The 144,179-nt window shown below is 40.7% G+C and overlaps 5 protein-coding genes across 9 annotated transcripts in view; 3 read left to right on the top strand and 2 right to left on the bottom strand.

The window, feature by feature from the left end:
- The first annotated feature begins 3,251 nt into the window (after window positions 1-3,251).
- Window positions 3,252-23,613, top strand: LOC119661555 (alpha-aminoadipic semialdehyde synthase, mitochondrial). Its single transcript, XM_038070946.1, has 10 exons — window positions 3,252-3,419; window positions 3,537-3,683; window positions 14,776-14,952; window positions 15,013-15,391; window positions 15,508-15,787; window positions 21,538-21,832; window positions 21,902-21,972; window positions 22,081-23,165; window positions 23,245-23,421; window positions 23,475-23,613. Exons 1-10 carry the CDS (start codon window positions 3,333-3,335, stop codon window positions 23,588-23,590), a joined length of 2,814 nt encoding a protein of 937 aa, XP_037926874.1. The 5' UTR covers window positions 3,252-3,332; the 3' UTR covers window positions 23,591-23,613.
- Window positions 23,614-29,974: 6,361 nt separating this feature from the next.
- LOC119646997 (protein psiR-like) lies at window positions 29,975-89,812 on the bottom strand. 5 transcript variants are annotated; one of them, XM_038047721.1, is made up of 6 exons: window positions 89,710-89,811; window positions 89,322-89,416; window positions 89,126-89,248; window positions 31,333-32,046; window positions 30,333-31,259; window positions 29,975-30,276 (listed from the first exon to the last, which is right to left on the bottom strand). In XM_038047721.1, the coding sequence occupies exons 2-6, from the start codon at window positions 89,389-89,391 to the stop codon at window positions 30,062-30,064; spliced, it is 2,049 nt and encodes a 682-aa protein (XP_037903649.1). In that variant the 5' UTR covers window positions 89,392-89,416; window positions 89,710-89,811; the 3' UTR covers window positions 29,975-30,061. The 5 variants fall into 5 exon arrangements, with proteins under 5 accessions (XP_037903649.1, XP_037903651.1, XP_037903650.1 ...); XM_038047722.1 differs by lacking the exons at window positions 29,975-30,276; window positions 30,333-31,259; window positions 31,333-32,046 and adding exons at window positions 38,085-38,349; window positions 38,443-39,372; window positions 74,839-75,561 and having other exon boundaries at window positions 89,710-89,807; XM_038047719.1 differs by lacking the exons at window positions 29,975-30,276; window positions 30,333-31,259; window positions 31,333-32,046 and adding exons at window positions 47,259-47,658; window positions 48,002-48,934; window positions 56,767-57,486 and having other exon boundaries at window positions 89,710-89,812.
- A 28,400-nt stretch (window positions 89,813-118,212) lies between these two features.
- Window positions 118,213-125,368, top strand: LOC119646763 (transcription factor Adf-1-like). Its single transcript, XM_038047343.1, has 3 exons — window positions 118,213-118,698; window positions 124,449-124,602; window positions 124,662-125,368. Exons 1-3 carry the CDS (start codon window positions 118,485-118,487, stop codon window positions 125,101-125,103), a joined length of 810 nt encoding a protein of 269 aa, XP_037903271.1. The 5' UTR covers window positions 118,213-118,484; the 3' UTR covers window positions 125,104-125,368.
- Window positions 125,369-135,503: 10,135 nt separating this feature from the next.
- LOC119646858 (mediator of RNA polymerase II transcription subunit 17) lies at window positions 135,504-137,743 on the top strand. Its single transcript, XM_038047481.1, has 4 exons — window positions 135,504-135,664; window positions 135,723-137,042; window positions 137,105-137,525; window positions 137,583-137,743. Exons 1-4 carry the CDS (start codon window positions 135,579-135,581, stop codon window positions 137,661-137,663), a joined length of 1,908 nt encoding a protein of 635 aa, XP_037903409.1. The 5' UTR covers window positions 135,504-135,578; the 3' UTR covers window positions 137,664-137,743.
- Window positions 137,744-142,912: 5,169 nt separating this feature from the next.
- The window catches only part of LOC119647322 (RNA-binding protein Rsf1-like), an 8,455-nt gene continuing 7,188 nt past the window's right edge, over window positions 142,913-144,179 (bottom strand). Inside the window, exon 2 of the mRNA XM_038048249.1 lies at window positions 142,913-144,179. This exon is cut by the window's right edge and continues 434 nt beyond it. Coding sequence (XP_037904177.1) covers window positions 143,774-144,179 — 406 coding nt within the window. The 3' untranslated portion in view covers window positions 142,913-143,773.

Raw genomic sequence — 144,179 nt, forward strand, 5'->3', positions numbered from 1 at the left:
AATTTAACAAATATAGTGTTGAGGTGGATCGCGAAAGGGACATCTGACAATCACTTATTTTCGCTTGTATGTCGCTACTGGGGTGCTACTAGAGAAACAGAATATTTATGATCATTGGACCGCCATCAAAAACGCCTTTATCTGCTGGTTAAGTTACCGACCATGCCGCGAAAGGATATTACAAGATTAGTGAATCGATGAAAGTAAGAAGCTCAGCGTTCCCTTGATTATTGTGAACGGGGGTGGCCACAACGCGAGCTCCGTAATCGTGGAAAAATACAAGAAGTGCAGTGTAGTCTGCGCCATGAAAAAAGGAATTCCACAATTTCTCAACAGAGGAAGAGTCGTGCATGAAAGTGAACAACAATATTACTAGAAATCCCAAGCGTTGCATCCAGTATGAAAGTGTGGTTTTTGAGGAATAATAAAGGCAAGTCTTCGTTTTCGTGGTTTTTTTCCGACATCTGGGTAGCATAGTTTGAATCGTGCACACCGAATAGTGAGTTGGCGACTGTTCCCACTGGTTAAAGGCGCCCCGTTAAATTCTCCCAGGCCTTTGTTTCGCAGCAAGTAGCACTTTTTCTTCTGCAAGATGTAAGTAGCGGTATCGAATCTGGTGGACAACCTATTTACATGCACCCTTGTAGAGGAGCTGCTGGCAAAGTTGTTGCAGAATTATTGTGCTACCTTTACCTTGATAGGGTTGTAGGTCGAAATAAACTATTAGCTCCCAATAGGAAAAGATCAGTTTTTAAGGTTTTGTGTGTGATATCTGTACAAATAAAGTTAATAATAGTATATTACCATAATTTTTAGTAATTGGCTGCAAAACCCCCCTTAAGTTCACGTTAGCACCATGAAATTTCGCAATAATATAGGCTATACCATAGAGCATGATCTCACCAAGTTTGGTTGAAATAGCACTATTACTAACAAAGTTATAATACGTCAAAGTTGTCGCTTCCTTGCAAATTCAAGACTATGAATGTCAATATCATCCGAAAGTGAATATTCTCACATAATATATGCATTTATTACGTGCTACGTACTAAGAAATACACAAAACCTTTCGTACCTGAAGCGCCCAGCTTCCGGTTTCCCGACTTGTTTAGTTTTCGAAGTGAATCCCTGGTTGCTGGTTAAATTTCTCTACTTCGACTTCCTTGCTATTGATTTTCGGGACTAGTAAGCAAGTAGGCAATACTGTCGAATTGCATCTTGGTATGCTGATTGTTACGTTTTACGCACTGCGTGGTTTCCTCAAGATGAGTCGTTGTTTCCTCAGTGGTTAGTGAGGCTGACTCAATTTTTTGCCGATTTAACCGTTGCTTCCCACAGACCACCGAAATGTGGTGCTCCTGGAGGGATGAAATGAAAGGTAATCTGTCCTGCGCTGCATTCATTCAAAATTCTCTCCTGTACGTCTTGAGAATATATTGTTGACATTATTTCGGTCAATTGCCGGCCGATTCGCTCTTACAAAATAGGTGGCATTATCACAGTAAAAATGTCCACGTCGTCCAACAAACCGTTTAAGTGCCACAAGGAAAGCATCAGTAGACAAGTCGCTATCTACTTCAAGATGAACCGCCTTCGTGCTGAAGCAGCAGAATACTGCCAGATAGCTTTGTGGACGACTTCCTAGTAAGCGATAGTAGATCCAGATAGGCCCGCAGAAATCCACTCCGCAGTTGGTGAATGGCCGTGCTGGTTGTGCTCGGTGTGGTGGTAAATTACCCATCATCTGCGCAGACATCTTTGACTTTGTTTTTGTACAATGGATGTACTGTTGTAAGATCGACCGTGCTATATTCTTCTATTTCATAGGCCAAAATCGTTGCATTCTAATTGCTAGTAACCCCTGAGGTCCTACGTTCATATTTTTAATGTGCAAGTCCGTTACCAATAATTTCATGATTGGATGGGCATAAAGTAGAAGCACGGGATGTTTTGCCTCGAACGAAAGATTGGATGTATCTATCTTCCACTCATAATAATAATTTTTCGCCAAGGAATACCGCGAGTCCCAGCAGTGCACTTTTCTTGTCGACTACCTATAGTCTTAAATGGGCTATATCACCTTCAGAATCTTGTTGCAGGATTGTCTTCACTATGGAGTCAATGGTTTATTGTTTGCCACCACCCTTGAAAATGTCCGGGGGCTTCTTGGAGGTTCAATTTTGCCATCCTTGTTTCTTAAAACGAACTCTTGGCCGCGTTCGAGAGAAGAATCCTCCGAAGAATTTTTGGCCCCTACATGAGGATTAACGATTCCGTAGCCTACATAACGACGAAATCTATGAGCGATACCATGACCGTCCAGTTGTGGATAAAATCCAGCTCAATATGTTATGGTGGGCGGGTCAATTAATTCGTATGGATGAGGATGATTCAACCCGGAAAGTGTATAAGGGAAATATCTATGGTAGAAAAAAAAGACGAGGCAGACCCTGCCTAAGATGGAGCGATGGCGTAGGTCAGGACGCCAGATGGCTTTTAGGGATATCGAATTGGTGGACCTCAGCGCAAAACCGGGATGTCTGGAGTTCCTTATTAAAGAAGGCCTAGACCGGATACCGGTTGTGGCGCCGGTGATGATGATCATGATGTTTCTTAAAAGTTTTGTGAAACGGAGGCAAATAGCATATTGCCCTTGGAAGTTTTCCAAACGAATTCGAATGTTGAATTTCGTTGACGAAACTGCCTTCGTCTTGCTGCGAAATCACCGGATCAGCCTTTTGATTCTCCTCATGCATTTCACCTCAAGCTCAGCACTTTGTACAAGTTACCATATATGTCAGAATCTTATCCCGTATGACCACTTAGCCCTCAGGATAGCAGCCATATCTAGGTTTAGGATTTATCTACTGGTTGGTTGCAGGTTTTACCAATAGTTTTCCAGGAGACATCCCGTTTTAAACCCGCGACACCGACAAGGTAGGTAGGTAGGCTATAGTTTTGGTGTATTGTATGTAAATTATCTACTCACTTCTATCCTTTCTTCGTGAAACCATTCATTTCTGGTTTAAAAAGGATATTTTAGTGTATTGCTACCGCTACCTGTTTTAATGTTATGTAACTCCCTTCTTCGAAAATAGAACATTTCCAATTCCTCGTTTACATCACTGTATGGAAAAATATCATCACAGTCTTCATACAACAGATAACATGAATATAATGGCTGGTGGTGATTGTCTTATCAATGGTGATGTATGCCTTCTTTGACACTCTTTATTAGTTCAATCTCAGCAAATTTCCCCCGCGTGGCTAGGGTATCTGTTACTCTTCAAAATCTTCTTTTTTAGTCGAAGTCCAACCATTGATTACTCAAGATGATCATACGCCACTTAAAACGTGATCGGTTCTTATCTATCCGTGATACAGTCTGGAGATCAGTTACATGCGCCAGATGGAGGCATGTAAGTTACAACCTGAAGAAATATAGTTTAAATTTAGCTCTCGACTGCACCAAACACACCATATTTTTCTGAAATTGGTAAATTATTAAGATACAAATAATATAATGTTAATTATAGAGTGGCAAAGTGATTGCAATCAGAAGAGAGGATCAATCGGTATGGGAGCGGCGAGCCCCATTCAACCCTGCTCTGGTCCAGAGGCTGGTGAAGCAAGGAATTAAAGTGATCGTTCAACCATCTAATCGTCGTGCGTATCCGATGCAGGTCAGTAGCGAATAAAAATTGTAAAAGTGCATAAGATGCGGAAACGTAAATTTAGAATTGATACACGATTGTATGTGTATAGGAACAAGGACCATTAAAGAAAGGTTCCAAAATTGATTGAAGGTTTAGTGTGTATTTATTGTGGTTACCATTCATTCCTTAATGGGGTGTAGCGCGTCAACCACACCTACGCGCTATCTTTCACGGTTACCTGAAATGCCTTTCCCTAGTGTGTATTAGCAACAATTATTTATCGTCACTAACATGCTCAGAACCCTTAATTAGTCGCTTTATAGTTGCCTGCTCGCATCAAATAAGAGCGAGATTGTCTCTTAACGATAATAGAAATCTTTTTTTATTGTTTAACACCCCTCATAACGATGATGTTCTTATCAAGAAATCTGGTTCGTTCGCTAACATTTTCCTTTTGATAACGTTCACAATAAAATTTGCCATTTATCACCAGCTTAGACTACTTAATAATATTTCGATCAAATTAATGTCATCTGTATCTGTTAGTTGATAGCGGATATTCCAAACTATTGATTCGTTTGTAAAGTCGCAAAAAAAATCAGATTTGCTCCCAACTTTCCATGGTTCTTATCACGGAACAATGGTTATCAGTTGATTCCGCCTGGAAATTGAGCCACCTTCGTATAAATAACCGAAATGTGAGTTGATAAAGTAGACGCAGATTCTTCTGAAGCAAACTACAAGCCCCTTTTTGTTTCGTGCTTTTTTTTGCAATGGTTGAATGTTTTTAATTGGCGCCAAATTGTTTTCTTGATATCAAGGGAAGATGGGGGGAAATCAAATTGTAAACTTCAGCTGATTATGGGGATTCAATGGAAGTGATAAGACGTAAGTTGTTTTTCATAAGTTTTGTTTGCTGGAAGTAAATATTATTGCTTATTGGAACATTTGTGTAGAAAAGAGAAAGAAAATCTATAGTTATAAATAGCAATCAATAGATGACACGGCAAAGAAGTTGGTGTATTCAAGTACCATGTGACTGCTGCCTATATATTACTCGCATTTATGCGATCACATAGGTATGCCCACGATAAAATCTCAAACAAATTCATTGAGTACTGGGGTAACTCTCAAAATGTTTCCTTTAACATACGAACGTGCTTATAAAGTATTATTAGCATCCTTTTGGGCAACTTAACTATAAATGTTCCGATTACCTCGTGCACAGTGTATGGTTGCGAATACCCCCTAAATGAGTCATAGCGGGTCAACACGCCTACGCACCATGCTGTCGGAGGGTAACAATGGCGTTGACTTTCCATGTGCTGTTCCGGACTAACAGCACAGCCTCAACTTGATGTTGATGTTGAGGTATCTGGATATCCAGATTTTAGACAAAGCAGCGAAGGTGACATTAAGGGGGTCATCCCGTGTGAAGGCCGTTTTTTTTGCCTATTTTTGAAAAATTATTTTGAAGGACTGGATAAAGATAGAAACGTGATTTTTTCACCATATGTTTACTGATATCTCTAGTATATGTGACAAATGTTTCAGCTTGATTTCGTTGCTAATTTTCGGAATAGGTGTTAATTTATGCACCCATCTCCAAAAAAAGGTGTTTTTCTGCTGCCACGCTGGAGGGCGCTGTGTTCATCTGAGGGAAAAAAACTAAACGGCATTTTAATGTGGACAATATTCCACGGTCCGCAAACTAGGATAATTAGAAAATATTAAAAGGTAAATTTTTGGTGGGCTTTTAAACTTAATTTTTTGGATTCTGGTGTTTTTTTACGGCTTTTTTTATGATTAAAAAAAAAACTACAAGTCCGATTGGAATTATCCTAGTTTGCGGACCGTAGAAATATGTACTAAAGAAGTCGTGAAAATTTCAAATAATTTGGTTGGATAGATTTTGAGCTATGGTGGCAGCCGATTTTCAAGATGCAGTTTCGAGAAAAACGCATTTGAAAATTTAAATGTGATTATCAACAGTAAAATTTTAACTCACCATTAATCTGCTATTCCTGTTCCATAGAGAGCACCCTCCGTTTCTTCAAAAAAGTCTTGTAAGGCCGATTGTTGCTCTCTGGTGTCAATTGTGACTCTTTTAGCGGGGTCAGTCGATCGTCGTTCGGACCGCCAAATTCGCGCTTCATTACGGCGGTCGGCATAAACCTGACATATGTGACCAACTTGACATCCCATTGTCACTAGGATTTTGAGAATGCCATTGAATCCTTCATTGAAAATAATTACAGCCAGAAAAGTGGCTATTTTTACGACCTTGGCCCCAGAATGAAGGTGTTTAGGACCGAAAGTGCAGATCAATGCATTTAACGACCCATTGTTATTCTGGGTCTCTGCTCCTAAGCATCTGTTCAAGAGATCATCTCGTGACAAATCTTCGTAGATTGGTTTGATGACTGCTTGAACTTCTTCAGTCAAAGGTGCCTTCTCGTGGTGAAAACTATCCAGTTCTCCTTTAGCTTCCGCTTTGCGCCATTTGCACCAACTGTCCTCGCCTGCTGGACAATTTTGATGCTGAGGATTTTCGTCTGTAGAACATTTATGGAAGAAAGTTTTCCAAATTTCTTGCTTCATTCCTTCTATCGAATTTGCGTGTCGACGAATAGCCAGCCCAGGAAATGTAATGAGGTCCTTATCAGTAAGTTTTCCAGCCCCTTTTCCACAAATGCCTTTGTGATTCTTCTTTGCATTTCTAAGCCGCGTTCCCATTCTTTTCTTGACATGTCCTACGTATTCCTTTTTTACTACTGCGTGTATTTTATTATTTGCAGAAATTTGCAGAAATACCGGAGACAACTCCAGCAAAATCCAATATACAATATACAAAACTTGTCGCAATTGGAACATCCATGTTCATGCTTCCTAAAAGTTTCTTTGCTGATGTTGATGCGAAGTCCTTTTTCTTCTCTGATAACTATCGATTCCCATGAAATATTCGTTTGTTAGTGCGAGCATGACGTTGAGTGTTAAAGCGATCTCCTTTCGTACGATCCATTTAAAAAAATCACTGAACACACAAACAGCACAATACTTAAAACAAAATATAACTGATTATAACTTGAACGTCTTTCAGTGCTCACTCTAGACTGGATTATCCTTTTTATTCCAAACAGCAAATAAGTTTAGACAATTGATTGGTTTTCCTTCTTTTTATATTTATACCTGTGTTCGAATTTGTAAGGCTCAGGTAAAAAACTAACCGGTAAAAAAAGATTCGATGCTCTTTCTCATCGAGTACTCTAGCCACGGCTGCAAACTCCTTACCTGTTTAACCCTGTAATTTCTGAAGGACTCGGAATATCGGAAAATCCCTTTGCCCACATATTCTCCACTATATATAGATACAATTCATGCAAAAAAAAAAAATCGATTTCTCCAACCCGACACACGGGATGACCCCCTTAAGCTCCGTGCCACCGTTAGCAGAACCATACATCGATGTTTTTCCCGTTAATGCAAATAGGAAGATTGCGATGGTTGGAGTTTATCTTCAGTCTGACCCTGTTTGCTTCTGTTTTCAAATTCAGAGCGTTTATGTATTTTCTCCGGAATATCCATCCTAAATCTGGCATTCTAAATACACATTCTGTCCACGCTGTTGAAAATCCTCTCAGAGTCAATGAAAATGAAGCGGAGATCTGAACTCTGCACACTACTTCAAAATTATCAGGAGGGTATAATTGTGGTCAATGCAGACCGAAAACCAGCTTACTCTCTGTCGATTAAACTGCTCTTCGACGCTACCAGTTATCGTATTCCTGATAGAAGGAACCGCACAAATACCTCTTCAATAGTCATACTCAAAATGAGTGCACTTTTTCGGAATCTTGGCGATCATCCCCCTCTTCCACTCACGGGAAAGGGCCTCAGATTCCCAGGGCCTCCTATTACATCTTTTTTCGCTGAAATATCTATTTCGGGCGTCTGAGAAAGCTCCGAGCATGGGAAGTCCTCATTTTTCATCCCGTTCTCTCGTCAGGCCAGCATGTGTTGCTGTCATAGAGTAGTTCCAAGTTCGTATTTATCAATTAGAAGTTCACGCTTGCTCTTCGTAGAACCTCTGACATTTGCTATCAGCTTGCTTAGAATGCCGGCAATTCTTCACCGGCCCAAAAATGTAGCCCAGTTTATGCATTATGCCACAATATATTCAAGCCTCTTTAGAAGTATCATTCCTTAGCATTACCTGGATTATTTCCCACGTAGCGTATTGATAGTTATTATCCGGCACTTAGAATCTCGTTGTACGTCACATTCAAGAAGTCGCAACTAAGGATAGACCTATGGACTGGACCAGAATTTATTTGTTTTTTCACAATTTTGTCTCAAAGAGGAATTCACAATCTTTCAGATAACTCTGCGAAGTATGCGCCTCCTTGATATTAACTCACCTAAAGATATTGAATGTATTGAGGATATAACTGTGCCGTTTCTCAGAGAGTCCACCAAAATTTTGAATAGATTTCGCTAGTGACTTTATCATTTTCAAAACCTGCTTGCCAACAACTGAAGGTCTATATGCAGATATTGTATAGAATCGCTTTTGCCTTTACTAAGCAGGATCAATTGGTACTTTTTTATATTTTATAGAAAACTGCTTTGAATAAGCATATGTTTTTCATATCTAGCAGCATCTGCAGTCTTGCGGCTGCTAATATCTTTATGACCCCCATAACTGCTCCATCAGGCCAAATGCTCTATTATTCTTCAGTGTTTTTACTGCTGCAGTCAATTCATCTATTGCTGATATAGAAGACAGGTTCTTTCTTTAGTGATTCGTATGTAGGTAAAAGGGAAACAATGGCGTATATCGGGGGTTCCCTATTCATCGGTGATGCCGCAGATTTCCTTTGCAACTTCCGCTTTTCGATTTGGTATCCTTATTCCCAGTGTTCGGTTGGCTGAAGTAGTTAGAGAGCTGGTCTTAGTGGCGGCAGAAGAGTTTGTGTCGTGACTGGATGTCGAATACCAGTCGACTCAGTCGACCCTAATCAGGGTAATAATCTCGGGCGAGAGCAATGCTGACCATATTGCTTCTTATAGCGTACTGTAGTGTATCATTACGGTTTTGAATGAATCCTCTAACACATTTCAAGATCCTGATCCAATATGGATTGTTGCACCAACGATTATTATTATTATATCCTTATTCCTAAGGAATGATTCTTCGATTCGATTCTTAGTGGCTCTTCAAATTTCGGTCTCTTTTTGACATCAATTTCAGTTGAAACGCAACACCACATTTGAGGACCGAGTTCTCTGTCCGTTCGGACGTAACCATAACCACCATGAAACTCCCACTAAGGAACAACCGCTATAACCGAATTGAAGGCTCCTGAAAATTCAAGGACTATCCTGGTTCCCATGGTACCTGTATACCCCTGGTAAGGTTTCGCAACTTAAAACCACTTCATATGAATCCACGTGTAGAATCAAATCTGGTGGCCCTTGTTAAACCTTGGAGCATTCGCCTACTGCCTGACGACCAGCAAATCATAGTGAGTATAGCGTTTCCCGATTCCACCACATGGAGGTTCTCCTCGGCCAATCGGTTTGGTATGGCCACTAGAGTTGCTGCCCCGTTTTGCTCGTCACCACCTCAAAGCACCCGTATCCTAGTACAGGTGGGCAAACGGATGTCTACCTATCGACCGGATCTACTGCTCACGCATTAAAAGCTTCCTTGGAGGAGGTTATTTTTACTTGCCGCTGGAATTTAGCAAGACTCGTGCTAACTGGCAAAAGAAAGAAGACCCTGAGATGTCGCCTGCATACCATTGCACACAGCCAGGAAAGTGATCAAAAAGCGCATCAGATGTAGACTGACCGAAGCGATACGTGGTGCTGCGAACTTATTCCCAAGGCAGTCCGGTTTTGGAGCAGAGATCAATAGTGGACACAGCTGAAGGCTACGGCCACCGATCTAGATGGACAGAGCTCCTTGTAATGCTCGATATTAGAAGTACACGTCATTCCGTAGAATTGATAGATATGCTAAACACGCTAGAAAATTCCCCCCATGTGCCCAACTACCTTTTGCAAATATTGAGGGACTATCTGTGCGACCATCTCATGTCATACGAGAAGCTGAAGGGCCAGAGGAGGATAGAAATCACGTCAGAGTAGCAAAGAGATCAATCCTAAGACCGGCTCTCAGGAGCCCTTCCTACGATGGTCTGTTAGACTTGGCATGCCAGAAGAGCCGTATCTAGTTGGTCATTCATATACTGGGAGGTATGGGCAGACGATCTTAGCATGAAAGTGTATTGTTGATGTCTTCATGAACAGCAGACACGGAGAGTTTCGTGGGTGGCGTCTACGGTATTGTCTTCGTGCCAACTGCAGTATTTTTCGCGTGAATGATCTCCGTCGCTTACTCTATTAAGAAAGGCAAGACCATTTATAAACGTAAGGGCAGGAGCCCCTGAGTAGCAAATATTTTTGGTAAGTGGCTCAAGATGTCCTTGGACCCCGCAGCTCATTGTGTATTTAGGTCTGTGGCTGGACCGAAATCAGGTTCCAATCTTAGCTGCACAAGATCGTTAAGGCGCGATACTTTTACTGAGCGGTCCGCAATCTCGAACACCCTTTTTTAGGAAAATGGGACTTCATGCAGATAAAGACGAGTTCGCACCTGGCAACATTATCATAAAGATGCCGAAGAGCACTAACGTGAAGATGATTGAACTCGACTGGCTAATGAACCAAGTGACAGGGGCTTCTTTGAACTAACAACTTCTCTCCTACTATCCCATTCCGCTTGTGAAAGGAATCGGCTGACTTGAAGACTATCTTAGGCGGAGGACACGAAGTAGTGTGTCAGATGATGAAGTCTAGAACTTTTAGCAACACTTTCATCCATCCTGCCCAAAAGAATAGATAGAACTAATCTCCATCTATACATAGATTGTCTTTTCTTTAGATCTGTATTCTCAGCAGGATAGTTGACAATTTGTGCTAGATTATTGGTCGTCATGGATTTTGGAATTTACAGGTTGCTAGCCAACATTTCTGCACCTTTTAACCGTCTTGGTGACATAGCTACTAGGATTTTAATGGGAATATTAATGGTGATTACTATTAGCACCAAGTAGGATTTATTCCAGTTATTACCTGGGACGCTTGCACATATGTAACATAGCCATTTGGACGGTAGGGATCCTGCTCTCCTTTCTTCAAACTGGCTTGTTACCGTCTTTCGCGAAACTAAATTTTCTTAGGGAAACTAATATTCTAAGCGCTACAAGTGCTACCTTATTGGTATCATCATCATCATCATCAACGGCGCAACAACCGGTATCCGGTCTAGACCTGCCTTAATAAAGAGCTTCAGACATCCCGGTTTTGCGCCGAGGTCCACCAATTCGATATCCCTAAAACCTATCTGGCGTCTGACCTACGCCATCGCTCCATCTTAGGCAGGGTCTGCCTCGTCTTCTTTTTCTACCATAGATATTGCCCTTATAGACTTTCCGGGTGGGATCATCCTCATCCATACGGATTAAGTGACCCGCCCACCGTAACCTATTGAGCCGGATTTTATCCACAACCGGACGGTCATGGTATCGCTCATAGATTTCGTCATTGTGTAGGCTACGGAATCGTCCATCCTCATGTAGGGGGCCAAAAATTCTTCGGAGAATTCTTCTCTCGAACGCGGCCAAGATTTCGTAATTCCTCTTGCTAGATCCCAAGTTTCCGAGGAATACATGAGGACTGGCAAGATCATAGTCTTGTACAGTAAGAGCTTTGACCCTACGGTGAGACGTTTCGAGCGGAAGAGTCTTTGTAAGCTGAAATAGGCTCTGCTGGCTGACAACAACCGTGCGCGGATTTCATTATCGTAGCTGTTATCGGTTGTGATTTTCGACCCTAGATAGGAGAAATTGTCAACGGTCTCAAAGTTGTATTCTCCTATCCTTATTCTTCTTCGTGTTTGTGTTTGACCAGTGCGGTTTGATGTTGTTGGTTGATTCGTCTTCGGTGCTGACATTGCCACCATATATTTTGTCTTGCCTTCATTAATGTGCAGCCCAAGATCTAGTGCCGCCTGCTCGATCTGGATGAAGGCAGTTTGTACGTCTCGGGTGGTTCTTCCCATGATGTCGATATCGTCAGCATGGGTCAGTAGTTGGGTGGACTTGAAGAGGATCGTATCTCTTTCACTTACCTCAGCATCACGAATCACTTTCTCGAGGGCCAGGTTAAAGAGGACGCATGATAGCGCATCCCCTTGTCGTAGACCGTTATTGATGTCGAATGGTCTTGAGAGTGATCCTGTTGCTTTTATCTGGCCTCACACATTGGTCAGGGTCAGCCTAGTCAGTCTTATTAATCTCGTCGGGATACTGAATTCTCTCATGACCGTGTACAGTTTTACCCTGGCAATGCTATCATAGGCCGCCTTAAAGTCGATGAACAGATGGTGCAACTGTTGCCCATATTCCAACAGTTTTTCCATCGCTTGCCGCACAGAGAAAATCTGATCTGTTGCTGATTTGCCTGGAGTGAAGCCTCTTTGGTATGGGCCAATGATGTTCTGGGCGTATGGGGCTATCCGGTCTAGCAAGATAGTGGAGAATATCTTATAGATGGTACTCAGCAACGTGATACCTCTATAATTGCTGCACTGTGTGATATCTCCCTTTTTATGTATGAGACAGATAATGCTTCGTTGCCAATCGTCAGGCATTGATTCGCTGTCCCATACCTTGAGCACAAGTTGATGAACCACTTGGTGTAACTGGTCGGCTCCATATTTAACCATTTCGGTTGTAATTCCATCGGCCCAGGCGACTTATGATTTTTTAGCCGATGAATTGCACGAACTGTTTCTCCTATACTTGGTGGTGGCAATATTTGCCCGTCGTCTTTAGTTGGCGGGACCTCCAACTCGCCGATGTTCTGGTTGTTCAGTAGCTCATCAAAGTACTCAACCCATCGCTCTAATATGCCCATTCTGTCGGAAATCAGATTTCCCTCTTTGTCTCGGCAGGATGAGCATCGAGGTGTATAAGGCTTCATCCTGCTGACTTGTTGGTAAAACTTGCGCCTGGTGCCGTTGCTCCCTGTACTTTTCTAGTTCACAGCCCTTTTGCTTCTCCCAGGTTTCCTTTTTCTGTCTGTGAAGTCGCTTCTCCGCTCGACGGAGTGAAGTCTCTGCGCGTGCCCGCGTTCTTTGAGAATGCAACATTACTCGGTATGCGGCATCCTTCCGTTCCGTTGCTAGCTTACATTCATCGTCAAACCAGCCGTTCCGACTCCTTTTGCGGCTGGGGCCAAGTATGTTTGTGGCCGTATCCATGATAACGTCCGTCAGGTGATTGTGAAGATCATTTGTTGATGCTTCATCTGCAGGTCCTCTGTTGGTGCGGTTATTGCGGCATAAATTTCCCTCTTATAGGTATCGCGGAGGGTTGTGTTGTGGATGGCTTCAGTGTTCACTCTCACCTGATTGCCAGAGGGGATTCTAGGTGGTATTGTTATTCGAGCTTGGAGCACCATGCCAACGAGATAGTGATCCGAGTCTATATTGGCCCCCTATATGTTCTGACATTCATCAAGGCTGAGAGGTGGCGGCGTTTGATCAACACGTGGTCAATTTGGTTGAAAGTGGTCCCGTCTGGAGAGGCCCACGTATGTTTGTGGACCACTTTCCCGCAAACCAGGTATTTCCAACAACCATTTCGTGTGACCCTGCTAATTGAATAGTCCGCAGTCCGTTATCATTTGTTCTTTCGTGTAAGATATGGAGCCAACGTATCGCCTGAATACGGGCTCCTTCCCTACTTGGCTGTTAAAATCCCCAAGTATGATTTTGATATCATATCTGGGACAGGCTTCGAGGGTTCGTTCTACTGCCTCGTAGAAGGTATCCTTCTCCGACTCTGCAGTCTCCTTTGTAGGGGCGTGAACGTTTATGAGGCTTATTTCTAAACTTGCCTCGCAAGTGCAGAGTGCATAGCCGTTCGCTTATGTTGTCAAAGCCGATAACAGCAGGTTCAATTTTTTGGCTGACTAAGAAACCTACTCCGAGCACATGGTTTACTGGATGACCGCTAGAATATATGGTGTAGTGGCTCTTCTCCAGGAAACCGGTCCCTGTCCATCGCATCTCTTGTAACGCTGTTACATCAGCCCTATATTGGGACAGGGTATCGGCTAGTTGCTCATCAGCTTCATCTCTGTACAGGAAGCGCACGTTCCATGAGAAAATGCGCAAATCGTTATTCCGTTGTCGTTGCCGGGTTCGTCGTTTTAAAATCCGTCCTGTCCGAGGCTCCTGCTGTGGCTTCGTAACAAGTTGTTTTCCGTGTAGGGTTGTCAGCAGGAGACTCGCCTCCATCCTTCTCCGTCTGCAGCTCACCACGTGGAGGTGGAGATAGGGTTTGGTAGTCGAGCTGCTGGTGTTGGTTCAGCAAGCATTTTCCAGGTTTTATGCTCCATCGTGGGTACCAATCCACGTTTCGCCCTGGGACCTATACTACCCTTTGACTTTGGTATGGACTTTAGAACGAAATATGTCAATTAGAGATTTCAGGGAGAAACTTGATTAAATTTAACCAAGAACTTGGGTTCTTAGCAAGAAAAATTGCGAACTCTTGGCCGCGTTCGAGAGAAGAATCCTCCGAAGAATTTTTGGCCCCCTACATGAGGATGGACGATTCCGAAGCCTACACAATGACGAAATCTATGAGCAATACCATGACCGTCCGGTTGTGGATAAAATCCGGCTCAATAGGTTACGGTGGGCGGGTCACTTAATCCGTATGGATGGGGATGATCCCACCCGGAAAGTCTATAAGGGCAATATCTATGGTAGAAAAAGAAGACGAGGCAGACCCTGCCTAAGATGGAGCGATGGCGTAGGTCAGGATGCCAGACAGCTTTTAGGGATATCGAATTGGTGGACCTCGGCGCAAAACCGGGATGTCTGGAGTTCCTTATTAAGGCAGGCCTAGACCGGATACCGGTTGTTGCGCCGTTGATGATGATGAAGATTTTGGGTCATTATTTTTAAATATTTTTTCTATTTTTATTTTCTTTAAACTATTTTGAGTTCATACCAAGTTTTGTAAATCTCTATTTTAAGGCTTATCTCAATGCTGGCGCTATTATCCGCGAAGATATAAGCGAAGCATCCGTAATTTTTGGAGTGAAGCAGGTGCCAGTTGATTCCCTGATACCTGGGAAAACATATTGCATGTTTTCTCACACAATTAAAGCTCAAGAATCGAATATGCCATTGCTTGATGCTATATTGGAAAAGGTTGGTATTCACATTCTCTGTAAGTGGCTCATTATAATACTGTTCTCCTCATTCCTTCAGAATATTCGATTAATTGATTATGAGAGAATCATAGATGAGTCTGGAGCACGTCTAGTAGCTTTTGGCAAATATGCGGGTGTGGCTGGAATGATAAATATTCTGCATGGATTAGGTCTTCGCCTATTGGCACTAGGTCACCACACGCCTTTCATGCATATTGGTCCTGCTCACAACTACCGGAATTCGTCCATGGCACGACAAGCTATACGTGACTGCGGTTACGAAATTGCTTTGGGGATGATGCCCCGATCTATCGGACCGTTAACGTTTATTTTCACAGGATCCGGAAATGTATCCCAAGGTGCGCAAGAGGTATTTCAAGAACTGCCAATCGAATATGTACCACCAGAAATGTTGCGAAAGGTTGCCGAGCATGGAAGTAAGTGTGAACAATAATTGTTCGTCATTTAAACTCAAGGTTTCATATGCATATTTTCATCCCATTATTCATTAATTTAAAAAAAGGAACTATTAACAGCATTTCACAAATGTCAGGTTCAAACAAATTATATGGTTGCGAAGTAAGCCGCTCGGACCATTTGGAACGACGAGACGGCGGTGGATTTGATGCCCAAGAATATGACCAGCACCCAGAGCGCTATATTTCGACGTTCAGCAACACTATTGCGCCATTTGCTTCAGTAATCATCAACGGTATCTACTGGGCTGTGAACAGTCCGAAGTTACTCACGATTCCGGATGCTAAGAGTTTACTGAGACCTGCAAATACTCCTTGGTTACCAACGAGTAAGGGTTCGCCCGCCCTGCCGCATAGGTAAGTTGTTAACATTATCACAGTAAAAGTGCAATACAAAAGGTATCTCAACAACATTCGATTTTATAATTTTTTTGGGTCTAGTTCGAAAAACCTCAGAGCATTTCCGTGTAGATTTCAGTTGGGTGTTCTAATGGAGTTTTAGAAGATTGTAGTGAAAGTCAATACAAAAGTGAAAAGGATATTAATTATGCAAATCTTAAGGTAGCTGTATTGGAAAAGGTATGCCTGTGGGCCGAAAGTTGCTGACTGGGTATAAATGCCACCAAACCGCAACTGATACTATTCACCACCAAGACAAGGGGTCCCGGATTTCACCTACCGCGGATAAATGACCAAAAGTTGGTTATTTCCTTCAATGGAAAGCATCTGAGTGTAATCCTAGATCCGAAACTAAATTGAAGATTGAACATAAAACTGAGGGTTAAAAAGGCTTGTATAGCCTTCTGTGCCTGCACGGGGACCTTTGCAAAGAAATTGGATCCTGGGATGGCTCTCTGGATGTAGAGTTCTACTGTATAAGGACAAGTACAGAGCCAAAGGTTTAATAGGATTCAAAGAACCGCGTGTGCAGGTGTTATCGGAGCTCTACAGTTCTGCCTGCAGGCACTCTCAATATATTCCTGCACCCCCTCCTCCTAGACCCCCACATTAAATACGTTCTAGCGTGCAGTGATGTTAGATCACAGGAGTTCGAATGTTGGAAGGCGAAGCTCTACGACAACAGTAACATCCTAGATGAAGTACCTCGTGAATTCAGGGTATTTCCCACGGACTATGCCATACACAAGCCGAACTTCACGACAAACTTTGCTGTGGGTTTTCTAATCAAGGTAAAGTGGAAGACCTGTGACGAGTTGCAAGATTATGGCACAGTACTATTCATCGACGGATCAAAGATGGTCTACGGTGTCAGCGTGGGAGTTTTCTCGGATAGACATAGTGTATCCGAGTCGTACGGCTTCCCAGGACTTCCCAGTGTATTGCGACCAGAAATACTGCGATATTCGAAGCCTATCAATGCTGCGGTATGATCTGAGCCTCAAGCGCAACCTAACCATTCTGACCGACAAACAAGCGACTGTTAAGGGCCTTGTACTTGACGGCGACATGCTCCACGCAGTACAGAAACGAGCTAAACAGTCTGAGGGGTACGCTTAAGGTCACTCTCCTCTCGGTTCCTGGTCATAGAAACATAGAGAGGAATGAGCGGGCTGAGTGACTGGACAGGCGGGGCTCTGCTCTCGGCAGTCCTTCGGTGGGGACAGTCTGTGTTCCGCTGGCGGCGATCAAGGGTGGAATCTACTCGCACTATTTAGAAGCTGCCAACCTCAGATGGCGGTCTGCACGGGACAATGACCATGCCGCCAGAGTCAGCATATCCTACATTTAGCATTGCTGTGGAAAAGATGGAAAAACCCTCAGGCACTTCCTTTGCGATTGCCCAGCTCTAGCCAGAATCAGGCTGCGGACACTAGGTAAAACGATTCAGGCTGGCTCTGAAGATCTGACCCGGCTAGACTCTGCTCTTTCTCTTACCACAGCAGTCATGTACTTAGGAGTTTGTTTCATCAAAACGGCGCACCACAGCGCTAATTGGGCTCCTCGGAGCGGCCATTGATACCTACCTACCTACCTAAGGTAGTTGTAATTTTATTGCATAAAACTTAACCCAACCCAACCGTTTCAAAGTAGAAGAAGAAAGTAGAATGAGAATTCTATGAAACTTAAGACTATACATTCTAGAAAATCCAGTTCAAGCAAATTTATTTATGAAAAGGATCAAAAGCTTTGATAAAATTCATTGTTCCAATTGTGCAATCACTCGTTTTCAACGTGAGATTCTCTTCGCTTCTTCTTCTTCCTCTCACTGTTTCACTAGTTCGAGAAATTAAGTTACGAGATGTTGGTATTATCAGTACTCTCAAGGTTTTGATATATTTTTGGATGTCAATTGCTATGGATTTATCATTCATTATATTGTTGCCTCGGCCCTCCTACAGGCATTCATTGTTCAAACGATCTTATTCACTCTGTAACTGACTATTGACGCCCAGCCCAGCAGAACTGCTGATGTTTCATCTTTTCCATAGTATTAGTGATATTCATAGGTTAACTGCTTGCTCCTTGGTAATGCTCCAAAATGATGTCCTTTATATCCGCTTTTGGTAATACAATCGAATTTCACTTTTGGTAATATAATTTCCTTCGACATCTCTGGTAACGTACACCTTTAACGAGGTTTATTACAATGTCAAACTTTGCTACAATTATAATATTTACCTTTGAAAATGGGGGCTCGTGTTAAGTGATTCATATAGGGTGTCATCATATTTGCCCCTACAGATTAAAACACAATCATCATTATAATCCTGGACCTGTATTCCCATGTTTTTTAGCTCCCCTAGGAGTTCATCAACTACCAGACTCCACATTAATGGTGATAATACTCCACCTTGTGGACAACCTTGACTAGTGTGCATGACAACATAATTTGTACCTGTCGACACTTCCTGCGTACCGACTAACATTCTGCCTATCTAGGGGGTTTTTCCCACTCCCTTGTGGATTAAAGCATTTCTTATCTCTGTGTGCGATTTGCTATCGAGCGTTCCTTTGACGTTTTTCTTTCTATGGCATTCCGCACTACATTCGTCAACTGATACAGGGCAGTTTCAGTTGACCGTCCTGCCCGGTAAGCGTACTAACATGGATGTAGAGGATTTCGCATTAGAACGTTAGTTCTAATATAGTTGTCTATGACCTTGTCCACCGTTTTGAGTACGAACGATGTCGTGCAGATTGGTTTGAAAGATTTACAGTAAAAATCGCTTTCGGAATAAAGACTACTTTGGCCTATCTCCATGCCCTTGATATATATCCAAAGGATGTGCTGCCCCTTACCACTCTTAGCAGAGATCCTAAGATTATTTCAAAGCCTTTAGTAGTTCTGGGAAAATTTCATCTATTCCTGGTGATTTCAGTCATTTGAAGGGGCCTACTGCCCATCTTACTCTAGCTTCCGACCATACCTCTTTTGCTAGTTTCCAATTCACCTTTTTCCCCCTTCTGTCCGTTGTTGGGGTGTCAAATAGAATACTATTGCCTTCTGCCGTGGAGTAGGACCCCGGGAAATGAGTTCTAAGAAGTAGATGTATTCTCGGTAAGTTTCTCATTTTTTTCAGACAAACAGAAGATGCCTTGTATTTGGCTATAGCTTTGTATAGTCAGGTTGCTTCTGTGGTTTGTTCGATCTCGTTACTGAATTCCCTGAAGCTGTTCCGTTTTGCTTCTCTGATCGCTTTGCTATATGCATTCAGTGTCCTTTTGTACTTCTGTTCCCAATCCCCGGTTTGTTCCGCCCGGTTGAATAGTTTTTGCTCCTCTCACGACTCTGTTGACGCCTTTCACTACTATGTCTAGCTCTATTTCGGTCCTGATGTCACCGCTCATCTGCAGATGAGCCATCTGGTCACTTAAGTGTCTTGTGTAGGAGTCCCAATCTGCTCTCCTGAGATTCATTATTATTCTATCTACTTCCGAGTTGCCCTCAATGTCGAATATAATTAATCTGTGATCCGACATAGAAAGCTCATCTAACACCCTCCAATTCTTGACCAAGCCGCTCATCAGAGTGTTCCCTAAAGTTATGTCTATACTAGACTCTTGCCCGGTGCTGGTCACGAATGTTGGCGTGTTCCCTACATTATGTATTTCTAATTTATTACTGAGGATGAATTCCAGAAGGTACTCACGTCTTAAAAATCACTGCTTCCCCAGACCTCATGGTAGGCGTTAGCATCGTAGCCGAGAAGAGGTGGTAGCGCCTGCTTCTCACAGAACTTCGCTAGTCTAACGACTAATTGCGGTGGAATTCGAGTATCGTCTCCTGGGGAAGTATCCTGATGCCACGACTGCCTCTCAAGTTCTTCCTCCGGCGTTGGGTGAGACTTGGACAGTCATGAGGTCTCCAGTTAGAAACTCTGAAAGAGATATATATCTTAAGTTTCTTTTGAGAATGACATACAACAGGAATTTAATTGCTCCAGGGATCGGTCGTGTTACTCCGATCGTGAGGAGTTTGCCTTTGCCCTTCTCCTTGCTTCGAAAAAATCTCCATAACCGGGTGTGGAAATCCATGTTTTGAGTGATGAGGAGGCGTAAAAGCTTCCCCGTCTCAACCTCTTTGGAAAGGTAAGCCGTCACCATGCGTACCCTCCGTTCCCTTCCATCCTAGCAGTTTAGAGATTATAGTCCTACTAGTATAAGACTTGGTCGAAAGCGTGTGCGGTAAACACTATCTCCTCATTCCATCCCTCACACCTCCCCATGACGATGAGGCTTTCAACTATTTCCTGCTCCTCACCAATGAGTATTTGCTCCAGAAATGTTTCCGGCAGTATGGCCAGTCGAATTCCCTTTACCGCATTAGCATAGCCAATGGCGGATCCCCTAGCTAATTCCGTCATCCCTGATCGCCCCGAGATTTCCCTTTTCTTGGACTCGGGTTTAGGCTTCTTGGGTGTATTTCCCTCTTGCAGGTTGATTTCCGCTGCTTTTAGGCCTTCCTTTTGATAGTACCATTTAGTACCTGCGCCACTGGGGCCTTCGCAGTAGGCCAATGCTTGACCTTCCAAATTCTCTCTTCTTAGGTATCGTCACCTGGCTCTCAGTGTTGCGGAGATGTACCTCTGCCTGATGGGCCAGTTTTGTGTGCGGTAAGGGGTCCCGCATGTTTGTTGTTAGTTTTTTTGTGTTTTTATTAATTACTGTACTCATTTGAATTCCACGAGTATGGGGGTTAGGAGGTCTGCCGTGCCATAGGCCCTCTATGCCTTTTCGGCTAAATCCGACTTACCACCCGCGCCAAGCTCGCTGTGTGAAGCTAACGTTATTACCGCTATATTCGCGTCCTTGTATTCTTAGAAAGTCAGCCTAAGCGTTCAATTTTGGAATACTGTTTGGCATCACTCTCGCATTAAAAGAAAGAACGCTTGAATTCGGTCAGAAATAACAAAAATGCTTTTTTTCAACATAATATTTGTAAAATAGAGAGCATAGGTATGTCGAAGACAATACGAAAATGATCCGGTCAATCCAGATTCACAGCACTGAAAATCAAGACGTTATTATAACAAACCCCAGCTTTCCAATGTATAAGCTTGTTAGTTTGATTAAATTGTTTTGCAGAAAAATATTAACTGACGACCTGCTTACCTACCCAGTCCTTTAATTTGCTTTTTTACTACATAATGAGGGCATAGGCACTACAGGAACTACAGCGTAATTTGCGTCTATTTTGTATGGTCCCATGGATACTTCAAAAGTTTTTTGTTTTGGTGACTGAAAAGACTTGGGAACTCTGACCAAAGGTATTGAAATACCACCAGTAACATCTATCAACTGAATGATTTGTTCAGTGGGAGTGTGTTTACTCCAATCAGTTTTATTTTGCTATTACCGATGCTCTCTAAATACTAAGGAAAACTCAGAGGCGGTTTTTAATTTGCCCGAGCCAATCGCCAATTTGATTGTGGAAAATCAACTCTCAAGTGTGTGGGCTGAAAGTTTGATTATGCATTGAAAAGACTCCGGTACTATAATAATGTACTCCTTCTCAAATGGACTCCTAAAACTTCACTTATCAACATTTTTCCGATAAAGTTTTCCATTCAATGATTTAAATACATTTAGACTATCATTGGTGCAAACATATTCAAACAAGTACCCATAATGACGTTAATTTTCAGGATGCTTGCAATCTGTGATATATCTGCTGATCCAGGCGGTTCCATTGAGTTCATGAATGAGTGTACCACTATTGACACACCTTTCTGTTTGTATGACGCTGACCGAAACAAGGATACTAAAAGCTTCAAAGGACCCGGTGTCCTTGTTTGCTCGATAGACAATATGCCAACTCAACTTCCAAGAGAGGCTACAGATCTCTTTGGGGAGTTGTTGATGCCATTTGCAACCGACATTATTGGAAGTGATGCTAAAAAACCTTTAGAAGAACATAATTTCACTTACCCCATCCACTCGGTGAGTTATAACACAATATAGTATGTATGTTGTTTCAAACTTTACTTAAATATTTTCTTTCTAATTAAGGCTATCATTGCAAGTAATGGAGAACTGACTGATAACTTTAAGTATATTGCTGAGCTTCGTGAACTGAATTCGTAAGTAAACTTTGAGAAATTCAAAAAATAGCTTGTTTTCAAGTAGAAATAATTCCTTAAACGCTGTATATATCCAAAATTTATTTATATATTTTTACATTCTAACAGATTGAAGTCTCGTCACAAGATTGAAGGATCAGACGAAGGCAAAAAACGTCTATTAGTTTTAGGAGCCGGTATGGTTTCAGCCCCTCTTGTAGAATGGCTGCATCGTGACAAAAAAATTGCCATAACGATTTGTTCCCACTTAAAGGAGGAGTCAGATCGGTTGGCATACCGTTACCCTGGCGTAGACAGCATGTATCTGAACGTCACTGAAAATCCAAGTCAGCTTCAAGAACTTTGTGACAAAGCAGACGTAGTTGTCTCCTTGTTACCTTATGCTCTACATGGCTTGGTAGCACGGCACTGTGTAGACCAAAAAACTCATTTGGTTACTGCTAGTTACGTCACAGCTGAGGTGCAAGCCTTGCATGAAGAAGCTGAACGGGCTGGTGTGACATTGATGAATGAAGTCGGATTGGATCCAGGCATCGATCATCTCTTAGCTTTAGAATGCATCAACGAGATACATGAGAAAGGGGGCGTAATTGAATCATTCATCAGTTATTGTGGTGGACTACCAGCTCCAGAGCATTCCGATAACTCACTTCGTTACAAGTTCTCATGGTCACCTCGTGGAGTTCTTGTGAATACTCTCTCCGCGGCTAAATACTTAAGCAAAGGACAAATCGTTGAGATATCTGGAGGTGGAGATTTGATGTCATCTTCCATTGATCTAGACTTTTTGCCAGGATTCGCTCTGGAAGGTTTCCCCAATAGAGACTCCACAAACTATTTAAATTTATATGGACTCGGAAAAGATATTCACACTCTTGTTCGGGGAACAATCCGCTATAAGGGATTTTCGGAATGTATTAAAGGAATGCAACTTTTGGGCCTTATCGACACCGAGCCACATTCAATGCTTCATCCAAATGGACCAGATGTAACATGGCGTCAGTTGATCGTTAATATGCTAGGACTAAGCGACAGTGATATTTTCTATGAAAACTTGCGCAATAAATTAGCTGAGCGTATCGGAAATTCAGATGGAATCGAAAGTTTAGGATTGTTGGAAGATGTACCTGTTGTGAAGTTAGGGACACCATTGGACACGTTATGTCATTACCTGTCGAAGCGATTGGCTTTTGGTAAGCTTAACCATAAATCTATAAAAAAACATTGTATTTTACGAGTATATTATACTTTTCAAACTATCTCCCACCTTAGAACCCCATGAACGTGATTTGGTTGTCATTCGACATGAACTCATCATTCGTTGGCAAGATGGCCGCCGCGAAGAGCGTGGTATTAATTTTGTAGCGTATGGAGAACCGCATGGACACTCAGCAATGGCAGTCACAGTGGGAACTCCCGCCGCTATCGCAGCAAAGATGATTTTGGATGGTAATATATTTTTGAAGGTTTGAAGTCCTTATTTGAAATATCATTTTCCTCAGGTGAAATTCAACAAAGAGGAGTAGTGCTCCCATTCTCACCAGATATCTACAGGACTATGCTTTCACGGCTACGAGCTGAAGGACTATCCGCGACTGAAAAGTCAAGATGGTTATAAGTTATTATATTTATTTTCTCTTATGTTAATGTGTTTTCATCGTGTACTAGAAACGAATTCCCTGTTTATAACCCTCCACTTATCAATTTTAAGTTGAATTACCTGATTAATATACCTGTTTCAAAAATGACATAAAATGGAGTTTTTAAAAAGTTCCCTTCATTTTTATGACAACAGAAAAAAATGCCGGCAGTGCTGGTCCTCCTTCTAAATTATGGAAAAGGAATAAGGAGAAATCAAGTGTAAGATACATTTTACATGCTAGAAGATAAACTGCCGCTTATCATAAACATAGAATCATGACTTTTACTTCAATCGCTAAGTACGTATGATAAGGTTCATTCTCCGAGCGGCTTCGGTAATCTTAGTAAGCATGAGTGACCAAGTGTCGACAAAACATTGCTTTTGTTTGGTGCTTTGACTTATTACTACACGGATCCCAATACGATCTCGAATCCTCTCTGATAATCAAGTTGGAGTGTATACTGAAGCCATCCACAACAGAGTACTTCGTGAAACCTATAAGGGAATGGCTGCCGCAATCTTCTTTTTCTTCAGTTTTTGTTCCGTTCACAAGCGGGGTCGGCAATAACCGCTGTTAACAGAGATCCTGGATATGAGGCATCGGCAAATGATCTTCACAACCGCGCAAAGAATGTAATCATTGGTACGGTCACAAACATATTTGCCACCAAGCTCAAAAACCGATTGGTTCAACAACGAATGTAAGTCAGCAACGGTATGGAAGAATGCCGCATAGCGGACAATGCTACACTTTCAAAGAACGCGGGTACGTACAGAGACCTATCATCAACTCTGTTGCGTTGAGAATCGACTTTATATACAGAAAAACGAAGTCTGGGACAGGCCTGTGAACTCGAAAAGCACAGGGAGTAACCGCATCAGGCACGTTAGTTTTATGAGCAAGTCAGCAGGATCAAGCCTTACACACCTCGATGCTCATCCTGTCGAAATAGAGAGGGAAATCTGATTTCCGACAGAATGGGTATATTGGAGCGATGGGTTGAGTATTTGGTGAACTGCTTGACAACAAAAATATCGGCGAGTTGGAGACCCCGGAAACTGAAACGTCAGACAAATGCTGCCATCACCGAACATAGAGAAATAGTCCTTGCAATCCATCGGCTTAAAAATCATAAGTCACCGGGAGCCGAATTTTTTATCCTGACCAAATTGATAAGACTAACTCGCCAGACTGATCAATGTAAGAGGCCATTCAATAACAAGAACGATCTAAGATAAAGGGGTGCTCTTGTGCATCCTTTCTAGCCTAGCCCTGGAAAAGGTGATCTGTGATGATGATGTATATGCAAGAGTCACCATCCTCTTTAAGACCACCCAACTACTACATATTAACATTATGGGAAGAACAGCTCGAAATGTGCCATCGACCTTTATCCTTATCAAGCAGGCGCCGGCGAATTGGGTCTGCACATTAGTGAAGGCAAAACCAAATATATGGTGGCAACGTCAGCACCGAAAAAAAGAAGCAACAACATCAGATGGCACTGGTCAAATGAGAATAATAAAGATAAACTGTTCCGCTTGAAACGTCTCTCCTGTAGTGTCAAAGCTCTTACTGTACAAGAGAATGATCTTGCCAGTCCTCATGTATTTCTTGGATACTTGAGTTCTTGGCAAAAAAATTACGAACTCTTAGTCGCGTTTTAGAGGAGAATCTTCTGGAGAATTTTCGACCCCCTACATGAAGATGAACGATTCCGTAGCCTGTATAACGACTAAATTTATAAGTGATACCACACACGACCCACGACCGCGGTGGGCGGGTCACCTAATCTTTATGAATGAGGATGTTCCAGCCCCCAGTCTATAAAGGCAACGTTAATGGTAGAAAAAAAAGACATGGCAGATCCTGCCTGAGATGGAAGCGATGGTGTAGGCCAGGACATCAGGCAGTTTTTACGGATATCGATATTGATGATGATGATCCTACTTCCTCAAAAGAAATTGAGCGCTTGCTGTTGCTAGCCGGTGGAAGATCAATTGAGCACCCCGCAACATTGAATACGTTTACAGAATGGTGTACATCTCCTAATTTGAACCAAAATGTAAGTGAGTCACAGGACACCTAGCGATTTAGGTACAATACTTGTAGCTGACAATATTATGATAACTTCACACACCCGATTGGTTCGTAGTGCGAACCTCTGAGTTAGAATGGGCTCGCGTGGGGTTCGCGCCACTAAAAACCCACCTTCGTTCTCTCCAACCTCCAAGAGGATCTGGGTAATGTGCTGGTTGGTCTCCCCATGTTTCCGCCCAATTCATACCTTAATCTTGCGATACTTTTTAGACTGCGTTGTCAGAGATGATTCGACGTGTCCTTACCGCATTCCCGTGCTCTGCGTGCCTCTTCATACGTCCTGCATGATCCACCACACTCATTTCTTTCGCCATCGAGGGGGAGGGGAAATCCACCTCTAAGAGTTTACAAATGCCTCTGCACACAAATTCGACGAGAAAAGCTGAATGGATCGTACCACTCCGACTAGAAGCAACATCAGACAGCGTTTCTGTTCGCCGATATTCTGCAATATTTTTTAAAGTGTCTCAGGGACAGGGTATTTTTTAGTCGGCTTTGAGACAACCATATGTCCACCGACTTTCAGTTTCACTGTGTTATTTTGTCTACCTTTCGTTACTAAGACTGCTTGCGTTTTCTCATCGGACAAAGTTCGCCCTGCTCTATCTAGCCAGAACTTTCCTGCTCTCACTTTTTCCATCACATAGCGCTTACCGCAGTGCTTTGCTGTAACAATTATAGCCAGGTCATCTACAAAACCGACAAGTGTAACCCCTTCTGGGACGAAAAGAGTAAATACTTTCCCGCTCTCCCCTGAGTCCTTTGCTGGAAGCCTCTACTGGGACGGAAAGAGCAAATACCCCATTATACATGACATTCCACAGCAGGGAATTTAGTACCAAACCCTGCTCTGTGCTGTGCTCTTTGGAGCCCTGATCCATCCCTAACCAAAAAATCGTCTCCACGTTCATCGGTTGCTTGTGTGTCTCTTCTCAACCGTCGCTACCCAGCTTTCACCTAAGCCTCCTTGCTCGAAAACATGCGGTTTGCAAACTTGCGATTGCGGGATATGTCCATATGGCTAACTGATTATAACTACAACAATATGTTTCTCGCGGATGTTTTGCGAGAGAAGGTCCGGCGACGCCTAGTAATTGTTAAGTTTGGTTTGTATTGACCTCATCTGCGATTTGCGTTGAGGGGTCTCCAGAATTCGGAGCACCTGGTGTTGCATGCAGTGGCCCGCACCCTCCTTTCCTTTGCACAATAAGCAACTTGGGTCAGCTCCACAGTCCTTGCTGCGGGTTGGTAGCTCTTATGTCGGCTAACGGCTTTGAATTTAGCTCAAATATTTGTAAGTGAATACATTCTTGGATTTCTTGAGCTCCAACAACAGCTCTTCTTTCTAAGACAGTCTAATGCGGCTCTCAAATTGGTAAGTTCGGGATCTGCATTCACTCTTTTGAATGCCAGGGAATAACCCTTCACCTCGTTTGGAGGCAGTCATAACCTCCTGTGTTATCTTTCTCCGCTCCTTCCTTTTTCGAGGTGCTACCTTTCTTCAGGCTTTCACATTCTTCTTCAGAGGTCCGCTTCTCCTTCCCAGAAAGCTATATGTGTTTCGCCGGCAATTTCGGCAGTCATCCTCACCTGCTCCACTTTTTTTGGAAGTTGATACCCTTTTTAAGGTTTTGTGTAAAACAAAACCTTATTAAAATCGGTTTACTGTCTGTCTGTCTTTTTTTTTCTCCGATGGAAGATGGAAAGCTTCAAAAGCTACCGCAGGCTCCTGCCACACGGTTATGTGGGACTCTTACCCACTAAAACCACCTCTTTCTCCTTCCACTCTCCCCGCGGGACTCCCATTTGGTATTTACGTCGCGGGGCTGGATCACAATTTATTCTGCGGTCATGTTAATATTCGTGTTCCTATCGCGTTCATTCTTTCGGATGACTCCTTCCTCCCTAAGCTTCTTTCCGATGGCTGCAATCACTTTTTCGACTTCGGTCCGTATCCCCTTGGCTTTCACCATAAGTTCCATGATATTTTCGGGTGTAAAGTGCTCCCCGGTTGTAGCTTCTAATGTAGACCTTTGGGCTTCGAATCTGGGGCAGTCTCTGGACTGTTTGGACACTTTGGGTAATATGGCGAATCATTACGCCCAAAACGATACAGATATGCTCGATAGTCTCCGTGTCCGCTCAAGAATTGAGTTAGGTCGAAACCTACTTTGCCTTGAGGTCGCTCGATCCATTTCCGGATATCCCATATGATTTTGTGAGTCCAATGGCCTTTTTCTGACTCTTCCCACTTCTCTCGTTTCAGCTCGTGCGAACTATCGTCGACGGGCAGGAGATTCTCCGATGAGGTACGTTCGATCGTAAAGTCGTTGTATTTCTTTCGCCAGGATTTCAACCGGGACCATTGCTGCTATCGCGCAAGCTGATTCATTGGAAATTGTTGTGTAAGCGCAACATGTTCGGAGTACACATATGGTGATACGCAGCTCCAATCTTTCTCTTATTCCCTATATTTCAAACTGACCACCTTTGAAATAAGGAGTCGACAGCTCGGCCAGCGCTGCGATGTTATATGCCTTGGTTGCTGCACCCACTACATGCAATCGAAAATTTAACCTCTAATCATTACACCTAAGTACTTAAGTGCAGGCTTGGAATGAATTGTTTGCGTTCCAACTTTAATTTTCATGGAAGTGCACTTTCTCCGCTTGGTAATAAGTACTACTTCCGCCTTATGCTCTGCGAGCTGCAGGCTAGCATTCTCTAACCAGGATTTAATCTCATAGACTGCTTCATTTGCATAAAGCTCCACTTCTTCGAGAAGGCGTGCAACAACCGTCACACGAATATCGTCTGCGAAACCAATGGAGGCCACACCAGTAGGAAGGTCTAACGTCAGTACCCCACAAGAGTGGCCCTAGGACAGACCCTTGTAGAACTCCGCATGTCGTTTGGTATGATTTCATTCCTTCATCTGATTCGTAGCACAGAACCCTATCGATTAGGAAGTCGGCAATGATACGCACCAGGTACTTCGCCACGCCTAAGTTGATTATGGACTCAAGTATCTTGCTCCATCAAGCGGAATTGAAGGCATTCTTCACATCAAGTGTAATCACTGCTTAACATTTGCCCTCATCAAGTGCGGTCTTAGCTACTAGGCCAAGTGGATTCGTTGTAGACCCCCCCCCCTTCTGTCTGTCTGTCCGTCACACGAATTTTTCTCGGAGACTCTTATAGTGATTGACACCAAATTTGATTGGAAAGTGGGAACCACGAACGCTCACGTATACATTCAATTACATCCTTTTACATTAAAATTAAGTCTCTACATTTTTTTTTTCATCAAATACAATCATGTGGCGTATCAAATGAAAGGTCTCGATTAATACTTTCCGTTTTGACATTTGTTGGAAAGGTGGAGAATGCGGGGGGTCGAAAGTGATCATTTCTTTAACGGACCCATTCTCAGAAACTACCCAACCGAAAAATTTGAAAAAAAGCAAGAGGCTGCCACTATATGGTGCTTGGAATCCGAAATATACCTTCCACACCGATATCTGTTCAAATAAAGTTAATAATAATATATTACTATAATTTTTAGTAATTGGCTACAAAACCCCCTTTAGATTCATCTTAGCATCACTGCAATAGTGATGTAGGCTATAACATAGAGCATGATTCTACCAAGTTTGGTGGAAATCTCACCATTACTAACAAAGTTATAATACGTCAAAGTTGTCGCTTCTTTGCAAATTCAATACTATGAATGTCAATATCACCCGAAAGTGGATACTCTCATATAATATATGCATATACTAGGTGCTACATACTAATGGCACAACTGCACACTAAAGTGTCTTTACAAAAGAAATACACAAAACCTTTCAGCAGCCCGCTTGCCCACTCCCAAAAACCGTCGGCACTAGATTTGCGAGACCATGCACCGTAACTTCATTACTTTTCTGCTTTTCCACGTTTGGTTTAATTTCTGGATATCCTCCCCATAGCCAATTAGTTTTGCTCCTACCTACCCGGTCTATGCATTAGCGTGCCTATACACGCATATCTCTGGATGCATGTGTATGCCCATAACACATCCGCCGATCATTACCTTATCAGCACGCCTGATAGGTGATTTGGCAACTCCAAACTGAAGGGTACTCTGCATTTGACAAAGCCTATCTATGATTTCCTCGGCAAATAAAATCATACTATCAAAAACTACGTGATACGAAATTAAACATTTTACAAACACTGACCTTAAAGGTACTTGAATCGGACATTTGAAATTTCAATTTGAAGGTTAACCAAAAAACTTTTAATACAAAATTTCAATAAAAACCATAAATAGACATTAAATCTAAACTTAATTATGAACTCAGTTATTTGTCACTAATCAAAAATAAAAATATCATGGAGAATGCTGCCAGACACACGATCGAGGTTGATGCTTTTAAGTAGGTGGACGAATTTGATAATTTTTGGGTATTGCAAGCCTGATCATAGCAAAGTTCGCATTCATCATTTTCGGTAGATTTGCACGATTGTCGTTCGGCCTCGCTCAATTGGGTTACACACCCTCTAGTGACCATGTTATCTAAAATATTGAAATATTTACAGCTTCAGGTTTGCACTTATGCTCAATTTTCTCACCTTTTTGCATTGCGTAACATCCTCTATCCTTATATAAGTGAATGTTTCCAGGACACTTTGTGGCAGATGATCTGACTTGTTCCCCGACACATTCGACAGAAGTTTCACTATCACACTGAATGCAACTTTGGTAAATGGCGTTCTCGTTGTTACAATTATTTGAATCGCATATTTTACAATTTGGATTAGTTACGTCACAACCAGCCTCCAGACTGCAACCTCTACTGATGGATCCGTCACTATATTGAAAAGTGTAACAAGTTTCGTTGAGATAAAAAGGTACGTCTCCTTTACAAGGACGTCCGTCATTCTTATTAAAACCCCAAGAACATTCAGACAAGTAGTAACACGCGATGCAAGACAATTGGGGTGGTCGAAGTAAGGGTATCCCATTGCAGTTATTAGTATCACAAGTTAGGCACTTTTGTGCGGCTTCAATACATTCGTCTCGGCTGTTATCAGACAAACATCCTCGAATTATCTTATTCTTCGATAGATACGCCATGCACCTGTCTTCGGCATCATAATTAGCGCAGGGCAAGGAGACTTCATTTTTCGACGTTATATTAAAGCAGGGAGTGGATCCATCGCAATGATAACAGCGTAATCTATCAGAGGGTATGATTTCGGAGTTGCACAGTTCACCAGTGCACGTTGCACAGTTTGGTTCATTTGGTTCGCATGTTAAATTGCCACTGGCACATCCTCGTACTGTATGCTGTCCAACGATTTTTGATATACATCCTGAACTACAGACTTTTTGATCGATTCTATCTAGTGCGGTTAATTGCGCACAATTAGGATCGTCTTCAGAGGAACAGCTGTAACAATAGCGCATTTCAAAGTTATTACATCCCTTTTTACCCTCACAAGAAGCACATCCTTCCGTTAGATTAGTACTGCCGCAGCCACGTGTAACGATGCCATCTGTGGAGCATAAAAAATGTAAAGTTGAATGAAATAGAATTAAATCATATTCTTGAATTTAGCTGATACTCACCATCTAGACAACTAAAACAGGTTGATAGACCGTAGTCATCACAGGTTTTTGGCTGCAGTTCCGCTAAATTTCCAGCACAGTTGGGATCCGTTCGAGAATCACACGTGTAACACATAGCTTCTGGTATGCATTCGTCATTACACCTGTCTATCATGCATTGTTCTACACTCTCATCCAGATTTTCCAATTCTTCCGGGTCAAAATCTGTGCTGGAGCAGCCTCGCTCCACGAGATCTCCAGTCCTTCTCATGTAGCAAGAGTCATTCCTTCCCAACAACGGGAATACCGTGCAAGTATCAACTACAGGAATCTTGCAATCTTCTTCTGGTGCAGGATCCCGAACGCAATCTTTGTTTGTATTCGAGGAGCATTTAAAACAGTTCAGTGAGCTTATAGCTACCTGATTGTTGCAGTTGTTATAGTCGCATGTTACCAAGAATGATGTCATGGTTACATTTCCGTCTGACATACAACCCCTTGTTGTGTTTTTGTCATCGAACACGTTAGTGTAACATTGATCGTTTTCATCGTAGTTCAGGCATGATCTTGTGGAGCCATAGGGCGAAAAGCAATCAGTACCTGAACATTTGTAACATCGAAGACGATCGCTCGGATATATCAGATTGTTGCAATGTTCGCTTATTGAGCATACTTCCATCTGAGAGTAGTTTGGAGGGAGGTCTGATTCACATCCACGGAAAGTTACCCCGTCCACTATTGAAGAAGAAAATAAAAGATATTAGCTCTAAGAATTTACTAGTTTATAATATTTTTCGTTGGTTTGGCAAAGCTGCTTCTACCTTTCCATTTGACAAGCTGATAAAACATCAGAAGTGCCCATGATAATGGTATACTCCAGTGTGGTAAGTAAATCCGGCTCAGTAACTTCTTAATGATATTTGCATATCCTGCTGGCCGCAAGACTAAGTGAAGGAAGTGAATATGAAATAATTTACTGAGTACTATCCACAGTGAATTCTTAAAGAAATTGGTGGCATCGGAGAAGAGGATAAGTAAAGTAGAGAAAGGACTTTTCAACTGCGGTAAATCCTACCTACTCTCTCTTGAAAGTCTTTATCATTATAAAAAAATATCACCGAGGAACTATTGAGTGCCCTTCGGAAGAGGCATTCTTATCTGTGCTCTGCCAACAACTCGATGCGTTGGTGCCAAAAGCCGCGACTTTTAACATTAATGCGGCAACAAAAAGGGTATAAACTCCTCTAGACAAATGCAAGGAGGGGGGTCTGCCTTAACCGTAGACCTAGCTTTTGTCAGGCCTACACTCGCGCGTGGAATACCCTGGTGCGTCAGCGAGGACAACCCCCACAGCGGTCACCAGGAAATTATCTTTGAGTTATGGGTGAAGCTACTGGGAGGAAAACCATCATGCCCGAAGCTGAGAAAGATGGCAGGCTAGTCTACAAAAGCTTTGGGTGAGCAGACCTTCATAGAGGCGTAGCTAGACCAACCTAATAAAGCAGGCGTTTCGACAGGCAGAATCGACCAAGGGCAAAAAGAGCGCGCTTATAAGGAAGCCCGCAAAACCCTCATGGGGCACTGACAGCTTCCAGCAACCTTTGAATATGACGACAATTACACCAGTTCGCGGTGGTGAGCTGCTGAAGATCTGCGGTAGAATAGGAAATAGCAAAGCTCCGAGCCAGTATGGCGTACCGAATAGGGCCCTTAAGCTTGCGTGAAATCCAGACCGGACATGTTTGTTGAGTTGTCCAAAGCGTGCATGTCCGAGGGGTTATTTCCTGCGGCATGGAAGCGGTAGAAGCCACTACTGCTTAAGGCTGGTAAACCTCCAGGTAAACGAACCTCCTACAGGCCTATATGTGTTTTTGGACACTGTGGAGAAAATGTTCCCGATTGTTGATAGCCAGAAAGGCCTCTCAGTTCCGTAAAGCTACATCAACCGTTGCTGCCATCAAAATGGTCACTGGCTTTTCCGAAGATGTAATTCGCGGAAAGGGTGGTACTAGCAAATATTGCGTGGTGGTGATCCTGGACGTGTGAAAGGCACTGATTTCGGCGAATTTGGAACCTAGCATAGGCATCTCTGGCGAGGATTGGTATTCTTGCCTATCCCGCAACCATTGTCAACCGCTATTTACAAGAATGGAGTATGTTGATTCTGCAGGCATCCCTAAGGGGTCCGTACTGGGCTCACTGTTGTGTACCATCATGTACAACGATGTTCTTAATTTTCCCATTCGGGGAAACATTTCATTACTTTTAAGTTAAAGATTTCGCCAGTACTTGTACAAGTTTAAACTGGATACCTTGCCACATTGTCCAAACTGCAATGGAGTTCCAGAGGACCCAGAGCACATATTCTTCCACTGTCCAAGATTTGTGGAAGAAAGGAAGAACCTGGAGGAGACCCTAGGAGAGGCGTTAGTATCAGAAAATCTGGTGCGAAGACCGCATCTATCCAGAGCAAACTATTCTATTCAAAACCCTAAAAAACGCTTCTAAATTCCATATAACTCATTGAGCTGTGACTGATTGTCGGCTTAGTTTCTGAGTACTTAAACCGTAGTGGTTTATTGCCCTCGACGACCCCGTCTAACGGTGAATATGAACGAAAAATTGAATGTTCAATATTTCCATAGGCGGGATCAGGAAGGAATTGCTCTGTCCATTTCGCGTCCTCTTTATAAGATCTACACTAATCATCTCCAGCTAGTGAGTTATGGTCAGTCAGAATGCTCATTGCCAAGGCTACTGATACTCCAGTTACTGGTTACTGTTACGGTATGGGAGACATTGAAATTCCTTTTATCAAAGCATTTTTCATCATCATGTTTCCTCACAACACCTTGAATCTGGTTCGGAGATCAAAGGGTAGTTTTGTTACATACAATGGAACATAAAACCTTCGAACGGCCTGCTGAGCCCACACCAACAGGTTGAAGGTTGGGTAGGGCTGACAACTTTACACGAAAAACCGAAGTTACGGAGCAACGAAAGGAGCCTCGAATTGCACGAATTCTACAACAACGAACCCGGCATTGTATTACGTATTTTTTAATGGAAGCTAGCCGATATCTTGCCCAATATAAGGCTGGTGTAACAACCAGCAGCTGGTTTACTGGAGAAGAGCCACCACACCATATACCATACTCTAGTCGCCACAGTCTGCTCGGAGTAGGTTTCCTTGTCAGCCAAAAAATGAAACCTGTTATTATCGGTTGTGAATATATAAGTGAAAATTTATTCATTTTGCGTTTGCAAGGTAAATTTCGAAATATAAGCCTTATTAACGGTCACACAGAAGTGGCGGGGAAGGATACTTTCTACGAGACCTAGAAAAATGTCCCAAGTATGATAATAAAATCATACCTGGAGATTTTAACAGTCAAGTAGGGATGGAGCCCATATTCATGTGATACATAGACTCTCATAGCTTACATAAAAATTCCAATGATAACGGACTGCAGATTATTCAGTTGGCAGTATCGCAAGAAATGTTTGATGAAAGTAGGTTTGCGTGGAAAACGACCTACAAAAAAACGTGGGCCTTTCCAGACGAGACCATTTTCAACTAGATTGAACACCCCCACTTCTTAGCTTTGATGAATGTCAAAATAAGTATTTTGTTGACATAGTGCTCCTGGCCTGAATTGTAACACTGCCTACAATTCCTCTGATAATAAGGCGAAAGTGAATACTGAATCTATCCACAGCCTAACACCTATGAACGGGAAATGGATGTCGCAATAACCACAGTCAAAAGAGGTCCTGGAGATGAAGCATCGACAAATAAAGGGGACAAGGGTATGCACTATCATGCATCCGATAATTCCTCCTATGTGGGGTCGGAAATCACAACCGATAGCAGCTATGACGATGAAATTCGTACACGATTTTTGGTAGCCAACAGAGCCTATTTTAGATTACAAAACTGTTTCGTTCGAAACGTTTCACCAAAGCTCTTACTGTAGAAGACCATAATCTTGCTAGTTCCCATGCATTCTTCGGAGACTTTGGTTCTTAGCAAGAAAAATTGCGAATTCTTAGCCGCGTTCGAGAAAAGAATACTCCGAAGAATTTTGGGCCCCCTACTTGAGGATGGACGATTCCGTAGCCTTTATAACGACGAAATCTATGAGCGATTCCATGACGGTCAGGTTGTAGATAAAATCCGGCTCATCAGGATACGTTGGGCATTGGGTTCATATGAATGAGGATGATCCAGCCCGGAAAGTCTCTAAGGGCAATAGCTATGGTAGAAAAAGAAGACATGACAGATGGACTGATGTTGTAGGCCATGATGTCACAAAATTTTAGGGATATCGAATTGGTGGACCACGGCGCATACTCAGAATGTCTGGAGTTCCTTACTAGGGAAATCCTAGATCGCTTACTGGTTGTTGCACCGTTGATGTTGATAGCTTTCAAACGAATTCTACATTCCTATTCGATTTTTGAGAAGACCCCCAAACTTTATTTGAAAATCGCGATAGGCCTGTCCTTCAGTCACTTGTTTTTGATTTTTTCATGGATACTCTTACGGGGACATCTAAACGTTCAGTGACTTACACACTGCTCTATGAAGACGATGTTTTCCTAACATCTCATAATAAAGCTGACCTTGAAAAAATAGTCCGAAAGTGGAATGATCGTTTCATTCAACACGGTCTCACACTGAATCTGAATAAAATAGCAGTTTTGTCGATCGACCCCAATGAAACAGTCACTGTCACTACCATAGACGACGACAGAGTGAATAACATTCACTCTGTCGTCGTCTATGTTTCTGAGGGTTGGCCGAAACGTCACGTTCAGTAACGAGAACTTCCTAGCTAAGATTGGCCTGTGCATTGAAGTTGATCGGAAACGACCAAAAAGTTTATTTCCCTATGTGAGGAGCGATGAATGTATGACACATAGTTCCGTGTGCACATAGTTAAAAATTCCATTGCCCTCTATTTGTTAGAAAGCGATTTAAGTAAATCATTTGATGAAAAGCACTGTATTGATAATAGTCAACCTCATACGCTTCACACTCGGAGTTTAATATTATTAGAAAATGTGAAGAACTTAACCTACAACAGATATAAAAAACCTCAAAAAGGGCTGGGGAGAAGTACATCGATTCTTCATTGATGGACTTTTAATATTCCACTCGAATGTCAATTATTCTCATTAATTATGATGTCAGCATCTTAGTGGTATGGCTTAGGATACGGTAAATTCGCACGAAATTGGTAGTCGGATTTTCATGAAACTTGGCATGCTTATGCATGATACTGTCCTCTATGCCGGTGCTAGTACTCCTAGGATGAACTTAAGGGGAGTTTTTCAGTCAATTTCTATTATACAAGTTGGTAATATACTATTAGTAAGTTTATTTGAGCAGATATGGAAATGGAACATATTTTGAGGCCTAGATTTTATCTGAGCGCACTTTTCTGATTTTTTTCGGGATTTTGGGTTGGGTAGTTTCCGAAAATGAGTTCCTTGCTCGCGCACTTTAGAATTCACGACCTTTCATTTGATACATTGATGACTATATTTGATGGAAAAAAATTCTACATCCCCCCTTTCCATGTATGGGGAGTCCCCTTTAAACTGCACGTAAATTTATGTCACTCACTGTATGTGTGGGATTTCATAGTTCCCATATTTCCACCAAATTTCTTTCGGATCGGTTTTGCCGTTTTGGAGAAAAGTGCGTATGACAGACTGACAGACACACACACAGACAGTAAATCGATTTTAATAAGGTTTTTTTTACAGAAAACTTTAAAAATAAGAGGAACAAATGGATGCAATCGCGAGTTCTTCGGAATATAGTAGTATAGTGGATTTGTTAGGGGCTCAGGAAATACTTTTGAATAGAATGAGCTTCTTTCGATTCCAGAACATACCAAGGTGAGCTTTTATAATTTGAGGTATTCTGACAGATTTCACATTTTCTAAAATTATATTATATGTATTTTACATAAGATATGATGGTTTTGTCTGGCTAGTTGTGAGAGGTAGAATAGCAGCTTTGTCTGAAATTCAATGTTGTTTATATTTATATGAACCTGAATGCAAAATGAAAATTTATTTAAAAAAAAGAATAAATTAAAAACGTTTAAAAATCTAAAAAACAAAAAAAAATTATGAAAATTAGATTGAGATATGTAAGTTCTTTATAGTTGTCCAATTGGAAAAATTTCATGCCATGTTAGTTTTAATTTTTATGTCTTTGACCAAATTAAATGTTAATGTAACATAATTTATTTATGATTCTGTATGTTAGTTTGTTTTCGATTAGCTTTTGAAAGTGTTGTGGTTGTTACATATAATGAAGTTCCGTGTTTGCTTATTACATTAAAAATACATTGTTTGAAAAATAAAATAAAATAAATAATTCTTAAAGTATTACCTGGTTACACAAAGAACCCTCCAACTCGTTTTATGAAATAGGTCCTATATTGCTAGGCACTAAATGCTAAATTTGCTATATAAGTGCTAAATCAAGGGTTTTTGTATGTAATTTCATATTTTCATTTATGTATATATGAATAGAAAAGAGTCTGTTTTAAAGTCTGAAAAATTTCATGTATCTCTATGTTCATACTGACTTTGGAAATCGTTTGTCAGGAAACGAGTGTGTGTATGTGTATGTAATATGTAGGAAGAAAATATATTTTGAATGGAATATTGAGTATTAAAAATAGTGTTAAATTTGTGTATTTCTTTAATGTTGTGTATAAAAACATAAATAAAATAAAAACAACAATAAATCAGTCCTGGAAAATATCAAAACATTTTAATTGAAGTGGCAGCGAATAAAAAATTCAATTCTACATTAAAAAATCTTTAAAAAACTCAATAATAGTAAACAAATTGTCAGGGATATTTTTAGGGCATTTGCGCCGTTTTCCAGTTGTTGAATATTACATTCCTGATTCAAACAAAAAATGCAGTCGGTGTTGTTTGGATCTTGTGAACATTTCTTGCGATCATCTAGATCCAAATTAGAAAGGCATCCACGAATTATGCTGTCATCTAAAAGAAATAGCCATGCTCAATTAAAATAATTAGGATTATGCAAAGAAATCAAATATAATTTCAAAATATTAAACCTGGAATTGTGCTTACCTTTTCTCATAACAAAACATCCTCGTTCTTCATATGTTTGGATTGCTGCTTCGCAAATTGTTGCATTTAGAGATTCCCCTCCTACACAATGGATATTATTCTGGCTTGAGCATTGTAAGCAACTTTGCCGAACAACATTCCTTGTATTGCAATTTTCTGAATCGCAAAATTCGCAGAATGAATCAGAGGACATGCAAGAACTATCTAAAGTGCATCCACGCGTAACTGTCGTCTCGTTATATGTATTTATGTAGCAAGTCTCGTTTTGGTAATACAAGACATTATTTTTACACGTAGTTCCCGAACTGGCTAGGAATCCCCACTGGCACTCTTCCTCTCCCGAACATTGTATACACGAAAATGTTGAAGATTGCATCAAAGGTAAATTATTACACCCGTTGGTGTCGCACGTTACACATTTGTTGCCGTGCGTCAAGCAATCATCCCCAACAGGATTCGACAAACACCCACGAATCATATGGTCCCCGGAGAAGTACTGCACACATTTGTCATCAGGATCGTAATATAAACATGGTATCGGGACCACTGTGCCGTTGATTTCATCACAAGAACTGTCTCCGCTGCATTGATAGCACTCGAGGGTTCCGAGAGTTGTTTGCGCATTATTGCACAATGTTCCGTTACAGGTCTTACAGAATACATCAGGATCATCCGCATCACAATTCAATTCTACGCTTTCGCAGCCTCTAACCATATATTTTCCATCCAAAATTTTTTTTACACAACTTCCGTCACATAGTGCAACGCCGGTTCCAGCTTCTGACCCAGGCACTACACAGTTTTTATCTTTAGCCGAAGTACAATTGTAACATTGATTCAGCGTACGGTTATTACATCCGTCCTCTTCGTAGCAGGTGAAACATTGGCTCTCCTGGTGCCCCGCACCACATCCGCGAGATACTACGTTATCTAAAATTCACTTTTATCTTATAAACCTTTTCATTTTAAAATTAAAGTAGCCAAATGGATGCAGAAACAATAAATTCAGTTGAAATTCTAAAGGTTAGATTGGAAGAGATTAGAACGAAATATGAACCTTAAAATAGAAGTATAAATTTTCCTTTTTGTTTATAAAAGGTGATTATTTGCGGCGCAATTCGATGCAGGTGCATTTTTTTATAGAGTAAGCAACATATCAAAAATAGTAATTGTTCAGAAAAAAATCCAAAAATGTCAGCCTTTGTATACTGTAGATATGTATATGACTAAGGAAGTTCCAGAGAAAACGATTCTTAAATGTAATCAATAATAAAATGAATAATATCGGAGTTTTCACGAAATAATAACATAGTGACATAAGTGATGTGTCCGCTTTACAATAAAATATTTATTGTTAAAATTCATAAGGTTGCGTCTTACAGAAAACCACTCCAACATTTGCTACAGGTACAATTATTGGCAGCTATACATGGCCTGCCTGAGGAGATACAATTCGGCCACAAGGACCACCAAGAAGCGGTCCTGGTTGAACTATTATTAAAACATTGAAAGCATCAGCGGATCTACGAAACTTAGTAAAATTCTGTCTATGATACATAGGATCCACCCTTTCTTAAAAAGTCGGAAGGAATTTTCTATTGAGACCCTGCTTAAGTAGTCCCAGTCATGCAAGGTGATCGAATAGATAATTACCGATGGTAAACAGTTTGTCCGCATTTAAATCTTCGGGCCCAGACGACATGATGTCAGTCATGCTACAGAAACAGCAAGAAAAGGTGGTACTGTGACTAGTAGAGATTTACCGTAGTTGCCATGAGTCCGCAAAGGACTTTCGGCCAATCAGCCTCTTCCGTGTTGAAGATCCTCATTAATGCGATTTCTCAAAATTTAAACACATAAAATTCACAGAAACTGCCCTTGACGAAGTAATTAGTGCCGTTGAGCGGTCGGTACACTGCAGACAACATATCTTAACTGATTTCCTGAATGTAGAGGGAGAGTTCAACAGCTTTAGTACCAAAGCCAACTAGGAAGCTCTAACCTGAACAGGATTGAAGGGGTGTCTTACGCATTTGAGTAGTACTCATGCTAAGAACTACGATAGAGAGCTGTGAGGAGAGGGACGCCATCTCATCAGCTCTCTGGTATTCTAGTTGATACGTGTGTGAGATGGGGGATAGACAAAGCATCTAAGCACTCAGACTCTAGTGGTCCATTGTACTTGATTTCCCCGCCTAACGGAATATCCCAGATTCACCTATATATCGCAGGATTTCCGATAGTGGATGCACTCCTAGCCACTGTAGGTGGAGCAGATTAGCACCAAAAATCATATGTGTGCTGCGTCCACAGGCGAAATACTCACATAAAAAATGTTCCGTGGATCCCACTTCCTCATTACAAGATGGATCTCAAAGAATCCCTATTTTGAACATATGCCCAGCTACTGAATTATAACCAATCTGAATGTCCACAATACTTCTGCAAGTCTTCTTGCTGGAATTGCTGTTTGTGGTCTCGACATGAGGGACTTTGAATCCTCTTTTACTAAAACAACCAAGATTTCATTTCCCTCTGCACCAAGATAACCGAGTACCTACAGTATTGTATCTAGAAATAGAGTTCAATCGGTTTCTACATTCCCAAAGGATTTTTGAAGTGATCAAGGGATTGCTCAATGCCCTTAATGCACCTTGACTATCACTGTAAATTGTGATATGCCTGCCTTTCAACCGCTCGAAAATCAGCCAGGTTGCCGCCCTTAGAATTACATACACTTCAGCGTGAAAGGCCGTTTCTTCGAAAGGCTTTTAAGGCGTCAGTATTTCCTAACATGCATGCTTCTGGTTCTTCCCAGTTTTCTCTACATTTTAAAATAACTTCGATAAAAACCCATTGCAGCAACTGGATACAGTTCTCCCAACAACCCGTACATTGTTCTGTGTCTCCCTCGTCCATTGTTTCCCCATAAATCTAATCGAATTAGTCTAGGGGTTGCCCTCATTGTAGTGCTTTGAATAAATAAACCCATGAGCTGCAGGAAGATTCACGGTGGACGCCATTATGGAGTTCGTGGATGCGGTTCATCGAGCCGAGGCACACAGCCGCCGATCTCGACGGAGAGTGCTCCTCATAGCGTTTGATGTCAGAAATGCTTATAATTCCATAAGACTGACAGATATGCCCGTCACATTAGAAAACTCATTCCACGTGCTAAGTTATCTCTTGTGGATATTGAGGGATTATCTGAAAGACCGCTCTCTACTCTATGAAACGCCAGAAGGCCAGAAGGGATGGAGATCATGTCGCGAGCGGGACAAGGATCCATCCTAGGGTCGGACCCCTGGAACGCTTCCTACGATAGTCTGCTAAGACTCGAGACTCGAGTGTCGCGCCTGATCGGTTATAGAGACGGCATTGCGGCACTTGTTGCTGGACGCGCTATTGAACAGACGCAAAGAAGACTTGGCATATTGATGAGATGGATAAACGGATGAATGATTACTCATGGTTTCAGCCATGCGCTGCAAAAAAAATCGAGAATGCCGACCCTGCGTCACATATCGATCGGCGGGTTAACTATAGAGTCAAAACCAACTGTTAAATACCTTGTCTTAATGCTTGAATCGAAGATGAGGTTCTTTGAGAAAATCAAATCAACAGGGGACAGGGCTGCAGCTGGAGTCTCGGCCATGAGTCAGCAAATTGCGAATGTTGAGGCCGTATATCTACTAGGAGACGTCCTCTCATGAGAGCAACGCAGTCCACTCTGCTGTAGGGCGCGGAGGTATGCCTTTGACAAGGAGGTGAATCATAAGCGCTTTTCTCAAATGCAGATACGGAGAGCTTTGCGAGTGGTGGAAACGGCCGTGATGATCGTCGCAGGGGTTGCCCTCCTTGCCAAGAAGCGTAAAGCTATCTACAGCTGCAAGTGCGAAGATATAAGAGAGGTAGTTGCCCATGAAGAACGTCAACGCACACTTACCGAATGGAAACTCTTTGGGTAAAATGAGCCAAGCGGCAGATGGACTGCGGAGCTCATCGACAGTTTAGATCTGTGGCTGAACCGAAGGCATAGTGAGACTGATTACTTGCTTATCCAACTGCTAAGTGGGTGTAGAAATTTTCAGTCTTACCTGCACAAAATTGGGAAGGAGCAATTTCCTAATTGCGTGTTCGGAAATGAAGTAATGGATGACGCCGAACATACTTTTTCGCTTATGAAAGGTGGGTCGACTTTCGCCAGCAGCTTTATGCAGACACAGACGAGGTCTCTCCAGACGACATTGTAAGAGAGAGAGATGAGGAGCGCTGCAGATGGAGTCGTGTTGCGCAGGACCAGCCCGAAGTAATATGTCAAACGGTTTCAGGCTAGCTCTCTAATGACAAGGAGGTGTTTAATTGGTAGTTTGTGTCACCTTAACCCACCACCTACCACCACAACACAAACATACATCGGCCTAATGACCGCAATATATATCTACATTACTACCAGATGCCTAAGTCGCCATGTCGAGGGAAAGGTCCGCCAACATAACTAATAAGTTGTCATTTTTACCTCTACATGTTTGTTCCAAAGGAGCTTGTTGTCTAGTATAACTCCCAGATATTTAACTTCGCCTTTCAGAGTTGCATCGTCTATCTTTGAAATCAAAGGACTTTTCCATGCTGGTAAGCATGTTGGTTTTCATTTAGTGGGTACGGCATTAACGTCTTCTTGCAAATATGATGCCCAACGAGTCTCCGCAGACATTTCAGCAGAAATGATGTTAACCTGATTTGTCTGAGGTTCTTTGGATTCGAGTAGCCATCTTTCCCAGCTATGAAGACTACCCTTACCTTCTGCTAAGAGATAGGCGCTGAGAACAAGATTTTCACCAAAAATATAAAATTAAAAGTTGCTCTAAGTACCTAACGCCCTCCTTTAGCATCGCTGGATAGATGCCATCCCGCTTTTGATTGGTAACAGCTGTACTCCCTCTGCGTGCCAATTTCCTTTGTAACAATTTCGTGGTCAAAAGTTTATAGAAACCGCCTATTCTCTCCCTCCCACTTCTGCCATCTGTTCTACCAGGTGGTATACTTCCAAGCGAATCAATATAGACTCAATTCTGGAGTTCGTGAAAGTTCAAACGGATTTTCTATAAGAGTCCAAGTTGGCAAATTCATCCTTTTCAAAAACTTTGCATAGCTCAGGCTCATTTTCTGCTTCCAGTTCCATACAGGGTGTTCTAATGGAATCTCGCTTTGTACGTTTTAAAAGACCCTTTTATTCACCTTTTGAGTTCCAGAACTTTAACCAATCTTAATTTTTATTGCTTTTGCAAACACGATTCAGAAGTCATCTCGTTGATTTCCAACATTTTTAGTTCTTGCATCGGTGGAGGACACAAAGTATCATAGAGTAAGTAAGCAGATGCAACTATGACCTTCTGCTCTTGCCACCAACCTGGTATTTTAAGTTGACCGCAACTAGGTCCTGGGAACAGAATTGGATTACTGTTGGGCTTCTTTTGAATTTATTTACTCATCCTTATATTAAATGTTGTTAATCGGTTTGAGCTACCGAAATAAGGGAGTACTTGAATTGGAAAATGATGAAGATGACCCTAGTTTCTTTCTCAGAAAACTCAGTTTGATGAGATACGCTCAGCCTTCTTCATTTGGTAAGTCCTTTACATGTAATGTTAGAAACGATTTAGCTCCTAATTCGATTTGTTTTTCTTGCACTCTGTGTCGCTTCTGCTTACCATTGCTGATAATACTCAGATAGGTACTCTAGCTCCTGATACTAGCGTTCCCCAAGTTACTGTTATTCCGAAATAGCGTTTTATCTTTAAACGTTTATCGTTAAACTTAAACAGAAAGCTAATCGAGTCCATTCCTATCGTCAACAGCGTTTCACTGAGAAAGTTACATCTATTCCGAGATGCGAGTATCTTTAATGTCAGCTGGATTCGTGTCATTAATTAGGTTGTTGTGCCGTTGATGATGATGATATCTAGATACAATTGATGCCAAAAAAAATTGATTTCGCGGTGCCGACACACGGGATGACCCCCTTAACTCTTGAATAGTCACTCAGGATTTGCATACCCAGACCGCTTCCGAAATAACCCTTGCAGAAGCCCTCTTAATAATATATGGATCATAGATTAAACTGAATTGGAATTTCCCCTCTCCCATCTTTAAAAAAATCTAAGTATTGTATTGTCCTGAAAGTGGTAGTTTACACCGAAAAAAGTAGCGCCAAAAAGGGACCCAAAGTTCGCTGCATTGTCAAGAAAAGGGCACGCCTGAAAGTTTCTCATGGGTTTCTTGAGGATTGTGATAGGACCACTCAAAAGCCATATGTTCCGACGGATCACGTAGACTAATGTCCTCTTGAAAATCATTTAAGGATTTTCCCTCAGCGAAGAGAGAGTCTTAGGAGATGGGTACTAATCCCTCTAGAAATTTACAGTACGATATGCAGAACCGAAAATTTGGATCCGGAAGGCAAACTTGATAATGTCTTCCAGCTCGTGATAAAGGCAAAGCCAAATACGATTAGTGAGTTGTCCTAAGCGTGCATTGTAGAGAACATTTCCCCTGCCTTATGAGGGTGACAGTAACTTTTACTGGTATCCAAACCCCCTAAACTTTCAAGCGAGCATTCTTTTATTGACCTATCGACATATAATGAAAGTTCTGGGTTGCTAATGGCTTAGAAACCTTTGAGATTGGTAATTTGCTTTCGGTAAATCGATCTCACTTTCGAAATCATGTAATTGGTTACCGACTTAGCAGAAACTATTTATTTATTTAAGGAGTTTAAGGAATAATTTTGTGTTTCCTAACGACAATTGATATTCCGATCTTTCGTTGGTTTTCTCGGCAACCACCCAAAAGAGACACGACTTTGGTACGACGCTGATGAACTCAAAGAGCATTACCCCCACATGTATCTCACTATTGTGGAACGTCCTGTAGAATGATGTACTTAACGTTCAACAAGTGGATAACACCAAAGGTAGCATTAGTTAAGGACGATTTTTAGCATTGAGAATTACATCATCATTTTTAAGCTGTATGCGGGGCTATTCATCGACTTTAAAGCCGCCTATGATAGCATAGCCAGGGTAAAACTGTACATGGCCATGAGAGAATTCGGTATCCCGACGAAATTAATAAGACTGACTAGGCTGACCCTGACCAATGTGCGAGGCCAGATAAAAGCAGCAGGATCACTCTCAAGACAATTCGACATCAACAACGGTCTACGACAAGGGGATGCCCTATCATGCGTCCTCTTTAACCTGGCCCTCGGGAAATTGATCTGTGATGCTGAGGTAAATGCAAGAGGTACGATCCTCTTTAAGTCCATCCAACTACTGGCCTGTGCTGACGATATTGACATCATGAGAAGAACCACCCGAGACGTACAAACTGCTTTCATCCAGATCAAGCAGGCGGCGATTGGCGCGAGATCTTGGGCTGCACATCAATGAAGACAGGACAAAGTGTATGGTGGCAACGTCAGCACCGAAAAACAACCAACCAACAACATCAAACTGCACTGTCCAAACGGGAAAAATAAAGATAAGAGAATAAAACTTTGAGACTGTTGACAGTTTCTCCCATCTAGGGTCGAAAATCACAACCGATAACAGCTACGATGACGAAATCCGCGCACGGTTGCTGTCAGTCAACAGAGCCTATTTCAGCTTACAAAAACTGTTCCGCTCGAAACATCTCACCATAGGATCGAAGCTCTTACTGTACAAGACAATGATCTTGCCAGTCCTCATGTATTCCTCGGAAACTTGGGTTCTTAGCAAGAAAAATTGCAAACTCTTGGCCGCGTTTGAGAGAAGAATCCTCGGAAGAATTTTTGGCCCCCTACATGAGGATGGACGATTCCGTACCCTACACAATGACGAAATCTATGAGCAATAACATGACCGTCCGGTTGTGGATGAAATCCGGCTCAATAGGTTACGGTGGGCGGGTCATTTAATCCGTATGTATGAGAATGATCCCACCCGGAATGTCAATAAGGGCAATATCTATGGTAGAAAAAGAAGACGAGGCAGACCCTGCCTAAGATCGATATCGAATTGGTGGACCTCGGCGCAAAACCGGTATACCGGTATACCGGTTGTTGCGCCGTTGATGATGATGATGATGCGGGGCTGTTAAAATTTAGCTAGCTCGTGCAGTATACGGATTACTAAATATCCAGTAATAGCAAGACCGAAACGAGGATGATACCGGACGCAGGCGATGTGCAGTATACTTACAAGTGGATTTCCCAGGATGAAAGTAGGAAGGCAGAAAGTGATAACCCTCGGACCCAGGAAAGAGACACATAATAAAACAACTAACGCTGAAGGGATAATAGAGAAGCCCGCATAATTTTCAACCCGAAAACGGATTTTCCCTCCACTGCCCTGCTTGTATAACACTCTGCCAGCGGGCAGATTAAGGCGAAAGTCCATAATATAAAATAAAGAAAGCAGAACTCTGACTTCAGGACGTCTGACCGCTTTCTGTGTGCGCCGACTCGAAGCGTCTGGATAAAAGGACGATTGGTAAGAAACCTTGATGGTATACGTCGGTGTTTGGCTTAAGCGTCATAGACGACCTAAATGTTTCATCCTCAATTATTGAATTCTCTCTATAATGAAGACCAACTCGTCTGCTATTTCATCTTTTGATAACCAAACGCTGGTCAAAACTTTTCTTGCGCACGATTTACGTGAAGACCATAGTTGAGGAGTTAGACTCTTGCAATTTAAATAAGCACAAAACTCTAAACTTACATTAATTACTTCCATGCATCCCAACAAACTAAACATAACCATGCATTTCGTTTTAGCTAACAAATAGGCTCGCTGTTTTTATTAAACGCAATGAATAAAAATGTTATTAACAATATATAACTACATAACAATAAATGCGTATTTATGACATTGGTGAAATCAAAATAAAATAATTTCCCATTTTCTAAAAGAGTAGTTTGAAATTTTATATTTTCTCCTCATTCACAGTGACCGGGTCAGACAATAATATCGAAATTGTGTTTGAACATTAAGATTACAACAATAGTGAGAAAAATGCTAAATGAAACTTGTAACTTTGATGTACTATTGGCATTCTGTGTATTACAACTTTCCCCATAACATGCTGTACAATTTTTCGGGTCCGCAGCTAGGCACGATTGCAGTTCGCCGGCACTGAAATCTTGCAGGCAGCCTCTCTCAATATAGTCATCTGCAATTGTTATTATTTCCATGTTAAGGAGATGCCAGTGAATATCTACTACAGTTTTACCCAGGACCATGTTTTCTTTGAAAGGAAAGAATTATAACGCTGTCGTAAAAAGTAGTTTCGAGTCAAATAACTAAAAATAAAACCAACCAAAATATAATCGGCAATAAATGATTGTTATATAACTCGCAAATTGGCAAATCGATAATAAGTAAAACTATTGTAGAATGAAGAACATTTCCTTTATGCAAATCACAGTATTTAAAATTTCACCGACCTCTCCATAAAATCCAATTTAAAACATGATCCTGACTTAATTGAAATTTACGGACAACACTCTGCCTACCTTCACGTTTCATATAGCACCCTCGCTGTTCATAAGTCATGAAATTTCCAGGACAATCCGATGTAGGGTATTTCCCGACTCCGCACTTAGAAGCTAAACTTCCATTGCATTGTAAGCAATGTTGTACCACAGCGTTATATCTATTGCAATCATTAGTACTGCAAGATTGACAAGCGAATCCTAGTAAAAGACAAGTATAAAGATCGGAGAAACAACCCCTAACAACCGTCGATGTTATCAAAGGCATCGAAAGTACATAACACACTGGTTGGTCGTAATAAAACACAGTTTCGTTACACTCTTTGCCACTCGATGCTTCAAATCCCCATGGACAATCCTCCTCATTTGAGCATTGGATGCAAGATAGATTTGCTGGCTTTGTAAGCGGAAGATCGTTGCAACTATCTTCTCTGCAATAGTAGCATCTCCTCCCAACATCGATACACTCATTTGTATTATTATCACCTATGCATCCACGTATCATATTGTTAGCTTCGTCAATGAACTGATAGCATCCTGCTGCTCCAAAATCAGGACACAATGTCGCCTCGTCCGTTGCATTGAGGTACTGACAAGACGATTCTCCTCGACATTGGTAGCAATGGAAGTTTGCACTCGGAGTAGTGTCATTGTTGCAAAGTGAACCTGTGCAAGGGACGCAGGCTAAATCGTTGGACTCGCAACTGAAACTTTCACTTTGACATCCACGTTCTGTGGTAGTTTCATTCGTAATCTTCGTCAAGCACTTCGATACACATTTCGTAGTAGTGATATTATGACTACTTCCTGGATTCAGACAATTGAGGTCGTCAACCGAAGAACACGTATAACATTCACTAATTGTTTGATTGTTGCAATAATCGTCAACACATGTTGCACATTGATTTGATACGTTATCAAAGCCACTTCCACAGCCACGGGAAATAGATCCATCTAAATATTGTGTAAATAGTTTTCTGGTAATGATTATATATATATATAGGATGATGGCCGATGTGATTGTTGTGTGTATTTATGTTTGGTGTGATTTGTTAAGAAGTATAAGTATCCCATAGAACTTTACAGACTCAGGATGAGTGGAGCACGGAAAAGAAAGCAAACAGATTCATATTTAATGGAATATGGTGGGTAAGGCGGTCCTGCTTATGTAATAGTCAAATCAATTCAATTTACTACAGAATTTTCGTTGGGATGTATGACAGTTCAATTTTGAGAACTTGATCGTGGTCGTTTTTTCAAAGGGGCGAAAGATGGTGTAAGCCTCCCTTCGGTTATTTATCTATTTTTGTACCCCCTAACTGCGGCAGGATTTTAGACAGATGAATAACGATTCTGTGTTAATTTTAGATCAGCATTGACAAAAAAACCACGGCGGTGTTTTAATTCTGGTAAAGGAATTGAGCAGAGTTACAACAGAGATTCAGGTAAAAGCATTTTAACCTTCATTTGTATAGCCAAGGACTCTATAGAGCGATGGGCATCTTTCAGGGCATACGCTAAAGACCGAGTGACCCAAAAAGAGTGTCATGTTATAGCAGCACCAAGAAATGCTAGCCACAGGGTTATGTTTTTTTATCCAGTTTTCGGCGATTCTTTAACAGCATACTTTTAAAACAAATTAGAGGAAACGTTTACCGCTTAGACCCCAAAACAATAACCAGAATATTTTCAAGGAGTTGAAAAATTAAAACACTTTCGTTCCTTTTTCTACCATGAGGTTGAGAGAGATGCTACCATTGAAAAAAAGATTCTATGAAGGAGTCAGGGACGTGTTAATCGGAACCCCTGTCACCCTTCTTAAGTGTTTATGGATAGAATCAAAAGCGATCTACAGTCCAAAGGAATACTTTCTAAACTCTCGATAAGATATGTTGGTAACAGGTTTACCATTACCCACAAAAAGAAAGTGAAGGCGGTGCTGCGAGTTTTGAGCAAGTACATCGGAAATCACTATTAACGATGGAATATAAAAACAAAAATGGGATCCTCGTCAACATATATAGAAAACCCACCTATACGCAAAGCATGATTCCGAAAACTCAAACCACGGTCGCGAAGAAAAAATAGCACCCTTTAAGGCAAAAACGGCCTCCAATGATTAGGTATTGTGGGTATGTTATATCAATGACTCAGAAAGTGATGAAAGCCTTGTAAATTGACATGGTATCATCGAGTAGGATGCACCAGATCAAAATCAAACTAACATCCCCCCCCCAAAAAATACAAGTCCAGCGGCATATATGTGTAAGACAACGCGTCTCGACTTGAAAATGTATATAGGCCAAACGAAATGACCATGCGGAAAGAGAAACGGAAACAGGGCGGAAAAATAAAATGAAGAGCACATCTCTGAAATCTATTATAACACCACATATCATAACTAAGGAATCTAGCAATAGCAGGAAGCTAAACCCATAAGGCAGCCTGATGATCTTAGGTGAAAGGGATGAAAATAGACTAAATCTTCACACGGAAAATACATCATTTAGGCTGCTCAGAGATTTGACACGTGAGACGTCTGGTAATAATAACTTTGCAGCTATCTAATATTAAGAATTGGACAATAAGGGTATCCTTTGAGTTTCGCCCCAAACCTGATTGCATTGTTTTCCTCTTTTTTATTAGTTCCTATATCACGAATAAATAAGGGATCATAGTAACGAATAAATTTATAAGTAGCAGAAGTCAGACCTAATAAATATAAAATGTTGAAAATGCACTTAAAAAAAGGCATAATTGGTACTCGATATCTATATATCGGTATCTACGAAAAATAATCTCTCTCTTGGGAAAATAACGACGGGTTTTAATTTTATCAAGATGAAGCGTGGAATAAACATCAAAACCTCTTTTACTTGAGGGAGAATGAAAACGGTATCCTTATTAACTTGATTCATATCGCAACTTTCGCAACTTTTGATGTGATTATAGATAGATTTCTAAGTCTACGAAATAGTGATTCTCCTTGGAAAAGCATCCGGAAACTATTATTATTTTTTTACTTATTTGTAATGGTATCAGGCAAGTGTACTCCACTGAGACGACGCAGACAGAAGGCGTTAAGCCTTCGAATGACAACGAAGGTGATCACTGCTACTCCCATATTGCAACACAAAAAGAACATTAGTAGCAGAGAGCAGTTTCAACATGATGTTAGTGTTGAGGTAACTGCATTTCTAGATTTTAGACAAGACAGGGAAAAAGGGATGAACCGTTGTTAATGCGCTGGTCAACATCAAGTTCGGTGCCACTGTCAATAGAAACCACGCTTCCTAGATATAGAAATTGATTGACTCCTTCGATGCCCTGCCCTTGGTTTCGTCGGTGTTTATCTTCAGTCCGAATCTACTTGGCGCTCTTTCCAAATCCTGAACTATGTGGCAAATGTCCATGACTTGGTGAGAAAGCAAACAGATGTCAGCATAGTCGAGGTGTTTAAAGAATATCGACAACACGACGTATCCTTCGCGGACTCCGAGTTGGACGAGAAAAGTGATATGGAAGACCTTGAAATCTACGGAAAAAATAGCGCAGAAAATAGGCCCTGCTTCCACGGAATAGCAGAAAATTAGGAGAAAAATGCACCCTGACGTACATCCACACATTGGGGGGTATTGAATTTGCGAAGAAGCATGTCTATTCTTGACCATCTCACTCTACTTTGTTTGCGGGGCAAGTGCGGGAGTAATGGAATTTACACTTTCATGATCTTTTTCTTATCTTTATTTTTCATTCTTTGCTATATCCTGTATTGCACTCATCATGAAAGAAATTGCTATAGCTACCAGCATTTACTCGGATGATCTGTTCCAATGCTAAACTAAACAAACCAGCAGCTAGTCCACTTTATATCTCTAGCCTAACCAAAGTCTTTTGAACGAGTTTATCAGTTCTTCCTTCCGAGGCCGATTTTATTGAGCACACTTGGATCAGAACTAGAATTTTCAGGTAGAAATGAACAATGGGAAAGCTCAAGTTTCCAACTCATACAAATATTACATTTCCATACCAGGCATTTCAGCATTATTATATTCATAGGTAGCAGTAGTTAGACAGTCAGCAACCCCTTTTTAGGAATGAAATAAGAATTTTTAGGTATATTTTTGAATGTCTTTGTAAACGATAGTTATAAATGATAATTTGTCACCCGGTACGACACTCGACGAAAAACGTTGACAGGAAGTGGTAGGAACAACAATACATAGATTAGAAATACCCTTAAAATAATCGTTGGCAGGAAAATTCAATTTGATCTGAGTGTTGAAGCGTGTTAAAGCACTCCATTTAGGACCTTAATGGTTCGCTAGGTGGCAGTCTAGTCAGCACTGCGCTTGCCCGTGATTATTACCCTGGTGTAACTTAGGTATTCATACCTGACTCTATTGGTTTCCGACCTAAACACTAAACCCCATGAAAAAGTCCGCCTTTTCATTCTTACGCTGTTTAGCGGTCAGCCTTTTATACTGGACAAAATGTTGATTTAAATACAATAATCTTCAGCATAATAAAAGAATCCGTACATTTGAATTGAAAATTGAATTTCCCAAAAAACATATTCGTGACAAAATGGCAAAGACTTCGCTTCTGGTTTCCATGGTTTGCAAAGAAGCTGGATTTTTTAAGGATAGAAAGAGGTCGTCTGGTGATTTTGGTTTAAGGGGGTTATCTCCCGTGTCTGGTGATTTTGGTTTAAGGAGGTTATCTCCCGTGTGTCGGATCCTGAGGAATCGGGTTTTTTTTGGCATCAATTGTATCTAGATATAGCGTAGAATATATGGGCAACGTGATTTGTTTGATATTCGGAGTCGTTCGGAAATTATAGTGTTAAACACGTGATAAGTCACATGCCAGATTTATGTCGATCGCCGTAATAAAGCGCGTATTTATCGGTCCGAATGATGTTCGAATGACTTCACTAAAAGGACAAGAATTAAAGCGAAGGCTGTACATGTGTTTGTTGAAGAAATCTAAGGTTTATGGACTACACATAGCAGATTAATGATCAGTTATGATTTTATGGCAAAAGATCACATTCTACTATTTAAATGCGTTTTTCTCCAAACTGCATATTGAAAATCGGCTGCCACCATAGTTAAAAATCTATGAAACGGAATTCTTTGAAATTTCCACGACTTTTTCAGAACATATTTCTACGGTCCACAAACTAGGATAATTGTGATTCATTCAGTATTCTTTTTTATTCATTAAATAAGCCTTAAAAAACACCAAAATTCACAAAAAAAGTTTAAAACCCCACCAAAAATTTAGTTTCTCATATTTTCTAATAATCCTAATTTTCGGACTGTAGTTAAGTCTGTACGTTAAAATGCCGTTTACTTTTTTCGTTAAGATGATCGCAGTGCCCTCTAGTGTGGCAGCAGGAAAACACCTCTTTTGAGAGATGGGTGTATAAATTGCTCCGTATTTCAATAATGAACTATGCTCTCGGACTGGAAAAATTACTATGCATGCTCAAGATATTCTTTACAAAAAAATTCTAAGAAAAGCGGAAAAAACGGCCTTCACATTGGATGACCTCCTTAAATGAAGCGGCATAGCAAGAGAGAGATGAAATTTGCTTTCGATCGAAGAGATAGCAAGTGAACCACAAAAGAATTCTTGGATGACATAAGCATACCGATTCATAAAATCAAAGGCTCGAGCTCAACCTAATCCATTATAACATTTTCATGGTTTATGCATTTACGAATTTTCATTTTTCCCACCACTACTGATAAAAGGTTGAAAATGTTTGGTAAAACAATTTTTCTCTACAGGTTAAATGTTCAGCAATTTCTCTGATTTTTTTGATCTATTTTAGCAATTTGCATAGTAAAAAAGACGAGATAAAAAAAACCTGGGCCTAAATATTTTTTTTTCCAATTTCTTTGATATGTTTTCCTGTTCACTCCTTGGTGGAATATAGAGCGTCCACACTTGATGGCGCGATGGTTGAGGGGTTGGGTTCGAATTCCAATCGTCTTAGGTGTCTGTGTACGCCTTATACTTGTCTCGTTGTTATGAGCTTATCGCTGGCACAGCGTTAAGTGTGATGATTATAAAACTAAAGCACAACTTCTGCTATAGTATCGCCGTAATAGGACGAAAAAGTAGTGGTAGTCAATTCAAAAATAAATATCTAGCGATCAAACATCAAAAGAACCGAAATGAATCGACAGGAAAGTACTTTGCCGTAGCAAAGAATTTTGTGAGATGCGTGGTACGAAAAAGTAAGAAGAAGTCAAAGCGATTATTGTATCATGACCTGAACCGCTTTTATATTCATTTATACTCCCCTTGGGCCGCGCCTTCTTTTCTAAAGAGTTTTGTCTCTGCGCTAAAAATTGGCCCCACGAACTGGTTCCTCTTGATTAATCTGCTACTAATGAGCAAGAAAAATACCAGCTATAACATCTATTCTCAATATCTCCGATATCACCGGCATAACATGGATTGCGGTTTGGTTGAAATCACTCCAAAATAGGGTTAGAAAAATATCATACTGCACTTAGGGTTGCATATTGCCGAAAATGACACTAGTGAACCAGTCGTGGTCAGTATTTTAGGGATAAACTAGTGGACATGTAGTTTCAAAGAGTGGCACTTGTAACGCGGAGCTAGTCGCATCCAACCTGTTGACGACAAACTTCGAAATGGATGTGATAATTAGCAAGCTACCTCACACTCCTGATTATTGTGTTAAATCTCTGATCTATGCCAGCAAACTAGCGAGCTTAAACTATTTGAAGGTCAATCAACAGCAAGAAATTAGGGAATCGGTCGGTTTATGGCCATCTAGATGCATGGAAATTGTTATATAGTTTGTAATCAAGTAACAGCATTAAGGATAAGTTCTTTGCATTGAGATTATTTTATTAAAGGGTATGTATATGAACTCAATACAAGGCATGTTCAGAAAATAAGTGTACTTAATTTATGTAGATTTCAAAACAATTTCGAAAAAACACATAGATGCATTTGCACATATGCATGTAACTTATTTTTTAGCATCTTTAAAAAAGTTTCCGGCCTACTTTTCCACTTCTTCGTTCGTTGGAAACATTTTCCCACCCATGTGCACCTTCAGGAAAAGCCACCAGATGTAATCTAAATGGGCTAAGTCAAAGGACTGCCGGGGATAACTCAAATCGTCCCACCCATACGAATTCAGGAGCTGCTTGGTGGCGTAGGCCATGCCAGGCCTGGAATTTTCATGTAGCAGCTACACTTCCTTTGTCAGCATGCCCCTCCTTTTATTCTGAATTGCATTTTTTTCTTTTTTGGGAGTCCAGTAGTATCTTGCCGCGTTGATCTCCCCCTAAGCCTTTATGATTTCAAAATCCGAATGCCAGGTTTTTTTTGCCTGAGATTGTAGTTTTATATTGTGCGGCGAAGGATGAAAAGATGTAACGCCACTGTTGAAAGGCTCTTTTGGTTGCTGACAGTAAGACGCAGTAAGAAAACCCCTGGACAGTTTTAACTTGATCGAAAATCTCCTCTGATACGTGACGATACGAGTTTCGCACTTGGTGGAGATTGGATCGATATTTTTCGCAGGAGATACTCATGAGTCAAGAGTTTTCAACATACTAATCTCGAATTTTGTTTATTTTGAAAGGGAGCAATCAGGCTACATGGCGATGTTTCCAACATGTCGACAAAGTCGTAAATGTCCGGATGGCTCAATGGAAGAGGTTTGTATCGTGACTGTCGGATGCCAGATTCAGCAGAGAATGAGTACCTGAGTCAAATCAGGGTAATCACAGTCGAGCGCTTCAAGATCCTGATCCAATGGATTGATCAATGAAGGCAAGACAAAATATATGGTGGCAACGTCAGCACCGAAGACGAATCAACCAAGAACATCAAACCGCACTGGTCAAACACGAAGAAGAATAAGGATAGGAGAATACAACTTTGAGACCGTTGACAATTTCTCCTATCTAGGGTCGAAAATCACAACCGATAAAAGCTACGATGATGAAATCCGCGCACGGTTGTTGTCAGCCAACAGAGCCTATTTCAGCTTACAAAGATTGTTCCGTTCGAAACGTCTCACCATAGGGTCAAAGCTCTTGCTGTACAAGACTATGATCTTGCCAGTCCTCATGTATTCCTCGGAAACTTGGGTTCCGTAGCAAAAAAAATTGCGAACTCTTGGCCGCGTTCGAGAACAGAATCTTCCGAAGAATTTTTGGCCCCCTACATGAGGATGGACGATTCCGTAGCCTACACAATGACGAAATCTATGAGCGATACCATGACCGTCCGGTTGTGGATAAAATCCGGCTCAATAGGTTACGGTGGGCGGGTCACTTAATCCGTATGGATGAGGATGATCCGGCCCGGAAAGTCTATAAGGGCAATATCTATGGTAGAAAAAGAAGACGAGGCAGACCCTGCTTAAGATGGAGCGATGGTCTAGGTCAGGACGCCAGACAGCTTTTAGAGATATCGAATTGGTGGACCTCGGCGCAAAACCGGGATGTCTGGAGTTCCTTATTAAGGCAGGCCTAGACCGGATACCGGTTGTTGCGCCATTGATGATGATGATGAATGGATTGTCCCACCCATGATTATTATTATTAAAAAGTTTCACCAATGATCGTTCTATTTAGTTTCATTGATCCATAAAACCCCTCAATGTTGTGTCCGTGATTTGTGTTGAGTGTAGATGTCATTTTATTAAGTGTGAAATTGTATGTATTTATGTATGTATTTTGTATGTAAACATCTTTTAAATTTATTTATCTTTTCATACTAACCCTCATCAAGACACGTAAAGCAGGAGAGGCTATCTTCAGCTCCACATGTCTGCAGTAAAGTTTCGTTGAAGCTTGAAAGACAATTTGCATCCTCTGTCGAATTGCATACAATGCACTTTGGTTGTTCGATACATTCATTGTTGCAACTAACCGAATTGCATTTGGTGATCTTTTCTGAACCATCTAGTTCATTCATTGTTAAATTCGATTCCGCGGAACAGCCACGCTGCACATAGTCTCCCTTCTGATAAGTGAAACAATATTCGTCACGTCCGAGCAACAAATTCATCTCGCAGGTGGTTGTTGTATTTATCTCGCAACTGCTATTGCTTCCACTTAAGCCTATGCATCCCACTGTTCCGTTCGAAGTGCAACTAATGCATTGGAGCTGACTAGTTGATGGGTTACCATTACATAAGCTCGTATTGCAAGTAACCGTGTAGTCAGTGAGGGTGAAATTTCCATCAGATAGGCATCCACGGATAGTTTCAGTTGCGCTAATGACATCTGTATAGCATTCATCATTCTCTCTATAGTTGATACATGCTCTTGACTTTCCACTAGGAGTGGCACAATCACTCCCTTTACACTTGTAGCAAGTTAAACGATCGGTTGGAAAGACGTCGAGATTGCAGTATTCGTCCTGACAAGTTGTTTTTAGTTTGTAATCGGCAGGAAGATTTATCGATGACGAACATCCCCGACATGTAGCATTTCCCACTAAAGAAATTAAGAACCAGTTGAAATTTAGTTTTTTCCAAAATGACCCTGAATACAAAGATGCTGGAGCCTTGAGAAACAGAAGAACAGAAGCATATATTAGCTGCAAACACAAGGTTTTCAAAAAGCACATAACATAGCGGTGGAAAGCTGGAAAAACACATGTGTATATCTCGATATCTGAAAGAACGTTTCCAAAACACGGAGGCAGAACAAAGTATTAAAACAGCGACATGATTTTTTTGGAGAGGGTGGTTTCTATCATTTCCTTTATTGTGAGATCAGGACATCATACCCCAAAACATTAAACTGAAAGCAAAGTCATCAAACAATGTGTAGTATTAAGTGTGAAGGTTTTACTGTTTATGTTGTTTAGAAATCATTGATATATTAACAAATCGATTACAATAGCGTAACTTAAATATTATTTAGAATAGTCTACCAGCGTAACCTTAGATTTATTTGCCACTATATAGAATAAACGAGGGAAGCGGGGGCAGAAAGTTGGGGGCAGGGAAGTATACGGACGATAAGTGCAGCCTTTTACTTGCACTAATACAGAGATTCTTTAAAAGAGTAAATATCAAGTTGCATGCAAACCGTAAAGTTATTCAGTGAGTGACCGCCAATCATACAAGTTAATCCAGCAAAAAAGTGCAAGCATTGAGAAAGTCGAGCTTCATGCCTTGGTTAAGTTTCTTATCAAACAAAGAAAAATTCTTAAAATCATCAGACAGACTGACAGACAGGCATCTGTTTACCGGGACTCCTGCACAGACAAAACCGAAAACCAAAGTTTACCTTTTCAAATAAGGCAGACATTCAATAGCGCAGACAATCCCAGGCCGGGGTTTTCCCTGGGAGCTTCTACTGCAGAAAATATTGTGAAAGTTGAAAATTTCATATTATAAGAATACCGTTTGAAAAAGCAGTTTCAGAAATGGTTGGAATATGACTTACTTTTTAAAAAATCGTAGAAGACCATCCTGGCATGCCTAAGGTCTATGCAAGATGTAATAAAAATACTCAGAGCGAATCAGAAACAACAAGTGCTGTGTTACCTTGAGTTTTTGACTGATCGTAATAAGAACAGAGAAGTCATTGTTACTGAATACGGAAATTGGACTTGTCATTCTGAATGAATCTGAATCTAAACAATCCCCAATGCAATAGGATGAAAAGGGGGCATCACTCTTAAAACGAGGTTAAGGTATCTCAGTCAGTTGGGAAATTCATTTTACTCAATATGACACTGGACGACCAGAAAAAATGAATGAAAAAGGAAAGGTGGGGAAAATGGGCCAAATGTGCCTGCATAAATCGTGTGTTGCGATGCCTCAAATTTTCTAGTGACGATGAAGTAAAGGACGCGATTTCTGCCTATTTTAGATTCATCATGAGTAATATTTCACTTTCAGGTCGAGCTATCTAGAAATCAGAAATATCAAATATATCTTTGCTCCTATGGCTGAACAAATCATCTAAAATGTTCTTAAACAAAAAGTTGAGCTTCGGCTGGCTTAGACCTGAATTTTATTAGGCGGTTTTTGTCCTCGTTATAATTCATACATATGCCATGTTTTTGAATTTATGTAAAGGATGCAAATACCTTTTTTTAGCCATTTCGGTGACGCTGCTCCCAGGGTAGCGCCTCTGATCAAATGCTTCTGGCCTAGATGAAAACGGAAGTCATATAATTTTGTAACTTGGGTGCTTGCCCAAGACTAAAGGGTCTGTGGACCACAAAGTGAAAGTAAATTGCTTTACAACTGGCCGCCATCAAATGGATGGCGGAATCAGGACTCAATGAATTTCTTAAATAAATCCAACACACCGGCTTTTTGAGAGGGGTAGAAAGATGCGGGGAGGTGGGCGGGGGAGGGTGTATGTAGTATGTAGATGATGTTAAAAATACGACATAAAAAGGATTTCGTGAAAAGCACGTTCCTTCATAGATATTTCGGAGAAGGAATGTCAATACCTGCGGTCTTTTTGAGCGCTTAGTGGCATGTGACCGCTCCACTCATCAAGTGGCTTCAGGCCAAGACCCAAGCGACTTTCGCAAGTTTTCAGCACGACAGAATTTCCATCGATCCCAGATTGTACAATTGATGAAATCGACGTACGAGGTTCTGTCTTCTGATAATTTATTAGAAAGATGCCTGGGTGCACACACTCAAAACAACACCCAATCCCTTAAAAACTGTATTTGGATTTTAGCTCCAAAACATTTACACTCGGGCGAACGGGAGGTTGAAATTGCTATCCACTTAGCAGTGATGATCTTCAACGAATCCTTCCTTTTGTAAATTTTGCTAGTCATGGACGTGTTGAGGAGTTACTTTGGGAGACGAGAAACGCATCGACCGCTCAGAGCGTAAGGTGAGTGGACTGGAAAAAAGGCCCCGATTCAACAGAAAGAGGAAAATGCGGCCAACCGAGAACATTTTCTAAATGAGGAAGAGGGACTCTACGGCTTTGGTATTGGATATTGAATCTTAACTTTCTGCAATGTTTTCACCATATCTTATCGTTCAACGTGTTTTCCCGAAAGTTGACTTTTTAAACATTGTGACATCACTTCTACCAGAAATATTCAACAAATTCAATCAATTTTCTTTTCAATTGTTCAGTGAACATCTTGCTATGACTTTCCCAGGCAGTTTTTGAAAATTTTAATTTGTTCGAATTTTACAGCCTCTAAAGACTAAAAAAAGTGCAAAATTTAACTTTTTTATAAAGTGAAGTATATTTTTGCCAAACTTCAAAATTCCGCTCGGGAAAACATGGTCAACGGAACACTTATTAATAAGAAAGAAAGATTTTTTTTTATTTCTGAGATAAAATGACCGTCCAGGTGCCACAAAGCCGCCCATCACATTGTGGACTATTGTAAGAACGATTCAAGGATATCGTAAAAAATATTTTTGAAAAGTTGAAACATGTACAAATTAAATAAAAAAAAATTCATTAGATTATCTTTAATGATTGTTTTGCATTTAATTCCCAAAATAGGACTGAAATTTACGTTTGACGGTAAAAGACCGCCTTAATTTTCGGAAGCATATCGAAAATTCCATTTTCTGGGCTTTCTGGAAATCATTCTTCATTCCGTAGCGACTTTGTTACAAATGCAAACGCCATTTGATTTCTTATTTCAGATAAGCCAGTTAGCTGGAATCATGGCGCCACTCAACACCATTTTTTAATACTCACTCATATGGAATGAAATGTTAATAAAAATATCACATAAAGTTGAAAGTTCCATTTTCTTTGCCGTCAAAAAAAAAAACCCTAAAAATCCTGTCAAACGTGATAACTGAGCTGAATTGCTTCAAGAAGTTTTACACGACAAGCAGCGATACTTCACATTGAAAAAATCTCCACCACCGAACCTTGCCATTAGCACTAGTTGTTATTATAGTATAATCCAATTGATTGGTGAACATTTTGGACCCGTCCGTTCTAAAGTTTACCGGAACTGATGGTTTATTCCGCACAGGCCGGTTCCTACGGACACCGTAATGAAATCCAGACAGTTCAACGTGAGTACCTGCCGGTCTTCTTCGCATATGAAATGATTTGGAAATGACAATCATAGCTCAAAAGGAGCTCTTCCTGTGATAGGTGCTTAACCACACCCGCTATGAAACTCCCACAAGAGGACCAACCGCAGGTAACCGGGTCAAGAACGTGTCCTTCAGGAATTCTTCTGAACTATGTCCCCGTTCCCATGATACCAAATAACCTCTGGTGAGTCTTCCTGGGAAAAACCAGTTCAAATGAGTCCCTTGTGCGGAAAATCGCAATGAAACCTTTGCACCAGTCAATTACCGCACTGCGTTCACCCATCATTATAATGTTCCTACCCAGTGCAAACTCCTAAGATATCACCAATGCAGGGGGAGTATAGTTTCGTATTTGAAATTGATCAATCTTGCGTCGTACCTCTCATTTTCATGCGTTTTCCCAAGAAAAGTTCTTAAAAGCCCAAATCAAAGGATCGCTGAAGTGCATTTCATGTATGAATTTCATACTATTAATTTTACAAGTTGAAACTTCTTGAATCTATTACAGCAAAAAAGAAGTTAGAAACCATCCAAACCAAGAAGTTGTTGAAGTTTCTGATTTAAGGAAAAAAAGGTAAATCTACTACAGTGGAATTCTGATAATTCGTATCTCGCTTATCCGTATTTCCAGCTCATTCGTACAAATTTTTCGGTTCCCTGAGTTAATTTTTATTATTTTTGACTATCCATAATTGGTAATCCCGATAATTCCCACCAAAACTGTCAGCCCCTTGATGATGCGAATTATCGGGATTGTACCGTGTTTTCCATGTTGTTCCTTACTCAACTCTTGCTACCTGTCAATTAGTTTTGAGGACTTCGAGGGTTCTTCACACAGTTGAGTGGTATATTCTATGAAATCGAGGGCTAATAAAAAGGTCGACAAAGTTGTTTAAATCTGGTGGTAACTGTAACATCGGTGGTGCAATCGCCACTGCCTAGGCGCCTGCGTCAATAGACGGAACATCATCATCATCGATCATCGATCACTATCTTGTCCCATTCCAGGCCAACCGATTGGCATTCTGGCATGCACATTAGTTTTAATTTTTGCTTGATCGTCTATATCAAATGAACTAATGTCATATCTCATACCTGCAATTATGTTAAGATATGGCATAAAGATATCTAATTTTAAATTAATCAATAATTAAAATTAATTATATCAAGGCTCTTATTGTGTTTTCCCATATTTTTTAATTGGGGACAATATAACGAGCTTCATAAAGCTTTTAATACAATCTATACATATTATTGCCTTCATGCCCCCTTAGTAGCTGGCTTGTATAGTATCTAAATCTCTGAGGTTGATTTGGTGATAAGTCGATAAAAAATTAACAAATAAAAAAAGTACGAAATCTTGTTTATCTAAAAATAAAATAATAAAATATATATAATGCTCACTTTTTGGGAAACACCTTATCAAAGCGAATTAATAATCAGAAACTGGAAGCTTTTTCTTATGCAACAAACTCCGGGAAACTGCTTTTGATTTTTTGAGTATATCTTTTTCATTATTCGAATGAAATTAAAGGATTGATAATCAAGTTTTAAATGTAGTTCACATTCAAAATCAGTAACGAGTGTTAGGGATTTTCATTTGGCGATTAGGATTTCACTAATATACATAAGTTTAGCCAAAGGTAGTTACTAAATATTTTGAGTAAAAAATAGGTTAGTTTGATTTTTTTCTTTAAAGTAGAAAGTCATAAAAGACGAAGATAACCGAGACAAACTTAATATGTGGGAAGTGAAACGGAAATCAACTTTCGACACATATAAGTTTGGTGCCACTGATGCTTCAAAAGATTACCAACCGTTGAACCGATGCCGAGCGGCATCCAGTTCGGTGCCACCCTCGACAGAAACAACGCTTCCTAGATATACAAATTGATGGACGCCTTCGGTGCTCTCCTCATTAATGCATATAGAGAGAGTGCAATGACCCCATCCGATGAGAACGGTGTAACAGCAAATAGATTAGCATAGTCGAGTTGTTTGAGAAAACATGTCATATGAACGTCATCAATAACATGAAGGTGAATTTTGCTTTGGATCCCCATTTTGCGCATCATATGCCTCTCCGATAATAGCTATTAGTTTCTCTGAAATTCCCCTCCTGCGTAGAGCACTCCGGATTCACTCCCTGTTCATGCTATGAAATGGAGAACTCCACGCCCTGTTCCAAAATTGATCCGTAGAGTGTTGATGTCGTCACCGCATGAGGATCCGAAGTGGAAACTAGCCTACTTTCTGTGCATCAAACTTTCGAAATGTCTTTTGATGCGTTCCAGAATTATTTAAGCTATTATCTTTGCAAGGGCAGGGAACACGCAGATAACCCTAAAACTGTCACACTCAAAACGGTTGCCCTTTTTTGGAATCTTAACGACTATCCCCTTCCCCCACCCTTTGGGAAAGGTCCCGGATTCCCAAGATTTCTGTACGAGTGGAAGGAGCAGATCAGCTATAATTGCAGGTGGTGACCATCAAGCCCCGCGGCTTTATCCCATTTGAGTGCATTGATGGACAAATGATTTCTCTCCTACTTAGAGAAATAGTCCGTATCCGTATGTTACGGCGACTGGCCATTTTATCCACAAGAGGAAGAATTTCGCCGTAGGTGATATAGTTAAACACCGGAAGTATCCACCTCTTGAGTTGTTCATCATCGTGCATGAAAAGTCGACCGTTATAGCCCGCAGCGATCAGTAGAGCCTTCAAACTCTTCCATTTATCGATGTGCATTCACGATTCCGCAGTCGGCCAGATCTTATGATGGCCCTCTGTATATCTGCCGTTTAATCTGCAAGATAACTCTCCCACTGCCGAGCGACAACTGGGTCACAAAAATGGTCGATGTTAAACTTATGGGGTCGCAGCTCTCCAACCCTGGGAGAAATGGTGGACGCAACACATTAACGAACGTAAGTGACCATCAGATAACGACGAAATCTATGAGCGATATCATGACCGTCCGGTTATGGATAAAATCCGGCTCAATAGGTTACGGTGGGCGGGTCACTTAATCCGTATGGATGAGGATGATCCAGCCCGCAAAGTCTATAAGGGCAATATTTATGGTAGAAAAAGAAGACGAAGCAGACCCTGCCTAAAATGGAGCGATGGCGTAGATCAGGACGCCAGATAGCTTTTAGGGATATCGAATTGGTGGACCTCGGCGCAAAACTGGGATCTCTGGAGTTCCTTATTAAAGCTAGACCGGATACCGCACATCCAACAGACAATTCCTAAATCTACTGCGGGTCTGATTGCTCGTACAGCGTCGGTTAGTTAAAACTCATCCTATAACCCTATGGTAGGATGATGATTATTCATGAATAGAATGTACGCAAACATATACATAATCCATGACCCTGGTTTGTCGACCACTATTGATGTGGTCGTCATTCGTGTTAAAAGGCAACTGCTTATGGAAGAATGACCAATACACAATGCATGATTCTGGGTTGATGGCACTGGACTATTTGCTTGGAAAAAAATCGCCCTTTAGGCAAAGCTTTTGCAATTCCTCAAATATTGTGCAGAAGTATCTTGCTTACCTAGATGTTCTGGAACCCTCACATAGCGTGGGTATTAAGTCGGGGAGAGGCAAAGCCTTTAAGCACTCAGAATCTAATGGCCCATTGTACTCAAAGCGTTCTTACACTTTAGTCAAAATAGTGCAGAAATTATTCTGAGAGAACTTTATTTCTAGGAGATTAGTGGCCTTATTTTACTTAGTTACTGGTTGGCAACTGAGTCGGCTGATATCATGCACTTCACTATCCAAATTGACTTGCTATCAGTAACATTTTAACGTTGACCTCTTGTTTGAAACGCTTAGCTCTCTAATATTTAATATATTCGAATAACACAAATCTAAAACCTGATATCTTTGAAGAGCATAATGTTGACAAAAGTAGGCCGCTTTGTTTAGTTCTTCTGCAGATCACTATTGAAAATAGCCGAGATAAGCTACTAGATGGAGAACAATTATTATTTAAGATGCCATGGTAGTAGTCCCATCTATATTAAATTACATATTTCCTTTGACAGCATTAATTTGGGAAACGATGATACTTATTTGTACCTCACTAAATCCATCTTAACAAATTTGAAACTACAGTTACTTCAAAACCCACACCATTTGATGGTATGTTGTACCCAACAATATGCAAGAGATACCTTTCATCTTCATTCGGAACCTCTGGGTGTACATATATTAATCCTTGTATTTAATGCATTTTGACGCAAGACAAATGTGATTTTATTGCATTCCTTGCTCTACTTAGGAACCCACGTTGCTTGCCATGTAGATTTGAATTTCAAAGTCCAAGCGATTTTGAATCACCGCGCAAGGAACCCACTGCGACAGTTCATACTTCGTGAAAATTTGTTTTTCCAGCGATTTTCGTTTTCCTATCTACTGGGGCAACTTTCAGCAAGATATGTATACCTCAAATCTTCACATTTAAAACAACACGTATGAAATATGTTTGATAACAGCCGCTGATATTCATAGCTAGCATATCTGATGCTATTTATTCTTCCATTTGATAAAAATGTATATGAGATAAGTTTGAACTAGAGTTTATTTTGAGATTATTTTTTGCGAACTTCATTTGAAAAACAGAATAAATTGAATTATATAAGTATTATTGAATACAATATCGGAGAGGATAGTAATACTATGTTACCTATTTGGCATTATTTATTCATCTCAGTGGTAATGTCAGAATATTATCAAAGTATTAGAATTATCTTATCTATCCTTGAAATTTGTGAACAGCAAAGAAACTATTTATAGTCCAACTTATGTTGAATTTTAATTGAAATGCAAAAAAATCCAGTAACACCGCTTTGATCTACCGCAGGGGCAGATATGTATCTCAGAGTTAGAGAAGTAACAAAAAGGGTTCGTGCTAGGATATAAGGAGCCACATCGACAGTGGGTTCAAAAGGTGGGTAGCTTTTATTCACTTCTATATCCCACTGTTATAACAATTCATCACATGCAGGAGATATTTTCAACCCTTCCTTCTTCAGTCCAGAAGGATGCTCCAAATTATTTATGTATTTAGGATTATTTAATAAAGTCAAACCATAATTATCTTTATAACTCTATCTGCAACAATTGTTAATAAGTGTACAAGTAGACCATTCGCGGGGAGCTCAACTTTTTTGCTTCAATTTGGAGAAATCAGCCGCTGAACTGCATCGAATTGTTGTGGAGGCCTACGGCGAAACAACGTGCCGAGACTGATTCCGTCGTTTCAAAAATGACGAGCGACAAGGAGCGTGAAAATCGGCCCACGGAAGTTAAGGACCACGAATTGGAGGGACGAGAACGATACTCAAATGCAGAAAATGCTCGCCAAGCAATAGGTTTTTCTCAACAAGCTGTTTCCATGCGTTTGCGTGCAATGGGTAAGGTTCAAAAGATCGGAAAATGGGTGCCGCATAGGCACGATAGGCAAATGGAGCGGCGCCAAAACACATGCGAAATCTTGCTTGCCAGACACAAAAGAAAGATGTTTTTGCATCGGATTGTGACTGGCGATGAAAAGTAGATTTATTTCGAGAATCCTAAACGAAAATAATCGTGGGTTAATTCCGGCCAACCAGCGACATCTTTTTCAAGACCAAATCGCTTCGGACGGAGCACGATACTGTGCGTGGGGTATTCTCTACTATGAACTGTTGAAACCTGGTGAAACTGTTGATGCCCACTGTTATCACCAACAACTCATAAAATTGCATCGTGTTCTGAATGAAAAACGGCCGGAATATCAGCAAAGACATGAGAAGCTGATTTTCCTCCATGATTACTCCGTCACACACGCATGGAGATACTACCCCACCCCGCTTATTCACCAGACCTGGCCCCATCCGACTATCATCTGTTTTCATCGATGGGCAACTCGCTCGCTGAGCAGCACTTCGATTCTTACACAGACGTCCGAAAATGGCTTGAGGAGTGGTTTGCCTCGAAAGATCAACAAGTTTATCGGGATGGTATCCATAAATTACTCGAGAGATGGAAAAAATGTGTAGATATCAAGGGCCAGCATTTTGAATAAAGTTTTTTTTGGTTCCTACAATAAAATGTGTTTTTCTTCAAAAAAAAAAATAGCGGATTTAAGCTTGTACACCTGGTACAAGTTTTTGATTGGTAAGTTATATACAAAATAGTTAGGGACTATGGCGGCACCGAAAGTACTGCAATATTTGATGGAACATTGAAATAAAGGGATTTAAAATATGCTATTATGTAAGCATATTGTCAGAACTATTAGCCTTAGATAGAATATGTCGAACCCGGGTCTTTATAAAAGTGTCCAGGTAGATTACCTATGTGCGACATAATCAGAACAAACTTGTCCACCTCTTTCCTAAGCAACTCGATTTATTCATACTTTGCTTTATCATACGTAATTAAGAAAATGGCTTGTTCCAAACTCGGATATGCGTCAATGTTGGACTTCAAGGGAAAATATCAACCTATATCGCTTTAAAATTTAATGCCACAAACGGTCCGGAAAGTGCATTTGGACAGTCTGCAGCAAACTGCGGTCAGAACGTATGTAGACTCCGGTTGATCTGTCAGTTTCGATTGTTCAGACAGGTAGTAATCAAATGAAAAACTATTCGGTCTTTCGGCTGGTCTGAAAGGAGATCATGGAAACCGGTACGTGTAAGGCCAAAATTGAATTGATGGTGCCACCCACTTGCCGGTATGTGTATGGTGTTTTCAGCTCAAGAAGCGGCCAAATGAGCTCTGGGTTTTTCAAGCGTTACTGAGAGGCCTGCCGGATCGTGTAGGGCAGGCTGAATAGTGGCAATTACTTTCTGTAGTAACGTAGAGAAAATATCGGCGCAGATAAGCCTCAGCTTGACTTTAATAATAATCATCATTGATGCGACAATTCAATTGAATCTGTGCCTTGAAATATGCTAGAGCGCTTCATTCAAGACCATTACCGTACACTGCAGAAATAGGGTACCCTATAGGAGGCAATTTGGTACCCGCATTTCCAGATTTCTCGCTTAAAGGAAAAACATCATTGGAGAATAAAATTAACATCACGTTCATACCCTGAATCGGCGATTCAAAGAGGGAAACCCCAAACTGTTCATCTGATACTGTCTTTTACGCTTCATTTCTTCGTGATGTGGGCTTCCCACTCTGATTTGACGTTTCGGGGCCTACATAATTTTAAGCTCCGCTTTTTGTCATTGGTAAGTTGCTAATGATAGCCCAAAGCTGTGTGACTAGAAAAACAACCAAATTTGAATATAGGGTCGATTTTCAGACCACATGGAGAGTCACTGTCGATAAGTCGTGCCATTAGTGTGACCTCAACAAAAAGGAGTAAGCAATATTCACATCAGTCCACATGCAGAATAAAACTAAATTGAATAATTTTACCCACCCTCACGAAAAGCGTTTCCCTTCTTTATGCCAAAATTGCTAATCTCAGGAAAATTATAAAAGCTACTTGGGACTCTCCTTGCTACTCCATGAAATTTTCATGCCTTAAGATTGTAGCGAAGTCAGAAGAAGGATGTCTACGATAGTATGGTCATCTATTCCTTGTTAATGATACTCCACAAGCTCAAGATGACAGGAAATCACCGAAAAGACGACCTAGACTATAATGAATTAATACAGTAAATAGTGACTTAAAAGCAAGAAAAAGGCTTAACAAATGAAAACCAATTTTTACTACAGAATTATCTTTTTCGACCTGCTTTTGCTTCGTCTCAAGTTGAAAATTTACCGCAGTGTCGTTCGACCTATCGCCCTCTATGGTTTTGAGAAGTGGCCGACTATGAAAGACAATGAACGACGTCTCTCGGTAATGGAAACGAAGATGTTATGTTGGACTAGTTGGACGTTCGAAATGAGGATATTCGTGATTGATATGGGGCTGCACTGATGGTGGAAAAAATGCGAGAGAGGTATCTTCGACGGTACGGTCACGTAATTCGCGATAACGAGAATTCACTTGCCAAAATTGGTCGAAGTCGATGGGGAATAACCAAACGGCCCGTCGAAGCAACGATGGCTGATAGATCAGGTCTTTGACAGATCAAAACGACGAAACTGATCAAGACGAGTCGACCCTGCTTGTGAACGGGGCAAGAGTAGAAGAAGACAATGCATATGCAGCCCTCATAAAATCGGCCCGTACCAAAAGCCAAAAAGAACTACCCCAGTAGTATGAGTGGACTACATATGCCTGCGGGTGATATCTTTTCGTCTCATGCTGGTTGGCTCTTGAATAAAGCATATTGTTAGAGCAAAAGCTAAAATGTATATTGATATTGGATTAAATATGTATTTTATTTCTTCCCCTTTCGCTCGTAGAAAATATTTTTGAGCTGAATAAAAAACCTGGGAGAACCTTAGCTCAAACATGCTAAGCAGGAACCCTATACAAGTACATATGATGTAAAGAACAGATCTTACAAACCCTTGGATAATTAATTTATTTTGAAACATCTCCTTTAATGCATTCGCCTGAATTTAAAAAGTTTGTGATTCCATCATTTAATTTATTAAAACATAACAGTGAAGTTATTCAGCTATATTCATTATGTTTTGTACCAAACATTTTTTAACACCACTCTTATGTCAAGATACCCACCGAAGAATGTTTTAGAAGTTTGATATAGCTTTACAACACTCATCGAATTGTAGACAACTTTTGATTGTAACTTTCTTCCTGAGATATCAATCTACGAGAGGAACTACTTATCAGTGAACTTGCATTAATTGCATTACGAAGTTGTATCATTGCCTGTTCAATGAAATTCATGTTTATGAATGTAATTCAATTATGATCAGATTGCCTTTGTTGAGAAATATTGTTATAGCACTGCGGAACTCGATCACATTTTTTGAATTCCAACAGACTATATCTGATAAACGTTAGATAGTTGACTACTGGAAGTAGATGTTGCTGGAAATGCACATTGTACTAATATTTGTAAATAAACGTCCGGAACAATACCAAGAAGTAGTTAAAAGAGAAGATCGTATCTAGCATCCGTTAAAATTCAAACAAGAAGAATTTAAAACATTCAGAATGATTCAACAGAATAGTATCTCCAAATTGAAACCGAGAATAATCTAAGATTGAGGCGAAATTTCTTTCCACCTCAAACAAATCTTCACCTTTTTGGATCATTATAGTCAACTAAACAGTCTCAACTAGAACTCCCATGGTTTCAATGCTTTACCTAAAGCTTCTTTATTGTGATATGGGATTATAATTTAGAGGATCTTTACTAATTCTCCACTCTATTCACGGGTTAGTTTTTCCTAAAATAGCTCTTTATTGGAAAGGGGCATAAAACATATAACAATAACACCGCTAATCGCAAAACGGTATGGCAGCTAGATGCTATGATCAGTTGCTGCATGTGTTTTATCAACTATCTAATAAAAAATTTAGTAGGTATACGTGAGTAGTGGATGAAATTAATTGATAGTATTGAAAATAAAGACATATAGTTACTCTATTATACATGTATAATAAATTATAATCTTTGCCAACTTATATTCTCTTATAATGGAATAAACAGGGACGCGAAGCAAAAAGCCGCTCCCTCCCCTGAAAATTATTCGAGCTTTTCGAAGTAGCACAAACAATCCACTTTCATTAAATACTCCCTATTCCGGGTCCCCAAGAAAACCTCGGACCAATGGAATCATTCCCTTTCTCCCACCCTCAGGCGGGTCTGAAACTGGTGGGATACGAAACTGCTCCGGGAATCTGGAACAATGATTCTTAAAGGAACCAAGAGTAACTTACAGGGGAAGGAACACTCAGAAAATTCTTATTCTTACTTTTTAGCTACGGTTGGCAATGGTTGCTGATTTATTTCCCAAAAATAAGGCGATGGGTGAGGACATAGTTGAAGTCAAGGATTGTGCTTTGCTGTTGCGTTGAGTTAGGTTCCCGCAGAAATAGACGACGTAATCAAAAGATACAATTTTTATTGGCTTGTAGCTTGTTATTAACTGGGATTTCTTTTCAATTGCAATGAGATGATGGTAGACAGTGGTCTGCGAAAATCTGAACTAGAAATCTATTCTACTTAAATTCCAAGAAGAAAATTTCCAGATTTCTTAATTCTTGAGTTACTTACGGCCACTATTGATGAAGAATTCTTTCTAGTAGTTACAGTAAACTGTATTCGTGAAGAGATGGGGCGAAAACAGAACCTATGCAATTTTATCCACTGGAACTCCCACTCAGCTCTACTCAAATTATTGGAGAGCCTAATCACTTAATCGAAAAAAACAGAGACCGGAATTTCGAGAGATCCAGAAGAGGACTGAGGTGTAATGGCAGAATCAAACGCGCTGAAACACTTCTCCGTAGCAAACAGTAGATCGGCTGATCCTTTGAACGAAGGACGAGAAACGTTTGTTTGAGGAAGGAGAAAATAAGATTCACTATAGGCTGAACGGCGGTATAAAATCTAGATTTCGCAAGAAATAGGTAAGATAATCTCACCGGCTGTCGATAGTAATTATTATTCAAGGCGCAGATATCCTGCTGCGATAATGGCTTCCCTTTAAGTAGAGAGTTAACACATCGATCAATAAATCCACAAGATAACACACAGATGAAACTATCATACCGTAAAGCAACATAGCCCATGAAATGGTCACTTAGGAAAACGTCCAAAAGGGCACAAAATGATTTTTTCTGACATTGGATAAAAAATAACAACGTGTTAATGATTCAGAACGCTGTTTGGAGCTGTGCGAACGGAATAAAAATAAAAAAACTTCTTGCATGCATGCAACAATGAACGATCAGATCCGCCACTACACACAGGAATCGAATTGACCATCAGCTGAGGGGAGAGGGGACGGTGAAATTCGTTGGAAGGGTTTTGGCCGCTGTATTTTAGGATGCTTACGGTATCATATTCATAGATAATCTTGGAAAAAGTGAAACCATCAAAAGCGGGCCCATATCAAGAAAAACTGGGTGATTTTGGAAAAGCGTTATAATAGTTGCATTATTCTTGAAAGTAGTCTCTTCTTTGGCGAATAAAGTCGAATTTAAAAAAAAATGTGTTTTACTGAAAGATCTTCTGAACTTATTGACCGATGTGTAAAGAATGGACTTAAAATATTCTCCATTTTAAAAACTCACTTCAATGTATGGAAATGTACGGGTTGTCAAATTACAAATTCTGAACATTACTGAATGCTAATGGCAATAATCTTTTGCAACCGTTTATAGACAAAGATTAGTTTCTAATATGAGCACGGTTCCTTGAAATGGTATCTGTTCCTTAATGGCTGATTTATTCAACTTGAGCGATAATTACAACGATGTAGTCAGGTGAAACTCCTCCTCTAATTCGTGCGGCATCTGCATCCTAGTTTCAGATTGGATTTGGCTACGAGTTTTCAATTTATTTTGAAGGACATCGCATTACAATAGTGCAATGGTATCCATCATGTGTCCGGACGGTTTAGTGGTTAGAGCGCTAGGATGTCGCAGCAGAAGGTAGCGGTTCAAACCCCACTGGTGGCAGGGGGGTTTCTATCGTGACTGGATGTCGGAAACCAACTAACACAGCTGTGAATTGGTACCTGAGCAAAACCAGGGTAATAATCATGGGCGAGAGCAATGCTGACCACATTGCCTCCGACTGGACTTGAATGGAATACTATAACACAGGACAAAGTCCAAACCACTTGGATTATCGCGCTAATAGTTATTATTATTATAAATGTTATCCATCAGTGGATACTTCCGATACACAAAAAAAGAATCACTTCTATAAACAACCGCACGCAGTTGAGAAATGGCCTCTTAAATATAACATTGTGATCTTAATCTTAATACCAAGCTGGGCTCGGACATCAACTTAGTTTGATATGCAATAGAGAGACTTGTTGAAGGCAGTTATTACTTGTAGAAATAGGTCAACATTTCTTGCCATATTGAATAGAGCCAGGGTCTTCACCTCGAAGAAAAACAGCTTGATAAAGATAGCGCCTCTAGTTGTAAAGAGCACCTGAAAAATTTACCCTTGCCAACTCTTCATACACTCACACTTATCCAAAGTTACTAAATGAATGAGTCAACCAAAATAGAGAAAGTAGAGATAATCTACTGAGGGGTCTACCCTCGTAAAATCTTGCGGAACAGTTGACGATGAGGCATCTCAGGAAGATCTATCCTGAACAAAAGCACCAACCAACCGCGTTTTGAATTTTGCACCTCTGGCAGCGATAAGGTTACTTCTTGTGCGAGTTCGAATTTGTGCTCAAAATCGGCATTAAAATATAATACAAACTCTACGTTAACGACGGAATGAGAAAAAAACGATATCGATTACATCCGGTCGTGAAACGTTATGTGAGCCGAAATTGACCGGTAATCTGTGATATTTATACCGTTAATTCTCTACTGCGCAAAATCCGAAACCAAACAACTTATCTTATCAACATAAGAATCTGTCATGGGACTCATTCACCTAAGATTCGGCATCGACATATATTGTAACTAGCTCGGTTGGTAAGAGCAGTGGAATAGTAGAAACGACAGTGGGCATTATTTGCCCGAAATATTGAGCGCTTAGGTTTTTGTGTCGTCACTCCAAAAATTCGCTCCCTGGGTGCGAGTGTGATACTACTGCAATCTCATTCGCGACGGCCTTAAAACCAAAAATATCTTTTTCAGCTGGGCTCTTCGACTCCGGTTCCCAGTCTTTTCTTTTTTGTAAGGACATTGTGGATTAAAGATGTTTGCTGCCGTATGTCCTTATCAGAAACGATGGCACCGTGTGTCCAGGGATCGTGCTACCAAAGCTGCCTTCAGGCTCCCGCAGTTAGGGTGACCACGGGATCGGTAGTATCTCCAGTAACAATACATAGCCTTATGTTCATGCAGCATGTGTGCAATCTGGTAGACTAGGTTAGCTTCATCAATCTTTTTAAAGCTTTGGGATAGGTCTTCCCTCATCGTGGTCAACCTGGGTAGCCATTGTGGCCAGTCTCTACTTCAATAAGTCATTAAAAGTTTCAAAACTACAAAGGATAAATCTAATTAATTTTTTTCGCGATTTCGATGAAATCAATGAATCTTAAATTTTAATCAACTGCGGTGAATAAACAACGGTTAAAAATATCCTCACCTGGTAGAATACTACTATTTTCAATTAACTTTGTCATGAAAGAAAAAAATGATAAACCTCTAAGAATTCATTGCGTGGTCCAGATCAAATAAAAGATTCTTCTAATAAATTTTCAGAAAATTTTTCAAAAAATTATTTGGGACTGCCGGTTTCATGGAGATTTTTTATATCGAAAATGGAGTACTTATCTTCGAAAACTGAGAAGATATCCCAGTTTCCTGGCGAAAAAAATTAAAATATTTAAGATCTTTACACACACATTCACAAATTTGTTGGAACGTTCCTTCGTTGAAATCAGTCCGAGCAGTAAACAAAGAAATTATTAATAAAAATGTTAATTCTAAGAGATACTAGTATAAGCATCCTTTTCCGACACGCATTGTTGGCTATAAACCCTGCCTAATGCAGGGAAATGTTTAAAAGTGTTACTCGCAACATTACCCACGTTGGGCGCCAAAATTCACTTTCTAATCAAGTAACAAATCTTACGTTTTCGCTAAAGTTCTCTTCCAATCGTTAAAACTCATGAATCGGTAGATTAAATTTCAATCCATTTTATGAAACCATCCATTTGGCACTCACTACTAATTCCAAAAATACAAACCTGCTCCTAAGCATGTGAAACACGAAGCAACCGCTTGCGACGTGCATGTTTCCGCTGTTATGTTACTCAAGTCCCTTGAGCAATTAGGATCAACGGAGGAGTCACACGTGTAACAAACACTTTGTGGAATACAATCCACATTGCATTGGTTATCTGTACATGTATATTCATACTCTTTCCTATTCTGATTAACCATTACAGCACTTCCATCCTCTGCGGAGCAACCTCGTCGGACGTAATCACCACTTTGATAAGTGTAACAATGATCTTGCCTGCCCAAAAGGACTTGCATGCTGCATGTGTCAGTAACGGAAATATTACAATTTCCTGATCCATCAGCCAAGCGCACGCAATCCAGTGTGTCATTCGAATTACACTTTACACAGTCAAGATTTCCGATGGATGGCAAGTTGTTGCATAAGTCGCCCTTGCAAGTCATAGTGTATTCGGTAGCAGTGTAGTTTCCATCCGATAGACACCCTCGTACGGTGTTGCTTGCATCTATGACATCCGTATAACACTGATCGAGTGGTGAATAGTTTACACATGGTCTTGATCTTCCAGAAGGCTGACTGCATTTACTTCCTTGACACTTGAAACAGTAAAGCCGGTCGGATGGATAAATGTTGGAGTTACAATACTCATAGTTGCACTCTTCCTTCAACGGATTGTCGTCCCGTAAAGAAATTGAAGAAGCACATCCGCGAAAAGTTACTTCATCGACTATAGGTTGAAGAAGTATAGATACCATTAAGTGACAAATTTAAACCCTGGAAAATGTGTTCGTGTGATGCGTATGTCTCAAAGCGTCAATGATTCCCTCATTTTTATCACAATTCCATTGAGTCAGTTGACATTATCAATATTATGTTATCTTTCGTTACCGTCTTATCGTTCACCAATTTGACATGTATATTATTAAATTTAACCTTCACCTACTCGTACATAATCAATTTTGCGCGTATTATTTTACTAAACAGTGCCAACACTAAAATATTGAAAAAGCCCCCGTAAGGCACTGCTTCACCATTGTGTTGTCTTAAATGTCATTGCAATGGTTTTATCAAGGCTTGGCGATTTAATTAATTTCATTTATTTAAATCTGGAAGATAACATTATGCGGGAAGGTAGAATATGATAAACTTTATGCGGGAAATCCATAAGTACACATCCACTTCGTTTCGCTATCTCGTCTTATACTACTGTACAGAATAATTGCAATGACGGTTACTCCATTTGCAAACTTATTTCTAAAAATTTTATTTTATTGTCGTGTAATGGATATTCTTTCAACCTGCTTTACTTTTGGATGATTATAAAATAAAACCTACAAAATACAACTTAGACTTTCATTAAACTTAAAAATGCAAGCAATAATCGTTGATTCGTTTCAAAGTACAAGTACACATCTATAATATTAATATGAGGAATTATTATTAGTTTATAATATTAGTACGTTCCAAAGAAAGTAAGGTTACATCAGCAATACAATGACACCATTTTTTGTCAAAAAACGCATCAGTGTTTCTTTATCAGCCCAAAAAGTGTATATTTTCACAGTTGGTTCCTATCAAGTGGAGAATTATAAATTTTTTTGTTTTAAAATTCAGGGAAAACTAAATTAGCCATTCCTTTGATTGCGAACCGGATCAATTGAATATAAATTTTCTCCCACTTTTTTGGTCAATGTACCCCTCTTTGCCAGCTAACAACCAATGCTTAAAAACTCAGGCGACTATAGTTTCGATAATATATGTATAAGGGAACGGACAGCACCTAACTACGAATGCACGTCGTCAATGGGAAAAGTTCACACCGATCGTGGACATGCCTGCTTGCCGTGCTGTATATCAGGTGAGATATTTCCTTTTCAATATGTATTTGTGTTCAAAGAGTAGTATACATAGGTCCCAGGGTGAAACGGGGATTGATACACATGATAGAGCATAAAACTTCGGAAACGCAGCAGCAATTTTAGTACCAAACCTTATATCTACTTCCCCGTGGTGACCGCTGCAAGTTCTTTCTTAACTAAAAGCTCCACATGCAGAAGGATGAAGACGAGTCTCCCGCGCCTGAAAACGAGATAAATTGTACCAACTGCTTTTCAAAGTGGGGGCTTGGGTAGGGCTGACAACCCTACACGGAAAATCGAAGTTAGAAACCCACAAAAGAAGCTTCGGACTGGATGGACTGACGATTTGCGCATTTCCTAATGGAACCGAGTAGGTTTCTTAGTCAGCAGAAAAAACAGAATCTACTGGTATCGGCTTTGAAAACATAAGCGAAAGGCTACGCGCTCTACATTTGCGAGGCAAGTTTCAAAATTCAAGCCCCATTAACGTTCACTTCCCTATAGAAGAGATTGCAGGGTCAGAGAAAGATATCTTCTACGGGGCAATAGGATGAACCCTCGAAACCTGTTCCATGTATAATATCAAAATCATACTTGACGGTTTTAACAGCCAACTAGGGACTGAGCCCGTATTCAGGCGATGAAAATACTAATGATAACGGACTGCGGATGAAAATAAGCTAGCAACGCGCGAAGACTTTTTACGAACTTCATCGAGTGGAGAAACGATTTCACAGATGGAAAAAATAAGCCTGGGAAAACAACAGGTCTATGAGCTCGGAAAGTACAGGGAACAACCGTACCTTGCGAGGAATTTTTACCAACAAATCAACAATATGACACCTTATACACCTCGATAGTCATACTGCTTGATTTGGAGGTCATGCCAGCTGAAGACGACGGGCAATTCTCCCACCACCAAGCGTGGAAAAAACAATCCATGCAATTCATTGGCTTAAAAATCATAAGTCGCCAGGACCCGATGGAATTACAGCGAAACTAGATAAATCTGGAGAAACCAACTTCTCGAAGCGGATCACTCTCGAGACTATTCATCATTAACAACGGTCTAAAGTAAGGATATGCCCTATCGTCGACCGTTTTTAACCTGGCCCTGGAAAAGTGATTCGTGATGCTGAGGTAAATGCAAGGGATACGATCCTCTTTAAATCCACCCAACTACTGGCCTATGTTGACGATATGACATCATGGGAAGAACAACCCGAGATGTACAAACTGCCTTCATCCAAATCGAGCAGGCGATAATCGGCCCGAGATCTTGACCTGCACACCAATTAAAAGAAAACGAAATATATGGTGACAACGTCAACACCAAACACCAAAGAGGCAAGGACATCAAATAGCATTGGTCAAATAAGAAGAATAAAGATTGGAGACTACAACTTTGAGACGGTTGACAACTTCTCCTATTTAGGGTGGAAAGTCACAACCGATAACAACTACGACGTCGTGAATGACACAAATCACAGATTTGATCAGTCTATCTTCCACTATATAGAACTTTACGTTCTATGGTATGTATGATGGGGACAATAGTTGGTCTAAGACGCAATGCAACTTCCTTTAACAGATTATTATAGCATGCATGATGCTATAGATGTAGTAATAGCAAATTCTTCTACCTTCATGTTTAATTCAGCTTTCAGATCAACCATTGTAAACGATTTATTTTGTACATATCGTACAAAATATGTTCCATCGCTGGAGTAGCAACTACACAAAACCTTGCGAACAACCTGGTGATATTAGTGTCCGGGATATTGTTATCAGCGAGATTACGTGTTGGTAAGGGTATGCAGGGGGACTGCAAGATGCGGACTCGGCACACATTTTTCAAAATTATGCAAATTCCACCACCCTATAATAGAAAGTTGATTCTGGATCCTAAGTTAAGTTGGTTAAGAAGGTCCATAGGCGTAAGGAAATGTGGTCTTTACTTGAGAATAATTCTTTAGATGTACACAGCCATTTTCCGTACCATCATAAGGTATGATTATTTTGTGTAGTGGCTGCTGAGAATGAATACAATGAGACTAAGCTATAACCAGTAAAAGGGGCACAATAGTTCTTCAAGGATGCGGTGTGACTTTCCCTTAACAGAATAATAAGCTTAATAGAGTCCAAGAAACAGCACGTGCAATTAGTACTAAGGCTCTGCGCTCTTCCTCAGTATGTGTTCTCAATGTAGCCCAAACCTCCTTCCATACGAGCTTCATGTTAAATACGTTAGGAAAGTAAGCAGAAAAATATACGTTCCAAAACGAAATACCGCGGTAAGAAAACTGAGCGTCAAAAGAAATTTTAAGTTAGGACTTCCAACCAGGGCAGAATGGAAGAAAGGAAATATATTACGGGGTTGCTACACGGTTTTCCTTACCGACGGCTAAAACATGATCTTGGAGTCGAAACAGTTTTCCAAGATACGTCAGTTTGATGGTATTGATGGGTTGTTGTTGGCTGGGACTTGATCCGAGTCCCAAGCCTAACATAGTCTTTCTAACTGACAGCCAATCTATTATGAAGGTGTTGCACATAGTGGCAACATCCTCCAAGCTGGTGGAGCAATACAGAGGGGTCCGTCCTTCAGTAGCCGCTAACTTCAGATGGCAAAGCTTCACTACCTGCATTAGATCAAGGAAGATCTAGTCCTCTTACAACAAAGCTCAGACACGAGAGCTTATTGGCCAGAAACCAGGATTACGGCGGTGAGCATGGGGCACAAACCTATAGCAAACCATGTCGCCTGACTTGGCGTTCGTTACAATTCGCTCCGTCGAAATTGCGTGGAAGAGATAGAGACGGTTAGGCGATTGCCCACTAGCTAGAGCATCGCTACGGATACTAAGGAAACAATTCTTTGTGGATCTCAAAGAGATATCTGTTTGTAAGGTGGGAAGCTGGTATCCTTCTTGCTATAGGTAAACTTTGAAGACCTGAACAGACTAGATTGTGCTCCCCATGTTCTTTCCACAGCAGTTACGATCTTAGGAGTTTGGCAAGGCCACAACGAAGCTCTTTAGCGCAAAATGGGTTCTTCGGAGCAGCCATTTATAACCATCGAAATGCTTTAAGTGAAAATGGTGCTTCACTGTCAAGTCGTACAGCAACGGGAACTTCTGAATATGTATGTAGCAGCACAAATCATTCTGACTATTTTAACCGCTTCTGCTAAGTTGATTTTACGTAAATTGAATATTCGTCATTTGAGGATAAATACGAAAACGCTTAGTTGAAATTACTGGATAATATTCTGAGTTGAAGACAACAGCAAGTTCCAGAGATAGAAGGCAACGAAGAAACAGTTTCTGGACCTTTACACGACATGAGAAAGATTTAAAAAGAAGGAAAATGGATGACGCCCGTGTTAATGAAAGGAATCGTAAAAAGTCTGGCAAAATTGGTTTGAGAGTGAAGGTATATTTGTGGGTTGACACAAGCCAACACATCGATGAAACAGTCTTCTTACCTCCGGACGCATGCACAGCAAGAGCATCTCGTGGGACCAAGAAAGTGTGGTGATATTATGGACCACCAAAACGGCTAGAAGAAATCAGGAGACGTAGGCAACAGTGACAGACCACATTTTTTGAGTTAACTGCTATAAGAAGTCATTCATTTCACTTGATAAGCTACCTCAAAAAAAGATAACCCTCGCTGGTGAGCCCCACTCATTTTGGTTGAATTTAAAGCAAAAATTGTAAACGAGCAGCTAAACATGATTCTAAAAACTGGTACATGGGAAAGCGTAGTAATTCAAAACATTTTTTCCACCTATAGCGCATAATTTTTTAGAATAATTTTTAGGATGGATTAGTCATAGTTTACTTCTTCCGAGCAACAATAATTACTTTGATATGCCCCCCGGCCTTTTGATTTTTAAGGAGATATCAATACCTCCCTCTCCATTATTCAGTATTTTTTATAAACATATGTAAATTATATGGAGCAATTGTAAAACTGCGTGAAACCGATATGCCCACGAAGAAAAGTAGAGTAGGAAGAAAAATGCTACCTTTTCACAATTACCCACAAAGCCAATTTTATATTTGGCAACCTGTAGTGCTCGTATGGAACACTATATTTTTTCCAAACATGTCAAAGCGTCAAGGCTTCTTCGACTGCAGGCGTATTCAATACTCAACAATAAACTGAACAGAATGCGATGTTGTTATTTTTCCTCTTATTTCATTTTCGCGAAGTTATAGTTCAATTCCATGATTCCTGCTTAAATATTGTGCAAGTCATAAGCCTACAGCAGCGGAGCCAATACAAATATAACTAAAGAAAAAAATTAAATTTGTAGCACGGGAATTAAAACCACTTTGGCCGCACTATCAACTCGTTGCTAAACCCCCTAGGGTAAAATGGCCGTTCTCGATACTCCAGCGTACGACCTTGCTTTATATCCCGAGAAAGATGATAATCGTTTGTATTGTCAATGACTTGTTGATAAAACACTTGAAAAATAATCCTGGAAGACAAGATAGTCCGCAATGACCACCTCATGCATGAAGTAGTCCCGCCAGTTCTAGTAAATTTGTTGTCGAACGTTGATGAACCTGGACAAATTTACAGATTTTTCACAGTCAGAATGAAGCTTTTGAATTCCTTCATGTTTGCACTTCTCGTTATGAAAAATATTAGCTAATTAGCGAAACCGAAAAAAGGGCAAATTGTATCGAAGAACTTCTTTAATCTAACATCATCGCAAGCCCAAAACATCGCAGTACAGTAAAGGGCAAGTTAAACAAAAGAAAAATCAAAATAGTGTTAATAATCATCATCATCATCAACGGCGCAACAACCGGTATCCAGTCTAGGCCTGTCTTAATAAAGAACTCTAGACATCCCGGTTTTGCGCCGAGGTTCACCAATTCGATATCCCTAAAAGCTGTCTGGCGTCCTGACCTACCATAGATATTGCCCTTTTAGACTTTCCGGGCTGGATCATTCACATCCATACGGATTAAGTGACCCGCCCACCGTAACCTATTGACCCGGATTTGATCCACAACCTGACGGTCATGGTCTCGCTCATAGGTTTCGTCGTTTTGTAGGCTACGAAATCGTCCATCCTCATGTAGGGGGCCAAAAATTCTTCGGAGGATTCTTCTCTCGAACGCGGCCAAGAGTTCGCAATTCTTCTTGCTAGGAACCCAAGTCTCCGAGGAATACATGAGAACTGGCAAGATCATTGTCTTGTACAGTGGTTAATAACAGTTAATAAATCTTATCGTGGTCATTCAAAAATGGGTTGAAACGGCTTATGGAGAAGATAGAAATAAAATTTTGTACTATTCTTTATCCGTGGATTCTTGAAAAAGTACATGTATACAATAAAATGGTTCTCTTAGTTACCGCCACAAGAGTATGGCACTAAAAAGTTTGGTCTGTTCATCTAAGCAAAGATTGAATTCGGGTGTCCTTGAAATTGGGAATTGGCGTAATATTTGATATAAATTGCCTAAGTAAAGAAAGCAATCTTATAGTTTTCTTCATAATTGTTTATTGTAGGACGAAATAATTAGGGAGGCAAATCCTTGAAAATCTCAAAGGGTTTCCAGAACGGTGTTTAGAGGAGCAGTGCCCAAGACACACACATCTACATTTGGCTGGGTTTATTTTCTCAATACCTTTTATTTCTTGGATATAATATAAAAGCATCAAATATATTATAATACATTTGCATATCACTTTCGTGACAATTTCCAATTTATTTTCGCGCTAATATTCCGTACTGGCCTTAATCCGTGAACTTTTATGTAATCGCTAGTTATTTTGCAAAGTTCGTAAGGGAACACCTTTTAATTAACAGATAATATAGTAAATATATGTATATACTTATAAACCCATTTAATCTTCAATTGTAAACGATAAATCACTGGGGTTTATGATGCAGTCGATTGACTTGCGTCGAGGAGTTATTTATTATCCCCGTCCGTAGCTTATCAAATATTTACAACAACATTGTCTAATTCTAGGAAACATTCTCATTATCAGAAGTATTTTAGGAATGTTAACTGTTTCCTTTATGTAATTATAGCATTTGGACAATAAAGACTAACTTGATAATGCAACATATATAAGTACTTGTATGCATGTATAATAGATACTAAGATTTTGTGGAGTAAGATGGATGCATATACTGGTGTTAGGCTGGAGCCTAAGACACTGGTTTCTCGGTTTATATTTAACTTCAAATAGATATGAGTTCATCATAGGTAGGTCAACATATTGAATATAATTCGCAGGTTTCACAGAAGAAGAATATAATTCTTTATATAATTGAAGTTTCTCGGGAAGTGGCGCGTAGACATGGTTGAAGCGTTATACCCCATTTAGACGGCAATGACCATATTATATTAAATATAACAATTATTAAACAAGGAATCAACACGGATTACACGGATTAGGCGTATATCTTTGTAAGGGATCACTGCACTTCCAAACTTTTGGTTGCATACGTATTCAGAACATAACCACAAATCTTATGTATTACAAATACATAATACAACTGCCAAAACATAATAAAGGAAGCTAGAATGTTTAGATTTTTGTCAGTACCTTCCTCCCCAAAAATTCAAAAGATTCCCCAAAACAGGGGGTGCTCCAAAAAAGCTGTAGACCTATGTGCGTTGAGGTAAAATTTCAAATAATCTTAAAATGGTAAAATGCTGCATGATCCGCTTACAGTCCTAACAAGAGGGGATGAAAAAGGGGGATTCGCCCGGCCCCGAAACAGAATTTCGAATGAGGAGGAGGAATAATAGGCGAGCCCGCATAATTTAGAGATGCCTATAGTTTTAACCCCGGGCCATTTTCACCAAAATTTTCACGGGCTGCCGGCATGCTTTGGCTGCACTTTTGTCCTGAAGAATTGCTACGAACTGATATTTCATAAGTCGCAAAACATTTACGAGCTTTTATCTACCTCGTTCGAATGTAGTATTATAGAATGTAGTGTTTTGTTCGAATGGAGTACATAATGGTATCCGTATTTCTGTGAATTTTTCCCTAACGAATTCCAGAATAAAACGCGGAAGCGCTGGGATTTGCTCTGAAGCAAAAAAATTCTTTTGTTTGCTTTCCAAACGGAAAATCGGAAGCTTGTCGATTCAGGTATGAAGGTTTTGTATACATAACTAGCAGGCTATAGTATATATGTATGTATTTAATATTCACGTTACTTGATATTGGCATTCAATGCTGTTTTAGATTACAGTAAATTCACGTCAAAAGGACAGCTTTGACCCACTATAATTTTGTTAATAATAGTACGGTTTCCTTGAAACTTCTTAGTATTATGGCTCAAATTGTGCATTATGATTTTGCAATTGTGTAATACTAGATTGAATTCAAAGAGCTTTCCAGTAATATTCGAATATGCTGTAATATACTATTTATTAACATAAGATAAGATGCATTGTGAGGTAAGAGATGTATTTTGAAACCTAGATGCATCATGATTTTTTTCAAATTTTTCAGTTGTGCTTTTTAATTCTGTGTGCTTTTTAATTCTCACCAGGGGTAAATTGGACGCGCTAGGCCTCCGTTGCCATGAAAATGTACGAATAGTACAGCGTAGTGTGCGTCGTAGCAAAAGGGACTCCGCCATTGCATTGGGAAGGAAAATGCCGACTTCGCCACCGTATACTCTTCTGCAGTCGCTGCAAAATTGCTATTTCCGCTTATTCATAAATGCTGTAGTATTAGCACGCTTCCTGCTGTTGTGAAGATATTAACAAGATTCATACCAGAACGCATCAAGGAAAGCATGATAGGCAGAGACTAAATTGGTTTCCACTCTGTATGCTCCTGTATTAGCCACATTAACACTATTCGGATTATTGTGTAAAAGTGAGCGCCTCGCCGTTCTGAATTTCACATCCATGTTCAATTTTTAATAAGGACAAAGAAGGTTGATGCATATCTGAGTAACAGAAGGTTTCAATGATGTGGAATAGGAAAACAGGAAATCGACGTCATCATTAAACATGGTTAATGAATAAATAAACTAAAAAAACTGGAAGCCTTATATCGCCTTATAAGTTTTTTGGACGCTTTTAAAAGAGGCTTCTTAAAAGTGAAATTGTAACGTGATGGGTCTGAATACCAAGTTGGGCTTCCACAACCCCTTGCTCGGACATATGATGGGAGAACACGGTTTTGGTAATCATATGGTGAAAGGTTTTCGGTTTCTGCAGTTTCCACCGCCTTTTCATTGGGGGCAGCATAGAGCCTGCTATAAGGTTTGTTGGGTTTCAACTGCCCGACACACCACGAGCAATCACTGCTATTTGGCAATCAGCAGTAGATTTAGAAGTTGGCTCCTGCGACTTCTCCTGTGACCCCCCAAGTTCAACATTGGCAGCTTGTATGGTCCCACTGTCGCTCGACAATGGGAGAACTATCTTTTTGATCGAACAGCAGATAGTATATTGGTACGTTGACGCTCTCATCCACCATGACTAGCAACTGAAGAGGTGTAAAGAAGACTTCACCACGGTTCTTAACTGTATCAGATGGTGAGGTTCCTCCTCTTGTGGATGAAATGGCCAGTCACCGTAACATGCGGACCAAGCAGAAGAGGATTCATTTCGGCCATCAATATACCCGCTGGGTGACCCAGTTACTGCAGCCCTGATAGTTCAGTTCGTACGGAAATCTTGAAAATTCAAAACATTTCCTCGAGAGTGGAAGAGGGGGATGATCGTTAAGATTACAAAAGAGGACAGCCATTTTGAATGTGACAATTTAAGGGGTATCTGCATGCTCCTTGCCGTCCTTGAGTGCACCGGAGAATATTTCAGCTTGATGGACAGGCTGGTTTCCGCGCCGGATCCTCCTGGATTCACCATATCAATACCCTACGAATCATTCATCATCATCGCTTCACCTGCTCCTCATCGATTTTGAAAAAGTTTTCGACAGCGTGAGTATATTTGGCGCGCTCTAGGCAGGAGGCACAATCCAAACAAAATTAATAGCTACTATCAGTGGATGGACTATTACATCCTTTCTTGAACACCTCGATTACGCTGATGATATATGTTTGCTCTCTCAACCGTCATGGAGCTAGCCAAATGGCTTTGGATTTGGAAAGATCTGCATTCATGGGCAGGGCATCGAAGGCACCGATCAATTTGCACTATATACCTAGGAAAGGTGGTTTCTACCAACGGCGACACCGAACTGAATGTTGCCCGACGCAATTACAGCACTTGATCCGCTTTCGCTGCCTTATCTAAAATCTCGAAATACAGTTATGTCAACACCAAGATTAAGTTGAGATTGTTCTGTATTGCTATATGGGAGTGGCACATGGGAAGTGACCACCACTGTCACTCGAAGACTCCAAGCCTTCGTAAACACCTGTCTGCCTCGTATTATTGGGGTGCGCTTGGCTGATACCATTTCAAACGAAAAACGCTCATGCAGTGGAATCCACTCTCCCAAGATGGCCGACGAGTGAGTCACCCCAAAGAGCATTCGAAGGAGAATGTCTGAAAAGGAGTGCAGCCCTGTCGAGAAGCCGTGGGGGGAGCTGAAGTGCATTGCGGACAATCGCGGGCGATGGTGCGTAGGTGTGGTTGACGCGCTATACCCCATGGAGGATAAATGGCAAACATTTGTATTATATATATAAGTTATTCCATGAGTAAAGTTTGCACATAGATCAAATCAAATTTCCATCCTAATCAAAGCATGGAAAATGATTGTTTCAGCAGTTTATATTAAAATGGTGCCAGAATACCCCGCAAAAAGAACTTAACTGAACCCCACTTCTTGGGAAAGTTTCTAGAGAACTCCCTACTATATGGCAAAATAAAAGGTAGTAAAGTTGATAAGACGTCTTAACAAAGTTTCTGGATTAGTTCATCTTTGCTAGAATTCTTCCTAAATGGCAAATTACTCAATATTTCCAAAAAACTTCGAGCCTAAAGGAAATGGGGAGTTGGAAGAAAGAAAAGAGTTTGAGTTAAATACCTGGAATACGTAAATGGCATCCACATTATAAAAAGAGGGATGTAAATTCGAAGTATTCGACTACTAACACCGAATTAGAATATATTGATAAAATAATTTCAATTCCTGGTATCGAAATCGTATACCATCTTTTCTGCTATTAAAAATGTTCACATATGACTACCCCCCAAACCAATACCATGTTCGAATATTCTATGTCACTAAAAAAAAGACTGGTTGTGAATGCCGATGCCACTCATGATTTCTAAGTGTTCGTCGGTGCTTTTTTGTGATACACCATCCAACCTCCATAAGTCAAATGTCAGCAGACGAGTCATTTTATAACCGAAGTGGCAGTAAATAGGACACGAATTTCTTACGAACTGTTCTATGAAAGTGGAACCCCTCAACCGGCAAACGCATCGAATAGATCGAACTAGAGCCACATGATACAGAGAACACATTGTACACCTAAAACGCTTCAGCATACGCCACCTATGTGTGATTATACATCAAGAACCCATATTGATAGCGCCAGGCTACGGCAACCTAACTCGCTAACTCATTCCGCCGACAAAGGGGAGTATATGACCCAAGGCAAAAACGTGAATAAGTGCGTGATGAGACGTAAAACCCGGAAAATGCCCGCTGACCCAACGCAAACAGCTTAGCTACTAAATCCTATCTCACCCTCGACTTGATGATCACTGGGAGTTCTTTCTTGACGAAAACTGCAGACGAAGATGGAAGAGGGTAAATCTTCCGTGCCTAAAAACAAAACAAACTGTGTCAACTAATCCTCCGGCCCTAACAACCTCTTATGAACCCACAAAGTGAGTCTCCCACTGAACTGATAATGACGAACTCGGCAAGGGTTGAAAGCTGATCCGTAGCAGGGTGGTCGATACCCTGCCCCAATATAAGGCTCATATCATCCTGGTCACCTAATTCGCATCGGTGGGAATGATCCCCAGATCAGCCCAGAAAGTTTATAGGGCAATACTTGTGGTAGAAATGGAGAAATTAGTAGACCCAGCCTCAGATGAAGTATCAGATATCTGTTGAGCTATTGAATTGGTGTACCTCGGCGCAAAACTGGGATGTCTGTATACCAGTTGTTGCCCGTTCATGATGATGAATTCAGTCAGATTTTTTGATTTTTGTCTGATAACCCTAGTACTGAAAACTAGAATGAAGTGTATATAGGTCTTTGAGGCTCAAGAATATTGAATAAATATAAGATCTCGAAATGATCATAGGCTTTTTATTCTGAACATTTTTTCGCCAATTAGTTATTCCAAGAAAATCATTTCTAAAAATATCCGTAATTGCAAAAACAAATCAAACTGAACCGTCGGTATTTTTTTTGTTCAAAGTTCTACATTGATAATCGAAACTTCAACAGAAATGCGATTTTAATCAAAGAAGTTAGCAAAACTTGCAGAACATCTAGCGATGATTACCTAGGTGTGTGTTTTTATCTTATTTAGCCAATGATATCTTCATCAGTTTAACTTTTAACCAGTCAAATCCTGTGTCTCGCGTTATCACTCAAATTTAACTTTCCGCCCGATTCAAATTTAATATTAGGAGCTTGTTCAGATATTGCTTATCAAAATTATGTCGCCTTGACTTTCTAGTTATTTCGCGTTACTTCATTCCTTTCGAATAGGTGTGTACTTGCACTGGAGAAACGAAGTCTTAACCTACAATGTCAATTTCAACGATGAAAACAGAATCCATTACATTTTCCCATCGATAGATATTATCTATTGCTGCTATTCATTTGCTAAGATTAGGAACATATTCGTCGAAAAAAATGTCGTACCTTACTAACTTTTTCTAGTTCTTTTTAATTAAATACGAAATTGTCAACAAGATAACTGCTAAGTTTTGATATTTGTTTTTTAGTGTGAATATACGTAGAACTGACTCAAATATTGCTTGCAACAAGAATTTTATGGTTAAATAAGAAATGCTGGAATAGGTTAAAGTGTACAACGATTAATTCCTTCAAAAGAAGGCAAGTGTGTTCTAATTTAGTGTCAAGTAAATATGTAAAATTCTCCTGTTTTCTTGCTTACAATACACTGTACATTACAATTTCCGATCGACATATTATAATATGTATGTATGTCAACCGCACTAGTCACTAAAACAATTGGATAATTATATCTTTAAAAATCCAGTAACAAACACACAACACTTGAGAATATTCTACAACAGAGCACGACGTGTACCCATGCGGTATTGATAAAAATAAGTTTTTAAATGCATACGTGCATGGTCATAGAAATGTATCTAATTTCTTAAAAATTTTTTTAATTATCTTTTTTTTTAATGAAGCCTTTGTTAAAAAGCATTAAAACCTTAACTGACAAACTTGTAAATCTGATGGCCTTAAACAGATTGATATATTTATATTTTATATATCTAATTACTTACCAATTGCCGTCACACATGATAAATCTGATTCAGGACAATCCTCTCTTGGTGCATCAACAACAGGTCCAACAGCGCATTCCTGAGTTACATTCGACCAACATGAATAGCATCCAAATGACGCAACTGTGTTTGAAATTATTTGAATTGACTTTATCCATATTTGATTCCTAATTAAGTTTTTGTAAAGACAATTCACCTTCAACAGTCAAAAAACCTGCAATAATCAGCAGCAAAGCTGCCGACCCCGATGCACGCAACACCTTCATATTTACACTTTAGTTGTTTTAAACACTCTGGAATTTCGGGAATACCGGAAAAATTAACAATTATTGATTTGCGGAAGATTTCACAAAATTTATTAAATTAATCTTGTATCAAAATTGGATTGAATCTAAGATTTTTATTTTCTGGTTTAAATATAATATTTGCTTCCAGTTTAACTACTTTTATGTATTTTATTTATTTAATCTATTTATAAAATGATACTATAAAGAGTATTCCATTTTTTAAACTTTGAAACTATGTCAAGCACAGTATCAATAATTAGAGAAAATAATTTTTTCAAATCAAAAAAGGAAATTTACACAAAACACGTTTGCACTGTCGATCGATACTAAAAAAACTGGAAGCCTAATGGAAAATACGAATTTTCCCAAAACACTATCTTCTTATCACAATGAATCATAAAAAAATTTCGTGATAGGTCCGATATATACCCACATATAAGGTTTTTTATATAATCATATATTTCGTGGTGGTGATTCTTATTGGGAAAATTTCGGTAAATATATTGCAGGTGAAATACTAGTAATAAATAAACCACCGAGTCCAACGCCTGATAACATGGAATATCATCTGTTTGATAAATTTCACATATTTCTCGCTTCACGGGTATTTTAATTTTATAACTGTTTAATGCAATCACATGAGATTTTTTATGGGATCAATCACTACACTGAGAATCCTCTTTGATTGAAAGTGCCGTGCCTTCAAACGATTAAGAAAAATGGTTTGATACTATTCTAATGATAGAAAGGAACTAGGTAACTATTAAAATTAACATGCACGTGCTATGAATGTAGTTAGAAAAATTCGATCCACTCACTTTGAAACGTTACAAATCTTAATTTTATGCTACCACGAATGCATGGTATCGAAAAAAATCTGCAATTCGAGATATTCAACCTGAGATCGATAACAATATGAAACTACTTACGGTATGGACTGTTCGCATATTTGCATTGATAAAAAATTAACGAAGTATCATTGTTATAAAATATTAATAAAATACCAAGCAACTACAAAAATTACGTTAAATTTGCCATTTTCGTCAATGATAACTTTGCCTTTCCATTTTACTACATACACTAACGTTTTTCTTAAACGAATATATCCCAACGTGCTCAAAGGTTTTAAAGATGTTTTTTGTGAAAAAAAAAGTTTTATATTATATGTTATATACGATTTTGTAGCATTTTTTATATAGAATAAGATATGTGATTTCAATTTTTGAAAAAAATTGTCTCAAGTTTATCGTTAATTTATCGGAAAAAAGACCGGCTGTAAGTAATTTTCTTAACTTATCATTGATTTATCGTATTGATATAAAATAATTGCCTGAGGAGCGGAAGTGACTTATCGTTAAGGAGTTGCAAAAAAGCTCTAGCCAAAGAATAGTTGCCAGGGAACTCACCGTCTCTCAGTTCGATTTCGTGACACGAACTGCGCTGCAAAAAAGAAGGGTAGCGGGCGTCCGAGGAAATCAACTGAGGACCAGGATTGTCCGCTAGTCCGGATTGTGGGAATTGATCCGTTCAAAATAGCGTCATCATTTTTGTTTAGGGATTGAGGAGCCCTAAGTCCGCATCCACTAAATGTCGGAAGGGACCAAGTGGAGAGCAACTTGTCGTGTTTTGCGAATCATAAAAGGGAGCGTATAACACCGGCGAGACCCTTGGATTACGCTGTTCCTAGGGCAGAAGTGAGGCAACGTCAGATGAGCTTCGTCTGCCCTAGTACGAAACCGTAGCCGTCTTCGTCCCTCTTTCCCTTTTTGCGTGAAACTTGGAAAACACGACAGGTTTGGTTTGTAAAACGAAACCTTATTAAAATCGGCTCAATGTTTGTCTGTGTCTCTGTCTGTCCGTTTGTCTGTCTCTCTGTCAGCCGGTATATCTATTTGTCTGTCACAGGCACTTTTCTCAGAAACAGCTATACCAATTAATATGAAATTTGGTGGGGAGATAGGGCCTGTGAACGCACCCACATGCTGCGAGTCCAGGGCCGTAGAGGGGAAATCCGGGTCTGGGGTAGAAATTATGGGAACAAATCGAACCCGCGCTGAAAATTATATGGGTCTGGAGTAAAAATTATGTCAAGCCCTATATTATCCCTTTTTTCGTTGAAGTTTGTATTTCGGGCCTGCGATAAAATTCCTACCTACTTCAGCTTACAAAGACTGTTCCGCTCGAAACGTCTCACCATAGGGTCAAAGCTCTTACTGTACAAGACTATGATCTTGCCAGTCCTCATGTATTCCTCGGAAACTTGGGTTCTTAGCAAGAAAAATTGCGAACTCTTGGCCGCGTTCGAGAGAAGAATCCTCCGAAGAATTTTTGGCCCCCTACATGAGGATGGACGATTCCGTAGCCTACACAATGACGAAATCTATGAGCGATACCATGACCGTCCGGTTGTGGATAAAATCCGGCTCAATAGGTTACGGTGGGCGGGTCACTTAATCCGTATGGATGAAGATGATCCCACCCGGAAAGTCTATAAGGGCAATATCTATGGTAGGAAAAGAAGACGAGGCAGACCCTGCCTAAGATGGAGCGATGGCGTGGGCCAGGACGCCAGACAGCTTTTAGGGATATCGAATTGGTGGACCTCGGCGCAAAACCGGGATGTCTGGAGTTCCTTATTAAGGCAGGCCTAGACCGGATACCGGTTGTTGCGCCGTTGATGATGATGATGATAAAATTCTGGGTCCGGGGAATCCCCTATTTCCACCCCTCTTTCGTCAAGCCTGAGTGAGTCACATCTTTCTACGTTGACTTTAAGGAGGGAGGGGTTCCTCATTCATGCAAAAGGAGGGTGTAATTTTTTTTTCATCGAATATAATTGTGTTAGGCATCAAATGAAAGGTCTTGATTAGTACCCTCTGAAACTAATCTTATTTTTGGCATTTGGTGGAAAGGCGGAGAGTGCGGGGGCTGGAAAGTGATAATTTCTTTAACTGATCCATTCTCAGAAACTACCCAATCGAAGTTGACTCGAACCCTTATCCTAGATCACAAATATCCCCATGTTTGATCACAATCGTACTATTATTGATAAAGTTACAGTAGCTCAAAGTTGTCTTTTCCATGTAACTTTACTGCAACCCAAAATACTAAATATCATGATCACATGAAGTGAGTAGTTTGACATGCTAAATATACATATACATTACGGGTTACGTATAAGTGGAATAGCTCTGCACTAAAATGCAGGTAGTAAACAAGACTTCTTTATGTGTTATTTATATTACATTATGCTGTTGTATGTTTAGGGGTGCTACACGGATTACTTTCCGACCTATTCAAAAGCCATCAATATTAGAAAAGCTGTAACGTTGAGCACGTTGTATGGAGTGCTAGAGCCTGACCGCCGTATCTTATGGATCGACTTATTATCATAAAATGTATGCTGTTTTCAACAGATGGAATTCGTTATGTTCAACTACCTTTCAGAAAACGTTACGACGATACGATCGTTACGCGATCAACAATGGCACGATCTTGCATTTCTCATGACACAGTTAATCCAATATTTAGGAATGGCAATAAACCGATGCTTTTGGTTCGAATTCCGAAGGGCTGGTTAAACAACAACCATGTGAACGTCCTTCAATAATCTCCACAAAGACTTGACTTGAATCCCATCGAACATCCCTTGAAAATCGTTGACAAAAAGATCAGCGAATATAATTTTACAAAAATAATTGACGCTGCCCCTTAGAAAGTGTGGGCAAGACCTCCAATGGATCTGATTGTTTCATTTGTTGACTCTGTTTTTCAGCGCTGCCGTACAGTTATTACTGCGAAACGATATATAATAAAATACTGTACTGTACAAATAACGTCGATTTTTCGTCTTCCCCTACTTAAGCTACTTTTTATTCGTTGGGGAGATGAGAGAAGGAAGTTGTTAATTCAAGGAACCCATGCCAGCCCAACTCAAGGCGCTTACGCTTACATTCGGTATTAGTCAACTTACATCCGAAACCCCGACTGTGGCATTGTCCACTTCCACTGTGATTTGCTCGAAGAAGCTCACGTTATCATTAAATAAATAAATAAATCTTCGAGTCGAGGTATTTAACCGTTGGTTTTGACTCTATAGTCAACTTACCGATCGATCTGGGGCGTAGAGTTGGGATTCTCTTTCTGGTCAAGAAGACTACTTCGGTTTTTCCCAACACAAGGCTGACACTTTGAGCAGTCATCCATCCCCTTACCCGTCGCCAATATGCCAAATCTACTTTGCGCCTGCCTAACAGTGCTTCCAGCATCAAGGGCCGCATCATCATTCACATAACTGATCAGGCGCGACTCTTCTGACATGTCGAGAATTAGTAGGCTACCAAAGGAAGCATTCCAGAGGTCAGCCCCTCAGGCCTTCTAGCGTCTCATAGAGAAGGGGCGGTCTCTCAAATAATCCCTCAATATCTGCAAGAGGTAACCCCACACATGGAATGACTTTTCTATGTTTTGTTTTGAGAGCAGTGTAGGTGAATGCATTTACGCACAGGGCATTGGACTTCCGCACGGTACATCGTCGGACTATCAACTAAACACCTCCCCATCGCCAGAGAGCTAACCTAGAACCGTTTGTCACATTACTTCCTTTCACGAATGGGCGGAGAGAGAAAGATGTCAACTGTTATTCAAGGAATCCCCTGCCATCCATCCCCTCCACCCGTCGAGTTATATCTTTTTTGCAAGGAAAAGAACCCGAACGTAATGCGCACCACCTCTCTCTCCTCGACAATGCTGTCTGGAGAGAAATCCCCTGTGTGTAAATAGAGCTGCTAACGAATCCCATCCCACCTTCCACAAGAAAGAAAGATGTGATTGGCGTCTTCCACAGCTCCATTGCAAAAAAAATCATCACAATGGTAGTTTCGCAATCTTGTGCGGGTAAGACTGAAAACCTCCATGCCCACTTAAGAACTGGGTGAGGAAATAGTCAGTCTCACCGTGCTTCCGATTTAGCCACGCAACTAAGTTTGCAATGAGCTACCCAGTCCATATAATCTAGTGCTCGTTGCCGTTCTTCACGAGCAACCATCTCCCTTGTCTCATCTTCCTTGCGCTTATATATGACTTTACGCTCCTAAGCAAGAAGGACAACGTGGATCACTTCAACGATCACCATAACGGCCGGCCCCCTAGAAAGAGCAAGGAATGTGTCTTCAGATAATTCCTCAATATATCAACGTACTGTCTAGGGTGCCTAAAATGTCTTTCCATATTGCGGAATTAAAGGCGTTCTATCGTCAATGTTTACGAGGAGCACCTCCCGTCGAGCTCGGCGGCTGTATGCCTCTGTTTGACGAATAGTATCCACCACTTGCATGACAGCATCAACTGTGGATCTCCCTGCTCTAAAGCCAAACTGCCGTGAAAATAAGCCTATCGCTTCACCGGCTCTACTTTTAATTAATTAATTAATTAATTTCTTGGCATTGTCAAGCATACAAAGTAGGCGATATGAAGATGGCAACTGACGGTCGCCTTTCCCTCTACTGATCAGCGCAAGCCTCCTCCTCCTTCGAACGAGAAAGGAAAATGCCCTCTTTCAGGCAAGCATTGAATGCGCCGAGCATTGAGTATGGCCGATATTGGAGCACCAGTTTGTATATCTCTGCTGGGATACCATCGTTGTCAAGTTCATAACTAAATTTACCAGAGTATCGGCTGCAGCACCACAATCCACAGGAATACACTCCTGCGCTACCCCACCTTCTCCAAAGGTTTCGACGAACCTGCCGTTCCGTATGGCAGCCTTGTGCTCTAACCATTCAGCCATTCGGACAGTGTAGTTAACTGCGAAAAATGTAGAGTGATCAACTCGAATAATGTCGACAACTGCTATTTTTCAAATCAGAAATCAGGTATTCTCTGAACACTTATATGTTTGCCTGTCGGTATAACCACAGAATTTTCTCCACTTCCTGCAAATCAATCTTGAAATCGTATTTTCACAAGTTGCTGTCAATCCTGATCGCTCAGATTTCGCCTCACCGTGTTTCTTACAATACAGGCAATATTTGTTTATCCCTTTCTTGCATACAAACGTGTTTACATGAAAATTCTGCTATTTCTTAGCTATTTTTTTTCGGATAAAAGAAAATATTAAAACAAAATAAATATTTGTATGCATTCGGGAGACAAGCAATGAAAAGTAGGCCAATAATTTCCTTCATTCATAATCACTAAATAAAACTCAGGTATTTCCGTTATATCTAATGAACAATTGCCTTCCAACAACTACATCAAAGAAACGGTGGAATCAACCAGATATGGCTATTAAACAATGGAGAGTATCTATGTTCCAATTGCAAAATATTATATGAAGAATATGTATTTCAGTTGCATTGTTATCGCGGCTCTTTATATAAGCCAACAAAAATTCATTGAAATGAATAATTGATTTATCTATAAGTCAAACAATGACAACTGAATTTTGCATGGATACTAGAATTATTCAATCCAAGGCTTTCGCTCTTTGAAACCAAAAGTCCGTCTTCACCTTTTTGAACAATCTAAATGACTAGTTCAAACCATAACTCTATGTAACTGTAGCGTTTCGTTCCCTTTATTCTCATAATTGTGCATAGAATCCTTCTGTTGTTTCTTTGATTTCCCGCCTGGTTTCGTTTAATAATTCGAATTCCTTTTAACGTTTTTTTATAAAACAAAATCTTATTAAAATTGATTGAATAGCTGTCCGCCGCAAGACAGACGTCTGTTACACCCAATTACTCGAAAAAGACTAAATCTTTAACTACGAAATTTGTGACCTGCGAAACGCGTTACATTCAGTGAGTGCCACACTCCTAAATGGGGGTTGAAAAATATTCAGATTTTCAAATTAATCTTTCTCCAAAGTTTTCATATCAGATGAAGGTAGGTGAGTTCGGGTATAATTAATGTATTCATCTTTGCCGCAGTCTTGGCCTCAAAATACATCCCCTTCCAACATTTTCTCAAATCAAACTAGTAATAGTCATCATCATCATCAATGACGCAACTGGTATCCGGTCTAGGTCTGCCTTAATAAGGAACTCAAGACATCCCGATTTTGCGCCGAGAACCACCAATTCGATATTCCTAAAAGCTGTCTGGCGTCCTGACCTACGCCATCGCTCCATCTCAGGCAGGGTCTGCCTCGTCTTCCTTTTCTACCATAGATATTGCCCTTATAAATTTTCCGGGTGGGATCATCTTCATCCTTACGGATTAAGTGACCCACCCACCGTAGCCTATTAAGCTGAATTTTATCCACAACCTGACGGTCAAGGTATCGCTCATAGATTTCGTCGATATGTAGGCTGCGGAATCGTCCATTCTCATGTAGGGAGCCAACAATTCTTCGGAGGATTCTTCTTTCGAACGCGGCCAACAGTTCGCAATTTTTCTTGCTAAGAACTCAACTTTTCGAGGAGGAGGACTGGCAAGATCATTGTCTTGTAGAGTAAGAGCTTCGATCCTATGGTGAGACGTTTCGAGCGGAACAGTTTTTGTAAGCCGAAATAGGCTCTGTTGGCTGCCAACAACCGTGTGCGGATTTCATCATCGTAGCTGTTATCGGTTGTGATTTTTGACCCTAGATAGGAGAAATTATCAACGGTCTCAAAGTTTTAGTCTCCTATCTTTATTCTTCCCGTTTGACCAGTGCGGTTTGATGTTGTTGGTTGGTTGGTTTTTGCTGCTGACGTTGCCTCCATATATTTTACCTTGCCTTCATTTATGTGCATCCCTTTGTAGACCGTTGTTGATGTCAAATGGTCTTCAGAATGATCCTGCTGCTTTTATCTAGCCTCGCACATTGGTAGTCATTCTTATCAACAAATTCGCTCATAGCCGTGTACAGTTTTACCCTGGCTATGATATCATAGGCGGCTTTAAAGTCGATGAAGAGATGGTGCAGCTGATGTCCATATTCCAACAGTTTTTCCATCGCTTGCCGCACAGTGAAAATCTGATTTGTTGCTAATTTGCCTGCAGTGAAGCCTCTTTGGTATGAGCCAATGATGTTCTGGGCATATGGGGCTATCCGGCCTAGCAAGATAGCGGTGATGAACTCCACCAGTATGAACCAATAATCAGCAGAAAAGTTGACCAAGCAAGAGTTCCCAGCAGAAGAAGCTCACCGTGCTACTGTTGGAGTGAAAAAAACCATCAAACAAGGCAGAAATAGAAGCTTTAATAACCTGTGCAACGAAGTTCACGTAAACTAGGGGGCACAGCGTATAAAGTGGTGATGTCTAAAATAAAGAGGAAAAAATCACCGCAAGTAACTTGTCCGACAATGCTCGCATCGATAGTGAAGACACTGTTCCCACAAAGATCGAACACAGTCATCGAAGCAATCGGTGCAGCTCGTTTAGATACCATGCCGTATATCACCGATCTGCTCTGACATGAACTGCTCCTGGTATGCAAGAAAATAAAGGACAAAAAAGCACCGGGACCTGATGATGTTCCCAATAAAACAGTGAAAGCGGCCACCCACGCGAGACCAGACATGTTTATACAAGCAATGCAAAAATGCCTCGACAAAGGGATATTCCCTAAGAAATGGAAAAAGCAGCATTTGATTTTGTTGCCAAAAGGAAACAAACAATCTGGCAGTTGGTCGTCATATAGCCCAATATGCCTTATATATACAATAGGAGCATACGGGGGAGAATAATTGCTAACATATAGCGCAGTTGGATTCAGGAACGGTCGCTCCATCGTTGATGCGATAAAGTTGGTGGTAGATATCGCTGTCACTGCCGTAGAAGGTGGGGGTAAAAGAAGAGTACTGCGCAGGGATCACGTGAAACGTAAAGAATGCGTTCAACTCTGAAAGCTGGTCGGCCATCAAAACGTCCATCATCGGAGTGAACATTCCACTCTACCTGAGAAACATAGTGTCTAACTACTTTACAGACAGGTAGCTAAAGTACGAGAGCGATAAAGGCACAAACTTTACCGTGTCTTAGTCGTAGTCCTTCATTTGCGAGATTGAGGCAGCAACCAATGAAGCGATCTGAAAGATCAAGAATTGGCTGGAAATTGCCGGACTAGTTCTCGCAAATCACAAAACAGAAGCCGTATTGATAACAAACCGGAAGACCCTGGAATACTTCAAAATTCGAGTTGGAAGTCAGTCAGGCTTTCAGAAGCAAAGAGCCGGCAAAATACTTAGGTGTGATTTTCGACAATAGAGTCAAATTCAAAGTTCATGTAGAGTTCGCTGAAAAAAGGCAGCACTCTCGTGAATGTTGCCATATATGGGCCCAAATACGTCAGTAGATTGTTGCTATCTCGAGTCATTAGCTCAGTTTTGCTCTATGCCGCTCTTGTATGCGCTGCAGCATTGGCGACTAAGGAAATCATGAAAAGCCTATTGCGCTCGTACAGATTATGTGCTCTGAGAGTTATTTGCAGCTTCCGAACTATCGGACCACAGTAGATCTACTATAGGCAGTACCCTTACTAAAATGACCCCACTTGCGAATGTGCTTGCAGAAGCTTATCTGTACACATCAGAGACGCTAAACAAGAAAAAGGCATAATCTTCGTCAAATCGTATTGGTAAGAGAGAGATCGGTGAGTTTTTTCTATTCTGGTACTACGGCGTGCTCACCCATATAGCAAATGTGTGTCAATTGTCGCCACGGAGTCTGCAGTTGTCAGTTAACGTAGTTTCTATCTCGTCACAGTAGTTACCGCAAATATCTACACAGGTTTGGACATGACGACTCGCTAGCACGCCCAATCTTCCCAGGCGAGGAAGAAGACGCAGAGCATTCAATATTCTATTGCGGCCTCTTCGCGGCCTGGAGGACCAACATTCTAAGCGTGCATCTTCTGGTGGTGCGCATGTTCAATCGGATTACAAATGGCAGGAATTAGTGTCATTCGCAACTAATGTGCAAAAAGAGCTCTGTATACCGGAAAGGAAAAGGCGAGCGAGCAGCCATACAGGAATGGCAGCATAATTGCCAAACGGCCCCGTGAAGTAATATCTAAAGACAGTTCCGCGGGGTGAGCGATTTAAAGATGCACGGGTGTGGTTAAGTACAAAGGCTCGGATTTACGTCCGCAAATCGTGCACGTCAGCGGTTTCTATTGATGTCTTTGGAAGATTCCACATCCTAGCTTGACCAAAAAAACTACTAGATATGTAAAACCTTTACTTATGCCAAAGATTTTTCCTGGAGATATGAAAAAAGAGACAGTTGATCCTGCTAGGTAAAGACAACCGACCATGCGCATACAGGAGCCTCTGGATGTAGTTTGCAAATTGCTTGCTAAAGCTGCCATTGGCATAGGCTAATCCAAATTCTAGTTTTCTCTATGATACTGAGGAGTTTTCTCGATGATACTGAAGAGACACTTAGTAGTATCAGAGCCGTAGAGAGAATATCTAAGCCCGGGCTGAAAATAATAAATAGTGAGGTTATATGTATTTATGAAACGCACTTTATATACATATATACAGCAGATAGATATAATACATTTAAAAATTTTGCTTGCCTGTGGCTAAAAATCTTTTCGCTTTTGTTCGTTTGCTAATAAACACAACATCAATCGATAAGGAAGCTTTTTCACCCCCAACGTAGATATTGTATAATATGCAATGCTATTGGCTACTACATATATTATATACATGAACGTATGCTAGGTTTTACGTATTACAGGACAAAAATGCTCATCATATTGAACAAGTGAAACCCTTGAAAGGAATGTTCGAAAGCTCATAACACGTTAGGCTTATTGCCAAAAAGTACCATTGAAAATTAATCCTACTTGCATCTATCGCTCTAATTAAGTTGAAAGCTTGCTGGTGTGAAAGCAACATATGGCAAACATATTGCTGTAAATAGCGTATTTATGGTGCACTAGATTACTTTACGATTATGCCCAATAAATTTGACAAACGATCTGCTTCTGTTGCCAACATTATGCAATTAATATATATAATCGAAACACTCAAGAATGTGGAACAAATAATAAAACATGAACGTATATGGGTTATTATTTGAAATTGATAACACTTTATATGTTATGCACTGCAAAATTTTCACTATATCCAGTTCTGGTGATAAGTAATTTGACGCCAGATTACGAAGATCTGCTAACTCATTCCATTCAAGTTTTGATTGAGTCAGTTGAAAAGTCCTGATAAATGTCTGAGTGATATCACCTGAAATTACTCATTCAGTTTTCTTGCTTTATATGCGTATTAATTATGAAATGTATTTTGGTCCTCGGAATTCAGAAAACAACAAACGCGCAATCAAACAATAGAAGATTAAATACGTGAAATCCAAAAAACTTCAAAGATCTTGATTCACATGATTCATTCATTTACTACTAAACCTATTATGATATTTTGTTGGCATGTTTAAAGGGAATGAGAGCGCATTTTTTGGATTTATCCGAAATTCCAAAGTGCACAAGGTGTGCTCACTATTCATTAAAACAGTTTTAGAAATTGTGTCAGGAGCCACCTCATTTCCAATTCTATTATAGATAGATAGATACTAGATGCTTGTCAGTTAAATTAGAATTGGTGATACTCTCATAACTTATGAAAATGAATTAAAAGCTTTAGTTTCTCATACAAGCTGCGCTTTTATGCGACATTAATTAAATTTCTAGAATTTATAAAATTTTAGATGAAAAACTTATAGAATTAAAAAATGTTTTTTTAATGGTAAATGGAATCATCGCTTATTAGTCGAGTCAAGTACCGAAGTATGGGAATGAGTGAGTTTTCTACTATGTATAAGGGGAGGAGGGGAGGGGATGGTACACCTAAAAGCGGAAATAAAAGGACTTTTTCCTGATTCTTTTAGCAAAATAATTTAACTTTTCAATGTTTTTTTTTTGTAGTAAAAAGTTTCTTTTATAATCTCAGATTTGGAAATTAATAAAATTACAAAATGAAAGGAGTTTCCAAGTTGTCCTTGGAATACGATAAAAAAAACAACAAATTTGGTGGCCAAATCTTCCTTTGCCCATAAAACAAAAAGTATGCAAAGAAAAAAACCAGTGAGAAGACTAAATAACTTCTTATCTTTCTTCAACCTTTGTTCTTTTCAGCAGCGAGATCGGCTCGTTATCAGCCTGATCTGGATGCAATCGCGAGGCTTTCAAACCCCAATCTATCAAGCCACCGTTATTTCGCCCGGCCTTTTAGCCGCTATCGACTTCAGACCAATCTTGGCAGGTGAATTCTCGTTTGCCAGTATTTTGTGACCATACCATCGAAGGCGCTTCTCCCGCAATTCTTCCATGATAGGTGCGACCCCATATCAATCGCGGATATCCTCATTTCGGATGTGACCAAAACGAACCACGCTAGTAGTACAATGCAACCCCTCCATTTCTATTACCGCAAGATGTCGTTCATTGTCCTTTATAGTCGGCTAACACTCAGAAACATACAGGGCGGACGACACTGTGGTAAATTTTAGATTTGAGACGTTCGTTGATACAGCGATCACAAAGAACACTAGTATGGAGCGCCATTTTATTCAGGTTGCGCTAATGCGTGAAGCAATTTCATAACGCAGTTGTCCATTGGGTAATAGCAGTGAGTATATAAATCGTTCAGTACTGGGCAAGTCACTGCCATTGGCCTGTTTTATGGGGATCGGTCGTGAAAAAGTCAGTTTTATTCAAATTCAATCTAAGACTGTCCGTGTCCGGATAGCTAAGAGGTTAGAGCACAAGGCTGTCATACGGAAGACCACAGTCTAAACCTCACTGGTGGCAATGGGATTAGTATTGTGATTTGACGTCGGACATCAGTCGACTTAGCTAGGAATGAATACCTGAACCAAATCATGATTTTAATCTCGAGCGAGCGCAATGCTGACCACATTTCCTCCAATAGGGTACTGTAATCCTGTACAGTTACGGTTTTGAATGAAAAGCTTCAATACACTTCAAGGCTCTGATCCAATTGGATTGTTGCCCCAACGATTATTATTATTAATCTGAGATTGTGTTGCTCAAGATGATTTTTGCTATTGAACGCTAGGAAAACATCACCTGCATAAAGTAGTGTATAGGACGCTGGATCTTGGATGTCCCATGTTACAGTGTCTATAATAAGAACAAAAAGGAATAGTGAGAGGGCGCTTCCTTGATGAATACTAACAGAGACACGAAGCGGTTTTGATACACCCGCCACACTTCGAAATTTACTTTTCAGATCGTGGTAGAGTAGTTAGATCCAGCGCATGAGTTCTTTTGGCACTAAGTACTGTCATATAGCATGCCAGAGTATGGCACACGGTCAAACGGTTTGTCTAGATTTAGTAATGCAATGTAAAGAGGGTGATGTTTCTCACAGTGTTTCTCTATGGGTAACCGAACAACCTGTATTGCGTCAATATTTCTACAGTTCTTGACAAATCCCGCTTGATTCATATTTATTTCAACGATTTCGTGAATACGGTAGTCAAAAATGCATTCAAAAATCTTGATGGTATGGGAAAGTAACCGGATCGAACGGTAATCAGAACGGAAGTCAGATAGTGTTCAACCTTCGTCAATAACCCGATTGAAGAATTCTCTGAGCCACAGTGTTGGGACCCAGCACTTAGCTTTCCATAGTTCAGATGTGATGTCATCAGGAACTGTGGCTTTGGTCGATTTTATTCGTTTTATTGTTTCCTCAATTCAGTTGCACTGACAGGTGGAATTGCTCAAAATGGCGGTAATGCTGGTGGAAGTGGAGGATGAACAAATTCTTCCGTTGAAATCTGCTCGAATTATTCACGTCAACTATCTGCCGCAGCTCATCGATCGGTAAGCAAAATACCATTCTTGTCATTAACGCAATAGAAGTGTTTGACATCCTGTGTACGTTCGTGTCGACTTCTAGCAAGTCAATAAAGATCTCTCTCGTGAGTGCCCAGTTTATCGTGAATCTTTGTAATGAACCGCTCAGGTGAGATGTTTTTGCTTCTCAGTTGGCATTCTTATGAATTTGTCAATTGGCGAGCGTTTAACGTGGAGAAACTTGTGGTAGAGACGTTTCTTTCCACGAGCCTTCAACCTCCTTCAACATCGTCATTCCAAAGCCAAATATCTCAGTTGATGAACCGCTTACCTGGGTTGGTGACCCCGAGGGTGGCAGAGGCCGCTTTGTGGATCGTGTAAATGAATTAAAGCCGCTTCATAAATATAACCTGCAAATAAAATAAAACCTAACCACTAAGCAGTAAATCAAAAATTGTAATAATCAATTAAGTTACTAGAACATATAACAATTTGTTTAAGAAGGTCAAAGTCACTGTTAGCCAAATTATTTCCAGGTACACCCCATAAGAAGATCACCTCCAAAATTTCTGTTGCTGAAAAACCTCCCATTCGTCTTGATTAAACTTTTTCTTCAGTATTGAAAATGACCTAAAATACTTTTTAAATAAATAAACTTTTCTTTTATATTACATTTTGGACCCATCTTAATTGAAACAACTTGCCTATGGTTACCATAAATTCCTTTGTGGGGCATAGAGCGTTAACCATGGCATGGAGATGATGTGGCAACGATTGGTTGCAATTGGTTTACACTAGACAATAGAAAGCGTCCACAAGTTTCGCCCACTACAAACCAGAATCACTTTGGACTCTTCCAGGTTGAGAGTTGGATAAGGAGCTAGCCAGTCATCCCTTAAAAACGTATTGCTAACGAGGATATTAGCTTCGAACTAGATTGACTCAATGGAAACAATTATGAAAAATATCAGAACATATGCAGAACAAATATGCTGGGAGAACTCAATAATGTTTTCGGTCTGAAAATAAATATTCTTGTTATCCAAGAAATGAAATGGTTCGATAATGAAATTGACTCACATATTCATAAGCCGAAAGTTTACAACAAAGTTGAATCTGTTGAATCTAACATCTCAGAGGCATAAGTTAGAAGCTCTCTGCAATCATTAAACATTTGCCTGAAAATCAGTCCAATAGCGAAAGAAAAATGTTCAACTGCCCTCCTACGAAAACACAAATTGAAATAGACACCATCTTATCGTCTCTTCCCACTGAAACTTAATTATCAGTTTGATGTACAAGCAAACACACCGATATTAAAACATTCCAACCATTAGCTAAGCCGAATCATTCTAAATGGTACAAGAGTGGAGCGGAAAACTCAACATCAACACGTTACAAGATAGTCGATGAGTACTCTTCCATACTGTATACCTTAGGAATTGCAATTGTTGCTGAAAGGAATTTTCGATATCCTGACCGAAAAAAAGCATGACGCTGTTAATAAAAAAATGATAGATATAAAAACTACATTGAACCATTTAGGCCGCTCTTAAACTCTACCACCAGGCGAGGATGGGATGGTGGAGGAGAGTATCATCTAGGGCAAGCAGTTCGGATCTACATTCATTCAGTACGGTATGGTGTGATGGCTGCAGGGTTAGCCAGGTGGAGGAGGGTCGCCTCCTCCCCCTCTAAGCAGCTCTCAATATGAGCAAGCCTTTATTTTTGCAAGATGAAAAAAATAATCTAAGCCTTCAAAAATTGGCCCCAGGAGAAGTTACTTTGCCACGAGAGGGACGATGAATGTAAAACGTATCGAACAACTTGTGGTGTTCCACACGAATCGATCCTAGGTGGTTTCCTGTAAATGAAAATATATGACGATATCCTGGCACTATACGTCGAAGAAATCGAGAACCTGGCAAACAAGGCAATAAAGGAAACCGGAAAGACAGAAACCTCCATAAGGATCAAGGTTGGCTAGCAAACGATATATTCGCAACCGGTGCTCAAATAACTAAGAGTCACGATCGACCAGAAACTAAACATCAAACCACATTTAGATGGTATATTCACATGCAGTAAACCAATTTGAATAAGGTTGAGTTGACAATATTGCAGGCGATTGGCACAAGAGCATTACATATATACTCAACACTAATTAAAAGTGGTTAGCTGCAGTGCGGAAAATACAGAAGCATCTGATAGTATGTGAATACACGATTGACAAAATATTATAGGTGAAAAAAACTACTAGATGTTCTAAATACAACTTCTACATGAGCCAAATCTTAGTTGACTTTAAGCAAGCATACCATAATATAAACCGCGGCCTGCATAATAATGCTAAACTTTGGAATTCCTCCAAAACTAGTTCGTATGGCAAAAGTAACAATGACAAACAGGGCATCCAAACTAAAATTAATGGCGACTTCACTAAAAGCAAGACAGTAACCCTCACTGTCATTCAAAGGCTTCACGCCTTCGTTCTATGTTGTGTCATCGAATTACGCTGGACTAATACGATTACAAACAAAGAACTTCGCATCCGTCTAAAATGTGACAGTGGACAGTAAAGTGGCAGTGGATAGGTGACATATTTTAGAGGGGCTACAATTATATTATCGGCTACGCCACGCAGGTAACCGCGAGCGATGGCACGTAATTGTGGTTGATGTACCATACCTCATTAAGGGGTAAATGACAACCATATGACTATTATAAATGCATTCAACCTATTTTGGGCTCGTGACCATCACCTTGTTGGCGGACCACCATATTTTCTAAACTTGCCTGAAAGAGTAGATAGGAATAACAACTTTCTTATATAGAAATACACCTTCGGATGCATATGTACGGCTCCGGAAAGTAAATACGGAACAAAATATTAAACCTTTGCAAGGGCTGGGGGTGAAGCATTAGAATGTGGAGATTGAACCAGAATATAGCTCCGCTACGTCTAACGGAATATCAAAAATTTATTTATGTACCGGGGGTGCACGTCCTGAAGCTCCAACGAAAACCTTCTCAATCTCATAATTTCTCAAAATATTTAGGGACTTCCAAGAATAACACGTGCTACATCCTGGTGCACGTATGCAGGGTAAAACCGATGAAAAATACTCCGGATGATACATAGGCTGAAACATCTACCGAAATCGCTGAAGGAATCCTGGAGATTCTGGGGGCAAAACGGACAGGAGATAGTATGAATGCAGAGTTGCTCCCTATTGGGAAAGAAGATAACCTAGCTAAACCCCCACCTTGCAAAGCTTGTGCGTTCGATAATTGCAAAGACTGTTTCCAGAAATAAGATTGGAACAGATTGGGGGTACCATAGACAACTTGTGGCATCTCTTGTGAAAGAGAACTCTTATCATTCTTAGATCAAAATTCAGGCTCCTAACTGGACCTAGCAACTATCCAAGTTCCATCGGACGGCGGCGAGGGAACCGTGAAGCAGTCATGGCGTGAGGGTACTTCCTAGTAGACGACACAGGGATCTTACCGGAACAAGTCGATAGACTTGTGAAGCATTGCAAGAGCAGGGCACTATCGCTTCTTCTCAGTTAACGATACCGACGGACATAATGAGATTCGATCAGCACCAAGCAAGAGGTCCTTGACATAATCCTGGGGAATACTCTTATGTTGTGAGTTTCGGGTGAATCTTATAAGTTGTGAGAATCGGGTGATTGCGGTTCACTGATGGCGAAGGGATTTGTTTCCTGACTAGATGTCGAATATCAGTCGACCCAGCTGTGAATAAGTACCTGAGTCAAATCAAGGTAATAATCACAGCCCTGTAGTGCTGGAGTGCTTTAACACCCTTCAAAACCCAAATACAAACGGATTGTCGCGCCAACGATTATTATTAAAAGCTTCTCCAGAAGACGTGTGTCGGAAATTAGGTATATTTAAAAAAAATACAGGAGGTTGATGATTTGCTAAGCCATGTCAGAAAGAAATGGAGATACACCCCTGAAATATTACGTTAGATATATTCTACGATAATACTACCAACTATTATCTATGATGTGATAATTTAGGCCGACAGAATCAAACTCTGCACAACAGTTAGGGAGTAAACCAGAGAAAGTCATCTTCAGATTGTCCAGCAGCTGTTTAGAAGGAAAGAAGACTGATACTTTTCTATGCGGTATGATATGAATTAAATGAATTACTGATACCAAGGGATAACAAAAAATAAGAAATTTGAAAGACGACTGAACAAAAAGGAAAGCATAGCAGAGATATACTATTTAAACCGGCTTACTTACAATATCGATGGTTCCTTGACAGTAGAGGGTGTAAAAGCCATTAATCTAAGGAAAAATTACTTCAAATTAATGGGTAAGCATCGCAGAAAATATACGCCATTGACAAGTGTGCCTTATCTACTCTCCAGAGAAACTGATACCCCCACGGCTATCAAGGCACCTAAATCCAACCAGGTGAACTCTAACCTGGTATGGAAATACATTGGTAAATTATATACACTTGACCACCAAACAAGGTTTGAATACTTCATCCTTTTACAATAGTTAAAGTTCATTGTTGGTACTTACCTCACAAACCAGGAATCAGGAAGTTTTGTCGGGTATGACCCAACATTTGGTACATAATACCGATTTTGATATCAAAAGTGCCCAAACGTTCATCATCATGAATAGTCTGAATGTTCATGGTGAGTGAGACTATATCATACATATCGAGAAAATCCCATTGTTATTTAATCCTACTTCTCAGTTTAAAAAATGTCCGAACCATTTCTATATTTTCATGAAATTTAAAATTTGCCAATGTGAAAGCAGCATGTAATGATGATATTGGGCAAAATAACGTACTTATGGAACATTCGATTATTTGGTGATAATGTGCAATAAAATTGATAAAGAATTTGATTCTGCTACCATTAACAGGTAGCTATAGTCGACATACTCAAGAATATGGAACAAATACTCGTAAAATACGCTTTATGTTTATTATATTTAATGCGTTTCGCTATAACCTGATATTTGTGATAAGTAAGCTGACGCCAGATTACGAGGATCAGTCAACGCACTCAATTCAAATTTCAAATTTTTGGTTGAGTCATGGAAAAGTTAACAAGTCCAACTTTCTCAATTAATTTGGTTTGAATGATATCACTTGTAATTAGTCATTACGATTGTAGCAGGTGTTTGTATTATATGTTACGTATGCGAATTACCTATAAATTGTAATTTGCTTCTGAAGTGAAATCATGAAAGCCGGCAGATACAAATCCACAACTACAGTATGTTCAATAAGAACGTACCGAGAGTTCTGGTAATCAGCATTTAAATCCTGCGGTATGAAAGCAGGATCCCACTTGCATTCAGAGAAACTTAACTGTTTATAGAAAATGAGTACTAAATAGTAGAAACCCGTGAAAGTAGTATTCCCCTTGTCCTGAAAAGAGTCCAAAAATGGTCCTAGCTCAGGTAACTAAACACCTAAAGGTGCCATTAAACACAATCAGGCAAAGAATTGGGTAATCCGGTGACTTTCAAAGTACAATGAGAAGATGTCCACTGTCAGCGAAGCAAGTAGAAAATCGTCTAACAAGAAGACTTCACTAGGCCCTATGTATATTGGTATATTAGGACCCTTTTAAGAAACAAGATTTTGGGCAAAAATTAATAAAAGATTGTATTTCCTCTTGAAAAAATATTAATCGGAAAATTATTACTCATTTCATTTTCCATTAAAAATATACTCGATTTATTCCCTGCGAGGACAGGTGTTAACAAAGGCTGATCACTTTCCAGATAACAGCAAGACAGAACAGAACGGAATAACCTTTGATGTTGGTATATCTGCATTTGCACATTTTAGTAACAACAGTGAATGCGTATTATGCGCTGCTAATGCGTTAGCAGACATCAAGCTCGGTGCCACCGTTGGCAGAAACAACGCTACCAAGACAGTCACCTTCAATGACAACTGACTGACATATTTGATTTTGTTGGTGTTTATCTTTAGACCAACTCTGCTTGCCTCTGTTCCCAAGTGCAAAGCCATTTGGCCCGAGGCTATTAATCAGTGAGATGATAACAAACAGGTTTCGCTAACGTAGTCGAGGTGTTTGAGGAAATATGTCAGGATCCATTGATGTCCCACGTCCTCCAGACAAAACAGCACGAAAAACGTGACCGATAACCAAAAGGTATTGAAGGGGGCATAGTATCTAGCTTTCTAGAAGACCGGGCAAAGCGATAATTTAAACTCCAAACACTGTTCCACAATGATCGGAAGACTTCTAATGTGGTCAGTCCAGGAGGATCGGGAGCGGAAACCAGTCTGCTCTTTGTCAATCCAGCTGATACGTTCCAGGATGATTTAAGCTAACATCTTGGAAAAAGCAACAAGCACGGAAATACTCCTGCAGTTGCCGCACTCAAGACGGGTGCCCTTCTTCAAGATCATAACGATCACCCCCTTCTTCCACTCATTAGGAAAAATCGCATTCCCAGCATTTAGCAGGTCCGCGGATTTATCCGATTTGAGCAAGTTGACGGCAAAGATAATTTCAATTCACAGCGCATGAACTGTTCCTCGTCAATACGCTTTTACATGGCTTGCCATATTATCCACAAGAAGAGGAACTTCACCGGATGTTGCTAAGCACATTCAGAAGTCTACTCCTAAATTTACTACTAATTGTCATATAGTCCATTTGATTAGATGTCCTTTGCCGATCAGTCAAAACCCAACGGACTTTGTTGCAGGCGTTGCCGATGATAAGGTAGTGAATATTACAGAAGTTTTCAAACGTTCTACCGTTGCTATTGCGGTCACCAAAATCATGTCTCCTCATCACATGCCTTAACAAGCGTTGCTAGAGCCCCCCTTAGTATTCAGATAACCCATCACGGTCAAATGTTACTTTTAGGAAGTCTCTACTACATGTAGTTACTCATAAAAAGGATCTCTTTCAAAGAAAATCTCGGGATGTATTCCATTACACTGATGTGGACCAATCTTCTTTTAGATCCGATTTATGATGATGTCTCAATTATTTTGTTGTTATGCTAAGAATATACTTTTGTTTCCTTTTATATCCAAAATTTCGGGAACGCGCCAGTCTTCGCGAGTTTATTCTCCAGGTTCTCCTTAAATATTTCGCATAAAAACGGCAGGAGGGGGGTGCCCATCGCTGTAGAACTTCTTCCTAAGTGTGAAATAAAACTGACTCTTATATGTACTAAATGTCAGTTTTTTTATACGTTCTTCTTTCTCCACTCGGTTGACTGTTCATACATTTTAACTCACTCTTCGAGTAAGTCCAAGGTTTCCTTCAAAGATATTAAAGGACAACGTTTTTTGTAAAACAAAACATTGGAGATTGGGCTGAAAAGTGGTCATTTCTTTCACAGACCCATTCTCAGAACCTACCCCATCGGAAAAATCTGAAAGAAATCAAGAAGCTGAAACTGTACGGAGTCAAGCCTCCGAAAGACGCCTCACACCAATATCTATTCAAATAAGATAATGCATGATTCTATCTAGTTTGGCGGAAATTGCGCAAATGCTTTTGTATAGGAAATACATAAAACCTTTCATACCTAAAACTTCCAGCTTCCGGTTTCCCGACTTGTTTTAATTGTGTGCGTATTTAATTCCGTCTTCAGTATGTATTATGATGTTTTCTTTAAAGAAAGTCGAAGCTTTGATGGCATAGTTTATCCTTTGTTGAAAAGTGATAGTGGCTCTTGGGGTAAGTGTTTATCATTTTATTTAACTAGAAAAAAATCTTCCTTGCAATATGCATATTTCGGGACTACTTGTCGGCTTCCTCAGTACTAGGATTCGAATCGAATTTTGTTTCTTGCTTTTGTATTATAATGAGGACTTTGGGATTTTTTTCTAAGTTGCTTCATCTCCTGGCTCTTTCGGAGAGATAGACTCTGTTAATCTACTCCCATATATGCTTCCCGTAGGTGTGCTAGCAAACTTTCTAGTGGATATAGTAGACATTGAGTGCATTAAGTTTTAATCTATCGTAAAAACAGCTGATGATTTGTGTTATGCCATTCTTTCCATCTCATTTCTTTTGAAATCCGCCTTAGGTAGCGATAAAGAATATCTGGTTGTATGGGTTTTGGGTGTTTCATTTAGTTTGATGTATTTTTGGGGAACCTCCTCCTCTCTGACACTTCCTACTGCTTTCATTTCATAAATTGTTTTACCCCTTCTTTGACCCGATTCATAGTTGAATTGGAAGATTATTTGTTAGGAAATGGTTAAACAAAGCAAACAGATTAAGGAGAGTTTCCTTTTATTGGCTAAAATTATTCGCTGGAAATCACAAATCATGTGTTTCGAGAGCTAACATGCTTCTTTATCATCGTACGACTCAAAGAAATCTGTATTGAGCAAACATCATTGTCGACAATGTCATCAAGAGCATTTACGAATTACAAGACGTTTCATCAGGAATAAATCCAGACTGTCTGGAATTAATGATCCAATGTTTTGTGCAACCCCGAAACGAATACAAGAATAACTCCTCTTAAGCTACAGTATCTTGATGTCCCTAGCCATCATAATTTTGTTTACGCTGGAGACTGTTTAAAACATTAAACTGACTGACTGTTCAGAGTCATTAAAAATAGGTAATAAAGGAACGACACACTGAAATATGATAGTAGTAGACGGCCACAGTCAGTAAACACGTCCTGGTAACTTCCACAAATTGTGATTTCTTTATCGGGCCCGTTCTCAGAAACTACCCAACCGAAACTGTGAAAAAACTAATGAAAGTGCCTCTATACGGTGTTTAGGCTGCATCTGTTAACGCTCGTCAGCATGTCTCTGACAAGTTTCTGAGGAAACCAGTTTTCACAAGAAAAAAGGTATGATTGGCATCATTCACCAGGCAGGGAGTCGTACCTTCCGAATATTGTGCAGGAAACACTAGGTTACCGCTTAGAAGCTGGGTAAAAAAATAATCAATCTCACCATGCTTCCGGTTCAGTCACGTTCTGAGACAGCCCGGTATGCAAACGCTATCCACAAAGCGCCAGGTCTTTGTACTTGCGCAAGGCGCCTATGATCCATCTTCTTGTCAAGAGCATCGGCCCATAAGGCACAGCGGACTGCGCTGCGTTTATAATATATATAAGGCTCTAAAACCGAAGAGTTTTGGAGATAACTCTATGGCAACAGTCTTCTTATGAGCTTTTCGATCATTTTCCCGGCAATGTCAAACATACAGTGATCGGTATGTAAACAGGCCCTCGGGTCCTACTGTCCTATTATTTTTTATAGAGGGGACCCTCTATCATCAACCCGAATGGGATCCATGGAGAATAATAACCTGCACTAAATGGTCTGTTCGCCATTAAGTGATCCAGGTTTCAGTAGAGCCTCGATTTTTCTAGTGATTAGCATTTAACCGAGTGTCCACCTCGTCGACTAGCTCATTGCCAACAACGGCCTTTGCTTTTGTTTATTACCCTGCGGAGTCTCTTTTTAGCCGATCTGTATCCAGTAGCGCGTGTCTTCCGCCGACAATCCTTTCGCAAGTCGGCAATTTCCTCCATCCATCAGGTGCCCTTCGGGGCATGAACGCCCCTCTGGCCGTCGTCACCAGGTTCATAACTGAGTTAAGTGCTGGTTCATAACTGAGTGCAGTGCCAGCTGTGCCCTCCAGCTTTCAAAGAACAACAAATCTCCCGATATTCACCTTCACGAAATTTCGCGCGCAGGGAGAGTGCCGGGCTGGTGTCCACCAAGAGACAGCGTCAACCACTTCGAACGCGATGCAGTGATGCAAACTGAGAAATACTACAATACTACACTTACTATTCTAAGGTTAAGCATATATCTATTCCAGCTTATGGATCAGGTAGATCATAAGTTTTTCGAATGGCGTAATATACAATGTAAGAATTACTGATCCTTATAGAAAGTAACGGAAGCTTGGGTTAAAGAATGGAATGATGACATTATTGAATAATATCGAGTAGCTACGATTCCAAGGGCGATGAATAAAATATATGAATCTCCCATGCAGAGCTGATTAGTTTTGCTTAGCTCGACTAAGCAGAACTATTCATCAGCATCCAAAATTATTGATACAACATGTCAGAGACAAAACCTCTGCAAAAGCTAGTAATCTAAAATAAATGTTTTATTCGCTTCCTAATCTTCGTGTTTTACTGGTGGGGTGGGTGGTGTTCCGACGTGAACTAAGGACGGTTTGTAGCCACACAAGACAACTCGAGCAAAAAGGCTTGAAATTCCCAACTTTCTAAGAATTTTTATATATTAATTTTGCTTACTAGGCTAAATGCATTTCTTATTAATTGCAATGAGAAATGCGAATTCTGTAAGTTTGCTGAATTTCCTTACACTTTTGATTGAATGACCAGGCATGTAGGTATATATACTATACAGATACTAGATACTCTGGGCATTAAGTTTATTGCCCCGTGAAATATGCATTGAGTCGTGGAAATTGTAATAATTGCAATTTACCGTTTAAGTGATATCCTCCATTTTTATGGCATGAGGATGCCATGGAAGAGTGGGAACCCCAAAAACCGCGTCAAACCTAAATATCTGAGGCAAGAGAAACATCGATTAAGGATGTGATCCACCATGGATTTTCCTTCTCGATCATGGCACTCGAGTCTCGAATTTTACTTTTTTATCGTATTTTCAACTTTGCATAATGTTCCTATTTTATATTTCATGATATTAGTGCGGTCAATACAGAAGAATCCATAACGAAAATCAACCTACTCTTTCCAGATCAAACTTTCGAAGGGTCTTTTAAAGTATCTAGGACGACTGAAACTAGTACTTTCATAATGGCAGGACAGCATCCCTCCAGTTCTCTATCATGTGCTGAGCATACTACGGTACCCCTTAAGTCCAGTTTTCAGAGCAGAACCGGAAACAGCTAGGACGGTGTCAACATCATTCGCATCCTACAAATTAATATGCACCGGAGTGCAACCGCTCACGAGTTGCTAGCGCAGTTCGCTGCGGAAACCAAAGCTGATTTAATCCTCATCAGCGAGCAGTACCTAAACAAGGACCCAGCTTCATGGCACCCTGACATATCAGATACCGTTGTCATCTGGGTTCGTGACGGCACCCTTCTTAGGATTATTATCCAAGGCCGAGGGGACGGCTTTGTCTGGATTCGGTGTTTAGGGATAACATTTGTCAGTGTCTATCTTACGCCGAATGAGGCGATGCCGGACTTTCGATGCAGACTTGATGCTCTGGAGGACGCTATTTTAGGCACAGAGGGACGGATCCTGGTTAGGGGTGACTTCAATACCAAGACACTTGAATGGGGAATGTCTCACCCAGACTCCAGAGGGAAACAAATACTCGAAATGGCTTCGAGAACAGGAATGGTAGTTTTAAACATCGGATCAACCCCAAAGTTCCGGCCCAGGCTGCGAGGGAAGCAGTCCAGACGTAATCTTCGCGTCGGAGTCATTGGTGTTGCTGATGGAGTTCTGGAAGACGTCTCGGAAGCGACCATCAATACATTGCCCTTGAAGTGATTGACACAAACTCTCGGTGTGCGACACCCCGACGCTCTTTCTGTGCATGGAACGTTGCGAAGATGAACACCAGGAGGTTTGTCGAAACTCTTGGAACAGATGGGGTCGCACTGGAGGGTACTCCTGGAGATGGTGGCGCTGCAGTTGCCATTGTCGTAAATTCAGTTATGAGTCTGATAACGACGGCCTGTGCATCGAGACGTGGAAAACCTTCTATGTAGCGGTGGATATTGCAGAGCTTTTAGGAAGGAGTGTCACAGACTCTATCGCTTAATACAACGTCTAAATAACCGGAAGAAGGTATTTAACATTATCATAGACGAGGTGACTGTGGATCCGTTGGGACTCGATTACAAACTGGTAACCCCAAAAATCAGGGCTCTGCGGAAACCCTGTTCACTTAAGGCCGAACAGATGAACCGGATTGTCCCGGCTCTATTCCTTGAACACTCCGTTTGGGTTGATGGCGTTGGCGCAGAGAGCGAAAAGAACAGTCAACTTTTCTCTATAAAAGAGTTTGAACAGACAGTCCTCTCTATAAAAAGCAAGAAGACGCCTAGACTCGATGGTATTCCGCTAGAGGTATATAAACTGGTATTAAAACATCTGCCAGACCTACTGCTCGGTGCAGTCAACGCTTGCCGGAAAGAGGGCATTTTTCCTTCTCGTTGGAAGGTGTCGAGCAAACGGAACGCCCACTTTGTATGCTTGACACTGTTGGGAAAGTGCTCGAATAGCTCATCAGAGGTGGACTCGCTGAAGCGCTACGCGTTGCCGAAGACTTAACTCCACGGCAGTTCGGCTGTGCAAGTCGCCCGTTCGTCGAGCGAACGCAGCGCTCGAGGCAGAAACGCCTTTAATTCCGTAAGATAGAAAGACATTCTAGGCACATTGAACAATACTTTTCACGTGCCGAACTATCTCTTAGGGATATTGAGGGACTATCTGAGGAACCGCTCCCTGCTCTAGGAAACGCTAGAGAGTAAGAGGAGGATGGAAGTCACGCAGGGATCCATCCTACGGCCAGACCTCTGGAACGCTACCTATGATAGTCTACTTAAATTCGACATGCCAGAAGAGTCATGCCTCGTCGGTTATGTAGATGATGTCACAGCACTTGTTGCTGGCGCAAAGCAGACTTGGCATATTGATCCGACGGGTAAGCGGATGGATGAATGCTCATGGTTTCAATCTTGCACTGAAAAAAACCGAAGTAGTCATCCTGACTAAAAATTCCGTTCCTGCGTCCTATATTGTTCGGCTAGTCGACAATCGAGTCAAACCCAAAACCGGTAAAGTACCTTGAACTGACCCTTGACTCAAAGATGAGCTTTTTTGAGCAAATCAAAGCAGCAGCGTACAAGACTGCAGCTGGAGTTTCGGCATTAAGTACGCTAATGGCAAATATTGGAGGCCCTACGTCTATCAGGTGACGTCTCCTGATGAATTCAACCCAGTCTATCCAGCTCTACGGCGCAGTGATATGGGCTGACGCTTTTGGCAAGGAGGTATATCGTAAGCGGCTCGCGCAAGTACAGAGACAGGGAGCTTTGCGGGTGGCGTCTGCATAGCGCTCTGTTTCTGATCCTACCATGATGGTCCTCGCGCCAGTGCTCCCTGTTACCCTTCTTGCTAAAGAGCGTCAAGCCATATACAAGCGCAAGGGAGAAGAGCCAAGGGAAATAGTTGCTCGTGAAGAACGACAACGCACCCTAAATATGTGGCAATCCTCTTGGCAAAATGAAACTAGAGGCAGATAAACTGCAGCTTAGGTGCGTGGCTGAATCCGAAGCATGATGACTGTTTCCTTACCCATTTCTTAAGTGGGCATGAGGTTTCCAGTCTTACCTGCGCAAAATTAGAAAGGCACGATATCCGGATTGTGTGTTTTGCAATGGAGTTGTGGACAACGCCCAGCATACCTTTTTTTCTTGTGGAAGGTGGAACGGGACTCGTCAGCAGCTCTATTTAAACACAGGAGATCTCTCTCCAGACAACATTGTGGAGGAGATGCTGAAGAGCACTGACAGGTGGAGCCGTTTTGCCCATTAATTTCGGGTCCTTCTCGTTGCAGAGAAGGTAAAGCTCGACTGGTGGACGAGCCGGATGATTTTAAGAGTCCGCAAGGTGGAGAGTTCGGGGACCAGCCCAGAGTAATGTGACAAACGGTTCCAGGCTAGTTCTCTGACGATGGGGAGGTGTTTAGTTGGTAGTCCGACGACGTACCATTGTGAGTGTCCAACAGTCTGTGCCCAAACCTACCCCACCTAAAAAAAACTCTAAAGTCCATCTCAACATTCTTTTGCTTCCGGTACTGAAAATGGTGTTGTTTAGATGCTCTGTCGAGATTCATTGAGTGATCTGGCGAAGATCCACATTCTGGAGTAAGTTTTGCCGTATTGTCGCAACCGACCAAATATATTCATATGCAGTTCCAACTACGAGTGTCTCAATGTAGATGCCATATTTTCGGTAAAACTCTCGAACGCTATTCTTCACCTGTCTGGAGGCATTGTTAGTGCGGATTTCCGTCAGCCTACCAATGTCCTGCTTTAATGAGTCGCGCCTACGTGTCAAACAGATTTTTCATGGATCTCTTCGGTCACTCAAACTAATATACTTTCGTCTTATTAGTTTGAACCCGAAGTACAGTACGGCATTGTTGATGACGTTACTTCTGCCCTCATTGATTTTTGACCGCGGGCTTCAGCAGGGACCTTAAATCGAACAAGGGATTGCACCGCTCAGAGCAAAAAAGCGGTGGTCGGCTGAAATCCATTGCACAAACACTTGTGCTTATTACGGGGACACGCTAGAAGAATCTCGGGTATTATATTGCATCTTCCCCGATCGTTGTGATTTTGTAATAGAAATGAATAATAAACATATTAATTTTCTCAGTCCATTTCATCCACTGCCTACTCAGAACTGCTAAAGTAGTTGCCATCAATGGTAGTAACACCACTCCGAACCCGAATCACCCCAAGATAATCGGTTTCGACGCTGTACTGACCCGGCCTAATCATCAAATCTCGTCCATCATTCCTACCGGAGCTTGACCTCCGTTTTTTCCATCATTTGATTAGTGTGTGCTTCATCCCTAACTGCCGGTTGTCGCAGTAGCTTTTTCAATGATCAGTCTGCAAGGTCAAAAAGTTCTTTCTCTTCCCCCTCCTTTCAGACTGCTGCTATCCATTTCTCCTCTTTTCATAGCTAGACTTAAGACTGGCTACGGCGGAGTTATTATCATTCTAACTTCTTTCTTATGTCCCGTTTTCTGCGGAAAATCTAAGAATAGAAGTTACCAACGTACTTAAACGTGTTTGAAAGAACAACTGCGACCACTTGACCATCCGTCGCCATGCCTGCCAACATTCCCGACAGGGCGCATCGCGTTGGCCATGCAATTGCGTTTCTGCAACTCGCCGTGATGCGCCATTTTGACGTACGCTCGCTTCCAAGTCCACCACCGACGGCCACATCTGACGTTTGACAGTCACGCATAAACGGACGCCATTTTACTTCGAAGTACGTCGCGACACGGACGCGTTTTTCGACGACCAACCTCACACTTTCACGCGTGAAAAGCAGTTTTTCTTTCGCGACACTATCGCAACCGTCGGGTCACGCGTCCGTTGAGATCCTTTTCCAGTGCAGGAAGTGGAAATTCGCCAATTCTTGGACGCGACAAATTCCGTTTCGGAGGTTTTCAGTCTGGGGGCCCCACATTGACGTCTCTCCGGAATGGAGCAAGTAATGACAGACTTGAATGCTATGATAATAAAGAAGGAGAAGAAGAAGCGGAACCAACATCAAATGGTGATCATCAACGAGGAGGAGTTGATCCGCCAGGTCGAGATTCGGCCTGTGCTCTACGACAAATCGCTTCGCGGGTATCGGAAGTCGACGATGCGGGACCAGTCGTGGAGGGAAATCGCGAGTTTGCTTAACTCCACGGGTAAGCACTTTGGTTGGAATATTGCGCCGTGTTGAACCCGTCTTGGTGGGAAGAGGCCGTGCGCTGTCATATGTTTTGTGGTTTTTAATGTCGCCAGTAAGCACTGAAAGTAGACGAGAGTTAACGCATCGGCGACTGGGATGCGTCGGTGTTTTGCAGGCATGCAGGTGTTAGCACAGCGCGAAACGCAACGTCGGGGTGAGAGTCGTTGCGAAACCATCATTGCTTTGATATCAGTCTCTTGTTGGTCTCTCTTCATTGTTCGTAGATCACCTGCAGGGTAAATACTGCAGTTTTCTATCACTAATTTGACAACCCGATCATCTAGACAAGTGAGATACAATATGAACAAATCAACCTAAAAACGAATAGAAACCTTAGCTTTCCCGTTTTTCGATACTTTTAAAAGATGATCTGCAAACCCCAACTAGGCAGGGAAGGCGAACATTCCTTCCTTCTGTCTACTATGTATGCTCCAAGTTTTTATCATCAATAAGAGGGGAAGACTGAGGGTGAAATTTCATTCATGAATTAATAAATAATCATAATTAGCTTTTCTTTTCAGAAAATGAATTCAGTGATAAGAAGTCATTACTGCAACCTTTAACAGCCAATTCAATGTGAGCTTTCGGTCTCTGTTTGGAAAATTAAATCATTTATTGAAACCTGCTCAAGCAAATTTTCAGGCAAATTCAGAAATCCTCAAAGGCTAACCCCAGGGTATGCGTTTGGAATCTATACCCACTAAAAGCACCACTCTATAGGCAACGACTGGGACTTACCCCATATCCAGCAGTTTCCTTTTCGTAATTAAGCTTGTTAATGGCTTCCTGGAGCTTAGTTGCCTTTGTGGTGTAATTGGCTGTTCCTCAAAAATGTTAGTCCTATGGCAGTTTGTCTTTTATGGAAGTGAGTCCTTCGACTTAACTCTTTTCAGTTATCACGACAGAGTTGTAATATCTGCCATTTTTTGGTCTTCGCTATTCTCATCGGACTCTAGCTCCTGACTATGCTTAATTTTGTGCGTTTTGATGACCCCGCTAACCATGTGTACGCGCAAGTTCCTATGCCGGTCCTTATTTTGAATGGAACAGGGAACATACATGTTTGAGTCCCAAAGCCTTATGGCCTCAACATTTGTATATCAACCAGTACATCTGTCGATATCTGGTATTTAACTATTAACTCTTTTTCAGGACATAGCTAGAAAATGCTAAATATTCAATTTCATTCATCTGGAGCACGTCTTGTCCATTGATGATAACCTTAGCTAGATTCATTTTCCGTTGGCGAAGTTAATGTAAGTGTATTTGGTTTGATTTAGTTTGAATCTCAGGTCCATTCTCCAATTTGGTTAATAGCTTTTTCTACTTTCATTATCACCTCCTAAGTCATCCGTAAATGCCACCATTTTGAGTTTGTCATATTATCTCTTAGCATCGGCAATTCAAGATATTGTCTAAAAAATGAGAACTTTTCAATTTAGGCAGCTTTCCGCTTCTGAAGATTTCCCTCCTTGTTTGCATCTGTACGTGAAGGTGAAAAGGAAGCTCGCGCAGAGAGGATTCCATGGATTGGTTATTTCCTGATTGCCCCAGTGATACACACACGAGCCTTTGAAAACAATCTTCAGTACACGAAAATCGGTGATTCTCTCTTTTCCCTCCGCAAATGGAATTATTATCCATAGAAGTACTTGTAGATAATTTTCAGCGATTCAGCTACTGCCAACGACTCCCATCGCTTGACACAATTCCTCTGAGGATCCCTCTAGATTTTACTGAAATATTTTATTTTTGCATCAGTTTGCCGAAATCGGTGCACTACAAAATCGTTCTTTCATGCATATTTAAAATTCTTTTGAGTAAGTTTATATAGACAGCTCGCTACGCCAAATTCTTTATGCTGAGTTTGAGTCCAGCAAATTGGATTCTTTGTAACACTTACCATAAGTTCTTCAGGTGATGTTCGCAATCTTTTCCCATGACTATAATGTTGTCCAGCCAGGCTAGCATGCTTTACACTGCAACTCCTATTACATAATCTAAAAAATTAAAAGTTGTCACAATCTATTGCCAAAGCTGATTGAAATTTTATCTTGAACCTTCTCGTCCATTTTTACCTGCCAGGGTTCGTTTTGCAGGTTCAAGGTGAAAAACCATTTGATGCGGGAAAGTGGGTCCAAAGTGTCATCGATTCAATATATATACAGTTGCACTTCACCCCTGGGTGGGATATAGTGTGTCAACCGCACCTACGCGCCATCGCTCGTGGTTACCTGAAATGCGTTTCACGGCTTCCCGAGATGCTCGCATTCGTCGTCTACTGTTCTACGATAAGTGCCCTTGAGGCGACCCACTCGTCAACCATCTTTGGAAAGTGGATTTCACTGCATATCATAGCCCGCAATACAATTGTCGCCTCTCGGTAATATGTGACCTATCAACTGCCACTTCTGTCTTCCTATCATATCGCAAGCCTGGCGCACAGGCAAGTCGTTCGTTTGAAATAGTGTCAGCCCACTCCGATGAAACAACGCAGACAGGTATTGACAAAAGCTTGAAGCTTTTGGGTAACAGTGGAGTTCCCTTTCCATATGCTACTCCCATATAGCAATACGGAAAGGACACTAGCACGGAACAGTCTCATCTTGATCTTAATGTTGAGATAACTGCATTTTCAAATTTTTAACAAGACAGCGAAAGCGGATCTGGCGCTATTGATGCGTCGGACAACAACTAATTCGGTACCGCCGTCGACAAAAACCACGCTTCGTAGATATACAAATTGATCGACGCCTTCGATGCCCCGTCCATTAATGCAATTAGGGAGAGAGCGATGACCCGCCAGATTGAAAACCTTGGTTTTATTGGTAGTTATCTTCAGTCCACCTATACTTGCCTCTCTTCCTAAATCGAGATTAATTTGGCCAAGCTCCATGACCCGGTGAGAGCAAACAGACGCCATCAGTCTAGACGAGGTGTTTGAGGAAAGATGTCATTGTCCATTGAATTCCTCCACGTCCCCCAGACATGCCAGCATGAAGATCGTCACTGATAACAAGAAGAAATAATATCGGCGACAGGATGTAACTCTGGCGGACTCCGCTTTGGACCTCAAAATCCTCCGAGATTTTTCCTCGGTGGAGCACGTGACGGATTATAACTATTAGTTTCCCCGGAATGCCCCTCCTGCATAGAACACTCCAGATACGCTCCTTCTTCACGCTATCGAAAGGTTTCTATTATACAATCGCAGGTGCAGTGAAGATCTAAATTCCACACACTGTTCCAAAATGATCCGTAGGGTGTTGACGTGGTCAATACAGGAAGATCCGGAGCAGAAACCAGTCTGCTCTCTGTCGATCAAGCTTTCGAGATGTCCTTTAATGCGTTCCTTGATAACATGTGCCCGTTTTTGTAATCTTAACGATCATCCCTTTCTTCTTTCTGGGAAATGTATCGGATTCCCAAGATTTCCATACGGGTGGAAGCACGAGATCTGCACTGCGATAAATAACTCTGCGGGGAGACAGTCAAGCTCACCGGCGTTACTCCGTTTGAGTGCATTGAATAGCCGAAACGATTTCTATTCTGCTTGGAGGGGCAGTCCGTAACCGCATGTTGCGGTGACCAGTAATTTCGTCCACAACAGGAGGAACCTCACCGGATCTAATACGGTGAAGAATCGTGGTGTACCATGAAGATCTTATGCCACCCCTTCAGAACGTGACTGACGATCTGTCCAGCACCCCAAAAAAGAGCATTTTAGATAGCGACTCAATGCTCGACGATATTCTCAAGTGCGTTACTCAGTAGATCTGCCGCTCGATCAGCAAGATAGCTTTCCTACAGCCGAGAGACAGCTGGATCACAAATCCTGCGAGAAATGACGGATGCAACCGAACGTAAGCGACTATCAAATAGTAATCCCTTCAGAGGCCAGTGTTCGCGGCTCTCTTGTTACCCACATCCCGGAGACAACTCCTAAATTTACTGCTGATCGCGAAGTGGTTGATCTAATTGCTCGTACGGCGTCGGCCGGTTGAAACCCGAATGATCTTGTGGTAGGCTCTGTGCTCGAACAATATGCCACCAATGAGGAGGAGGTGGAAGTTGCAGAAATCCATGAACTTCACACCATTATGGTCGCCAAGACCGTACTTCCCCATCATATGTCAGAGCAAGCTGTTGTCAGATCCCATCTTGGCATTCAGATCATCCATCACGATCACAATGTCACCTTTAGGAAACTTCGTCTGATTCGCGTTTAATTGCTCGTAGAAAGCATCCTTCGCCACTACGTCGGCAGCCTCCGTTGATGTCTAGCATTGTACAATTGTGATGCTCCTTAATCTGGACCGAAATCTTGCAGTTACAAAGTCTTTCAGAAACCGACTCCTCGGCCAAGAGAATGCACCTTGCGGTAGCAGTTAGAAGCGACTGGACACCGGATTCGCGTCTGTTGTCATTTGGCTTTCTAGAGTACAAAACCACATTGCCATAAGTGAGGCAAGAGGGAGAAGAATACGCTTCAGAGTCCCACCATCTTACTTCGCTGAGGCCCAGAATGTTCAGTTTATATCGCTGGAATTCGCGCTCAAGTTGGAGAAAGCAAGCATTCTGAGGATCCTCGCTACCGTTGTCGAGGAGAGTGCGCACATTCCAGAAATCAATCATAGTCCGTTTTCGATAGCCGTGAAGTCAGTCCCTATCCCAGGCATTGTTGACGTTTCGGTAGCAATAAAGTTTCAAAATTTGCAGGTTACTAGCCCACAGTGGTACGATTAAGAGATTTAAAGAAATTTTTCCGGGGTGGGTGTATTATCTATCAAGCACCCTCTGTAAAAATTTCAATGTGGTTGAACTTTTCTTTTCGTTGTTATAAGAAATGTTCGAAAAACTAGTATTTTTCAAGTTTTAGGATGATAATTCTTCACCAATCAATTCATCATTTTGGCAATACAATGTTGTGCTTTGCACGCGGGTCGACATATCACAGAGACCGTTTTCGACCATAGTGCGCTCGAAACTGTCGCCATGAAAGTTTTTTTGGTAAGATAATAGCCGCTGTGTCCAGATAGCTGCACAAGAGCACAAGACTGTCGTACCGAAGATTTGCATCGTGGTTTGACGTCGGATACCAGTCGACTCAACTGTGAATGAGCACCTGAGTAAAATTAGGGTAATAATATCGGGCGAGCGCATTGCTAACCATATTGCCTCCTACAGTGTGTACTGTAGTGTGCCGTTACGGTCTTGAATGAAGTGCTCTAACACACTTCAAGGCCCTGATCCATTATGGATTGTTGCGCCAACGATTATTAGATTAACAGCCGCTCAAATCGTTTCGGGATTGCGATTGCCTTCCACAAATGAATCGATTTTGTATCCCTAGATGTGGTCTGCATACGCTATATGTGTCAGACTTTTAACTTAACTTCTTCTGAAATATCCTGCAGTGTTTCACCAACCCTTTAATTCTATTCGGAAGGCTAAGGCGATTCATTGATTGACCATCCCTTGACAGCTATAGAGTATAGCTGGACGTCGATTGGTATATGGAAATAAAAAAAAACACAAGTAAACTAAGTCATTTATTTCATTTATCTATATAATAACTAGAAACATGACGAATAGACATTTCTGTTCAGAATTTTTTTCGCAGTTGTGTTTTGCAGACAAGCCATATTCTTTTACTCTAAATTTCCATTTCGATAATACACTGAATCTAATTTTATCTATTTTCAGTGGACGAATGTCGCAAAAGATGGCGCAGTCTCCGAGATGCCTTCGCAAGGCATCACAAACACATAAACGAAGAAGATCCAATCGCTAGTAAGAAAAAGAGATGGCTTTACTATGACCAAATGTATTTCTTATCGCCCTATCTCGAATGCTCCGGGTAATTAAGACCTCAAGAATGTAACGGTAATTAAATATAACATTCCAACTACTCTTTAGGCCAGTGGAACATTCGAACACCATCACCACCCTACAAGACAACTCGCAGGGAACCATAATTATGGAAAGCGAAGAGCCAATTGAAGAAATCCATTCATCTTACAAGAACGAGGAAGTAAACAGTGAACACGTTGAACAGAATCACCAACAGACTGACGGCCAAACTGCTGATACGGAGCAAACAATTGACTTGTACGAAAATCAGGTAATGACTCGCTTGTTTGCAAGTCCAACAACGTATCAGATTGCCGATTGTAAAACCAATAAATCGGTAAATGAAACAACAACCGAGAACTATACCGCCATAGCAACGACAGATCCTGATGAACGTTTTCTACTGAGTTGTTCGCCAATCCTTAAGCGACTGCCGACTAAGAAAAACGCTCTGGCGAGGTTGAAGATTCAACAAATTTTATACAATATCGAATTCGGTGAATCGTAATCAGGAGTGCTGCGGTCAACAATGTACAATATAGAGTTTAGTTTAGCTGTTAAGAGCGTTACTGTCTTTTGAGATATGTACTGTAAATATGTAATTTTTACATAAAGAATTATTCCCTCAAATGTATTTAAATTGAAAATTTCATATTACACAACTATGCCGGATTTACATGAGATGTCCCTGAAAGCTCACTTTTAAATGCAATAGATGTACATACATATAAAATGATATTTTATTCACATTTTATTAATAAAATCAAAGTCAAACAAATCTTCCTTTTATTTATTTTTCAAGAGTAATTTTACTACCTTCCCAGGTGAGCGTGCTACTATATTTCAACTACACGGCGGACTTTCGTGTTAGTGGCTAGCGACCACAGCACACAGATACAGACCCAAAACTGACTTCTTTACAACTGAAGGGGTATCTAAAGGATGTAGAAAATTGACATTATATTTGGAGAATAAAGGTAAACGGGTCGAAATGCGTCCATTACTTTGCAAAAACAAACCTGTCCTCGAATAAAAATTAACAACATCGCCATACCCTATTCAAATGCATGTACGATCTCTGCTCCGTCGATGTACGAAGATTGTGCTGTGGCATTGAATTGTTCGTCGATTTTTTATCTGCTCCAGTAAGATCGGCTACTGTGTGTTTTGATATCATCCTTTTCGTCAAGTTGTAGGCGGATCTTAAATTATGTTCCCTAGAATAATCTGTAAAACTCGTCATTTATATGGTTAAGTTTCTGCTTTCTGCATATCTTGTCAACGGTTGTTTGGCACTTGTGGGTCGCTCCTGATATTGTGCATATGCAACGTTTTTCTCATCGGCTCTATACGTGAAACCACTCCTTTTGCGCGGAAGTTCGTATCCGATAGTTTTCTTGGTAACTGTTTTGATTGCGTTGACTCCACTTCAGGTCAATACTCCAAAATATTTCGACCCACTTCTTTGATCTGGAGCTTTTCAATATTGAAGCTGACTGCTATTCGGGGGCGACACGAGGCAGCGATCGCTGTCGCAATTTGTTCGCAATTCTGTGAATGCTGCGGTGAGAAAAACCAGTCAATAAAATTACCGCGTTTCTGATGCAAGAAAATTCTATGAGCCTGCCACTCTAGTTATATCGTAGAGACTATGTGTGCATGACCCATGTATGTGTTGAAGAGTGTGCCGAAAGTACAAACTCCTCTGAGACACACATTATCCTTTATGGGGTTTCGAAAAGTATTCTTCTTTGCCAGATAGCACTGTACTACTACTGTATATTCAATATTAATATCCTCCACCGCTTATTTGTTTTTGACGCCGCTTTCAAACAGGGTTCTGCCTATGAGGTTCTGGTTGGGCCAAATTACGATAATTCAGCATTATGTGCGGAAGGATATTTTCAATACAGAAGAGAAGGCTTTTTAATGACAACTCAATATAAGTTTCCTAAACATTTATTGCTTTTCAAATATTAGCGACCATAGTAAGCATAATTTATCATAATTACGTGTAATTACTTAATTACTTTTGTTTGTTGTGAGGAGTACGGAGTATCATCGCTTGAAACCAGTACGGTACTGATAGCAGCCGGGTCGTATACAACAATATCTCCAATTATGGTTATCGCCGGGGATTTATTATTTGAACCATCGCACGTAAGTTCAGAAATTGTAAATATTGAGATTCGTGATATTACTGATGAAGAGGTGCTTTCTGAAGGGCCCTGTGTCACGGACATAAGCATGTATATCAATCATAGACGTGAACAGATCTTGTATGCACACGTTGGCGATCATAAGCACACACCATCCATGGAACCGTATTTTTTAGTACATCTCCATTAGAAGTAGCGAGTTCCTCGTGCCGTGGACATAATCAAGACTATGATCCAAAGCAGCTGTATGATGTTCAGCATTCCTCCATAGCAAACACCGGTATTTAAGGCCGTTTGAGCGATAAAAGTTTTCCCTTACCATTCAAGAGCCTATAATAAGGGACTCAGTCAAGAGATTGCGATTACGACTTAGGTGAAGGTCTCAGCAGCAACAAATATTGCTAGAGATCTGAAGGCAGCCTGTATCCTGTCATAATCCCTAATGAATTATTAAATGTACAAAGTGAAGATCGAACATGCCGATTGCCACTTTAAAAAAAAACTTATTTAGAGTAAATATGTTTTATCGATACCTTGTGTGCAGGTAGCCTTCAAGGGATCAAGCAGTGGTTTGCAGGATCTGAGGCTGATCTGGAATATAGCTCTTTGGGAACCAACCTATCCCTCTATCTGGGGTAGTTCCACAAACCAAGGGTGGCAATCGACACACCCTGTACGAGGTGACCCTAATATTAAAAAAACGCTACGTTTCTAAACTGAGGAGTCGAAAAACACCTCTCACAATTCAGGATGTTATGCGAACAGTGCCCATTGGATAGTTTGCATTCGGGGGTAAATAACTGACTGTATTCAAACGGAGCCTCGCGATACCTGGTCGGGTCAGTGGATAAGCTTAACCTTATCGTGCTACGAAGAGCTATGGCACGGCTGACTGCCGGAGGGGAATCAAATGAACGAGCAATTACCAAGAAAAAATAATAACAAACAAGCGGGACCTCATACCAGATCCATCAAGCGGAGTGACATCCCCGCAATGTTGATAACCAGACGACTACATCCAAGAAGGGATGGGACGTTAAGCCCTGCGTAGGCAACAGCCAACTAAGATGCTTGATCAGAAGACAAACACCAGCGAAAGTACCTCTAAGGTCAATATATCAGACGTCAGGAAAGAGACAAACCTTATTAGCACACACGCTAAATGCTATCTGCGCTATCTGAAGGAAAGCTTGAAACTGAAAGAGGGCCTTAAGAAAGTTCAGGATAAACCTAAGCCTTCAACAGGGGAGCTGAAAAAAGGAAAGCAGCGGAGATGAGCCACAAAAGGAGAAATTCTTTCGCGAAACCAAAATCCGACCTCAATAGGGAAGAAATGCCGGATAGGTCAAGGGCGAAGACATTCGTGGGGAGCAGCAAATCATTTAATTCAGATGTGCAAGGAATGAAGTGCAGAGCTCATGTTCGCCGACTTACACTTCCAATCAGGTCTTATATTAGTAGACAGCGCAACAGAGAAGACTGCGGAATAGCTTGGGACCGCAGTCCCTAAATCACTAGTCCGCAGATGAGCAGAATTGTCGACATGGGTTGTGAATGATAAACTACGGGTGGTGACAGTCTACCTTCCCAAACCCAGAGTGATGAAGATGGAAGATTTTCTGGGCCCCCTTATTGCTCAGAATAAAGATCTTCACACGCGCTCGTGTAGAGTTTTTAGAACAAGGGAGAGGCCAAACACATAAATCACCGATACCTGGAGACAATTAAATGCCATAATTGCTGGCTACAGATTTGGATACACCTCTGCACATGTGCACAAGCAAAGACTGATGAAAGATACTTCGAAGGATACATCATGTGGAAAGTCTACCGAGATCTCCAAAAGAGTTGGCGAAGCTATATAGACTGAGAGGGCAGGACCAAGCAAGGAAGTGGGCCTGCTGCCCCTGCTGACGAGAAGATGCTTTGCGATTTGGACCTGGATCTTCTAGGGTTGAAAGCTGCAGCGAGACACAGGTAAGTGTAATGTTGGAAGAAAAAGACGAAACTCCATAGAACCAACACTGGATAGAAAACCAATATGGTAATAGAAGGTTGAGCATGCAAAGAGCAGGGGGAGAGTTCGCAGAACTGTGGAAACCAAATGAGAAGAGCGAATTTTATGTTAGAAGTAAGAGAGTCCTGAGTTCGTATTAACTTGATGATGGATCGGATAATTGGGGAGAAATTACCTTTACCCTGAACGTAGTCGACACAATTCGCATCCAAGTTGTCTAAAATAGTCTCTCAATATATCCATGACAATTTGGCTCCTACCAACTAGCTCGTGGGTACCATGTCGTAGCATGCAAGTTTCAGTTTTCCTGAGATTTTCTCGCCCATATGACAAGAGTTATAGGAAACTTGCTGCTCATATTGAGCTGACAGCATTAACAAAGACAAGCCGTTCGATGTCTGCACCTTCACAAACGACTGGGTGGTGTTAAAGAAGGAAGAGTGCATCTTCATTAATACAGAATATCTGGTGGATCAAAAAAGGTCGGTTAAAACTCTCCGCTCCTCGAAACTTGAATACGACGTAGACACAATTGGCACTGCCAAAGAGATGTTGGAGGAAATGGAAGTTGGCGTTCCCAGGAGGAGGAAGTCCCCTTTATATAGAGAGGCAATGCTAAGAGAAATAGAGATCAGCGTTTAATAATCGAATTGCGCTTCGGAGAAAGACATCGGCAGAAAAGTTGAATTGGAGGAGCTATCACTATGAAGAAAAACTAAATAATCTATTCTACAGCCCAAAGCATATCAATCGCAAGACAGATCATACATGATTTTCTGTGTGCTGACTTAAGTTACAACAATTTAACCCTAGCTACATTGGAGTTGTTGAAAGTAGACGTCTTGTATGCCTCATCGGTTGACATTTTGCTGAGAAGAATTATTCTGTGGTTGGAGCCATAATAAGTGCTTCCATGGTTCTATTTGCTGATTTGACCTAAGAAAAAAAACACCAATTTATTTGATAATTAAAAATATTATACGAAAACATTCCATTTCAGATGTGTCCTGTTCATTCCTTTTCGATTTTCAGTGAGACAGTGCTTCAGTTTCATTATTATCACATTTAATGCTGTGCAAGTAATAAGCCTGCAGCAGGAGCGTACATTCTCATATTTTTCAGTAAAGGTTGCTTAGAGTATCACAGAGTAATGATATCTAGAATGCTTTCCTCACTAATGCCAAATAGAATGTTGCAATGATCTCGCACCAAAAACCAACATGTAAAAACGATAAAGAACAAAAACCGCGAACATGCATTTATCTCCTTAAGGGTAGCTCATCGTAAGGTTACCATCAGCCACGCGTCATTGTATCTGAATGGTGAACATTAACCCCTACCTACTGGAAAGTGGAGAGTGCAAAGCATTTTCGGAAATTTTTCACCTGGGATTGGGATCCTAATGCCGCATCCACATGTTTGCCAAATCTCAACAAGCCATCCCAAGTTCAAATATGTGAATAGAGTATTTAACTTTGTTTGTGTAGGTTTGCAAGCGCTTGTCGCCGATCAATTCGAGTGTCGGTTTTTTGAACAAATCAAAGGGAATTTGGCTGCTTGCTCAGAAAACGCTAAACAAACTCACAAACATGTGGATGGTGATGTTTGGTTTGCTAATTGTTTGTAGAGGTTTGGAGTTTGCGGCAAGTGCTAATAGTATAGAGCCAGCACCTTGCCCAGGATAGATATTGTTTAGAATAATTCCTATCGTGTTTTTAAGAAGCATCGTTCTTACATAGCCGAATCGGTGACAACGGTAATGTTTTTACAGAGCCCAGATACTGAAGGTGGACTTGTGAGAACTGTGGTTGTATTCGTCTGAATGATGCTGTCTTCTTTATGCTGCTGGGTACTCGTGTTGGCGTAAGTAGATTTCAGTCCGAACAGTGGCATTGAAAGACACTAATTTCTACATCTGAATTTCACCATATTATGGCAAGGGAGCGTCATGCTTTATGCTAGGTATCGAACCTTGAACCAGAAAAATGTTCCACTAGTCTAACTTTATTAAAGTTATTTGCTATTATTCTTAAAGGCTCCGACACTACAATGAGACTACTGAGAAAACAAAATAACCTGAGCGTGCTTCCAAAATAAATTTAAAACCCCCGGACAGATTTCTAAAATATAGTAATATGCTACAATTTTTTTTATTTGAACAAATGTTGGAATGGGATGCATTATGAGGCCTAGATTTTTTATAGGTACATGACTGTTTTTTTTTCAGATTTTTCTTATGGATAGGTTTTGAAAAGTAGGCCTGTTTTGCTTTTTTGGGTACACATTATGAATCCTCACTCCCATACAACTCACCTCATGTCAGGAATACATCATTTTCGAATTACTAATTGAGCCCTTCCATTTGATACCCCACATGACCATATTCTACGCAAAAATGTTTCTCGCATATATGGGGAGCCCCTTAAACCCAATACAAAATGATGTAACTCGTTGCCCGTGTAGCGGTTCACAGGCCACATATTCTCAATGGATTTCGCTATGATAGCGCTTGCAGTTCCACAGTACCTCTCCTGATCGATTTTAATAGAGTTTTGCTCCAACTCCAACCCTAAAAATAATTGATATATTTTACAAGTTTAGAGGAATCAGATCAACTTCTTGTTCACGGGCGAGCTGGGAACATGAAACGTAAATTCCCTTTTAAAATCTAAAACTACGACGAACGCGGTAGTTTGAATACCGGCATCTAGGCGTTTTAGGAAGTAGATGGGATGAAATATTACTAACAAAAGTCGGGTCAAGGCAGCAAATGCCTAGTAAAGATAGGGATTCTCCTGTAAGTTGAGGATTTAGAATTCATTCAACTTACAATTTGTCGTTAAAAGCCAGCAGCCTACAAATTCCCAAATCATAAAATTTATATAAGGAATGTTGTCCACGTATGGAAGAGGGCCTTTTTTGGCAAGGCAAATAATTTTCCTATACTAGAAGAACAAATGGGAGAAGTTTTTTGAAATAGGTCAAGATGAGCCAACCGAAGCTTCTGAAGTTTATTAATTGTTTTCGTTTTGTACATTACATACAAAAAGTTTTCCATCGGGATGGATTCTAGTTGGCTGATGAACTTAACACACCAAAAGTTCATTATGTGAACCATCTTTTCTGAAAACGGAGTCGTTCAAAAACGGAAAGGAGCGGTCACAGAAGGGAAATTGCTCGAGACAGTCTGGAAGGGAGTTTCATCCCTCCCACTCTCCTTCTTCTAGTAGACTCGCGATTCTTCAAGCTTACAAGAGCTCCTAGCGCAAGAAGCGTTCACGTTGTGGGAATGGTCACTCATCTTTACGCCTAGTATTCACTATGCAGCATTTGCCTACAAGGTACTACTTGCTCGGTTGTCCTTTCATGAGCGTGGCTCGACTGGCCAGACATAGCTCGAACTGTAGGGTTGCGACCGGTTGGTCGTCACTGCTCATATTAGCGGAATTTCACGATATAATTCGTGTTTCTTTAGATTTGATGAGGGTAGAAGCGATTGATTATCGGGTTCAGGCTCAGGCTAGAACGCCTAGGATGTGGTCGCTTTACGTCCTTACGTAATCTTGTACAGCTAAGTAAACAGTATATTTATAATTACTTGGCGTCAGTACCTTCGACGGATCCATGTCTGTGACTGTAATTTGTTAGCAATTAAGAGTGAACAATTTTTTCATATCTGAAAGGCTATTATTCAACTATTTTTTTTTCAAACGCGTTTTTCTGAAATTGACTTTTTTCACATTTGTGGGAATTCTAACTCAAAAAGTAATAAACCGATCATCATAATTCTTTATAAAATTACCAAGAATATGAAAAATATTGGGGCAATATGATATTTTTAAGAGTGCTTGTTTTTCCATTATTTGTAAAAAAGTGGTAAATATTTAATTTTTTTTCCAACAGTTGCAAAATACTTGATTTTGACTATTTTCACCAAAAATTAAGGTAGCTACACCGCAGTTGGACAACTCTAGTTACGACCTAAGGAAGGGTCCTCTCACTATTCCTCTATTTTTTTGTTATGGACACTGTCACACGGACATCCAACATCCAGCGTCCTATACACTGCTTTATGCAGATGATGTTTTCTTGGCCTCTTATAGCAAAAATGAGCTCGAGCAACTTGTGCAAAGATGGAATGATCGCCTCATGCAACACGGTATGGTTCTGAGTATTGGTCGATTATAAAAGACAATGAGCGGCGTCTTGCGGTGATGGAGACGAAGATGTTGCATTGGACTAGTGGCATGGCACGCCTTGATCACATCCGAAATGAGCATATCCGCGATCGATAGGGGTTGCACCGATCGTGGAGAAACTGCAAGAGAGACGTCTTCGATGGTATGGTTACGTAATTCGTGCTAACGAGAATTCACTCGCCAAAGTTGGTCTGAACATCGAATTTCACGGTAAGTGACCAAAAGGTTGGCCGAAACAACGGTGGGTTGATACGCTGAATGGTGATCTGAAGGTCTCACGACTACATCCAGATCAGGCCTTTGATAGAATAAAATGACGCAACCGATCACGAGGAGCCGACCCCGTTTTTGAACGGGACAAAGGCGAAAGGAAAAGAAGAAAAAAAGATGCTTTTAAAGCTGCCATCGTCAATTGTCGCCTCCCATCTTCATTGTTTCCAATTGAATTAGGTATGATTGTTGTCTTTGTTTTTGGTGTCTTCACTTATGTGCATCCCAATGACTCACATTGCCTGCTCGATCTGAATGAATATAGTATATAGATCTTCTGTTGTTCTTCCCATTATGTCGACATCGACAAAGACTTGTTAAAATTCAATCAGGTAGTAACTGTGGCGGCTGTTGTTTTACCAATCTTTCAAACTTGAAGTCCTCGAAGATCAACGGTTATCTCTGAGGTAAGCAGTGCACTGAGGGATAGAAAGGACTACTCAACAGTCTATTGGAAGTGGCGAAAGACTTTGACAAAGTGAGACACGGAGGTCTGATTTTCAAAATAAAGAAGTTTCTTCCAAAACAGTCGTATTGAGTTTTGGAATCAATTTACTTTATAAACGAGAAAACTTTTGTTCGTTCAATTTATTTTAAGAGATCCCAATGAGAAAGGGAGGGGGTTGAAACTACAAAACTTTTGTTACTCACGGGGATGAGGAAATAATGCTTACTTGCCAATCATCAGGCGTCGATCTGTTGTCCCAAAATTTTGAGCATGAATTGATGTATTGCTTGAATAGATTGTCACTTTCATATTTAAACAATTAAATTGTAGCTCCATCTTGTCTCCTATCAACTCCAGACTCTTGAACTAATGAAATACACGAATCATTTTTCCCATATTTTGTGGTGGTAGTATTTACATATTTGTTGCCTGACATTGGTGAGACCTAGGTAACACTTACCGTTACTTTGAGTGTTAAATAATTCTTCAAAATGTTCTATTCTTCTTTCCAATATATCATACGATTGGAAATCCTCTTTGTCCCTTTCTTCTGTCTGCTGGCTTGTTGGTAAATATTCCAGGTCTAATCCCTTTTTCCGCCACTTGTCTGCTGGCTTGTTTGTAAATTGTTCCCGTTTCATACGAATTGTCCCCTTCACCTTTCAGGTTCATAAATTTGTTTGTTTTGCCAGACCTCCTTCTTCGCCTTATGAAGTTGCTCCTCCTTTCGGAAGAGTTTATGATAAATCTTATGGTGGACGTCGTTCTGTATCGCTTCAGCGTTTGATTTAGTATGATGTCGTTGATCAACCCTGGAACACTATGCCAACGAGATAATGATCCGAGTATATTATATCGCCTCCCTCCCTATATGTTCCAACAGTGACGTCAGCTTAGCCACGGCTAATTTGTTTGGAAGTTTCTGGAGAGATCTATTGTATATTTGTCTGTCGATTTATTTTGCCACAAGTTAGGTATTCTAATGAATACTTAGGATTACGATTTTCAGCTCCCCCATTCTCATCTGAAGCATCAGTTGTTATTAATTTCCAAATTTTAGTCACGAAAGATATGTCTTCTTCCATCTCCTTTAGTAATTGTTCGTTAGGAGAAGAGATATGGTTTAGCAGGCGTCTCCAAGATTTTGTGCTTCTTGATTGGTACTAATTCGGACTTGCACTAAGAAATTAATCTTACAATCATCACTTTGTAAATGGTTGATAATCATTGGATATCCGCAATTTTAGTTAAAGTGAATAATTGAATGGTCAGAATTACTTCTGCAGGTAGAGTTAGTCTTTTTCAAAATTGAGAATTGGCTTCAAAGCGGATGGCATTCAAATTAATTTTTGAAGTACATGAATGCAAAAAGAAATCATTATTTGAAATGCAGTAACGAAAACTTTTTTCTTGAAAAAGCATTAGGTGAAAATTGAGCTTCGTATTTTTTTGAGAATTTTGAAATTATATTTTTAAAAAAGGATCCTAGAATTTATTTATGTTAAATAATAAGAATTAACAAAGGAATATACAAATTTAATACGAAATACTAAAATGACTATATTAAAAATTAAGTTCAACATTTGATAACGGAAAGCTAAGCCATGCATTAAAAAAATTTGTTTTATATTTTTGCCTTGAAATCAGCACCTTAATTGTATCATACCTATGGTGCTGATTTACGTACTATCATTTACGTTAGTTACAAATAATATTCCTAACTGTCGGTTATTTCCCTACTTACCTCATCATTTTGAATTTCACCACATTCTCCTGCGAACTCGACCACACTTTTCTGTCAGACGAATTGTTGACGTTTGAAGTTTGTTTTAGATTTGCGGCTGGGCTTGGTGTTTTCGTTTTCCAGGCCGGTAGTAAATAAGACGCAGGATGTCTTCCGTAGAAATCTCTGTAGAGGCTCCGATCGAACATCAAATTCAGGAGATTGCATACGACGGGACAGAAATATATCAACCGTAAGTTCTGCTCTTTTTGTGTTTGTAGTGAAACCGCATAACCTTTCCTCTCTTTTAGTCCTTTGACTCTTTCCGAAAATCTATCAAAATGTGCAGCGCGTATTGACTTCAGTAAAACTTCTCTTGAAGATTTGAAAAAGGAGGACGACAAGAAAGGCGATGAAGATGTGAAGGACCCAACACAATTGCAATCTAGCTTGTGGCCGTGGGATTCGGTCAGAAATAAGCTACGCGATGCATTCACGGAAATTTGCGTACTTTCTGACGTCCTGTCAATTGCTAAAGAGAAGCGATACCTGGTTCTTGATCCAGTCCCACAGGAACTGCAAGATACAAAACCAATGGTGCAGGTTTACGCCCGGAAGAAGGCTCTCAGTCAGGCAGCAAATGTGCTCATGAGTGGCGCTGAACGACTACGAAACACGCACAGCGAACAGCGTAACAACCGGAATGACTTTCACATTGAACTACTTCGTTTGAGGCAAAATTGGCGTCTGAAAAAAGTATCGAATACCATCATTGGGGATCTGAGTTACAGAACGGCTGGATCCAAATTCATGCATCCAGGAACCTTCGAAGTGACGAAAGCTGAAGAAGACCCACCGTCAGATGGCAATTCCCCCTCTAGTAGTCCAGCAGCCGGCGCACAACCTCCTTGCCCAAAAGCAAATTCTGCTCTTCGTGTGAACGTTCCCTCAGAACTGCAAGGTGTCGCCTACATAAAAGTGATTACCCAGAAAGATCAGGAGGATCTTTGTACTGCAAACGTGAATCTTATGGGTCATGGACAGAATATTACTCCACAAGTTGGCGTATGGCAGAAAACTTTAGAATTTGCTCAGAACGTTTTGTTCTGTAAAGAATTATTCAGTCAGCTAGCGCGCGAAGCAATTCAACTCCAGGCACCTATTCCACACGTCGTTGTGGGGAACCAAATACGGGCAACCCTCTTGCCTGGCATTCAACTGATTATCTCCCTCTGCCACTCGACAGGTCAAGATCCAACTCCGCCGGGTCCTATAAACGACCACGATCATGTCCTTGAGCACTCATTGCATCAGCTACTACGCGAAGTTCATCATAAGAATACACATCACCCCTTTCCACACCCTGCAAGTGGTCCTCTAGGCCCCAGCAAGAAGCACATGTTGGCCGGGCCAATGGCGGCGGATCGTCATGAACTCTTGGAAATGTCCAAATCCCAAACTTTGCTCGAACAAATTATCTCTCAAGCTCAACATATTTTCATGCGAAAGCGCACGCAGTATGTCCTCGATACACTAGCGAGAGATGTGAAAGATCCCCAAATTGTCTCCCACTGGAACTTGATGAACAGCCCAACTATGTCCTGTGTGAAAATTAATATCGTGACCCATGGGTAAGTGGAAAGTTACATCTACGTCTTTCGCATTTAGTTGAATCCATTTGTTTCTCTCATAGGTACGACACAATAAATCGAACGTCGTTGGTCATTCATGTTAAGGAGCGCTCCCTGAAGTGCATTTGTCGCGATGGACGCGTAATGCATCTTTCGTACGAACCGCAGGAATTGCGCGACTTGATCCTATGTCAAATCAATCAACATCAAAGTGCTTGTCTGCTGAATTTAGCCAAATGCATGGCGTGGCAGGTGCTTTCGAATAGCAACCACTTGGGTATTGGTCCTGTGGAGCCATTGGGGAACGCTAGTTCTTGTCTTTTGGCATCGCCAAACGGTGACCGAATGATTGCTGTTCAAATCATTTGTGATCCGCAAATCGATGTTAAAGTTTATATTGCACGTAGCCCAAGGCAGGACTTCTTCCCGAGCCCACTAGTGCCCGGAAAGTTTTGGGAGCATTTAGGCGGGCATTTTAAAGAGGTGAGTGCTTTTGTGTAGCAAATTTTCGTTCGGTGCATTATCACTGTATATTTGTAGGTCCGTTTCGACAAGTTGGAGGGTAAAAACTTCTTGAATAAGATGGAATTCTTGATGGCCAGTTTGACGAGTTCATCGTAGGCTGTTAATGCGGAGTTAATTTTTTTTATAATTATTATGAATCATAAGCTAAATTAGAATAAATTATATTGGAAATTGAACATGTCGGTTTTGTTCGCTTTATGAATCTGTTCTGTGGGAGTTTCAAGACCTACGAACTCCTTGCTTCACTCTTTATAGATCTTGCAATCACGCGCATCACTTCTATCATAGCCATAATATATCTCCCATTGTCCATTAGGTTCTGAAGATGTTACTCCCTCGGTCGATTATGTAGGGTTTCTAAATTTCAACTCGTGTTTATCCGATTTTCTATCTGCTGTGTTTCCTGTCACTGAGCTTCAAATTCGCATTACACTCGTCGTCCATCTTATGAGGGTGGATTCCATTGCATGGGGTACTCCGCAGCCCCTTCTTATTGTGTGACCTATCCACTACCGCTTCCGCCTTCCAATCACAGTGCCATACCCGTGCGACGAACACGTTTCTCATTTTAGATGTTAGGCCTGCATACTCCGATGCAGACAGGTATTGACAAAAGTTTCGAGTAACAAGGGAGTTCACTTTCCATGTGCTACTCCCATATAGCAACACAGAAAAAACAGGTGACTGTATTTCCAGATTTTAGACAAGGCAGCGAAATTGGATCTAATGCTGTTAGTGTGACGAGCAACATCCACCGTGCCACCGTCAGCAGAACCCACGTTTCCTAGATATACAAATTGATTGACTTATTTGATGCTCTGCTCTTTAATGCAGATAGGGAGAGTACGATGACTCGTCAGACTGAGAATCTTGGTTTTTTTGGCGGTTATCTGCAGTCCAACTCTACTTGCCTCTCTTTCTAAATCCAGAGCCATTTGGCTAAGGTCCATGACCCGGTGAGAGAGCAAACAAATGTCATCAGCGTAGTCGAAGTCCGCTTTGGACCTCAAAATTTTCCTTAGGTGCCGCACGTGATATTTTGCACCATCATATGCCGCTCTGATAATAGCTATTAGTTTCTCCGGAATGTCGTTCTGCATGGAGCACTCCAGATCACCTTCCAATCACGCCCTTGACAGTTTTCTCGAAATCGATCGGAGGTGCAGCGGAGGCCTAAACTTCACGCACTGTTCCAAAATGATTCGTAGGATGTTGATGTAGTTAATGGAGGTGGATCCGGACCGAAAATTAACCTGCTCTCTGTTGATCAAGCTTTCGAGATGTTATTTGATGTTCAACCACACCTAGGCGGTATGGCAACCATATATTTGATGCGTTTCAGGATTATTTTAGCCATTGTCTTTATGTCGGCAGGGAGCTCACAGAAAGCTATCCAATTGTCACACTCAAAGCGGGTGCCCTTCTTTGGAAACTTGAACATCTTCTGATCTCTTGGAAAGGTTTCGGATTCCTAAGATTTCCGTACCAGTGGAAGCAGGATACTTGCAAGTGCAGCGATAAATAACTCTGCGGGGAGATCGTCACGCCAAACTTAACTAATTTTACAGGTTTTGCTTTTGTAACGTATTTACTTGCCGTAACCCTTCATATGATGCCCAGCCACCAGTTGTTGGCTAATGATTTTATTTCTCCTCACGACTCTGAAAAGTATACAGGCTTCCTCAGCTACACTTTGCCTCGAACGATATTTGATTCGTTGAATTCTCTTCGTAAATATGTTTCACTCAGGACTATAGAGAAAAAAACATGGCCGAGGTGGAAATTATGTGGGCCCTCTATTACCACTTACCCACAGGCTATTTCGTTGTGCCTCTATCCCGGACCGGTAAAAATTACCCCTTCACACCACGTCTCCAAATTACTGTCGCACCAGAGCTATTTTTCTCCGTGTTGCTATCGACAAAAGCCAACTAGGAGCATCCGCTATCAGCGGGTACTTCTTAATTAACATCCATGTCTTTTCAGTCAAGCACTTAAATTATTTTATTTCTTCAATACTGAGATCACTTGACGGAAATCAAAATGCCAACCTCAGAAGCAATTCAACACTTCCCCCTAGTGCCTAGAAAATGTGTGGGATAATAAGAGAATGGCTAACGCATATTTCGCATACCTCAGCAAAACTTGTGTAGCCTTCTCTTTACCGCGTGTTTGAAGGCCTGCTTAACATAGGTTAGGCTTCACTACAAATTGGCGGCAATACTTCTCTGCTTCTACATCTCTACATTGAGTCGTATTTTGCCCTATAGAAGGCTCCATAGTTTTCGTTGGTCAACTTGGACTGGCTGTCTTTGGACCTTACCGTATTTATATCATTTTCGTTGGTGACTACTCTTCAAATTTGCGGACAAGGTTAAAATGAACCATGCTTGTCCTAGCTTTTGAATTCCCAGCTGTTCGATGGTAGCGGCATCCTGAACTAAATCTTCCTTCTGTGCCAAACCCACTTCTTCCTCTTCCCGATACGACTGTTTTACCCTATGTACGTCTCTGCCCAACACAAATCCAGTAATTATTTCCCGAATATATTTATTTACCTTAGCTCCTCTTGCCTTTATGAAGTAATCGTTGACCTGACATAACGTTTACGGTTCCCCTGTACTTCCTTATAACTCCTTTCAAATTCCATTATGTACCGTCATGGGCGTTTGGACCGCTCACCAGATATCACATTTTTTTATCTTAAGCCCTCCTACCTGTCTGCATTGCTCTCAATTTCCAGGTGTTCCTTCTTGTCGCCTTTGATGTCTACCATTCTGCACTTGAATTCGATGCTCAAACTGCCATGTTGTGCCTAAATTAGGTAAGTTCAAGTTTAGAATGGCTAGTTTCATGTTTGCTCTCAGCCCCGGCGAATGTTAACTGGGATTTCACTTCCATCCCTTTAACGTGTAAACTGGCCCTTGACACCTTCAGACCTCAGATATCGTCTCATTCACTCCCTACTACTGAGATCCATAGGAAACTTGGAGTGACAAAATTCGGTCTTCCGGAAATCACGCTCAGAGCTCGACGAACTTTCTTTATAACTAATTCAATGACTGGTCCGCTCACTTTCACCATCTTATAGCTAAAAAGCAATACAGCAAATTCTTGGCAGGAACGCATGTCATCTATACGTGTTTCTCTAAGACTCTGTAAATTAGACATTACTTCTGCTAAATTCGCCTCATTTCATTCTTCCATCACTGATTACATTAATCCCTAAGTTCTTTTCCTCAAAATCGTCCCTAATAGATTACTTCTCTCTACAAACGCACTTAGATACTTTGGCAAATATACATACATATGAAAAAAAAATATCACACATATTTGAATGTCTATATTTAAGATCCTCTTCTAACTATTTCGAAATGATTTAACAAGTTGTTAGGTCTATTTGACCCTTGATTTTAACATACCGGTTAAAACTGGATTTGTTTAAATTAGCCCACCATATTTGTTTCCAGATATTTAGGTTGTTCAGTTACTGAAAACGAGTCGTCCTTGAAGTAATTGACACCTGCACTCCTCTCCTTTGCAACCAATGTCAAAACCAATATCGTTTTCGGGAAATACTAAGCAAGACGTGTCATTTGATGCCCCGCACGACTATACTCGATGAAAAAAAATGCACGCCTCACTTTTGCAAATATGGAACTGTTACTCACTGTATGCAATGGGATTCACAGCTTCCAATTTTTACCAAATTTCCAATCAATAGGATTACCCGTTTCTGAGATATAAGGTTTGATAGGCAGACAGGCTTTGTTTTACACAAAAACCTTAAAGAGGAAAATTAAATTGTCCCCATAGACCCCGCCCCGCCATACGCCTCTTAGATTGCAATGAATTCTCGTAAACTGCAAAAGTTCCAACGCCAACAACTTTATTATTAATGGTCGGATTTCATTCAAACTTCTCAAAGTTATGCCTTATATTATCTTTTATACCAATGCCATACTTCCAGGATGAATCTAAGGGGGATTCTCCGATAAATTTCTAAAATATAGTAATATGCTATTATTAACTTTAATAGAAATCACAATGAGATGTATTTTGAGGTCTAGATTTCGTATAAGATGCATCATTGTATATGCATTTAGCACTTGGGGTGGTAAATTTACACGGTAAAGACAACTTTGAGCTACTGTAACTTTGTTGCTAATAGTATGATTTTGATCAAACTTGGAGATAATACGCTTCATATTATATTTTATACTACTACCAACTTCTATAACTCTGGGATAAACTTAAGGGGGATTTTACTCAATTTTTCCAAAAATATGATAATATACTGTTAACTTAATTTGAACAGATATCGATATGGAGAGTATTTTGAGTCCTGGGCACCATATAGAGGAATATAGAATTTTTCGGTTGGGTAGTTTCTGAGAATGGATCCGTTAAAGAAATCATCATTTTCACCCCTTCCACTCCCCGCCTTTCTAACAAATTTCAAAACTGAGACCAGCTTCGAACAGTACTAATCGATACCTTTCATTTGATACCCCACATGACTATAGTCGGCGAACAAATTTTTCACACCCCCCTTTTACATCTATGGGGAGCCCCCCTAAATCTCAAGGCAGAAGGATACTACTGACTGCATGTTTGGGCGTACACAGGTCCCACCTTCGTGTCAATCGGTATAGCCGGTTCTGAGAAAAGTGCGTGTGGCAGACAGGCATTGAACCGATTTTAATAAGGTTTTGTTTTGTAAATTAAAATCGATCGAGACTGAAGAAAAATTTAATTTACAAAGACTGCCTTTAATCCGGAAAATTTCAGCCGTTAGAATACATTATTTCCCTTTTTTTCACTATCATAATCCACTAGATCTCATAAGAAGTTGCCGAATCGGCGGCAACGTTGTTAAACGCGATGCGATTTTGTCTCAAATTGATTGATGATAGTGAAACACAGTCAAAAGCGAGTAAGGCGTGTTACGCCCCACATCAGAGTCATAAAGACCAGATAATTTTGCCAGATGCATATCCAAGATAGCCTCATCTAAAGTCTAAAATTTCATCGAGTCTTCTATTAGTTTTCCTCAGGCCAATCTACAATAACTTTCATAGCGGTGAATCTCCCTTTTCAGTCCTTAATCTGTCTTGGGCCCCTTTAAATATACTTACCAGTGTGAGTGAGCATAGCTTTGGCAATGACGATTTTTCCTTGGAATTGTGTACTTAGTTTGGAAAAATGCCAGCCATCCGTACGATATGCCGCACTCGAATGGCATTATGCCAACAATGCAACTTGCATTACATGCAAAACAGGAGGAGAAAAGCTCTATTTAAACATCTGCAACTTTATCTATAAAGCATGGAAATAAAAAGACATTTTATTTTGGTTACACACATATTTATGTGATATATATTTATTAAATTGTTCTTTGCATTCGTAGAGTCTAATTTTGTTCCATTCAACACAAAGAGATAATTTCCACATTTACTTGCTAGATACATACAACAATTCGTTTGTTAAAATTTGGTTTGGGTGGTTACGTGGCCACAGTACTCTATGGGAGAAGCATCGCATGTTCATATTACTTTGGTAGGTGCTTAAAACTCGAATACTATTAAAATTGAAACAATTTCTCGGCCGGCAAGCTGTCACACGGTATTTGGCACGAGCAGCATTGCACTACGTTCTCTTGATACTTCTAAGTGGCATGCGAGACACTCGGTTGATTTACAGATACATTGGTTCGAGATGAATGGCGCCGGAACGCTTCTCTACTTCATATTTGAGTTTGACTGGAATTTATTACTGAATCGTTATACAGATCTACTTTAAGACGGAGTTAGTCATTTGTCCGCTGAGCGAGCTCAACTTCTGGGTGTGCAAGCAAAACAGAATGTGATTTCCATATGGGCCTTATTCGAAAGTTGAAATAAAAAAATATATAAACTCAAGATAATGAGCAAATGCGCATTTTGGGAAGTCTTTTTTACCTTAAAATATTATTTTCTTCTTTATGAAAAACTTGTGTAATACATCACATACACAAAAAGTATGATTACATCTCATTTCATGATCTTTGTATTTCACACACTACAGATTACGCGCCTTCGATACAAGTTCGTTTCGATCCACAATAAGATGTAATAATTAATATTACAAAGTAAAAGAATTTTACATGAAGAGTGACTGAGGGGAGATGTGGGGAAGAGAACTTAAAAAATCTAATAAATCTAAATTTAAAATCTTCCTCGACCACCAACTGGAGATCTTGACCTGAATCGGCTTGGGCCACCGCCGCCACTTCGGCCACCACTGCTACCGTAATTTCGGCCGTCGCGACCGCCTCCGAAGCCACCATCGCGGCTGCCATAGCCACCGCCGCCCCCACTTCGGCCTCCGGAGTATCCGCCACTCTCGTAGCGACCACCGCCGCCACCACCACGTGATCGGAATCCACCCCCACTGCTGCTTCGTGGACCGCCGAAACCGCCACCACCTGAGCGGTAACCACTACGGCTGCGACTGTAGCTGCCACCGTCGCGGCTGCGTCGGCCACCACCGCCGCCGCCACCACCTCCACTGCGTCGACCACCCTGTCTAGGACGTCCCTTGGAAATTTCCACACGAAGCTGTGAACCTAAG

The sequence above is a fragment of the Hermetia illucens genome, chromosome 1, assembly GCF_905115235.1.
Source record: "Hermetia illucens chromosome 1, iHerIll2.2.curated.20191125, whole genome shotgun sequence".
In the NCBI taxonomy this organism is placed as follows: Eukaryota; Metazoa; Arthropoda; class Insecta; order Diptera; family Stratiomyidae; genus Hermetia; species Hermetia illucens.

What these genes read in the sequence shown, in the direction of transcription:
- LOC119661555 (XM_038070946.1), top strand. Translation starts at nt 3,333, where the DNA reads ATGATCATACGCCACTTAAAACGTGATCGGTTCTTATCTATCCGTGAT. An exon ending in CATGCGCCAGATGGAGGCAT is followed by an intron (nt 3,420 to 3,536) that starts GTAAGTTACAAC and finishes TGTTAATTATAG; the next exon opens with AGTGGCAAAGTGATTGCAAT. An exon ending in TTGATGCTATATTGGAAAAG is followed by an intron (nt 14,953 to 15,012) that starts GTTGGTATTCAC and finishes TCATTCCTTCAG; the next exon opens with AATATTCGATTAATTGATTA.
- LOC119646997 (XM_038047719.1), bottom strand. Translation starts at nt 89,391, where the DNA reads ATGAAGGTGTTGCGTGCATCGGGGTCGGCAGCTTTGCTGCTGATTATT. An exon ending in AGGTTTTTTGACTGTTGAAG is followed by an intron (nt 89,249 to 89,321) that starts GTGAATTGTCTT and finishes TTTCAAACACAG; the next exon opens with TTGCGTCATTTGGATGCTAT. An exon ending in CTTTACGTGTCTTGATGAGG is followed by an intron (nt 48,935 to 56,766) that starts GTTAGTATGAAA and finishes CACAATATTTAG; the next exon opens with ATGGATCTATTTCCCGTGGC.
- LOC119646763 (XM_038047343.1), top strand. Translation starts at nt 118,485, where the DNA reads ATGGAGCAAGTAATGACAGACTTGAATGCTATGATAATAAAGAAGGAG. An exon ending in GAGTTTGCTTAACTCCACGG is followed by an intron (nt 118,699 to 124,448) that starts GTAAGCACTTTG and finishes ATCTATTTTCAG; the next exon opens with TGGACGAATGTCGCAAAAGA. An exon ending in CCCTATCTCGAATGCTCCGG is followed by an intron (nt 124,603 to 124,661) that starts GTAATTAAGACC and finishes ACTACTCTTTAG; the next exon opens with GCCAGTGGAACATTCGAACA.
- LOC119646858 (XM_038047481.1), top strand. Translation starts at nt 135,579, where the DNA reads ATGTCTTCCGTAGAAATCTCTGTAGAGGCTCCGATCGAACATCAAATT. An exon ending in GGGACAGAAATATATCAACC is followed by an intron (nt 135,665 to 135,722) that starts GTAAGTTCTGCT and finishes CCTCTCTTTTAG; the next exon opens with TCCTTTGACTCTTTCCGAAA. An exon ending in ATTAATATCGTGACCCATGG is followed by an intron (nt 137,043 to 137,104) that starts GTAAGTGGAAAG and finishes TTTCTCTCATAG; the next exon opens with GTACGACACAATAAATCGAA.